This window comes from Colius striatus, chromosome 13 (genome assembly GCF_028858725.1).
Source record: "Colius striatus isolate bColStr4 chromosome 13, bColStr4.1.hap1, whole genome shotgun sequence".
In the NCBI taxonomy this organism is placed as follows: Eukaryota; Metazoa; Chordata; class Aves; order Coliiformes; family Coliidae; genus Colius; species Colius striatus.
The window spans coordinates 2,933,276-3,075,670 of NC_084771.1; the positions used below are offsets into that span (position 1 = coordinate 2,933,276).

Sequence of the window (142,395 nt, forward strand, 5' to 3'; positions counted from 1 at the left end):
GTTGTTGGGCTCATCAACTGGGGAGGCTTAACCAGCTGAGACTTGAAGACAGCTTGGACAGAACAGCTTATCAAACTACCCCTTCTGGCCTCAAACTCCAAGAGCTCAAACCTTCCTGAAGCCTCAGCAGAAGCTGAGGCACTATGAGCTGCTTCTTACCCCAGCCTAGTTAACTGCCAACAATGTAGGAACACACCACTCACCTTAAAAAGTCAGCATTAATATTTACTGACTGGATGCAGGCTGCATAACAGCTCTCATCTGTGTCTCTTACCTGTGCCAGCTTTAAGAGCAGCCCAATAAAGACATGTCAGTGAGGCTTCTTGTTTTAAAAGGGTGCCAAGGGATGTTGTTGTAAGTGAAGATCTTTCAGCAAAATGAGGAGATTCATTGCATTAAGTGCATGGCCTAAAACTGGGTTAGACAAGACAGACAGAGCTGCTCTCCCTTGGGAGCTGGCTTTGCTGGTCACCTGGGGGAAGTATCTTTTAGTGAATAAGCAGTCCTCAGTGCTACCCACTGCATGGCCTTTTCCCAACCCAGTTTTCCCTCTCAGCTGGGAGCATGGTACCCTCAGCTCCCTCTGTGCATCATCCCAGCTGGGCAAGGGTGTGGAAACCCATGAGGATACCACCCTCCTAACTGCCCTGCCACAGTCCACATCTTCATGGCAGCTCCAGCTTTAGCATCCCCATTCTTTTGCAGTATGTTAAGCTAATCCAGGTCACTCTCCATAGAAACCCTGAAGAGTAGCTGCTAATACATCCCAGCCCATTTTCAGGGAAAGACCATGCACAGGGTTTGCCAGTTTTCTTACATCCATGATAGTTTCAGATCACTTGCTTTGATTACCCAGCACTGTGACACAGAGCAGTGCAAGCTGCAGCTGGAACACCCTGCCCAAATTTGCAGCAAGCATCTCAGATCCTGTAGACTCACTGCCAGGAGAACTGAAAAGCAGCAGAGGCTTTATTAGCCTTGTTTCTTCAGGCTGAAAGAAGTGCTTTGAAGACACAGGCAACAAAGGGGGAAGTTTTGACTCACCTGAAGCCTTTTGCTAAAAATAGCTAGCCTACCCCCATCACAAGCCTCTGCTAGACTGCTAGAGTATGTTAAGAGAAAGGTGATACATGCAGCTTCCTTCTCTTACCTCACTCAATCTCTGATCATCAGCTGCAGCACATACACATTCCAGCACACACAGCACCCTGGCAACCATTCTGCCTTTTGGGCTAGTCAAGGCCCAATTCAAGAGGCAAAAACATTTGCTATGGGGCAATAATTGCTCAGGTCCCCTCAACACTTTGTAAAGGAATCACCAAACTCAGCAGCTCACTGCAGAAGGAAGAAGGCTAAAATAAAAGGCAGAAGCAAGAAACATCACCTCATTAGAGCAGGGACTAAAAAAAGGAGTCTCTGCAGTGCCTTAGACCCTCTGAGGGCAACCTGGTTGCACTGATGACATTGGGTCCCTCACCAAGGTTCCCTCAGCCTGCCCCACAGCTCTGCTGTAAGAACAAAGCCAGCCCAACCCATGAGACCTTCCCCCAGATCACAGCACCCACCAGTCAGTAAATATGCCAGTTGTGATCAGAGGTGATTAATGGCACATGATTTTGCTGCAGCCTGGGGGTGGGTGCAGGGGCTGCCCACACTATCACAGGTGGGCATGGATTGCTGCTGGGGGCTGGCACATCTCTGCAGCTGGAGAGGAGATGGATGCTGGCAGCAGTGCCAAGGCTGCTGCTCCCAGGCTCCCAGTTTCTCCCTGCTCAGGCTGGGAGTGCTCTGGGTGAACACAGCACTTCACTAAGATAATCAGAGCTTAGAATAATTCCTCAGCAAACACCCCACCTGGAGAGCAAAGTTTTCCTCTCTAATGCCCTGGTTTTGCAACAAGATGTTTTTGCAGGAGGGCTTTAAAGTCATCTAGCCTGCTACAGATCACTGCTGAGAGATGATGTTTGGGCTAATGCTCAACTACATCTCCTAGGGCAAAGGCCAGGGAGAAATACTGCAGGAGAGTGGAGAGGGAGGGAGGGGAATTCCCTGAGCAGATATTATTTTGAGCAGAGAAAGCTGCAGAGCAGTGTGGAGTGAGGCAGAAGAAATGCAGGAGAGGGAAGTGGCTGTGCTGGAGGAGACAAAAGAACAGAGGAGAATGGAAACTTAAAGGCTCTTCTAGGGAGGAGGCAAGGGGAGGTAGGATGCTGCTACTGGGGCTCTGTAGAGGAACCCTATCAGGACCTGGCCAGGCTCAGCAGTGCTTCCCCTGCAAAGGGATTCCCTCTGCCACCTGCTATTGGTCCTGGCTCAGTGATAAGCTGCTGGAGGGGATTTCTCTTCCCTGCATACATGGTAGAGCTATAGGAAAACAGCAGCCCCATCCCTTTCCTGTCCTCCAGAGAGGTGGGATTCCTTCCTCTGCCATTGCTGGATAACTCTGCACCAGGGCTGAGCACAAAACCACACAGTCTGTCTTCAAGGGAATCCTCTGAGCTTTGTGCTCAGCCTGTCTGCAAGATACAGGGGGAAAGGTGCTGTGCCAGCAGAGCCTTAGGGAAGGGATTCAAAAGCTCAGTCCCTGGTGACACCCAGCACCTCTCTATCTGCTTCTGGCACCAAGACACTCCCACAGCCAAGCCAGGGTCTGTCTGTCCATGCAGCAGACATCAACTAGTCTTGCAAAGCCAACATACTCCTGGCACATGCAGAAGGGGCAAGCAAGGCAGCCCAGGAGATGTGAGACCTGGGCTGAATGCTTCCCACTGACCAATCATTCTGCCTTTTCCCACTTGTGAAAAGGGACACAACTGTCTACCCACTCACTTGGGATCTATCCAACCACATCAGAGTGCAAAATGTTACAGCCTAAAACCCTACTTTAAGTTGTATTTTAGTGACAAAACACTGGTCTCTGACACATCTCCTGGTGACCTTGGAACATTCCCTTTTTCTTGAGGGCTTTCTTGAGCCCTTGAGGGATGTTCAGGAGCAGGAACTGGCTTCTGTTCTGCCCAGTCCTGTGAAAGGCTCTGCCCAGCTGGGAAGTATTGCAAGAGAAATTGCAGTGTAAGGGATTCAACCAGTACCTTCTTTCCAGGAGTACATCTGTCAGCTGCCTTCCTGCTTGGATAGGAGCTACAGAAAGGTCCTTGGAGAGCTGCTCACCCTGAGCACTGGGGAAGCAGCAAGAGTAAGGCTATTCCATAGCAGGGAACAAAGCAGCAGCCAAAGGTGACCTCAACACTGGCAGCATCCTTACCATCCACAGTGCAGCTCCACTGTACCTAGCTATGGTAGGGCAGTCTCTCATAAGGCAACAGATCAGATCCAGGGGGTCTAGCCAGAAACAAGGCTGCAAAATATGTGTGAAGACCCTCTCCAAGCCAGAGCCAACTCCAGCACATCTCAAATCAAGAAGCAGGGCTGTGGGCTTGAGCTTAAATGGAGTCATGGCCCAGTGGGTGGGGGAATGTTGATGAACATCCCAGGAGGAGCTGCTTGGGGCAATTGAGAGTAAACTCAGGGAACTGACACAGCTGCAGAATCATAGGGCAAAACTCTCCAGGGGTGAGTGTCCTGATGGCTGGGTATTTTTAGGTGTTAGGTGACTTTTCTTCTCTTTTCATCTTGCATAGAATCTTGAGGATTGGGAAGGGCCCTGGAAGCTCACCCAGTGCAACCCCCCTGCCAGGGCAGCACCACCTAGAGCAGGGCACACAGGAACCAGCTGGGTTGGAATGTCTCCAGAGAAGGAGCCTCCACAGCCCATCTGGGCAGCAGCATGCAAAGCACAGGTATAAAGCCAAGTCTCTCAGAACTGTTGCAGAGCTGGATGTTGCTCAGGGGCTGGAGTGAACCCTTGCAAGAGACCTGAAGTGCAACCTGCAACTAATCTGCAGTCTTGGCCAGGGAGAAACCAGAACCAGATTGACTCATCACCTTGATGCACCAGCCAAGCATTAGCCAAAACTATGTGACACTGTGTGGTGTGTCACCCAGTTATGAACATGGGGGTAACACATGCCTGCCTGCTAGGTACATGGGCAAACCCCTCCAAGATAGGGCCAGGGATTGTTGTGGTTGCCATTGCATGGGGAGCCCTGGTGTCTTCTCCAGCATTTCAGAGATCCTGTGTGGAGGCAGGGAAGGTTTTTGGCCATACAGGCTGTGCTTTTTACCTCTTCACTCCTCTTTGTTCCTTAGTTGAACACTCTGCATGATTTCCAGTAGTGTACAAGAGTTGCCCAATGCTCAAAAACCCAGGATCCTGAACCACCTTTTACAAACCATGATTTAGAATCACCCTCTCCATCCTGTGATGAGAAGGGTAAAGCAGCCCAGAGTGGTTATGGGGATGTCACAGCACAGAGACTGGGTCTCCTGCTTGCACCCCAGATCCTTGTCCACCTCCTGGGAAGGCTGTTGGGAAGAAAGTGAAGGGTATCAAGAAGAGAACTGATTAAGCTCCCTCTCCCCCCTTTCCCTTCCAGTCGGGGTACCGATTATGCCGTGATCACCAGCATAACGCCGTTATTCAACTCGGCAGCACAAGGTGGAGCGAGTGAGTGAGTGTGAGAGGCAGAGTCCGTGCGCTTGGTGTTTTTCAGACGTAGCAAAGATTTCCCCGTTGTGCGGATCGCGAACTCCCGCGCGGCTGCTCCCGCCGCAGCATCCCTCGCTACCATGGCAACGGCGGCTGCCATCCCCGCTGGCGTGATGAGGGAACGCTCGGCTCTGCCGGGGCTCTGACAGGGATGTGCTTGTGCCATGCTGATGCTGACCCCCAACAGGGGCTTGTTTTGGTAAGTTTTCCCCCGAGTTTCCAGTACTGGGTGATGATTTGCCCCTCCTCAGCCTCTTTAAGATGTCATCAGCAGTGCTTGGGTTAATGGTGGGGTTGGAAGGGACCTTTAGAGCTCAGCCAGTCCAACTCCCTTGCAGAGCAACTCCCACCCAGATCAGGTCACACAGGAACGTGTTCAGGGAGGTTTGAAGAGCTCCAGAGCAGGAGCCTCCACACCCTCCCTGGGCAGCCTGGGCCAGGGCTCCCTCACTCAAACACTCACACAGTTTCTCCTTGTGTTTCAATGGAACTGTTTGTGTTGCAGCTTCATCCCATCACCCCTTGTCCTGCCACTGGAGACAACAGAAAGTGCTGCCCCATCCCCTTGACAAACACCTTTCAAATGCCTGTAACTATGAATGAGCTGCCCCCTCAGTCTCCTCTTCTCCAGCCTGAACAGCCCCAGGGCCCGCAGCCTTTCCTCAGAAGGAAGATGCTCCAGTCCCCTGAGCATCTGGGTGGCCCTGCACTGGCCTCTCTGCAGCAGTTCCCTGTCCCTCTGCAGCTGGGGAGCCCACAACTGGGCACAGGACTCCAGCTGAGGCCTCAGCACATGTGGCAGAGCAGAGGGGGAGCAGAAGCTCCCTGGCCCTGCTGCCCACACTCTGCTGGATGCCCCCAGGCTGCCATTGGCTTCTTGCCCACGAGGCCACGTTGCTGCTCATGGGCAGTTTCTTATCACCCAGCACTGCCAGGTCTGTCTCCTGGAGCTGCTCTCCAGCAGGTAATCAAGACATCTTGGCATGAAAAGCAGCCTTGTCCTGACCCCTGCCATTCCACTGCCAATTAGGTGTAATAAAGCAAAGAGCTTTTCCCCAGGGGAGTGGGATGCCTGGCTTGGCTGCCTTCCTCTCCTCATCGTGCTGCAGGAGAGCATGGGGGGCTGGAGGGAGCTCTGCACCTTCCTTTCCTCCTCCACCAGAGCAGAGGAACTGCTGCCCAGGCTGGTGCCAGCGTGATGTCTTTTAGAGCCTGTTTAAAGCATGGCTTCCCAGGGAGATGTCCTGCAGGGCTAGTCAGGAAACAAGAGAAAGCTTGCTGAGCTTTGCTTCTTTCTGCCAGGGTGAAGATGTTGCAGAGGAGCTGTGGATGTAAGTGTGAGTGCCTCCATCGTGAGGTAACAGCCTTCCCTGGGGTTCTGTTTGACTCCAAGGACAGGGAAGCAGGGGATGTGCTGCCTAGTCCCAACTTCACACCAGGCTGCTCTCCCCTCTGTCAGTGTGGCAGTGTGAGTGAGGGGTACAGAGCTTGTGCTGGGAGAGAAAGCAATGAGATACCAACCAGCACTGGCCAGAGAACAGCAGAATCCCCTTGGATCAGGAGTGGCCCTTGCTTTGCCTGCTGCTTACAAGATGTGGATGGTTTGCAGAGTGAAGGGAGGTTATGATTAAATCTCTGTGCACCACCAATTTCTTGGTTTACAGAACTGGGCAGCCTTTGCTGTGAGAATTATGTTGGTGGTCTGGAAAACAACTCCACAGCCAAAAGCTGGGACAGTGGGCTGGGAAGCTGCTGCTTCTCCTGGGAGGCTGCAGGCTGAGGAAGCCTAGGTGCACATTCCCTGAGGACACAGGCATTCATTTCTGTCTTTGCTCCTGGGCTTGCCTCTGGAGGCTGGCTTGGATGGTTATGGCTACAAAGTAGTTTGCCCTCTCCAACTGTAGAGGAAAAGTGGCCCCTGCTCTGGGTAACAGACTGGAGAAAGGGAACAGCAGAAATACAGGTCACTCCATTTCAATGTGGGTGGTGCTGTGCTCTGCCTTCCTTTGAAGAGGAGCCAAGAAGATATGAAGGTCAGGGTTTAGCTTGAGCTGTGGGTTGTTTAGGCTTTGCAGTACACTTCCACTGGGGCCCTCAGGGAAGGCTGCAGTGGGATTTGTTTATTCAAGAGAGTAACCAAAATGCATCACTGGTGTCTACAAGCCCAACGTGCCTAAGTGCTGGCTTTGGAAAATCATCACTAGCCAAATGTGTGATCACATCACACCTGGCCTCAGGTCACCTCCTGGCAAATGAGGGACAGAAACTTCAAAGAAAGAGAAGACAAGGAGGAGCTGTAGGAGTTCAGGGTCAAATGTTACCCTGTGGGAACATGGCAGAGGCCAGCATGACCTCAGTGTTGGCACCTACCGCTGACACAGGGTTTGCTGGGTACCAGGACAGCACAGCCCAGAGGTCCTGCTCACCTGGGCTGCTGCTCCTCCCTGCTCACCCCACAAGAAGGCTGAGCACTGTGGCCATTCTTCTTTCCCATTCATAAAGGAAACTGCCTTTCCCACCCAGAGGAGGTTTGTACAGAGCAGCATGGCAGGAACTCTTTACACTTCTCCTTCCAGTTGCTTTGTTCTCTTGCCTCCCTGCAGTTTCCTTGGGAAAGTTAATTTTCCCTGTGGACTTTCTTTCAGTGGAAGCATTTCCCTTCAATGGATTTGGTGAGAACAAAACCCACCAGTTTAGATCCTGGATAGAAATCATTTGAAGCAGCCTGGGAAGGAAAACGATGGGGATGCACTGAGAAAACTTACACCTGGATGTCTCCATGTTTCCCTTCACAGTACATATGAGATGTGGCCTAAACTGATGTCAATAGCTTTCCAAAAGCCCTTGTACTACCTTGAACTCACTTCCTACTACCTTCTGCAGCAGCTGGCACCAGCAGAAAGCAAAGGTGACGTGCTAGTAAAGCCTTAAGTCTCTGCATCCACTTTAGGCTGGTGCTAGCTGCAGCAGGAGGTGTTGGCTGGTGGCAAATCAGATGTTTCAGCTATTGCTTCAATTACAGATAGCTCTTCTCTGCCTGAGAAAAAGGCAGTGGCATGAGAGGGATGGCAGCACAGCATGAGGCTGAGAAAGGATTCCTAGTTCCTCTCCATCCTGCACAGGGAACATGCTATAACCTTCCTCTCAAGTTTTCTGAGTATCACTCTTCTTTTCCTCTCTCAGGTAACAGCAAGGACAGCTGAGGCTAGCAACAGAGGTGATCCAAGGACAGTCAGTGTGACCAGTGCATGCCCTGCCCTGGCAGCTGCTGCTCCCTGCAGGGCCAGCCCCAGGGGATGCTCAGGTGCTGTGCTGGGCTTTCATTTATAAGCAGGAAGCAATAGAGTCATTTTCTCAGAAAACACAATACAAAATGGAAATGTTCTGTGGAGAGAAGGGCATTTTTTTCCTCAGTACTCAGGATAGAAGATTGTAACAGGCTTTCATAGAATCACAGAATGACAGAGGTTGGAAGGGTCCTCTAAAGATGATCCAACCCCTGGCTAAAGCAGGTTCCCCTCCCTCAGCTCACACAGGAACGTGTCCAGGTGGGTTTGGAAACCTCCAGGGGAGTCTCCACACCCTCCCTGGGCAGCCTGGGCCAGGGCTTCCTCACCTCAGCAGGAAAGAAGCTTTTCCTTATGTTTAAGTGGAACCTTTTGTGTTGCAGCTTCATCCCATCCATCACCCCTTGTCCTGCCGCTGGACACTACAGAAAAAAAGTGCTGCCCCATCCCCTTAACAAACACCTTGCAAACACTTGTAAGCATTAATGAGCTCTCCCCTCAGTCTCCTTCTCCTTTGTTCTGAGAAGTGTTGCAGTCCTTAGCAGTTTAAGTTGAGCATTGCCTCATATCAGAAGTGACAAGCAAGGTACAGCTGGCCCAAAACGTTATCCCAACACCCCAGAAGCAGCTGTGCTGACATGAAGTATTTTTGCTCATCTTTCCAAACTGAGATAAATCAACTGCTGGATTTGAGATTTCCTGCTAGGTCAAAGACCTGTTACAACCCTGTTTTCAGTCAGGCCTGGGGGGAAAAGCAAAGAACTGAGCTAAAAGGTTTATCTTAATTGTTAAGACTCTAGGACCAAGCATGAGGAAACAACAGTCTGTCACAACCCTACTACTCCCTGTCTGTGAACCAGATACCTTGTTTTGTGTGTCCCAGAGGCAACATGGATGAATACCTCCTCCTGAGAGATGCTGTGGCTACTCTAGAAAAGCAAAAGGGAAAGCCAAAGAGTGGCCAAAGTGCCTTTGGCAATGGCTTCTGTGCAAGGGCAGTCTCGTGTGGTGTCAGGGACTGTTGCAGAGGGCTGAGCTCTCAGCCTCCTGTCTGATTCAGTGCTGAAAATGGGCTGAAGCAAAGTGAGGCAAGTGGGGAAACTTTGTCTTGTGGGACAAAACAGCACTGCAGAAAACTTCCTTGGGATGTGTGGAGCAGAGGTTTACATCCAGGACTCCTGGTGCTGTGCTCCAGGGAAGCGAGATTAGACATCGCTGGGGAGGGATCAGCAGTGCTCAATGAGCAACCTGCCAACAGGCTGGGATGTCCTGGTGGCAAAGGCCCCAGTGTCACCTTGGCCTTCCTTCCCCAGGGATCTTCCCCAAGGCCTGGCTGTACCCCCTCCCTGCCATCCCTCCCTGAGCCACAGCTCAGCTCCAGACAGCAGATCCCCTCTGGTCTGCATGTTGGTGTAAGCAGATCCCCTGAACTGCTGTGGAAAGCCAGAGGTGCAGGGAGATCTGTGGCTTTGAGAAGTATTATCAACACCAAAAGCCTTTATCATGGATGGAAAGCTGTTCCTTTCCTTACCTCCTTCTTTTCTCTTCCCACCTCTCTGTGATGCCCTTGGAAGAGCAGAGCTGGCAGTGGCATCCTTCCAGGGCTTTCTCTGACAGAGGCTGTTATTCCCAGTGTAGCTCAGTGCTCAGAAAAATTCCCTCAGCCCAACCAGCTTCAAAACTTGTCTGAGGTCTCCAGGGGCCATGAGGGCAGCAGGATTATGTGAATCCCTTACAGGTGAGGAAACACTACTGATACTCAGAGGATGTTTGTTGGCTCAAAGCTAAGACACATCTGAAGAGAGACACCTGAGAGGTGACAGCCAGGAGCCCTTGCAGCTCAGTGAGTGCTAACATCTTGCCTGGGATCCCCTCTCCTTTCTTTTCTCCTACCTTCAATTAGCCTTCCATCTCCCTCTTGGTTCTTCTCATGTTTTTGTGCCTTTGTTCCAAGACATTTCCCTCTGCTGGGGCACACTCCCCTTCCCTCTGCTCTGTGCACACACACACACAGGCACTGTGGCTAGAGATGCTCCTCTCCAGCACAGCCCTGGAGAAGACTTGCCCCATGCTCCATCACTCCCAGCCTGTTGCTAAGCAACACAGCATCACACAGATTTCACTCCCAAGCTCCAAAATAAACTGTACATACAGGGGATTTTCCTCCTGTTCCTCCAAAGAGGGACCTTGTGGACTGGGCAGGTGTGAAAGGGTGAGAGGTCTCCCACAGTCACTGCTGGCTTTGCTGGGGTGTTGCACTGCCTGGAGCAGGGAAGCTGGAACAGAAGGGGTTGTGAAAGCAGGGCAACACCTGTAACTCCTGCATAGCTTCCTTGTCCTTGGGCAGCAAGACTTCTGCTGGCTTGTTTGACCAGTGCTGTGTTCACTGACAGATCGAGGCAGTTTTATACCAGCGTAAGAGGGAACACAGAGCACATCTCAGTCGTTCTCTCATGCAAGGCAGAGGCACACTCAACATACAGCTCCTCCCTTTCCCTTCCCATCTGCCAGTTTTGCACCTGAAGGCAGTGGCTCCCTCTGGGCACAGCCCCACTGGCAGCTGAAACTCAGATACTTGGGAATGTTTGGAAACACTGGCACCATCTCTGTCTCCCATGGGGATTAGTTTAACAGGTCCCTCACCTTCAGCTCGTGCAGGACTGGCTGTCTGCAGGCTTTCATTGGGTACTCTGCACACTTACACAGGGGTTTTGCTTTCACATCTGCAGAGTGAGGACTAAAATGGCCTCAGAAGCTGAGGCATGACCTGAGCTTACTTGCTGTCAGCAGGTTGCTGGACTGTCAGATCTATTTCAGGAGCAAGACACATGTCTAGCTGTCTCCTATCCTATAATGTACAAACCACATTTCAGGACAGCCATGTAACACTCCTGAGAGCAAATTTCAGGACAATTATCACCATTTCCAGGTCTTAAAAGTCTCTCAACTCTTCACCACCCGTTTTAGAGCTGTCAGCCAAAGCCTCTTGCAACCCCTGCAGTGGTTAAACACCATGGGAAAGCACAGGTGAATATCACCTCACATCAAATGCTGAGTTAAGGAGCAGCACATCATGTTCCCAGTGAGCACATCTTGCCAATACCCCATCCCAGGCAAGGGCTCTTAGAGGAAGCATTCCTTTCCCAAAGCAGCACATGCCTTCAGAAAGCCCATCTCAGATGTGTCCTCCTGCACCTCCACACTGAAAACTGGACCATGGACACTGCTTCCATCACAGAAACAAGCCTGCTAGTTGGCTTAGGTCAAAGCTGAGAGAGATCAAATGTGGGAAGTCAGAGACCTTCCAGCTGGGAGTGGGGCACTTGCACTGCCAGGGAGAACCTCTGGATAGGGCACATAATTGAGAGGGTCCTGGTGTGCTCCAGGGAAGCAGCTGAGCAGAGGGGCCTCCTGGCATGATGAGACAGAGGAGAGCTGTGGGCTCACAGCACTGCACTGCAGGGCTTGCTGCTGTTGTGGGATCCATGGCTGTGCTGTGCTAAATGCTCCACAAACACTGGGACACAAACACCTAAGTCTTCCCTCAAGGGGAGCAAGGGTGGTGCGAATCTCTTTGTAAGGAATGATAGTTGGGATTGATGCCACCTGACATGGAGGGAGTTTCTACACCCAGTTTTGCATTCCCCACATAAATAATCACCTATGCCTGGTCTCTTTAGCTCTGAATCAGAGCCTTCCCCAGGACACAGACAGGGCACTTGCCTCTCCTCCCTCACTGAGGTGTTTTATACCCCTGATCACCAGAACTATGTATTAAAAATCTCTCTGAGCTCATCAATGAGCTGAAATATCCCAGTGATGGAAAGACCCAAAGAACTAACCTTTGCCTTTTTGTGTGCACAAGTGGTCAGGGATGAGATGGTTTTGCAATGTGACATTGCTCTGGCTGCACTCTCCTGGGTTCTTGGTCCCTCACAGAGCTGCCCCTGGACAGACAACCTCCTGCCTCTTGCTTTAAACCATCAGCTCAAGGAAAAGTTCTCATTCTTACTGTCTTGGGGTTTTTTTTCTCCTGATAATCTCAAATGTCACCTTACAAAGGTCCAGGGTTTCAAAATCTTCTGCAGAGTGAATACACTGGTAGTTAGAAAGGAGGCAGACATTCAGAGGACTGAAGCTGTGCATTGTAGGCAGGTCATCCAGCTGGTGTCTGCATCCATTTCCCTCCTGACAAATAAACCCAGGAAGCTATGATGAACAAAGGAGCAGGGTTGTTACTTCTGCTTTCAGTCTAGGAAACACTGAACCCATTTTTCTGTTCTCTCTTTCAGCTCTGCCTGGAGTAGAAAGCCCAGATGGGCACCTTGATGTGTGTGGCACCAGTGTCCTTCACTCCTGTCACAGCCTGAGGACTTGATGCATTTGCCTGTCTGTCTGCAGCTCACACACCTTGGGGATGCTGCCTTCAGGCACCTTCCATGTGTTACCATCATACCACCATCCCTTGACATTGCCCTCCACCCATAACACCTCTGGTCATCTTTCCCTGTCATTGCCCACAGTGTGACTCTGGGTGACTCCACAAGCTTCCCCTGTGCAAGGGGATGTGTTTGCAAGTGAGCCCTGAGATAGTGACCCAACCAACCTCTGCTGAGCAGGGCAATCCTGGGAGAGGGCCCCAGCTGTCTCCCAGCACCTGCATGGGGAGGATCCCACCAGGAGCTGTGTCATGGTATAAAACACAGGCAAGGACACCTGAGGTTAATGGAGGAGCTGGGTGCAGGTGTCCCATGGTGGGCAGAATGATCCCTTTTACCACATTTGCTGTGGCCTCTCAGGTGCTGCAGGGCTTTGGAAGGAGACACCTCCAGGTGGCACCTGCTCTGGGAACACATTGTCCTTCTGGCTAGCAGAGACCAGCAATGGGGTTTCTCAGCTTCTCTTGCCTCCTGGGTGATGGTGTTGAGCTCTGGCTCTCCTCAGAGCAGGAGAGCTTCAGGGACACAGGGAGAAAGAGGAGCTGAAGCCATCCACACATCTATGCAGTGGTCAGGAGTGGAATTGTTTTATCTACATCCTTGAAATTCATTTAAGTCATGCTTCCAGCACTTCTGGTTGGATCTCCACAACCAGGAGCTTTGACTCAGGAGAATTCTCTGCTGGTGTAATGGGAAGGACCATTCCTAGGAGAGAGAGAGGTGCTGTACCCTCCAAAACTGGGAGGCCTATGGGAGTTATGGGCCCAACAGACACACTCTGTGTCAGAGCACATCTCCATAGGTGACAATAATGAGCAAGGAGGCATCCTTTGGCACTTAACTGTCTGCAGAGGGGCTGAAGGGCCTTTTCGTTGCCTTGGGCCCTTCACACTGCCAGTCACAATCCCATCAGAAATGCCAGTCCCAAAGGGCATTGTTGCCACTCCTAACCACCCTGGAAATGCAAAATGAAAATGAACTTGGGGCCTTTTGTGTGCTAAACTCAAGCCTAAGCAGGCCTCTGCCACCCATCAGGAGTCTGTGTTTACAGCCCTGAGGTGAGATGTGGCAAGCAGGACACTGCAATCTGCAGCAGGGGCATTCAGTCTGGCACTTCAGGGGAGCTGGCCCCCCATCCCCATGGCAATCAGCAGCCAGGGGACAGCCAGCCATACATGCATTCACAAGATGACTGAGGCTTTCCATCCCTTAGCACTCACATGGGAAGGGATTTGCCCTGCCAGGGCTCTGTGGGACCTGTCAGGACCCTGCTCACCCTGTGGGACCTGTCAGGACCTCAGGACCCTGCTCACCCACCCTTCCTGGAGCTGATTGTCCCTGTGCCATAGGCTCAGCATGGTGTTACCCTGCAGATTGTCCTGTGCAGGGCAGGAGAAAGCTGAGCTTAGGGGACTGGCAGGATTAGGGCTGTTCTTTCATTGTAGATGTGGGAGCTGAACCCTGTCAACAACGACAGCTACCACAGCACTGCTGCATTCTTCCAGTCAGACTTGGCTGTATGTTTCAAGTGAAGGAAAGCCCAAACCAGACTGTGTCTGCAGCCTTATAAGCTAAAAGACAGGCTGGATCTGGAGCTGGTACAGGAACTCATCTCCCCAGACAATGCTTTCTCTCTTCCCTCCACGCTTTCCATCCTCTAGTTAAAGAGGTTTCAGCCCAGAGGAGATACATGAGTGCATGCAAAGCTCTGAGTGGGTTCACCCATTCACCACTCCTAAGGATGGTCATTTCCACTTACTCTGGAGAAGCCTGCACTATCTTGCACAGTGCTAAAGCATCTTCAGCTCCAAAGGGTAGGGAACCCTGTGTATGCATTATGTCTTTGGGATATTTCCTTAGGAACATCTAGCACATGGTATATCCAAACAGAGGAGCTCCTGGGCTTACACATGAGGAGTCATTTGTGAGTCAGAGGACACAGAGTTGCTGAAACAAGCTGTGCAAGCAGTCGCTGGGAGCAGTCAGACCCATCAGCACACAGGGGCAGCAACTCCTGGTCTTCCCTTGCCAATGCCTGAGGCTGATTAAGTGGCCTTGTAATTGCTGATGGAGCTTTTGTCCTGCAGGACAGCCTGAGGGAAAACTTTTCCTGCCAGAACCTAGAGCTGGAATTGCAAAGGTTGTCTGGCTTGGTGAGTTCAGCCCTGAGTGCAGCTGAGCAGGAGACAGAGGCTGTGTGCTACACCTGGGAGGAAAGCTTCCCTTCCCTCTGCCCTTCTCTATTTCCACTTCATTTACTTTCAGAGTGTTTCCCACCTGCCACCCAGCAATGCCAGCTCTAAGGCTCAATATTTCCTCCCTTCCTGTAGGGCTTTTGTTCAAGTTTCTGGTTTAGCACCTGATTTCTTTGGCTTTCTCTCCTCTTCCCCCCTTTTTTCTTTCCTGCTTTAGAGGAACAACCATCTTCTGCTGTGAGTTGTTGGTTTGACAGAAGAGGCAGCCATCCTGCCAGTGGGGAGAGGAGACTGGGAAGATTTTTCCACCCTGATGGCAAGCACTTGGGAAAAGCAGCACTTATGTGATAATGGTGATGGCAAGGAAAAGAGCTCCTCAGCCTCCTCCTGCTGTGAGAGGCACACACGACACCTCCTCGGGGCAGGAGGTGACCCAGCTAAGTGGTACTGCTGGACCTGTATTTTGGATGCTCCCTAGTGTTAGTTCTAATTATGGTATTTCCTAATGTTGGATGCTTTCTGCTGAAATATCTACCCAGAATCCATTTGCTGAGTGCATCTGCATGCTTGGAGAGGAGGCCTAAAGCCTGCCTCGGTGCTGGCAATGCTCAGCCTCCCTCCCTCTCCCTGGCTTTTGATAAAAGGGAGAGAGAAACTGATTCACTGCCTCACTGCTTGACTTGTGCAACCCCCTCAGGACAGCACTGATTCTTCTCTCCCACGCCATGGTGGAGGTAGGACATAGATGAAGACCCAGCAAGTGCTCCAACTGTGCAGGCACCTTGGAGAAATGAAAGGAGGGAGGGGAGAAGAAATGGCACTGTCTCTGGTGCCATGATCTGTAGAGGCTTTTGTCCCCACACTGTCACTCTGCCTGTGACTCAGAGTCAGTGGTGGCCACTGGGTAAGACTGGAAGTCAGGGTGGAGAGGATGCAGCAGAGCAACAAGTCTGAGAGGAGTGGAAATGAACGGTGTAATGGTGGAGGATGGTAAATGGCCACAAAGACAATCCTCTACGTCCTCTTTGGGGTGATTACAGCCACAGCATGTCACCTCCAGCAGCCTCCCATGGCTCCTTTTGGACTCAGAATATGAACCTCAGAAAAGCCATGGGCTGGGCTGTGGCTGGAGAGCAGCCAGCCCGCAGCAGGGGAGGAAATCCCAGCCTTTGGCATTGAGAGGGGCTCAGGGATACCCACCCTCTGAAGGACAAGAAACAAACACCTCCATGAGCATCCTCACCATCAACATGCAGCAGCCTCAAGGAGACTCAAGCAGAGATGGGTGACTAATTCCAAAGCAGCCCTTTACTCATGAGCATGGCTTCAGGTAGATCATTCAGGAGCACACAGCAGCTTCTTTGGATGCACTGGCTGCAAAGCAAGCGGCTCTCCAGAGCTCCCCGTTGTGGCTGAGTGGTCAGATAATTCATGTCACATGGGTTCTGCTCCCAACTGGGTGAACTTGCAAGCACAAGTGTCACCATTGGTGAACATAATTTTTCCTCTTCCTCTATGCCTCTGACACTTGCTTTCCACTTACCTTTTGGCCAGTAACATGTGATCAGAGCTGGTGGGAGAGAGCAGTCCTAAGGGGACAGACAAGGGAGAAGGGCTCAGAGAGGGCTAAATGGAGCCTCTGGTGCCCAGAGCCTTGGCAAATGCTTTTTTTCCCCCTCTCCATGAGCTCCTCCCTGGTTCCCAGGAGCTTGACTCAGAATCAGTGCTTCAGAAACACCCTACTGCCAGGAGACCTGTGAGCAGGTCAGTACTGTACCTGTACATCAGCTGGCACTCGGGCAGCTCATCCTGGGCTCAGGACCCCAGTGGTACACCTGCACCTGGGGAGAGCTCACAGGATTGTGGCATCTCTGTGCCATGACTGGCTGTGCCCCACACTGCAGAGCCAGGCACAGCAGGTGAGGCACAAGTGACCACACAGGAGGCACAAACTGTCCTGTGGGACCAGCTGCTTTTCAAGTTGGGGTTCAGCCTGACCAAGTACAGCCCAGACCTGCTGGGCTGGTTCCTCTTCTTCAACAGACTTTGGCTCATTTAGCAATGGTGAACCCCACAGCCACAGGAATCAGGGAGTCACAGGTTTCTGGGGGAGCTGAGAGAGCTCATAACACCAAGGCATGTTGAAGCTGGGGTACATGCTCAGGGCACAAAATCCCAGCAGTCAGCCCAGTGCTGAGAGCCTAAGCAGACAGACAGCAGTTGCTTCAGGCTACAGATGCAGCTAAATAGCAGCAGCCACAGCTGGATGTCATGGCTGAGTCCCTGCACCTAACTGCAGCCTGGGAGGCCACAGTGAATGCTCTGCAATGAAAGCCCATGAGGAGTGTGCTGCATCCCAACACATTCACTGGCATGTGACAAGTGCCACTTCTCTGCTTTGGCCTGAGAGAAAACACAGCAGGAGTGCACTGCTCTGAGCTTAATTCACAGAGGTCTAGAGGAGCAGGGCTGAGCTGGTCACTAAACCAGATATCATTTTCCACCAGCCTCAGCAGCAGGTGAGAAGACTTTTTCCCATCCCATTCTAGCACAGCCTTCCTGGAGATGCAAAACCTTCCTGGAGCCCTCCTTAAGCATCCCCACAAGCAGCAATGGGAGCTGCAGGGAGAATGAACTGAGCTGGGACATCAGGACAGTGCACCACATAACCCAGTTTTGCCTGGGTGTGATGTCTCTGCATGGCAACAGCTGAGTCTGGCCTGCAACAGGGAATCTTTTCAAAATGGTCACTCTCCACCCTCCTTTTTGGGAGAAGGAGATGCAGAGTACATGGTCTGTGGCAAGCCTCTGATGAGGAAACCACAAAAAGCCACGCCAAGCATGAAGGAAGGGAGCATTACCAACTCCAGAGCCAAGGATTTGCCCAGACAGGGGCTGAGGCAGATCCTCATGCAGGGAAGGGCAAGACCAAGGTGCTGCCTGGCAGCCTCTGTGCACTGCCCTGTGCCTCTCCAGATGCATTTTGGACCTGGCCTTGCTCAGCTGCAGCCACACATCTGCTCTGCCTTCTTGGCCCAGAGGGCTTTGCAGACCATTCCCACACAGGTGTCAGCCAGACTTACCTGCTTGGAGGACCCACTCTGAGCTCTCAGGCAAGTGCAGCCACGGTGGGTCCTGGCAGGAGAGCTCAGACATTTCCTCCTTGGGCCACAGCTTCTGCTCTGCATGCACTGTGCTGCTGGATCTCCTCTTTTTCCTAGGGAAAGTCCTCCATGGGAATACATTACTACCTGTCTGCTGCAAAGATCCTTAATTATATTGCTTTTTTAAGATAAAGATCAGAAGCTGATGGACAGGAGATTGGGACTGTGAAGATCTCAAAGGCTATTGGCATTTTAGCCACAGAAGCCAGGGCACTGATCCTCAGCAGCGTTTCTGGAAGTTCAGGCTCCCTTTTCCCACAAACTGTATCGTGCCCATAACACAGCACCCTCCAGGAAAAGCTGAGCATCCTCACTGAGATAGGTTTCCCTGGCCTGGGGAAAGTTTCCAGCCCCACCAGAGGCTCCAGGTCTTCCCCAGGGTCCCAGGAGGAAGCTACAAGGCCCCTGTGGCATGAGGATAGGCTCGGACAATCACCTTTTTTATCCCTGTCTGAAGGAAGAGGCTCAGCCTTTGCTGATCACACTATTTCAGGCAACCACAGCACCCATCAGCACTTGCAGCTGAGCCTCTCTTCTCCAGGCACATCCCCCCAAAATGCCATCACCTTTCCCACCCTCTCCCCTGCTCTCACCTCCCTGGGAACAAAAAAGAAGCAAGAAAAACCACCCCATCTGCAAGCCAGCAGGGGTTAATGTTGTCAGCCATGACGTCAGGATCCCAATTTGTCCGGAGAGTCCCCCTCCCCATCCACTAACTCCCTCCCTCCTCCCCTCCTCTTGTGACTTTGCAATGAGCAGCAAAACTCCACAGGAGCTGCGACACCAGCACTAGGGAGACATCCATCCAGCCCTCCCTCGGAGAGCAGCTCTTCCCTCACACAGGGACTCATTTCTTTGCTACACATGCATATATGTAGTTATTTATTTACCGGGTTGCATTTGCTTTCCCTGCCTTTTAACCCTTTCAGAAAAGACCCAAACCCACCGAGTGAGGAGCGGGAGGTTTTCCCCTGCAAAGAAAGCGGCTGCACCGTGGGGTTGGGTTGGGTTGCTGCCCCTTCCCCCTCAGCAAATAAAGAGGGAAGGGGGAGCAAGTAGGTAAAATCCAGAATAAAATCATATTGCTAGATAACTCACACCTCCCCCTTCTCTCTCTCTCTCTCACACACACACACACACACACACTCTTTTCTCCTCCTCCTCTTCTCTGAAGGTGGGTAGCAGGAGCCATGCAACATCTGCAGAACCGGATGGCAAAAGAGCAGGAGGAAAAATAATCCGAGTGGCTCAGGGGACACACTGAGGGCTTGGCTTTTCTTTTTCCCTTTTTTTTTTGTTCCCCCCCCTTCTTCTCCTTCTTCTGTGTACCTGTGAGATTCGGTTTCACATTTTGCTGAGCCCATTTTGGGGCATTTTTTTCTTTCTCTTGGGATTTTCTCCATTGCCAGAGGATGTCTCTTGTTGAGAGGATGCTGAAAGGAAGAAGAAACGAATTCTTTGACTGGCACTGAAGGAGGGGTGGGGGGGAGGAATATTCTTCCCCCCACATTTTTTTAGGTTTATTTCATTATTCTTTTTCTCTAGGAAACAATCGACTGGGGGGGGTTGGTTTCTTCTTTTTTTTCCCCTCCCCCCCTTTTTTTGGAGGGGGAATTCAGAAGATCCATCCTGCTTTCCCCTCCCCTCCAAAGATTTTTTTCCCCATCCTTCGCCTTTGTGGAAATGTGGACATTTCAGGCAGACAGATTGAGTGGAATTGTCTCTGCTTTAGCAGCTCTTTGTCTCGCCTGCTGTGCGCAAAGGTAAGGATTGCGACCCCGAGGCTGCAGGGGCAGGGGGGCTGATAACGGGATTTGTTTGTTTTGTTTGAGCTTTTCCTCTATCGATCTGTATGTGGGAAAAAGGAGAGGGCTTTCTTTCCCCAAATTGCTTCCCCTGCTGCCTGCTGTTGTTATTTCCCAGCCCGTGTCATTTTGGGGGGGGGGGGAGGGAGGAGGGATGCTCATCCGTGAGATGTGGAGCAAGCTCTCCGCAGACTGAGCCCACCTCGCAGCCCACTTTGCAGAGCGTGGTCGTCCCGTCCCTCCCCCGACCTGGGAGAAAACGGCAAAACGATGTGGGGTTTGTGGGGTAGGGTTGTGGGGGGGTTTTTTTTGCGTGGGGAAGATGGTGTCGGTGGGAGCCGGCCGAGAGCCTGGCACCGAGCTGTGTGCAGCCGCAGCCCCGCACCGGGCTCGGCGCTGCTCGGCACCGCGCACACGCAGCCACACTCGCATCCCGCTGCCCGTGCCCCTGCGGCGGCCGCCTGCCATGCCATGCCCGCGGAGCCATGCCATGCCCGCGGAGAGATGTGATGCTCTCGGAGAGATGCGATGCCCACGGTGCGATGCCCACGGTGCGATGCCCACGGAGCGATGCCCGCGGAGCCATGCGATGCTCTGGGAGCGATGCCCACGGAGCGATGCGATGCCCACGGCGCAGACGAATTGGCGTGTGGCCCCATCAGCCGTGGCTGCGATCCGTCCCGCTCCAGCCCCGCGTGTGCGCGTCCTGCCGTGGCCGTGCGGGCTCGTACACACACACACACACATGTGTCACAACAGCCGTGCCCCTGCTCGCACTAATAGCCCGCAGCCCACGCTGCGGCTGCTGTGGTGGGAGCACCCCGGGAGCTGAGGATGCCGTTGCCCACCCTCAGGAGGAGCTGCACAGGACACACCTGTTTGCTCCCAGCCGGCTGCAGCCACGGGCAGGAGCAGCCCCCGCTGCCGTGGGTCCGTACCCCGGTGCCCGGGTGCTGACCGGGCAGGGAGCCTGCAGGGGTAGCGGGGAGGCGGGAGGGGGGCTGTGGCGTTGCCGTGCACAGCGAGCAGTGCCCTCCCCACTCTGCAGGTCCCTCCCCGGGTTTGCAGATCCGAACGTGCAAAGATTTATGTTCCCATAGTTATAAAGATGCACATGCGCAGATTCACCCCCACCTTGCCCCCGCCACTCGTGCGTGGTTCCACCCTGTGCGGGCACACACCCTGGCATGCCCAGGGGCAGCGGCCAGGCAGAGGCATAGAGAGCAAAGCCCACATCAAAAGCCTGTGCTCAGATGTGTCCTGGCGTGTGTGTTCAGATCTGCTTACGCAGGGCTGAGATTCACCTGTGGTCTGTGTGTATACCCCGTGGACATGTGGGACACTGTCCCCTGTGCACATGCAGATGTCTGGCTGCAAGTGTGTGTGTGTATGCAAAGCACACACACAGGCAGGGCCACGGGGCTCAGGAATTCAGTTCACAGGCTGGGGGGGTTGTGTGTGTGTGTGTGTGTGTGTGTGTGCTCCCTCAGCGGGTGCAGACCCACATTTGCCAGGAATAGCACTTGGCTGCAGCTGCTCGCCCACAGCTGGGCACACGCACAACTTGCCTGTTCAGCAGGAGGGAAGGGGCTTTTTGGATCAAAAGGAGTGCTGAGAGGCAAGAGGCTTTGCCCTTAATCACGATGCCAGTTTGTGCCTTCACTGGGCCAACTTGTAGCTGAGGAGGAGGAAAGAGCCCCTACATTTCTCTTCCCACTCTGCTCCTTCCTGCAGGGCCTGCACATGGGTTGATGTGCCTCAGTTTCCTTGCCTAGATTAAGGAGGTGACAGTGCTTCCTGAGTTATGACTCGTGTGAAGCTAAACAGCAATACCTAAATCCCTTGAGAAATAGAGTCTCTATTATGAATAGGGAATGCTATGAATAAGGAAATCTATGTACCCAGGAATGACTGTCTAGAGATGAGCAGATGCTGGTACACACTGTTGGTCCCCAGTGAGTATCCATACACAAGCACCTTGCAAATCCTCACACACCTGCATACAAACCCAGAGGTGCCAGCTGACTGTGCAAGCCCAGATACAGGGTTGTGCAAATGTTCACCTGTGCACACCTCTCTGGCCTTATTACAGTGATCCAACGCAACTAAGAGCTGTAGCCCTCTAAGGTGAACGCTCAGGAACACACCTCAGACCCTTCCCTCACAAGCACAAGCCCTGACTGGTTTGTCCATGCACCAAAGCTGGTCCTGAGAGGTGTGCTGGCTCACCTTTGCACAGCCCTGTTTGATTAGAGGAATTCCTGCACACAAACAGCCTGTTCATCCAGAGTTCTTAACACACACCCAGGCTCCCAAGTGGTCCCACACGCCTCCAGCCACCCCCTATGGAGGGGCTGGGCACTGGGGCAGCCACCAGAGCCAGTGTCTGTGCTCCTGTGTAAATGATGTCCACAGCCCAGCCCCTCATCTTAACCTGATGGAGCAAGGGCTGCCACCACAGTCCCTGCCACAAAGACTTGGATGTGGTCACACACATGCACACACATGTGTGCACTTTTCACAGCTGTGTCCTTGAGCTCCAGCACTCCCATGGATGTGTCATGTGTCATGGGATGACAGGGAGTCAGGAGACTGTGTGTGTGTGTGTGTGTGTGTGTGTGTGTATGTCTGGGGGGGTGTGTGTGTGTGTCTGTGTGTGCAGACACATGGATGTGTCAGTCCAAACCGTGTGTCCAGTGAGGCACGGGGCTGGCTGGCAGAGGTAGTGCCATGGTGCAGCTTTCCAGCTTGGCTTGGATGGATGTGGGAGGCAGTGTTGACAGGGAGACATGCTGTTGTGGTGGGTGACTGCAAAGAGCAGCAGTTGTCCCCGGCAGGATCCCTATTCTCATGCAAAGCAGGGGAGGAGAGTGGCACAGAAGCTGGGAATTCAGGCAGAAAACCTATATACCCCACAGCCTGAATAGGTGCAATATTTTTAGCATCCCCTGCTTTCTGGTTTCCCACCTTCAGTTTTGTTTTGGCTCTTGGGCTGTTTTTCTTGCTGAGATGGCTAGAGGAGCTGGAGGCTTCTCCCCTCCCTGTGTGCAAGTCAGAGGGTCGGCAGGGAAAGGATTGTGGCCTCAGCACACAGAGGAGAAGATGGACTCTCCTCTGCCTCTGGATTTGTGTTGCTAAGAAGTCACAGTGATGCTGAGTGACAAAATGAATTGTTACATGCCAAAGACTGGCCATATGTTGAGGGCACAGGACAAAAGGGATGTTGTTTTGCTTCACATCAGTAACAGGAAGAAATGCCTGGGTGCACTGGGAAGCAGAGGTTGCACTGGGCTGGGGGACACTGCAGGGCGTTTGCTGGGGGGTGCTGGGGTAGTGGCCACCTCAATGTGTGACAAGCCCCTGCTGTACAGTGTGAGACTGGGAAGGAGAGCCAGCCCTGCAAGGGAGAGGCTGCAGCCACTCCATACATGCCTTGATGGAACAGAAAGAACAACTTCTGCCTCTGTGTGTGTGTGAGGCTGCTGGGATGCAGGCACACAGCGGGCAGGAGCGTGAGGGGATGGAGTTTGGGGCTCCCAAAGGAGCCAGAGTGAGCTGCAGAAGAGGAGCCAAAGTACCTGCTGACACTCCTCTGCCACCCCCCAAGATGGCTCAGGAGCCTTGGCAGCCCCATGGGGCTGTTGTGCAGCTTAGGGGCTGAGAGCTGTGCCAGGGACAGCAAACACCAGTGAGGAAGGAAAGGGGGAGGCTGTGCCCAGGGGGTGTCTGTGGCACGGGCAGGCAGGTGGGCTCGTGGGCTGCCAGGTGGTGCTGCCCGGGAGGGACACGGTGTGACAAGGACTCTCTTCTTTTGTCTTGCAGCCCATCCACTGGGAATATTTCTGTGGTGAAAGAGATTGTGGACAAGCTGCTGAAGGGCTACGATGTGCGCCTCAGGCCTGACTTTGGAGGTACGCTGACGGCTGGTGGCGGGGAGCAGAGCACAGGGGCTGTTGCATGTCCACCTTGGCCCTGTGGAACGCTCCCAGCTGACATCTCTTACCCTCTGCTCTTTGCTAGCCCTCATCTCTTGCCTTCTGCCTCACAATTCTTTCTTGCCTCCTGGTTTCCCTCCTCTCACTGGCTCCTCTCTGCTTGCTGTCACCCGTTTCCACAGGCAGCTGGGTTGTCCGTGCTCTGATGTTGCTGAGGACATTTAGCTGGGACAGGCGTGCTCTGCTCAATCTGCACCAAGGGAGGTTTAGATTGGACATTAGGAAGAACTTTTTCACTGAGAGGGTTATTAGACACTGTCCCAGGCTGCCCAGGGAGGTGGGGGAGCCATCAACCCTGCAGGCATTGACAAGACACGTGGCTGAGTTGCTGAGGGCCGTGGGTTAGTGATGGGCTCGGCAGTGTGAGGGGAGTGGTTGGACTTGATGGTCTTACAGGTCTTTCCCAACCAAAATGATTCTGTGATTCTATGATCACAGACAACAGACCATCTCTCCTCCACTTTCCATTGCCAGGTAATTCCTCTCTTTTCCCTGCAGAGCACTGGGGTGATGGCTGGCAGGGCTGTGGGTTGGTCTGCCAGCCTGTCCCCTCAGCAACAATATGGGACAAAGTATTCCCTGAGGAGCTGGTGGCCTGGCTGCTTTCAGTAGGAGACACAAGGACCTGCAATTCCTCTCTTGTATCCTGTGAGCAAAAAGGAGAATGGGAAGAGCCTTCTCTTTGTGGAGATGAAACATGAAATAATCCTTGGGTACTGTCGTCCTCCAGGGCACAGCTGAGGTCCATTTGTGGGAGAGGAATAGGCAAAGGACAACCACAGATGACTGTAGAGGGAGGAGGATTTGGAGGACTTCTGGTTCAGCCTGCAGAGCTTGGCTGTTTTCAGTCTTCTCTGGGCAATGCTATTTCCTCCTCAGAAGGAGATGTGTGGGATTGGGGATCTTCAGCCTGCAGGAGGACAGGAATCACATTGAGACATCCTTCTCCAGATGACTGCTGGGAAGCAGATTCATCCTTGTGCTCCTGAGGGGGAGAGATGCCAGTGCCAATTCCATGGTGATAAAAGGGAGGAGTTTTCTCTCAAAAGGGTCTAATCCAGAGTTCCTTGAAGCTGGGGATGGAGGAATATTCCCACTGATTTCATTAGGTTTCGAAGTCATCCCAGTATATTCCAGTTTCCCATGAATCCAGGAACAAACCTGTAGCTCTCTGAAACCTCTGGTTTCCCTGTACCTCACCCAAACCTTCTCCCTTCCACTCCCCACCCTTTACCCTTCAGCAGAGACTGCCTTCCCTCCCCACACACACCATCCCTTGCCACCATGCTTTGCCCTGGGCTGAATCAGAGGCATTCAAGTGGCAGCACCTGATGCTGCTCAGGGAGGGCTATAGGGTGGGGGAGATGCTCATCCCTCTATAGTGCTCAGGGATATCTGGGAGGTCACTTCAGCGTGCTGGAGAGCTGCTGAAGAGGGGCTTCCAGTGCTCTGCAAGGAAACAGAGCCTCCTCCTGTCCCTTCCCTCCTTTGGACGTGGGATATGGCTGGATTTGATTTAAAGGCTCTGCCTGGGAAACATGACATGTCCCTGACCAGCCCCAACCACAGGAATTGGTGCAGTCACATTTTATGAGGAGGAAAACTGCAGAGATGACATAAAAACTGCAAGAAAACCACCTTGTAAGCCACTGAGATGGTTGTGATACAGTAAAACAGTAAGTTCTCTGGCTCCATGGAGACACAGAGCAAAGGGGTGCAGTGGGGAGTCCTGGGGCTGGAGGTCCAGCAGCCCAGGTCCATCTCCCAGCCCATGTGCCTGATGCCAAGTCCCCAGGGCATGCATCTTCCCCCTCAGGATATGGACATGGACATGGACCACCCCTTCTCCTCCCTTCAGCCCAGGCAAGGCAGCAGGGGGCTCGTGATGCTGCTGACCCTGCCAGGTCTGTGCGGTGCATGGGCTGGGCTTGGCAGCCTCCTCATCCTTCCTGACTATAAAATGGATGTTTTTAGGCAACCATTGCATTTGATTTGATTTTACCCTGAATTTCCAAAGTGCAAACTGCATTTTCCCTCACTCAAGCAGAGAATAGGTGGTAACTCTCCTTCCTGCAGTCATCTCACTGTTACCTTTCGCCCTTTCTCGTCCTTCCCTTTGCTTGTGAGTGCAAAGTTGTGGCTGGCAGCACCAGTGCTCAGTGTGCAAGGATGCCCCCTCCTCCTGAGGATTAACTTATCTGTCAAAGTTGCCCCTGCAGCATGTACAGCTGAGGAGAGAGTGGGTTGAAAGGTGTGTTTGGAAGCTGGAGATCGTGAGCCTTACAAGTCCGAGGGAAAGGGGTGGAAGCCACCTTGCTCCACTGCTGTCCCCAGAGCTCAGTGCTCTGACATTTTGAGTCAAACCCATTACTAGGAGAAATCCAGTGGGATCATGTCAGGATGTGTCTAATCCTTTGTGCCTTCTAGTTCATCCACAGTGAGAGGGCAAAGTTCCCCCAGATAGATGGTGTGTAGCTGGAGAGGGCATGCTCTGGGCAAAGCCCTGGTATCTGTGTGAGTGCAGGTCTGCTGTCTCTCAGGGATGTGTGGGACTGGGCTGAACCCCAATTCCAGCACCCTGAGGGCTGAGTTGTTCTGCAAGACACTGCCCCACAGCCCCCCCATGCTCTCCCTTCTCCAGCCAGGCAGGATAAGTGTGAGCCATCTCTGCTGGAGCAGGTGATGGTGCTTCACTTGTGCCCTCACCCCACAAAGGACAATCAGGGTGAGGTGTGAATGGTCAAGGCAGCATCTGGGAGGGGTGGTGGGTGCTGCTTGGAGCCATGTGCTCTGGAGAAGCAGCATGGGGCTGTCTCAGGGCTGGCCCAGAAGTGGCTGAGGGGTCAGGAGTGAAGAGGACTGGAGCAAAGCAGCTACCACTCAGTTGCCTGTGAGCCAGGCTGAGCTGCTCCAGAGAGCACCTCTACAAGCCAGAGCCCTGGGTCCTCTGCAGCTGGAGAATGGGGTGGGAAGGTCAGAGCAGCCAATGCTGGGCAGCCTGGAGGTGTGGGTAGAGAAAGGTCCTTCCCAGACAGATTCCCACCTGAGAAATGCAACCCACAAAAGGGATAAACCAGAATGCCCTCCCTTCCTGCCTTCTCTGCTCTTTTTCAACTTGCTTTTCCCATATCTTCCTCCTCCAGGAGTGGTTTCCTTCTTGCCCTCCTCCCCCCACATCAGTGCCTGGTGACAATCACCCCTACACTGTCCCCACTGCGGGCAGGGTACCTACTGAGCATCCTGGGCTGCCTTCCCCACACACCCACACTGGCTGCCCACAGAGCAGGAGGGAGCTGGGAACCTTTTGGCTGCTGGGGCACTGGAAGAGCCTGTTCCTGTGTTCCATTTGTGCCCCTTGCCATGGTGAGGCAGATCTTGCACCTCACAGCCTTCCAAGGGAGCTGGTGCTTCCGTGGCACAGCCAGCCTGGGGCTGCCCTCCTCCTTCCAGCACCTCCACCATGGTGCTAATGTGGCTCCAAACACAACTCACAGCTCCCCAGTCCTCCTTTTTTTTTGAGAGAGAAAGAACTCCAACTAATGCCAAAAGGAGGACAGGCCTGCTGGGGATTGCAGTTCACTTCTGAATTCTGAGATGCCTGGTTAGCTCTGGGCTGAGCTGAGTGCCTGAGAAGCATCAGCCACTCGCCCTCCTCCCCTCTCCCCCACCTCCTTGGAAAGCCATTAGGCTGAGGAGCAGGTTGGCTCTCAGGGGTGGTGTGTGGCAAGGAGCATGAGGAGCTCACCTCAGGGGCTGAGCTGGGTGAGGGGACATGGGAGAAAGGGGGAAAGCTGCAGGCACGTGGAGCTGATGGAACAGTCTGGGAGCAACTCTTCCAGAAAGCTCAGTGGAAGCAGCCCAAGGTGGTCAAGCACTGGGGGAGGTGAAGTGGAGGGGCCAGAAGGTACAGCAGTCCTTGGGGTGAAGGTGGTGACCCTTCCAGCCTGGGGAGCCCTGGCCAGTGCTCTCTTACTTCTCAGTCATGATCCCCCAAGCCCTCTTCAGCCACACTGGAGAGATGTGGGACAGTGGGACATGTAGGGACCACAACCCCCAGTTTTCATGGGCTGAGCAAGGAGATGGCCTTGGACTGAAAGGGCAGGGGGTCACTGCAAAGCAGGTCCAAGGGGTTTGGCCAGGATTATGGTGGGGATCTGGAACAGCCTTGGAGGAGGGATTTGCAGAAAGGCCCAGCCAGGGCCCTTGGTCTGCTGAAGAGGAGAGAGGTCTCTGTCCTGGTACTGCAAGAGCAGCAGTGATGCAGCACAAGAGCCTTTTGGCAGGGTGTGCTGGGGAGCCTGCTCAGCTCTGGGGGAACATAGAGATCACAGATGGGTGTCATCCAGTAGGTCCTGACCTGGGGGATGGACTGTATGGGAGACAATGTTCAGTGGGTACATCCCAAGCACAGTAATCACACCCCAGCAAAGGTGAGCAGGATGCTCATGGTTCAGGACTGGATGAGCAGGGGATGCTGCAGATCACATCTGGGAAGAACTGTAGGGCCATGGGTGGGGGAGAGCTTTCAGAGCAGCACCCTGGTTCTTTTAAATGCTCTTAGGCACTCACTTTCAGAAGCATTAGTTCCATAGGAGAGGAAAAAGGACCCAAAAAAAAGCAAGCAAATGAAGAGTGCATTGCCTCAGGGTAGAGAAGGCAATGAAGGAATGGCAGGAGGATCCCATTTGAGCTCAGTGACTCAGCTGCTCGCTGTTGGTGCAACATTTCCAGCCCAAAATTTTGTGAGAGTTTCAAGCAGATGGCTCTGCTTCCTCAGAGTGGATGGAGAGGAGGCACTTCATGGCTTCCCTTTATCCTTTACAGATCTTGTTAGACAGAAGCAAGATAAAGACATTCTCTGCTCCTTGCTCTCAGTGTTTCTGCTGGGTGGTGTGCACAGAAGATGCCTGGTGCAAAGGGAATGGCTGGGGAGCCCTCAGGATTACACAGTAAAGCCCATGTTTTCATGCCTGAGGATCCAGCAGCTTTCTCTGTCCCATTTGTAGTTCAGACTCCTCTAAGAGGAATTAACACATGGGGGTTCTTGGATTGAAACCAGCCTTTGTTATGCCCCTCATCTGCTCTGCAGCATGGACCTGGCATCCCAGCTCTCAGCACCCTCACCCAGTCTCACCCCTTTGACACCCAGCTCCCTCCTTAGCTGCAGTATCTTAGCCTCCCTCCTTTCTCTCCCTGACCCTTCCTGCCCTCAGCTTCTCTCTCCCCCCATCACCTGCCCCCACCTCCTGCTCATCCCCCAGTGCTGCTTCTTCCAAATGCAGTGGAGCTGGGGATGAAATCCTCAGCCCTTCCCTACATAACAGCCTGCCTTGCAACACAGGATTGTACAAATAAATGATTGCTGATGCATAAAGTGTTGCAGTGAAGCATCCTCTGTAGTTGGTGTCTGCGAAGCTGGCGGGGCTGAGCAGCTGGGCTGCTTGGCAGGGATGTGGCAGGAGGGGGCTGAGCCCTGGCCCACCAGCTCTGGGTGTCTGCCAAACAGCTTGTCTTGGTGGTCCTGTGCTGGAAGGAATGGCAGTGTGGTTTCTTACTTAGTCAAGGCTGGTGGCATTGCACATTGTTAAGGCTCTCTGCAGATGTGTTCCACGGCATGCCAGGCTCAGGCATGGTGGTTGTGTTTTCTCCCTGCAGCTCTCTTGGGCTCTTCAGAGGGCTGGGGTAGAAATTTTAGGCAAAATGATTCAGAAATTTCTGAGAACAAGTTGAGGCATGTATGTGCTGGGTTTTTTTTGTCCTCTCCTAAACTGTTGGTGGGTGAGACTGGCAGTGTGTTCAGCAGGGCTGGCCCAGGCACGGGAGCCTGGGGGCTGTCAGTGGCCTGGCTGGCACAAGCCCTGTGGCCCCATCACCTTTGGTGCCATTGCAGCATCCCAGAGCTGCTGGGATGGGAAGCAGCTTGGCTCAGGGGCAGGAGGAGCTGCAAACCTGCCTTTCTAGGGCTCAGCCCTCAGCTCTTCAGCTCTCTTCCCCTCCACTTCTTTGGCAAAAACGTTTCAGTCCCATAGCAGCCAGATTCAATTTTCCCTACGCTTCTGAGATGCCTTGAGCCAACTCTTTTGCATGCTTTGGGGCAAGGAATTGAGACTTAACAGGGAGGTACTCCTTCACTGTCCCCAGGAGAAACTCCCCAGGGCTGGACACAGAGTTAACCTGACATACCACCCATGACAGAGCCCTACTGGGAAATGGGAAATGCCACCTTCCCTTCCCTTCCCTTCCCTTCCCTTCCCTTCCCTTCCCTTCCCTTCCCTTCCCTTCCCTTCCCTTCCCTTCCCTTCCCTTCCCTTCCCTTCCCTTCCCTTCCCTTCCCTTCCCTTCCCTTCCCTTCCCTTCCCTTCCCTTCCCTTCCCTTCCCTTCCCTTCCCTTCCCTTCCCTTCCCTTCCCCTGGCAGGGCACAGGAGCAGCTCTGGATTTGAAAGCAAAGGGGTGAATATGGATCAGACTGGGGAAAGGAGCACATTGAGGGAGGAGAGGCAGGAGCTATCTGGAGAAGTCTGCAAACCTCAGTGTCACCCAGGGCCAAAGCAAAGGTGGGAATGCCACCAGAGCTGCCAGTTGTCCCACTTCATCTCAGGGGAAAAGGGTGTTAAGACAGGGGGTGTTCTTGGTCAGTAGAACTGTCTGCAGCTCTGCAGCCCTCACTTCCCCATTTATGTGACTTCTGGCTCCAGACCATGGGTCACATCCTCTCTAGGGCTAACCCAGAAGGAAGATGACAACCTCCTGCTGTTGTGTCTTACTTCATTAACTGAAGTGGCAGGAAATGAAAGGATCCAGCCCTTCTTGGGACATATGTGGATGTTAACACATTGCCACATGATGGAATGTCTATTTTTTTCACTTTGCTCTTTTTATAGGAAATACATGCTGTGAAAGGGACTTTGAGGCTGTGAAGTCAGACACTCAGGACTTCAGAAAAGCCAGAACTGGGGTTTCTCTCTAGATCTATATTTGGTCTCCTTGTGAGGGTGCATCAGGAGGCAAGGTCCCTCCTGAATGCCTCTGCAGGGCACACGGGAGATGCCATTTACATGTGGAGCTGATCTTTCTCATTCCCTTCATTCAAGAGGGGGACAGGCTGGGAACATGCCAGTGGAGACTGGCTGAGGCAGTCACTGCAGGTGGTTGGGACAGGTTGAGCCAGGTTGCAGTGGGGTGTCTGTCTGATACAGCGTGGAGCTAAGCAGGGAGAGACCACCTTGGCCTCACGCTTTTTTGGCTGCTCTGCATTCAGACCTGCTCACAGCTCAGGATGATTTGTTTTTACAACTCCTGTCAGCACACCAGTGCAGCATAAACACGTTCACACCTCCCCTCTGAGGAGTCAGAGGGGTGCTGTGGGGTGCCCAGCCAAAACACCTGCTTTTCCACACTGCTTAGCAGCACTGGAGTCAGCACACTGTGTGTTCTGCACAGCTCCTATTGATTTCACTCACAGCTGTGAGTGCTCAGCTCCAGTGCCCCAAGAGACAGACACGCAGAGTTCACCAAAACCTGGGAGGTTTAGGTGACTTGTGTGGGAAGGAGCATGGAGGAAAGCCTGAAACACATCCAGTCCTGCAGAGCAGAGCTCAGCTACACAAACGTCTTCTTTCCTTTCCTGGAGGCCTCCCCCTCACTCACTATGTGCTATCAGCTTCTTCAGCAGCTCAGGCAGGGACCCCACTTAGTGCTATCCTCTGGTACGTGTTCCTGCATCATCCTCAGCAAACCCATCCTCTGTCAAACAAGGAAAAGGAATGAACAAGGATCCTGTGGACTATTTAATTAAGGTCTGGCTCTGTAACATCCATTCAGCAGTGGGCACCATGCCACTTAGCTTTCAACCATTTTCTTTTCCCATGCACTTTTCTTTGGAGGGTGTGATAACATTTTTGAACATTAGAGCAGTCCCTTCCTCCAGTGTGACAGAGCTTGTGATCTTCTTGGTGCATGTTGAACATATTTGACCCACCAGGTCCTTATTAACCTCCTTCAGAGGTGGGCAGCTTTGACCCAGCAGTGGAGGGAGTTTTGGTGTGACAAAGACAACCACAAAGATGAGTTCAGAGCTGAACTGGACTGAGCACTCTGTGTGCCTGCCCTAGAGCTATGCTTGGTAGTAAAATTGCTTTCTGCATTTGATCTGTGGTGGAGGACATGAAGGCATCCATTAAGCTGGTATACCTTCACAGGAACTGAGGGGAGAGGCCAAAGCCTGTTGGATAGCTGCATCTGGTTGCCTTCCTCCTTCCTTTTGGCTGGTGCAGTCCTTCCCTGCAGCTCTGCTCAGCCCCTGTCACAGCTGCTTTCTAGGGCTGCTGGAGCTAGTCCATGGCAGTGGACTGTGGCTGCTGAGGGGTGGTGCACAGAGGCTAGCAAGGGGCTCTCAGATATAACTCTGAAAGAAAGATGTCATCATCATTTTAACAGAGAGCTTATTCTATGAATTTCGCCTCTTCTCTGAGGCATAGATTGTTTTTATGACCAAATACAGAGCATTCCAGCTACTGATGAGCACAATATTTCCAGCACTTCTTAATCACTTGACTGAATAAAAGCAGGTTGTTGTTTATAGCCATTCTGGAGGATATTTGCCATCTCACCTGGCCCCATCTTCCTCCTTGCCTAACATCCACATAACACTCACCATTTCTGAGATGATCCCTGCTGGTAAACTTGCCTTCAAGGGACTGCCACTGAAAGCAAAATGTGAAGAGTGTAAAGCCCATTAGTACAGGTCCTTTTGATTACTCAAAACATATTCCCACAGCCCTAGAGCTGTTCATCAGAGGAGCTTTGCATATCTGCATTGTTCATTGCTTAAGACTCCCCATACCCCAGCTAGGCAGCAAAACAATTTTAACCCACGTAATGGCACAACAATCCAAGAGCAAGGAGGTGCTGTAGCTTTACCACTGCATGAAACACAAACTGTGTGTGCAGGTCACTTTTCTCACCTATGGCTGGTTCAAAGGAATGAAAAAGTTGGAGGCTACTGAAGTGTCAGTGTGAGCTGATGTAAGATGGTTCTTCAGCAGTAACGACAGCGTGTGGTGCAGGAGTCTGCGAGACCCATTCTTGCAGACAGCCCTTGGTGGGGTTTGTTAAGTATCTATTTATAGCTTGATATTTCATGCAAAGCATCGTGCACTTGTTAAAACATGACTAGAAACATGGACAAGACAAATGATGTGCTTAATGATGGCATAAAGCCCATTAAAGGAACTCACATCACGTATGTGAGAAAAAGGGATGTCGGAGGGTGCAGCCCTATAGCCTGAACAGATGGGACAAATAAACAAGTATTCTGGAGATACAGTGATTGATCCTGTTCCCATTAAATGGAAGGAAACAGAGCTCTTGTCAGTCAGCCCTTCCTCCCAGGCTGGAGTAGCACTGCTGCTTGTTTTGAGCAGGGTATGAATCTCAGGCTGGTTAGGGGAGCACTGGTCACTCAGTTCCTACAGGCTATTTGTCTGGTTTGGGCATTTATCCTTGGTTCTGTGTCAGAGCTAACAACTCTGTTCCTTTCTGATCTTTTTCTCCCTCCCTTTCCCATCTCTCCTGCTCCTTGCAGCCCTGCAGGAACAGTGCTGTTAAGTAATTGTGCACTGTGACAGGGATGAGCCTCAGACAAACCTACTACAAGCTTGAACTTCCCTGCCCAAACCTCAGGACCTGTTAGTTCAGGTCTGGGGTGGTTCTGAGCATGGTTACAGTTGGAGAAGAGCCTCTGTAAAAATCACATCTTGTTGTTTCGTATTTATTCTCCCTCACTGGTTTCTGTGTCAAATTTGCTCAGTTTACCAGTCAAAACAAGATATTTCTACCTGCCAGCTCTGCCAGCTCTGCCAGCTCAGCCTGGGCTCTGGAAATCAAGCTGTGCTCTCTCTGCTCTGGACATCATCACCAGCCAAAAAGGATTCTGGAATCAGGGCTGAGCTGGATGTGATTTTGATTATGCATGAATGTAATTTGTTCTCAGGTAGTGTTATGGGCTCTGTGTGACAGATAGCAGCAAGGCTCCTGTGCTGTACAAACGCTGGCTCACACATCTTCCCCACTACCTGCGGGGTAATGGGCCACTGCTACGGCCCTTTTACATCTGAGGGGACAGCAAGAGGGGACAGCTTGTTGGAGATGGCAGAGAAAAGCCATGGCAATGTGAGGGATAGCACTGGGAAGTTCAGCTCCCTGCTGTGACTCTTGATTCAGGAGAACAGACTTGAGCACCTTCAGTCACCTGCTTGGTTCCCAAATCGTGACCTCTCCTGTGAAATCCTCAGAGGGAACAGGCAGATGGCCCACATCTTGCTGCAGAGAAATGGGAGGGGTATAGCCACAGGAAAGGCTCTCACATGGCATGGGGACTGGTTTTCTTTGTAAACAGTTCCCCTCACTGGCCCTGCCAGAAAAACTGGTGTCTTGAAGATTTGATCATTGGCTGAGTGTTTCAAACCAATGGTACATGGCAGGTGATGTATTCACTGTGTGTGATTGTGTCAGGTAGTGAATGCAGTGGGAAGGGTGCCCTGGCTGTTGTACTAGTTCCAGTTTTCACTCTTCTTGTGCTTCTGTAATGAATCCCACCATGAGCTCTCTGCAGAGAGCACCAGAGCCTTCCTTGTCCCAGTGTAAGATTCCCCTCTCTGACCCCTAAAAGCCGTGTCAGGCTGTTATCTGCTGAGCCAGTCCAACCCCTGCCAAGAGAAATGGCCCAGAAGCAGTATGTCTCACTTGGCTCCTCTGACACTTTATCATCCCATCCTTGCATTTGGGACCAAGGCTCATCAGTCAGTTGAGATGTGAGAGCAGCAAACTGCCCCTTCCTCTTCCACAGGTTGTAACAGCAGCTGCACTGCAGAACCAGGATGGGGTTTCTGATCAGGACATCTTCCCAAACACATTTCCTCAGCTACGAGGCATCTCCCTGCTGTTGCTCTTGCTCTTCTCTGACACATTGGCCACAGCAAACCAATCCATCTGCAGACTTTGCACTCGTGAGACCACAGCAGAGGAGGCCTCCAGGGTGGGGGAAACTTGTGCCATGGGAAAGGCCAAGCTTGGGGTCTGCACCAGGCAGTTCAGTGGGGCTTGCAGAAAGAAGTGGGCTGCCCATTGTAGGTGGCAAAGCTCTGGGTGTAACAGCAGAGGCTGGAGAAGGACACCCAGGTCATGGGGGGGACACTGTGACCTGAAGAATGAAACCTCCTCTGGTAGTCGGTCTGTTCTCCCTCCTAACAGGTGATAGAAGAAGAGGAAATGGCTTCAAGTGTCACCAGGGGAGGTTCAGGCTGGGTGTGAGGAGGAATCTCTTGGCTGCCAGGGCTGTCAGGCATTGGAAGGGGCTGCCCAGGGAGCTGCTGGAGTCACCATCCCTGGAGGGGTTTCAGAGCTGGGTGGGTGTTGCACTGAGGGCAATGGGCTGGTGGGTGATGGGGCTGGGACAGAGGCTGCACCCCATGGGCTGAAAGATCCCTTCCAGCTGAAACCATTCTATGATTCTATAAGATTCACTCTGCTGGCCCCTGGTGAAGGGCCTCAGCTTGGTGGGAAATTTTGGGAAGTGAGGGACAGGGCAGCCTAGCAGCTGAACTTTTCTTTCTTCTTTTCCTTTCATAGCAAAAATAGAACCTTCATCACAAGTTCCCCTACGTGTTTTTCTTCCCTGTTGCACACCAGCTCCTTGCTAGTGTTTGAAGCTGAAGAAAGGGAAAAAAACCCTTGATGAGTACTCAAGTTAATAATGTGTGATTATTGTGTTGATGAACTGCTGGAGATGAATATATATGTAAAAGCTCTGCGAGATTCGCTCATCCATGCATCCTGAGTGAGAGCAATTATTTTGATGGACAACTGGCAGTTAGTTCTCTCTCTTCATAAGGGGTGCTGGGGTAAAAGGTAACCTGGTAACCTCTGTCTGCATTTCCTGCTGAATTTCCAGGATGTTTTTACAAGTCAGCCTTTACCTAAGTGATGGAAACACCATCTCAGGGGGGTCAATCTTTCAGAAGTGACCACCTTGCAAAGCTGAATTCTTCTTCCTCCTACAGAGCTCTTGCAGTTTCCAGTCATCACTGAATGTTGTAAGGTTTCCTCTGTCTTGAGACTGTGGAAAAAGTGAACAGAACAACCTGAACGAGACATAGCCAAGAGTCTCAGACACTGGGAGGTGAAAACATCTAATCCCATGTATAACATTTGGAAAGGGGGAGGCTTGTTTGTGTGTGCACTTTGCTTCTGATGATTTCTAACTCAGATGCTTGATTTTAACGTGAATGCCGTGGTATTTTCAGGCCTGACTCACACCTTTATTGCAACACTTGCACTTTAAATTGGCCTGTCAGTGAGCATAAGCCTTGGGCACGGTGTGACCCCCAAAGCTCTGCCTCCAAGCTGAGCCAGAGGGCCACGTGCCCTTCACAGGGTGAGGAAAGGATGGGGTGTGTGGTAGGGGAGGTGTTGGTGGGAGTCAGCCTTAATAAAAGCCCTAAGAGCAGTTTCTATCAGGAATGAGAAGGTGGGCACCAGGAAAGGGCTGTATCTCCCCAAAGGTCTTGGGAGAAGCAACAAGAATGGAGTGTCCCTCTTTCCTTTGAGGACCCCAGCCATTGGCTTTGTGTTATGTTGAAGGACGAAGGACCCTCTTTGTCACCATCAATAAACTATCTCCTGGAGATATGGCAAGGGGCCCCAGAAGGGCTGTTCCCTGCTGCTCCTGGATATCCCAGCCCTGACTTCAAGTGCAAGTTTGGCATGTCCTTCCCTGGCCATCTCCTTTCCTTTTTTCCCCTGTGTGCTGCGTGTGTCTGACTCGATTACATCCAGGAGTTAGATACTGTGGTATCCTTTAAAGCAAGAGTCACTGCACAGCGATGAGGAGATGTGACTAACTCATTAAACATTGAAAACAAGGGGAAAAGAAAGAAAGCACCTTCTTGTTGTCACTTTGATAAAAATGACAAGTCCAGATATTTTGTTGTTGTCACAAACACTTCCAGGACAGAGCCCTGGCTTTGACATGAATGGAGAAGCTTGTGTTAACCCAGTTAAATTAATTTGGTTCGGCTCATTTTCAGCTAAGGGGATTAGATGGCTGAGGATTTGGTAATGTGTGAGAGTGTTTTCCCAGACAGGTCACATAATTACAGGCCAGGTCTGCAGTTGTTTGGGGAAGGGCATTTCCATTGCACACAAGTGAGAGGTTCCTGCATGTGACAAACGTCTCTTGGTAACCTGCAAGAAAACTCATCGCTGAAATGCTGGGTCAAGACCTTTGTGCCCTGAGTGGACAGGTGAGAAGTGAGACAGACTGATGGGCAGCATGGGAGGAATTCCCACAGCTGCCAGCTGGTATGCAGGAAAAGCTCTCAAATGGCCTCACCTGGGTGAGGAGGGGTTGGTGGAAGGAGGGGCATGGGTAGTTGAATCCTCTGTCAGTCTTCAGTAAGTGCTGGGATGAGATGTGCTATATAGTACCATCCTAGGCCTGGGAGCTGTTTGGCTGTTGGCAGGGGCATGGTGCTGTGGTTTCTCCAGGTAATTTGCTGCATTCTTACCTCCTAAATTGCTGCAGGGAGTGTCATGGTGCTGAGGGTGGGGGTTTGAGCTCTAGGGATTCAGCCCTAATCCTGCTTAAAAATCTATGTGTGCTTCAGGACTCTGTAGCAATGGAGCTTGTACAGGAATCCAGTGTTTTTGGGTTGTAAAGAGTGTTTTCCATGCTGTGAGGAAGCTCTGGGAGTGATCTGCTGAGACTAACCTGGTGAGCTGGAGATGAGGCCAGAGGGGGATGCTGCCTGCACTGAGGCTTGTGGTGACTGTGCTGTAGGCACAGGATGAAATACCCTGCTCCTTTTACATATTTCCCTATGGGGTTCAAAATGTCTATGTGCAATCTTTGCTGAAGATCTGCCTTCTTAAAAAGCAAGGTGACAAGCAATAGGTAGGAAATGAGGAGCATCGGGGTACCAAAGGCTTCTGAACCTGCCTGAGCTGGGGGAGCAGTGCCCAGCTGTCTGGGAGGAGATGGGCAAATGTGAGCTCTGAGAACCTGAGTAAAAGAGCTGGACTGCTCCTGAGCCCCCCCAGCTTCCCTGGCAGGCAGGTAAAGCTGTACCCCACAGCTACATCAACAGAGTCCATGGGGAGATGCACTTGCCTGCTAGGATCCTGACAGAAGTAGGAGGAAAGTCTTCTCAGGTGGAGAAATGTGGGGGTGGCTGATCAGTGTGGGTCTGATGCTTCATATTGCAGCTGGGTTAAAAAATGCCTGGCTTGTGTTGATCTGCTGTCAGCCTCCAAGGTACATTTGCTTGGGAAGCCCTGTTGCCCCTTTGCTGCTGCTCTTAGTGGACAGTAAGATCTGAAGGGACCTGGGATGCTCAGTGTGTCTGCTTTTCCCAGGGTTAGCTCAGTGTAACTGCAGGGAGATACAACGTTTCATAGTGCTCAGCTCTGCAGAGAGAGGTGCCAAAGCAAAGCACACGGCGTGTGCCCTGCAGGCTGCAAAGCCTCAGGCTGGTCTGTGTGGCTGCCACAGGGGATGTGGGGAGGGATGTCCCTGGCTGGGGAGGGCAGGTGAACAGTCCTTGCTGCAGCAGCACCGTGTGCCAGGAGGACGTGGCATTGCTTTCATCTCCTGATGGTCAGATCTGGATCTGCCTTGTGCAACCATGCTGCTGTGACAAAGAAACTGGTGCCTGGGGCAGCCCAGCAAAGAAAACTGGCTGTGGTCTGAGCTGGGTGCTGCCTGCTTCAAGGGATGGATGGCAGCTGGGCACCGGTGCTCTTGGTAAAGTTACTCTTAAGAAGCTGATTCCTTGGGACCCACTGGTGGTGCCAGCTTGGTCATGGTCAGGTCTGGTGAGGTGATGCAGTTGTGTGTATCTGTACATGAGGGCAAATATTGAGTCTGACAAACCTAGGAACTCATTTTCCCCTTCCTTTGCTGTGAGCTTAGCAAGTGTGCATCACTCAGGGAAGAGGTGTGCAGGTGGAAGACAGCTTCATCACTGAGGATGAAACACCTTCAGAAAAACAATCTGTCTCATGAATATTGAGCTAGGCCTCTCCCAAGAACAGATTGTATTCTGAGCCCTCAGTGATTATTCTCCTTAATGCTGAGAGGCCTATGTGTGTGTATGGCGGCTTTGCTGAACTGAGTCCACTAGTACAGATGCTACAAAGGGTTGGTGTCTATTCTCTTGTTCCATTTTTAAGCCTGTACATTTGAGCCCTTGTTTTTATTCAGCTTGGGTAGCTGTCTACCAACATCTTTTAAAATCAACCTTGATTTAGCTTCCTCTGTAATCTTCCAATACCTCTGGGACAACCTTTGCACTGTTTTTGCAGCCAACTGATTGTTCTCTCTCACTTCCAAATTTCCATGGGATATTTGCAGTATCCCACTCTAATACATACTAATCCATTAAAAATACCCATGAGATAGATTAGGTAATCCACTGTGCCTCACAGATTGTGCTCCTTAGCTCTCTGCTTTCCCTAGAATAGTCACACAACGAGTGCTACATCTGCGTTGGGGAAGCATTGTTCCTCCTAAAGGATCCCTCGGCACTTGCTCACAAGCAGGCACAGCTTGCTTGAGAAAATGCTCTGTATCTGTTCAGATCTAGAGGGACAGTTTCACTTGACAAGGTGCTGGGAATGTGGCTGCCATTATCAAGGTTAAGCTGTGTGTTTGCAGCACGGGACAGCAGTGCTTGAATGGTCAGTTCTGCCAGCACTGTGAGTGCTCTCTCTTGGCTCCTTGCTGAAGAACTGGCCTCATTGCTTGCTTGGAGGAAAGCCTGTCTCTTACTGAAGGCCTTGTTTTGTTTGGTGTTTGGATGTTCCAAGAGTCTGCTCAAGAGCTCTGCTATGATAACACCCTCCCTTAGATGCTCCATCAAACGTGTGCTGTCCTTGATATCACCATTTTGGTGAGAACTGGCTCTACCTTTTCATTTCTCTGGGGAAGTCCCTAGTATTCCCCCTTCTTAAATGAGTAGTGCAAACTCAGTCAGTCATCTGACTGTGTGAGGTGAAAAGGCAGGCTGCCAGGAGAACAGAATGGTACAAGCTGGAAATTCACATTAGCCTCCCTGCACCGGGTGTCTGGTCTGATGTAGATGGATGGAAAGCCCAGCAAGGTTAGGCACAGTCTTGTTCTGTGCACAGCCTCAGTGGCTTAAAGAGTATCAAGAGGTATAGCAAAATGCAGGAAACCTGTCAGGCAGAAGAGACTGTTCTCTGTCAGATCTACTTGGACACTAGCTGCAATCTCCATGAGAATTAGTGGTGGTAGACACCTTGCCTGCCCCTGCAGAACAATGAATCCATGGGGAAGTAGCATGCATTGACAGCCCTGGGTATTTTTCAGACCAAGACCCTGTCTTTCAGTTCCAAAATACCATGCTTGCTTATGTGGAGGAGGTTCCTCAGCAGCAGCAAGTCTCTTGCAAAAGAAGGTGATGTTATGTTCGGTGACTTGCCATAGACCATCTCTTCCTGGTGATGTATAACAGTGGCCAAAAGCACAATGTCATGGTATGCTTTGCTCTTTTAAATCCAGTGGATGTTATGGAGTGACCTGCTAAGAGTAGGGCATCAAAGCTTTGATGTCAGTCTCTGAATGTGTTTGATGTTCCTGGCTGTTGTGCTGAGCCTGGCAAGCTTAGTGCAAGGCATCGGCTGTGGGTGGGGAAGAGGTCGTGGAAATAAGAGTGAAAAAAACAAGTGGAAAATGGGTTGGAGAGTGTTTAATGAGTGTTTAAACCTAGATTTTGTTGGAAGAGTTTAAGTAGGTTCTTAAGAGACCCTGCTGAACTCACTGCTTCTAGATGTCACCACAAATCAGAGATGCTGGGTGAAAGCAGTTCCCAAAACGTTTCTGCTTTCATGATACGTGGTCAACTTTTCCTGCTCCTCAAGCAATGTTAACACTTACTGGGTTTGTGCTTGATGCCCTACCTAAGCTGAAAAAAGGAAAGGAACAGGCAAATCAGTGTTGGGAAATGTCTTTGGCTTGTGGTAGCCTGCTGGAATGGCATCTTTCAGGTAGTCTTCAATTAACTGCTGTAGCAGGGCCTTGGTTTTGAGATCTATGAGCACAGCTACTATGTTCTTCCAGTCCTCAATATGGTGAAAACTCAGCAGCATTTCCATCCTCCCTTTCCTAGGTAGCTACAGACTCCTCCACAGTGAATTTGTGTGACAGTAGACAGGCCTCTGAAGTTATCTTTTGGGTGAGCTTAAGAAAACTAATTAGTTCATCAGCTGAAAATTATTCAAGGGTATCTGTTTTGGGAGGGACAGAGTGGGATTTCTTAAGAGATCATCTGGTTTCACCCATGCAGCAGCTCCTCAAGTAGTGACAGCCTTCTGCACCTCTGATTACCTGGGAGCTCTTGCCTCCTAACTGTGTCTGTCAGCCCTTTTACAACCAACACATCACTACATGTAGCAGTGACGTGGGTCGAGGTTTTAAGCTGTATAAACAGAAAGTCAGGGTGCCCTGAGGTTCAGTGCTGTGAACAAAGCAGAGGCAGTGGCTTGGGCAAACTGTTTTCTGTAGAAAGAGCAAGTAGATGCTGAACAGCTCTCCTTTGTTCAGCAAAGCAGGGATAAGACTGAAGGAAGAAGTCCTGGGAGTGAAATGACAGTCTGTGTGCTGGTCATGCCTTTGGCAAGCCTGGGAAAATGCAAAGTGCTGATCCTGTTTGGTGTGGGGAGCATGGAAAATGCAAGTAAGGCACTGATGTAGCTGAGGTAGCTACATACATCAGCAAGCCTTGCCTTCTCCATGCCTGCCTGTACCACCCTGCTTTGGCAGAAACAGTTCTGCCAGCCAGTGCAGGGCAACCTTGTCTGGGATTTGCTGTTTCTGAGCTCTAGTGCCACTGCTGTTCTCTGGCTTCTGGAGAGCTGGGGATGAGGAGCAGGGTTTTCTGTGACAGCCTGTGGGTACTCACCATTGCAGGGTGAGGCACAGACGTGTTCTATACGTGTGTTTAGTAGCTGAAGCCTTACATTTTCTCCAATTTGCTTTGTTTCCTCAGCAGAAGACCTTAAAGCAGCTTTGCTGCTGCTGTACAGATCTCAGAGACTGGTGATGCCACAGGCAGGGTGCAAGCAGGGAATACTGGGGCTCATGCACAAAGCTGTCTTGAAGAACCTTTCCTTGTCCAAAAGAGCTGGTGCTGTACTCCCTCTGCCTGCACCAGTGATGCACTCTGATGGCAAGAGCTAGGCAGCCCCCTTAGTGTCTCTAACCTCCTACACACAGTGAGCAGCTCCCAGGATGGCTGCAGTGGGCTGGGAGAGGCTTCTGGGGGTTTATGAGAACGCTCTACATGGGAGGTTGGTTTTTTTTCCCCCTTTTGTCTCTACTAGTGGCATGTCATCTTTGCTTCAGTGGATGGTTTCTGGACACCATGCTTTAAGAGACATAGACAAATTGGCAAGAGGCCAGAGGAGAGCAGCACTAATTGTCAGAGCTTTAGAAAACATGCCCTCTGAGGAGAGGTTGAAGAAATCAGGTGCATGTAATCCAGGCAGGATTGGTGGGGGAGCGAGGGGGATGTCATGGTTTCTCAGTACATATAAGCTGTTGTTAAGGAAGGATGATTGATTTGTTCTTTCACTGTCATTGTGGGAAAATGATGAGGCAAAAAGACATTTACAAGGCAGAGAAGGTTTGGATTGGATGCTTAGGAAGAGCCTTGAGTGCAGTGAAATGCAGGAATAGATTTTGCCAGGGGAACTGTGGAATTTCTGGCACTAGTGGTTTACAGACGCTCTGGTCTGCTCCCGTGAAAGAGATGAGCTCTGCAACCTCCCAAGGTCCCTGTTAGTGCCTTTGTTCCTGTAGTTGAGGCTAAAGGGTAGGTTTGAGGCTGATGCCTGTCCCTTAGCAACAACAAGCCTTGGCTCTGCCAGCATTGCCAAGCCCACGTGGACAGAAATGCATGAACCAGCCTCCTCAGAGCATCGGCTGTAGCTTATGAAAAGGCTGTGGCTTCAGTGGATGAGAAGTAAGCTCTGTTCATCTGCCAACCACTTTTGAGTCTTTTTGGCTACATCTGTATTGCAATTGGAAAGAGAACCTCAGACTTGCTCTGTCTCTGTTGGGTAGGAGTGAAGAGAGGGGAGTTTGAGCCTTTGTACAGGGCAGTTGCCCAGGTAAGCATCCACTGTCTGTAGACCTACCATGCTGAATTCTATGCTACTGTCTTTGCTGCTCTCTGCAGCTGAGGTACCAGGCTGAGATCTAGAAGAGATGTCCAGATCCAGGCTTGCCATCACCTCTGGTTGTAGCACAAGCAGACACAGGCTTGGAAACAGCTTTTCCTTTGCAGCTGTGCCATGGGAATCACTTCTGCAGCAACACGACTCCAGGTTCTGGGGCTTTTAAACCTTATAAAATGTGAAAGTAATAACTGGTTGCTGGGAAAATATTGCAGATTAGCACAACTTGTTCTCTACTTGGGCTGGTTTTATACTTGACAAGTATCACTCACAGAAGAAGGCCAGGTTTTATTATAACTCTCTTGTTTGCTTCCCTTCCAGCTTCCCAAGAACATTTTTTTTTCACAGGCATCAAACTGCTTTCAGGACAAAATGTTGGTGGTTTCTCTAGTAGTGGTGAGAAATGAGGATGTGTGAGGGTGCTGCTCACTGGTGGAAAGGGCAGAATTTCTCACACTCTCTCACTCATGCTCTTGCCTACAAACCTTTTCTAGGCATAAGCTTTTTCTTGAGGGGAAGAAGGTCTCGTTCTTTGCACCCACTGGCAAGACACACAGAAAAGCATGGACCTTTAATGTCAGGTTTGCTGCTTTAGTCTGGGCTCAGAGCACAAGTGCAGAGCTCTGCCTTTATGGGCAAATTTACAGATGACGTTATTCTGTATTCTAAATACCCTACTTTTGTATCCCTCTTGCCTCAAGCTATTAACATTGGCAGAATTGATGTCCTTTGTTTATTTTGTGTACTGCTTACAGTCTGAATTTGGATGTCAGATGGTCTACTTCTTTTGCTGGGCTGCAGTAAGAGGTAGGACATGCTTTTTGCCTTGGCTGTGCACATGCTCTTGCATCCCTGTCCTGAGGAGACTGAGAGCCAGTCTTGCCCTGTGATCAGGCTTAGAGTAAGTCTAGTAAGGCAGGACTTTTCATACCCTCATCTTTAAAGTGTTTGACGGTCACAAGCTCCTGCTTGTGTGCTGATGGGCACACACCCCAGGACTTGCAAGCTCACAGTGGAGCCTCCTATGAAGGTATAGAGGCCTTGGCAGTGCCCAGAGTGGCCAAGAGGAACACTGCTGCCTGCCCAGGGGAGCTGGGTGCAGCTGAGCCTGGGCTGATGGGGAGCAGTGTGGAGCTTCACTCCAGTGTTCATCCTGGAGCTGGGGTTTGGGAGGTCTGGATCTCATCCACAGCTCTGACACTGAGTCACTGCATGACCTCAGGCACTGAGATACCATGGTGATGAGCACAGCACAAATGTCTAGACAGATAGATTAGATTGGATAGGCTCTGTATTTGACAAATATTTGTATATCATCACTGTCAGTGCTCCCTGGCTATAACCACCCAGCAGGCTGCTTTCAGTGGGTCTCCTACACAGCATGGGGGGAAGGACCACTTTTTTTTTGCACACATAACTGCAGTGATACCAGTATTTGTGGTGATAGACTGGAAGCAAAGCAGGCAACTCTTGGGGGAAACAACACTGCATGGCAGAAAGGCTGAGGAGGTGGGAGCTCTGCTGCATGGCCCCACTTTGCTCTGCAAGACCCTCAGGGCAGTGCTGACCTCCTCCTCCTGCAATGGCTTCTGTCATAAAGCCCTGGTTTCAGACAAAGATCCAACCTACCAAAGTGAGACCTCCTTAAAGGCTTTCCTGTGCCACTGTCAGCCTCTGGCACAAGGGAGGGTTACAAGCGAACCATCTCTCTTTGGAATGGCTCTTGGTTATTTTCCCACCTGGTTCCCCTGTGAAAGGTGAATGTAGCAGAACTGCAAAGATGTGGCTACCAGTGTGCCTGTGTAGGGATTCCCAGAGGCTCTGCAAGGTCTCCTGAGCACCTCTGCCTCCAGCACCCCTGAGAGCAAGTCAGGACTGCTGGAGAAAGCACTGCCTCTTTAAGGAGATTTGCATAGCAGGGCCTAATTACAGTTGTTGATTCTGATGTTTTCAATGTTGTTCATATTCCATTAAAGGATAATGCTGCTTAATTTGCAGCAGAGGGTCTTGGTTAACAGTACACCCAATCACAAGGCAGCCCTAATGACACTATTTCCCTACTTCTGGTAACACATAATTAAAAAATCACTTCATTTCCAGTTGTGTGGTTCTCCCCTCTCCCCCCATCTCCTAATTACTTTCTAAGCCATCTCATGATTATCTGTAAATATTTCAGCACTTACATCTACTAATGGGTCCATGGAAGAGTTAATACTTTGAGTGGCATAACTGCTTGCCATTCCTTTCCCAGTACTGCATTGCAAGGAACCATTTCCCACCTTGCACATGTGAGGAGAGAGGCTTTGCTTGCAGTGGGATTGTGTTTATGCTCTGCCTTTGGGGCTGTGAGGATGACAAGAGAGAGGCAGCACTCAGCAACCCCATCTCAAGCAACAGGAGATGTTTTGCTCATGTTGCTAGTGGATGTATATCTCTGCAAATTGCTTTATGTGGCTTAAATCCCACTGTCCTTCAGCCTGGCTGTGGGAGCTGCCAGTCAGAGTGGCTTAGAGAGAAGAGGGCATGAGTTTGGATCTAGCTGGGATGTTCACATCTCTGGAAGAAATGGCTGAAATGGCTGGTTTCTGCCCTGACTCTACAGGTTTGTGGGAAGTTATTGTACAGCTCTTGCTGCACTTGGACAAGAGAGGGAATAAGTTTGCCTGTGACTGCCCTTACATGGTGCTTCTTCACAAGCTCATCTTCTGTGCCACGGTCAGTGGTACTTGTGGTGATGTGAGGGTAGCTTCATCACTGCTGGGAAATCCAGGTATTCCCTTACCCAAAGCTGTGCACAGATGTCTCCCCCAGCTCTATAGCTGCAGAGAGGAGGATGTGGGGTGACACGTGTCCTGGTGCCCACAGTAAAGTGGGGAATGTGTTCCCTAATCCAAGCACTGCTCTGCTCCAAAGAGCCACTCTACCAATGCTGCCTTTTCACTTCATAGATCTGGTTCCTGTACTTGTCTGGTATCTTGGGTATTAAAATTCACTTGGGGTTTTCAGGCTGAGCACTCAGGGCTGACAGAGTGATGGAGGAGTGAGCTGGAGTATCTTTCCTGCCCATGTGTTGCATGGGTTTGATTGCTGTGTTCTCTGTATGGTCAATCAGGAACACCTAATGCAAGCCCCCTGGGAGCCTACTGATGGTCTCTGAAGGCATTATTTGGAATAACCAGAGATAATTGCATAACTAGGGGGTAATTAACTTCCAGGAATTAAAGAATCAAGCCTAGGCTGCAAAGCTCCAAGGGGTGAGTCTGTAAGGCTGGGAGTTAGAGAAATCTCCTCTTCTCTAATCATTTGAGCACATGTGACTTGGAAGCCCTTGGTACTTGGGGAATGTGAGGCTGCTTCAAATCATGGCCCTGCATTTCTAGACAGCTCTTTAAGAGAAGGAAAGAGAGGAGTGTGATTCTAACCCAGTCCATTTGTGTTTCAGGTAACCCTGTCACAGTGGGAATGAGCATCCATATCTCCAGCATTGACCAGATCTCTGAAGTCAACATGGTAAGTTTGAAAAGTGTGTGTGTGTGTATATGTATCTAAATAGCCCAATAAACTGTTCTTCCATTTTCTGCTTGGGATGTGCTTCCAAGAAAATATCTCCTTGATCTCAGGATGCACTTCTGAAAAGCAGGGTGGTCACACCCCTGCTCCCTTCACCTCCTCCTGCAGATCTCCCCTGCAGCTGGGAACTTGGAGAGTGTGCCATTTGACTGGTTCTGAAGAAGGTTTTGGACATAGGATTTAGAGGGATGATGAGAACTCTGTTTTAAGACAGAATTCTTCCTCACTAAAGCATGAGGAATTCAGGGATGACTTTTCCACAGGTAGTGGTGAAAAAGATCAAACACTTCACTGGGCCTTGGGAAATGAGGCTGTTTTTTCCCCAAGATTCCTTTCTCAGCATACTGCCCATGATGGCCCAGGGCATGGAACAGCCTGTGGCTGGCTGGGCTCAGCTCTCCTGGCCATGCTCCCTCCCAGCTTCTCATGCCTCTACGTGCTGGCAGAGCACAGGAAACTGAACCATCCTTCACTTAGGATAAGTGCTAATTAACAACTAAACATCACACTAAGGTGTGTTATCAACATTATTCTCACACTAAATTCAAACCACAGCCTGTACCAGCTACTAGAGAGGAAATTAACTCTGTCTCAGCCAAACCCAGGACAGGTGGACACACACCCCTGACACTGGTACTTGTGATGTGGTTGGACATGCTGAGAGGCTGTGGTTCACGTCTTACTGTGGGCTATATTCTAGTAGGGTTAGTGAAGGATCCCTGGTGTTCTCTGTGAATGTACAGAGGATCTCTGCTGGCATCTCTGGACCTAGTAGTATCTTTTCCAGAGCAGATTCTCATCCCTTACACTTCTGTGCTGGTTACACAGGCACCTCTCTGAGCCATTAATGCATATGCTTGAAAAGAGCAGATGTATTTTTTGACTGCTACAAAGGGAGTGGTGGCTTTGCTGTCAGCCTGTGCCTGACAAGTTAAAAACCAGTCAGATGCTCTTTGTGTTTGCTGGTTGTAATCTGGCATTTCTTTGGAAGCCTATACTGGAAAGGGAGGCCTGGCTTTGGATGACATTGATGGAGAGGAGGTTTTCATTCCACTGAGAAGAAAAAAATGATCTGCTGAGACAGCAATGGTTTGGGTGAAACTTGTTACTTGTTTTGGTCATGGTTTGGGTACACATCCAGTATGCTATCTGTCTTGCAGAAGCCCTTAGCACCCAGCAGAGTGCTGGTCATTGCCTGCCTTCCTCCTGCCCAGGGGCTTTTCCTCCAAACTCCTCTCCTTTCCAAGAGGTTGAGTGAAACAGAAGGCTGGTTGGGCATTCCTGGCAGCTACTATCCCGTTCCTCAGTTCTGACCCATGCAGGAGAATCCTAGGCAAGCTTAGAGCTCTTGCTGTTCAAGTCAATTAAAACCTTGATCTCCCAATGCTCCTGTCCTATTTATCTGTTCCTTGACTCTCCTGCCCTGTTTCTCTGGCCCATCAGCTGTTCTGCTGCTGCATGGGGTGGAGAAGGGGAAGTGAGATAATCTGACCAGACTTTTTGGTTTCTAGACCACTTGAAAATCCTGAATGCATATGTTTATGTGACCCAGGGTGAAGGGCCAAGCCTTTGGGTTCTTATCCACACCAGTTCCCTTTGCAGGGTCTCTCCTATCACCTCACCAGTACTGCAATGATCTACATGGCACACTGCACTTCAGTGACAGTGTACAGCTGGGAATTCAGGTACAGCTCCTATTGCACTGGGTAGCTGTGCTTGAGGTTAGGCTCAACTTAGAAGAGCCAGATGGCTTTACCTACTTCCATCTAACTTGCCTGTCAGGGCAGAGCTCAGCTTTGAATCATCTCCTCCCCCAGTCTTAACTTGGACCTGAATTTTCTTGTGTGGTGAACCAGCTGTCACCCATCCTTGCTAGAGCCAGCATGAAGCATTTGGGGTCTAGATCTATAGTTTCTGACCCCACCTTGCACAAACATAACTAAGGAGGGATTTGATACTCAGCTTACTTGTCACAACTGCCCTCACCTTCCTCTCTAGACCTGAGAAGGCAGCTGAGCACTGCAGAGGTTGGTTCAGGATGAACCTTGTGATGGAGATATGTCCATGGATAATAAAAGCTGATCAAATGCTTTCCCATCCAATTGTTGAGGCACTGTGGCCAGGCATGCTCAGCCCTAGGCTAGTAGCATTCTCTTGGCAACACTTCTCAACCCTTGTCACATGAATGAGATGCTGTCCCCTCTCCAGAGAGCACCTACTTCCCTCTGCCATGGGACAGCTGGGCCAAATCCATCTGCATGGGGCTGGGGACACAGAGCAACAATAATATCTTTGTGGGGTGCCTGGGAGGGCAGCTATCCTGTCATGGACCTCCATCCCTATGCTGCTCTGGACCTTGCAGGACTTGGGCAGCACTGCTGATGGACACTGGGTGTTTAATGACTGTGGCACGTATATAATCAGCCTGGGCACTGGAAACTGTCCCTGCCACACTCTGTTGATACTGTGAAGGCATGTCACTTCTGGCCATTGGACTTTTGGCCTCCTGGCTGTCTGTTGGACTTGACAAGCATACTCTCCTGCCTATCCTTCCTACACATGTGGGGCAAAATGGGGGACAAAGTGGCTGTATGTGAGAAACTCGAGATCAATGAGCACCATGGTGAGGCAGAATCATCTTAACCAACATTTAGGGAGCAGAAGAGTTCTGGTGGGATATGTTTCCAGGTTGAAGGGATTTTATGTGCATCATTCTTGTGTGTGAAAGATGCCCTGGGGAAAGGGCTGTGCCTTACCCCTGCTCTGGACACAGATACTGGCAAGAAAAACAAGGCACTTTGTGGCATCATGTGTGATTGGTAAAGGGATTGTGCAATGAATAAATTAAAGGCACACAAGTGAAGCTGAGTTGTCATGGCAACCAAATAGCTTCTATTGTTCCACAAGGAGTGTTATTACTTACTGCCCCTTGTAGGATAATTAATTAATCCTCAGACATCCTTTTGGGAAGGATGGCCCTGGGGTTGGGGCTGGGCAGGCTCAGCAGAGCCCCCAGCTCTGCCATGCCTTTCCCTGGGACTCTTGGCATCTGCTGGTTGTGTGATGGTGGGGAACAAGTGCTGTCAGTGACTAGCTGTTGCATGATTCAAGAAGTGGTTTTCCAAGGGCATCCAACTGGATGCAGTGCTGTGGAGGAATACAGCTCCACCTATGTTGTAGGGAGCCCTCCTTGCCTCCCCTCCCATGGGAATGATGACATACTGACCTTTCAGTCCTGGAGGACGCAGGGCTCTCTACAAAGACAGCACAGGCATGTCTTTATGGTGGAAGTTCCCAGAATACACAGAATGCTTTGCAGCCCTCTCCAGCTGCTATGTGTTTCCTGGTGCCTTGCTATATACAAAGTTGATGCATCTTCATCTCCTGGAAGGCCATGCCCAGATACTGTTCCATGTGCACATGGAGCCATGCCAGGATGCAGGATGTTTCTGGGGTACAGGGCTGGCTTTATAGTGACCTCCCAACAACAAGGAACAAAACCCATCCTTGTACTTTAAAAAATGGCACTTTCCTGTCCATCACAGCTGCTGCCTGTGTGTGGTCAGCCCTATTTTCAAGCTCACTTGCTAGAGTAATGCTTTATTACTGTGTACCCCTCTTAGCCCTGCTAAGCAACGTTGAGCTGTAGCTTCTGTTCTTGTTAGTGATTAGAAGGATTATTTGCTGAGCCAAGATCAGTGACATCAATTGAGATGCCTGGGAAAGGATGGCAGGCACCAGGCCAAATAGGTATTGGGGAGGGCACGTTTGACTGGCAGACCCTGTGGGAAGTGCTGATCCATGAAGATGAAAGGCCTGGCTGGAGTCTTTTCACATCCTATACAAGTTTGTGTGTTGGGGATTTAAAGGTAGGAACACCTTCATCATGCATGATGTGGGAAGGGTGGTATCTCCTGGTTCTCCTTCAAGGACACAGCTGGGTAAGTTGTCTGGTAAATGCTGTTTTGCTGGGAGTTGTTGTAGTGCAGTAAGAATGGAACAGCATGCAGGAATTTATAGCTGCTTTTTGGTGCACAGTGGTAGCTGGAGAGTCCAGACCCCTTAGTATGGTGCCCAGGTTACTGAGGTTGCACTCTAGCAGCACTGCTGACCCAGGGGAATGAGGAACACTGGCTGCATGGAGCTCAGGTCACACTGTAGCTGCAGCAGCATGCAGGTTTCTGTCCTTGTGGTATGTGGCATGAATGCTGCCCAAAGTTACCATCAGCTAACAGCCTGCTTTGGTGGACCTAATTCTGATGGTATACAGGACCAATGGCCTCAGAAGGAGCTCAAGTCTTCCCTCAGCCCTGCATGCCCTTTCAACTGACACCTGAGGACTGGCCTCTGTAGGGTGTATTGCACTTGCTGCACGGTGAGACTAGAGGCTAACACTTTCAGATGTAGCCTTCTCCCTCTCTGGGTAATCTTCTGGGACATATTTTTCTAGCACCAGGCAGTTCAGACTCCCCTCAAGCATTAATGAAGTATTTCAGGAAGGGTAAACAACCCAGAAGTTTTGTATGCAATTGAGATAAGAGGTGGTTACCCTTCATAACTCTTCAATTTGCCTGCTCTACGATCTGTGCAGTCCTAAACCTGCTCCCTCCTGTGCATCTGCACACCATAGACAGCTAGGAGCATCCAGCCATTCTACTTGTGATTTCTTTGTGGCTTCTATAATTTATTCATCCCAAGATGCTCTCCTACATCTGCAATAACGTTGTTTCAGTTTGTTGTAGCACTAGCTTTAAAGTTTTATCAACCTGATGACAAGTTGAGAAGTTACAAGAGGCTTGTTGTACAGGGCTAGTGTAAGAAACAAGGCTTCCAAACAGCAGTGTTTGCAGCAATATGTGTGTTACAGGAACACTGCCTATGGGATTAGCAGTACCTTTTGCTAGGGGACAGTCCTCAGGTGCAGGTAGGTTAGAGTTTGGTGCAGGATGCTTGGCAAAACTGACCCTGATGCTTTGCTTCATTGCCCCCTTCTCCTCTGGCACCTGTTGCCACACTGCTGTCTGGGTGGAGGGACTGCACTCACACTGCTGTACTGCACTGGGTTTCATGGGGGTTGTGGGAGGAAGCACCTCACTGCCCAAAGCTTGCTTGAAAAACATGTAGTCTTGTTTGGCAAAGAAGTTAGAGCAATGGAAAGCATGTCCCAAGACAGGGATGAGCTCCAAGGGTTCCAAAGAAAATGGATCAGGGTGTTTGTGACAAGGACAGTTCATCCTACAACCTATTAGATCATCATCAGTGGGGCAGTGTGCTTCTCACTACATCAAATTTCCCACCTTTTGGGTGTGCTTGAAATAGCCTTTGTAGTGGAACCTGTCTTGATCAGACTTTGGAGCTCTCTTTTCACAGGAATATGAGTGTGCACTGCCTAGTTGAACCTCAGTTGCAGTGCAATCCATGTACAGGGATACATGTGCTTGGCTCTGCTGTGTGCTGGATGCAGCTGATGAAAGAAGGCAGAGTGGATGGCTTGGCTCCACTCGAGAGGCTTTCTTTGGTATGCAACACAGCAGCTTCTCAGGCTGCAGGTTCTCCTGATCAGGGCTCTCAACCTTTTCAGGAAAGGGGAAGGGAAGGGCAGGAAAAAAATATATGCATGTGTGATCACTGATCTGGATGCATTGATGTCCAATCCATCCTCAAACTGTTCTGACAGTCAAATTGTATATGCAAAACCCTGGTCTTCCTTAAGCTGACATAGCTTGGTCAGTAGCCTTTGAGGACCTTCAGCAGGCCCTCTGTGTGCCCAAAATAATGCATAGAATCAACTTTGCTGCCATATGCCCCTGAAAAGACTTTTCCATTGGTATAGATGTCTTGAGCTTTAAACCCCAAGACTTTTAAGGAGCTGTTATACTGTGCCATATACTACCACATATTCTTTTCAAACATACTATCATTCTTCTTTCAGCTGGAAGTGTTCTGGTTTGTTGCCATCTCTTTTCAATGGAGAAATGACATATTGATATTTCCCAGCCAGTCTATTCCATGTCCCTGAGTATCCAAATGTTTTAGAAAAGCAAAGGTTGAAGCATTAAATCCTACAGCCAGAGGTTTCTGAAGTTGCATGCTATGAGATACAAGTATGACACGACACACCAGTGCTGTAAATGTTTCCCTCTGGTCTAGGGTATCTGCAGCCCTCTGACACTGGTATCCAAACTGAGTGAGTGTGTGTACACATTGCATCTTGGCATTTCAGGCTGCTGGATATTGAAGACTGGCAAAATATGGTAGAAGAGGCAGCTTTGGTGCTGTGCTAATGATGGTGTGCTGTAATGGTGCTGCAGGGGCTGTAGTCCTGGGGGGTTGCTGTAGGCTCTTGGGATGGTGGTGTTGCAGGTAGCAGAGGATGCTGTGGGGCCTTGGTGCTGGAGAAGGGCCAGATGCAACTACTGTGGCATGGTAAGTGTGGTAGAGCTGTGCCTTACAGTGAGAGAGCCTCAGTCTCTATGCTGGCATAGGTAGGAGTTATGTGGGGTTTGTTTTTTTCCCCCCATGCTAGGGCCCTCTGTGTGCTGTGGTTCAAACTAAAGTGTTGCAAACATGCAGCTGAGATGGAAGGTTCCTCCAGAGACAGCCAATGTGTGTGCCTGCCTCAGCTGATGATTGCTGCAGCACACCTTAAGTAACAATAACTGTGTGACTTCAAGTCCTGGTGTGCAGGGCTGCAACATGTTGGGTGGCTGCTTGCTTGGGAAAGCAAATGGTGGCAGATCTGTAGCAGTGAGACTGCATTTCCCTGAAGGGAAGAGGTACCAGGGGATGCCAAGTGGTTCTCTGCAGTGGCCTGTGCACACTGCCATCAGTTGCATACAGTCACTTGGGTGGCCTTCTCCTGTCCCTGCTGCTCCAGCAAGAGGAAGTAGCTTGTGCATACACACACAACACCACTTGGCTAGCAGAAGCAAAGCAAGAGCATCCTGATGTTTTTTCCTTCTGCTAGAGGGATGTTCAGAGAAACAAGATGGATTGTAGCAGGGTGGAGAGTAACCTCCAAACCATTCTAGACACAGCAGCTTTGGGATGGTCCCTTTTGCAGATAGGATGCACAACTGCTTGCTCTGTGGCTCATCTAAATAAATGGTAAGGGTAGAAATCTACTGAGCTGCTAGAAACTTCTTTGCAACAAAGCAGATGTCAGGGACCCATCTTGCCTGCCATTGCTGGATTTGAGGCTACTTTGTCTATCCTTGCTTGCAGTGGTGACTTTCAGTGGCTGCTGGGGCTTTGGGTGATTTTCAGCAGCAGTGATACAACCTACAAAGCCAAGAATCAGATGTGGTCATAAGCTCCCACCACATTATGCTTTTCTTTAACAGAAATTCCACTGATTGTGCTGAAAGACCCTTGGACTAAAGTAGTGCATGAAGAAAAGTAAAGCACCAGCCTCAGAGATGCTCTGCAATGTGATGGTAGGGATGACTGGCTGCTCAAGTTTAAACAAGCAGTGGTCCTCTTTCTGCCTGAAAGACAGGGATGGTCCTTCCACAAGAGGATAGAGTTCTTGCAAAAAATAGCTAAGAATAAAGCAAACTTGTGAAGGGACCTGAAGAAAACTCCCCATTCATTGGTTCTGAGACTGGCTGCAAGGAGAGTGTCCCAGCTTAAAAACTAGAAAATAGGTCAGTGTGACTCATATGTCAATATTTACTGCATTTATGGCAACTTGTAGAAGGGAAAAATCTAATCTGTCTTCCATAATGTTTCCCATTTTATCCCATTCCCATGACAAAATTCTCCCTATGTCCTTGGTCTTGGTGTTGCTTGACTTGCAGGAGTAACACAGTGAATTCACTACATCTTAGACTCAAGTTGCTAAGTAACAACCCAAAGATCACCATACAGTCTCCTCAAATGCTGTGGCCAGCTGAAAGCAGAGGTCTGCACAAAGCACCAGGAATTCCTTCTGAGACAGAGATCTCCAGGACATGGTGTATATGTAGGCAGAGGGCAGAGTGGTAAAGCAGAAGTCCTGCCCTGTCTCTGCCACTGTACTGCCTGGAGGAGTCCCTATGGGAAAGGGGACAGCTTCTTTGCTTCCCCTGTAAAGGAGTCTCCTGTGCTTGTGCTGAAGGACTCTGATATTTCAAGCATTGGTGATATCATTAAGTATTTTTGTTGGCTGAATTGCATGATGTTGCCTTGTGCACAGATCAGTAGGTGGGCAAGTGTGGAAACCTTGCTGGAACAAGCTCTCAGTTCAGGAAAGATTGTGAACTGCTGGACTGCAGAATGACTCTGCCCCTCAGATTTTCTACCAGGCTTGTTTCTTCCTAGGGTCTTGTAGCATTCACATGACATCTTAAAGGGTGAGTTTGCGGAAAGCCCTTTGTCTGCATAACTGCATATTCTTGGTTATGGGAAAGCCATTGGGTAGCCTGGCTGATTCCCACCCTAGACCTTGACTTTGCAGCACGAATAAAATGTGGTGGCAACGCTTGTTGCAAATGATTCCCCCTGTGCATCTTTCAGTGATGCTGTTGTCCCTAAGGAGCAGCTCTGCAAGTCCTCCAGTATCACAAGTTCAAGCCTCAGGAGGACTGAGTCAACCCTACTCCAGTACAGAGAAGCAGAGTTCACATGTTTTGCTCACCAGGCGATTTCCCAAATGAGAACATCTCCATGCTCTCTCTGGCTCAGTCCACTCTGCATTCTGCAGGTGACTCCACCCCACAGCAGGAGAGAAGTCATGTTGGGGAGGATGAAAGGCCATGGCTATACAGCCTGCAGCATGCTTTCAGCTGAACACTATTGCCCTGTATTGCAGTGCTCCATCTGCTCCTGTATCAGCCAAGTTTATCTTTAGATCTGAACATGGCAGCGCTGTATGGTGCTGCTATGAACCACTTCAGCTTGCACCCCAGCATTCCTGTAGTAGTTAGAATTGCTACTGAAGAAAACTTTGCCCAGGATAAAAATGTCTTCTTTCTTTCCCCTGCTCAAGTTTTTATTCAGCTTTTTACACAGGCAGAACTCCCACAACCTTCATATATCTGGTTATTTTTAATATATATATATATTAAAAAGCTGACTGTATTGGAGAGCAATGTTCCAATGTGCCACCTGTTTCAATAGCAATGCTGCAGCATTGGAGAGGATTACTGCAGAATGTTAAAGTCTCTTCCCACAAGTGAAAGCTTCATCTGCTTTGATTGAAAACCAAATTAGATCTTGAGACTCTGACCTTCTGACATCTTGTCATCTGTACGTTCAGAGACAGCGAGTGCGTGTGCAAGAGTGCCGGTGCCTCAATATAGAAGCAGGATCCAAACACCAGTGTGTGCATGTCATCTTGCTATTTGAATATGTAAATAAATGGGGCTATATATAGCTCTATATGTTATGTACATGTTAAGTGAAGGTGGCAGATACGACAGCTGAATAGCTTTGCTGTTTGTGAATGCTGGTAGAGGCTTCCTGCGTGCTCCCTACGTCTCTCGTGCCTGCTCCTATCCCTCTCAGCCTTCCTGCTGTCACATTTTTCAGGCCTCTGGAGAAGATGGTGTGTGGGGACAGGAGTTGTTAATATTCTGAGTCTGTGCTGAGTTGCTAGGCTACAGAGAAAAATGAACATTCAAGGAAAAGAGATGGTAAAAAGAAGAGGATCTGCTGAGCTGTTTGGAGATCCAGAAAGGTCTCTAGTCAGATGAAAGGGATCATTTTGGGGCAGGAAGGGTGTACATGCATGTGGGATGAAATGTGGGTAGTCCCTGCTGCCCTGGCACAAAGGGAGCCTGGGGCCAGCTCCAGCCAGAAAAATAGCAGAGGAGGGAGTAAAAGGCAAGACCCACTGGTGCCTTCTCCCAAGGTGTGCACAACTGGTCTCCTTCCTGCTGGCTGTGCCAGGCTGCAGTGGGTCACCAGGCTGTACCATGCCCTCTTATACATCCTTTGCCTCCTTATTACAGGGTGTGCTGAGCTCCCATCTGAGGCTGTAGTGAAGGGGGAAGCGAACCCAAAGCATATTCATTGCTCAAAGGATGGATCTCATCTCCCTTTTCCACTGCAGCAACCTGCTACCACAGGATCTCCTTTAACTCCAGGGTGACTGCAGGGGAAGGCAGCCCGTGGCTTGTATCCCTCTGTCCATCCCCTTTGATGCATTCCTAGGTGATAGATACACAAAGGATTGAGCCTTTTATCCATCAAGAGTTTGCAGCTAAGGTTCAAGGGAGTTTTTACAATACACAAGCTCTTGTCCAAGCCTAGTTTTCCCAAGTCCCAGTCTAGTTCCCTTTTCAGCTGCTTCCCCCCATAAACAAGCAGGTATGTCGCTGTACAGGCTGTGAGCCATCAAACCAACCAGGTGTCTTGTGTTCCACTCTTCTGGAAGGATGGCTTTGCCCTGTGCTCCTGTTCCTGTCTGCAAGATTTCTGTTCCCTCTCAATATTACTGGCTGTATCAGAACCCTCAGAAAAAATTAAACAGTGCCTTTGGGTATTTTTATTATCTGGATACTTTATTTACCGAGCTCACATGGGCTCCCTGCCAATAACTTTCAGCCAGCTCTGCAAATAGAGCTCCTTGGCTCCAGGACTGTTGGTCCTGCTACTGCAGAGAGCACTCACTCAGCGTGGACAGAGACTGCAGCTTGTTCTCTGCCATCCAGTTGGCCATGAAGTCAAAGTCTGCTTGTTTGTGGAGCTCCAAAGCCTGCTGAAATCTCCTTTTTCTTCAGGCATCCCTTAATAAGCTTGATTTGTTCAGCAGAATCAGGAGTGTTTCATACAGCTGCATTATGAAAGCCATTGTCAGTTAACTACACTGCACCCGTCCATCAGGTTTATGATCCTGCAGCCAAGGCTTGGGTTGCCAAAGTGGAAGGATGATGGAACAGGCCATATTGCTTGTACTGCTGCTCCTGTCAGCCTGGACTGCTTCCTTTGGCACTACCTTGGCATAACCAAGGGCAGACTAACCCATGGATGGAGGCAGAGTTAGATGAAATCTATGATGGTACATTGTCTGATCAGTACCCTTGACAGTAGAAATTGATTCCTACATGATGCTCCTGTACTTTTTGGTTGTCCCAGCATGCCTAGACAGTGCTGAGCTCTCACCACAGTTGAGGCAGCTGATTGCTGGCCCTTTAATGATAACTCAATCTCGCTGAATTTGTCAGCTTAGGGGTCATGGATACTGCCATGCAGAGTATTGGTAAGTAGAAGCAATCACCCCCAGATATAGAAGTGGGTCTCTGTGTGCAAGAGTCTCAGGGTTTTCGAGGGCAATAGTTTGCACCTGGTTTTCTTGGGCTGGTTGAAAAGCAGACCTTGTTTTTCAAACCACAGGGCTGCCATTCTCTACCCTTAGGAGACCAGTCTTGACCTAACTGAACCTTAATGCCAGGAATACTTTCTGCTTCTCTGCATTTCACCATCTCATCTGCTTACCCTCATCCTTCCTAGATGATCAAGTTTTGCTTTCTACAGGGAATAAACACCATCTTAACCTTTTGGTCAAGCCAATCTGTGCCAGCCTAGTTGAGGTGACTGTTCTGCCCAGGACATGTTAGTCATCTTACATCATCTAAAGGGTTTGTTTGCCTCTGGCTACCTCCTGGGAAATGACATCTTTGTGGTAGTTTTTGAACCTGGAAAATCAAACCTTCCTTCACTAAGTTAAAATGGTGTGTTTAAAGTACCGTGTGCCTTGATGTTGTTGCAGAGAGTCTCACAGTTACAGTGCTCAGCACTGTATATACAGCATTTTGTTCTGCCAAGTAAAGTAGTAACATTGCTTAATTCATCACAGAATTCCTTACCTATGCAGCCCCAGACTGTGCTGGTGGTCTTGACTGCCACAGGGGTTTACAAGTTCTATTTAATTTCTTTTCCTCAGGGTGGAAAAAAATCATTTCTGTTCATTACACCCTTGCCACTTGCTTAGAGATGTGGGCATCCCAAACTACAGCGTGGAGGCAAGCTAGCATCAGAGTCTGCTTTACAGGCAAAAGAAAACGAGGCATAGGTGTGAGTGCCCAAAGTTTCTTACAGAATTAGCACTGAATGAGCTGAAGTTGATACCCAGAGGTGTTTTCTAGAGTGCCTAATTCTAACGGGCTGCTAAGCCCCTTAAACTGCTTTAATTCTTCATTCCTCCAGCCTTCTTTATCTTGTGATCTCTACTAGTCAGTCTCTATGTGGAGGGCTGCAGAACCTCCCCTGCTTGGAGCAAAGTCTGACCAGGTAGGTAAAAACTCTCTAAGGATACATGCAGGGGCTGTGAAGCCCTTTGCACAGGTTTAGGGTGCATCTCTGGTCTTCCAGCATCACCTTGATGTAATCCAGCTTCCTTCCCCTGTGCTTCTGAGGGCTTTAGAAACTGATATCTTCACTAGTCACTGTTCAAATGTCTCACTCAAATTTAATTTACTCTAGTAGGCTAGTTGTTGCATGTTTAATTAAGTACAAAGCAATGATTAGAAACGTTTTTGAGCTGTAGTGTCTGTATATTAGATATGCCCATCTGTGTATGCACGAGTTCATGGGCAATACATGCAGTAAGGACAGTGCTAGGGAAGTAGGAGGAGATGAAGTAGGAGAAGTTGTGTGGGAAGGGAGGGGAAGAGGTGGAATGCTGGCACCAACATCATCCCATGGCTTGGAGGTGTGCAGAAGGCAGTTATAGAGAGTACCAGAGAAGTGCAGGCAAAGATGGCTCTTCTGAAAGCATCATGGTTTCCTATCATGGGTCAGCAGAAGCCTGTGGCAGCAAAATCTGTTTTAAATTACCAAGTCCTCCAAGCCAGAAAGCTTGTTGTAATGTAAGCATGCCCCTGAACTCCCTTTCCCAGCTATGCAATGCGTGATCATAATGCTTCTCTGAGACGCTACAGAGACAGTGCATCAATGCTGTGTGTCTCACACTGTGGCAATGGGTGACCTCGTGCATACCTAGAGAGAGGTTAAGGGGAGCAACAAAAGGGGCTAAGTTAACATTTTGACTTAAGTAAATATGGTAAGAGAGAGAAGAGATTTGGGAATTCTTGATGAAGCCGTTTGGAGAGGTCTGATGCACTAACAGAATGTAGGTGGAAGCAATGCACCTTTAAGGATGTCCAGGAGGGGGGAAAACCCATCTTGGGAACCATGTCATTCCTGAGACAGGCTTCACTTGAGAAAACATACATTGTACTTCTCTTGGAGGCAGAGGCCAGCTGCTGCCCTCTCTGCACTATCTCAAGCCAGTCATCCCTCTAACCTGCCCTTTTCCTGGAAGAAATGACATCTTTGGGGACTTGCTGCCTGAGAAACCTGTTTAAGTGAGGATCTTACTTGGTTTTAGCTGTCCTGGTACTATAATGAGACCTTACCAGTTCCCAGCCTAACTAGGATGAGAAGGTAGTTGTCATGGTTTAACCTCAGCTGACATCTAAGCACCATGCAGCTGCTCACTCGCTCCTCCTGCATCTCAGTGGGATGGGCAGGAGAAGTGGGAGAGGAAAAAAGTAGTAAAACTTGGGGACTGAGATAAGAAACAATGGATACAATAATAACATATGATTACAGTAATAAAATATCATAATTGTATTGAAAAGAGATAGAAATAAACCCAAGACAGACAAGTGGTGCCCAAAGCAGTGGCTGAGCAGGCGCTGAGCTGATGCCCCAGCAGCTCCCCCAGGTCACACACTGCCCCTGATGGCCCAGAGCATGGAACAGCCTGTGGCTGGCTGGGCTCAGCTCTCCTGGCCATGCTCCCTCCCAGCTTCTCGTGCCTCTCCTCACTGGCAGAGCACAGGAAACAAAAAAAATCCTTAACTCCAGCACTGCTTAGCTACAAGTAAAAGTCAGTGTGTTACTAACTTTATTCTCACACTAAATCCAGACCAGAGCCTGTGCCAGCTGCCAGGGATGAAATTAACTCTGTTCCAGCCAAAACCAGGCCAGGTATGCAGTAGCTCACAGATTTTATGCCTTAAGAATAGAAACTGCCTGACATTGTTTTCTGAGAGCTTGCCTGAGGAAGATGTCGTGCTGCAGGTGGTGATTTTGGGATTGCTGCCTGTAATACTGAACAAGGTTGCTGTTTTGCATGTGCTCATAGAGCAGGTGATACTTATCCCTGTGCCCACCAGTTCTGGCTTTCTCCTCTTGACCTCTGTTTCCAGCATGACTGGTGCTGTTAAGCAGATGCCTCCTGCTTAGACAGGGCATTGATGTATGGGCTCAGAAGTCTGAAAGCCCTGTCATGGCCAGATCAATGCCCTTTTTGCTCAGGCCCTAGCTAACTATGTCCTATATCTTTCACCTATCAGACCAGCATCAATCCAGGTGCTGCTGGGATAGGGCATGGCAGGAGAGAAATAGGGCAAGAAATGACACTTTACTTGCACACCTCTAGTTGTTGAAGATATAGCTGATACCTGCCCCAGTTTCTGGACATGCATTCAGCAATTAAACACATGCAAATTACTAGAAAAGTAGATCAGATCAGTGAGGGAAACATCTCAATGCAAAGTACTTCTCAGGTCCTGAAGAAAATGAGTTCAAGAGCACAAAGCCCTGCAGCACAGAAGGGCGTAGAGCATATCCCAGAAGCCAACTGTTCCTGTCCCCTTTTATTACTAGCAGAGATACTGCAGGTGGAAAGTGCCCTTCCTGATCCCCAAGTCAGTTCTGACATCTGCCTTTCCAAAAGCAGGGCAAATGGAAGGAAGCTGTGGCTTTCTCACCTGCTAAGCTGAAATGCAGGGAGAAGGGCAGGATCTAAAATAGTTGTCATTTTGTGTGTAACAGTAGTCATGAGGAACTTGAGGCTTGTAAATGTAACACTGGCTTGCACCAAAAAGGAAAGGAGAAGCAGCATTTTGGCAGAGTGCTCTCCCCATGAAAAGTACAAGAGCTCCTGCCTCTAAGCAAAGGTGAGAGTGTGAATAATGCTGTCTCAGAGCTGCAAAGACTGATGTTGGATGTTTATCTATGTCAGATTAACTGCTGCTCATTGAGGTCTGGGACCCATTGATTGGAGTCTGTAGAAATGGACAATCCCCTGTGAGAGCAAAGTAGTTTGTTAAACAAGCTTGCTGAGGAGAAACCATGGCTGTCTTGCTCTGTCCTTCATGAGTTCCCCTGTACCTTTCACACTGCTCCAGTTCTTTGCAATGGATTGAGGGCACATGCTGCCTCCTCCCCTTAAAAACAATTCCTCTTACTTCCTCAACCCCCTCCTTAAAATGAAACATACTTGAGGACTGCTTTGTCCTTTAATTTCTTTCCCAAGAATGATGGGAACAGGAGATGGTGTTTAATCATCAAAGAAGTTGAAGCCAGCAAACTGTTCATTAGTCTCTGGCAGTGGCAGCTTGGTTTTTAGTAAGTCAGATGTTCCATTTTTCTCCCTTTCTGGAGCATCTTGGCTTTCTTAATGTTCTTTTGTGATCTTGGACAAGGAGACTGTATGTCATTTGCTTATATGGGGAAGGACTTGTGTTTGGTCACTTCTCCAAGAGGAGGTGCTCTGTCAAAGTCAGGGGGGAAAGGAAACGGGGGCAAAAATGTCAAGCGGCACAGCTGGTGTTAGAGGCAGTTCCAAAACCTCCTTTATCCCTCATGCCAAAGTCATGAAGCAGCAAAAGGGCAGTGTGCACTCTCCCCTGCAGAAAAGCTCTTCCTTCCAGTACTTCACAAGTGCTTGGTGAAGCTCAACCTGCACTGGCAGCTTGGAATTGTCACCTTCACGTTCAAAGCCCCTCTGAAAGCTGAGTCATTTGTCATGCACAGAAATGGCCTGGACACAGGAGACATCCATGTTGCCAGAAATACTCTTCTGAGAAAGGAAAAAAAAATGCTCCTTTCACATACAGAAGTCCTTCCATTCCTAATCCTGGCTTCTGAGTCTAGTGTAGGTCCCAATGAGCATGCACGCTTCTGCCTCTGGGCAGGTTCAGTACTGAGGGCTCTATAGGTCACAGCACAAAGGAAAATGATCTGGCCCAACCTGTCTGTGATCTGCATCTCCCAGGAGCTGTGCTGAGGGCTTATGGAGAAGGCTGTCCATGAGGGATGCTTCTGGTGGCTTTCTGTTGGAAGATGGAGCTTCTGAATTGCAGTTGGTGGTTCTGCATCCTTGGGCTCTTCTTTCCTTAGTCTCTTTCCTTTTGTGACTTGGAAAGCATTTTCCACATTAATTCCTAGACCTCCCAAAATACCATAAAGCTCCTGACTTCATGCTTTTGTAACAGCAAATTCCATGGGCTCTGTGAAAGGTTATTTCCATCACCTCTTCATGAGTCAATTCTTGCACAACAGCCCAATGCAGAACGGCAGAAACTATCACCATAAGGCTCTATTCTGTGTTTTAACCTGTGCAACCTCCCCCCACTTGCGACTTTCTACCTCCACTAGAACCTTTCTTCTACTTTTGAGAGTGAGGGTGGATATTTGTGTTCTGCTCTGTAGCCACAAAGTGTCTACAAGAAGGTGGGACCCTGTAAGCTTGAGTAGTGTCGGGTTATGATTATTTACTGACTTCACACAAGGGAAACAGAAAAGAGTGAGACTGATCTGTGCTTGTTTTAAAGTGATGTAAGTACAGTGAAGAGCTAAACTGTGGAACTCACTACCACAAGATTGCAGATGCCAAAGGCTGAATATTCAGAGAGATAAGACAAACTCTCAGAACAGAAACTGAGTATCTTCAATTAAGAAGGTATCAGCTCTGTCTCTGGAGATCCTTAAGCCTCAAATAGCTGGAGAACTAAGTATCACAAACCCTGTTCTGATTATATCCCTCCCTGCTATTCTATTTACTGTTACTGAAGGCAGGATACTAATGTAGAAAGGCTTAGCCTGACACAAGTGTGTTCAAAATCAGCACAAGCACACTTGCAAGGAAAACACTTGGGACAACACCATGTCTATGTTCTGTGTGCTGACATAAGACTGCACAGGAAAACAACAGCTCTTCTGGAGGAAGAAGGGCTCCTTAATTTTGGACCATTCTCTCACTGCAGTGAGCAGAAAGGGACACAAGATGCCACCCTCCAAATGAGCATCCTCAAGCCCAGGGACTCTAATAATGTGTCACCACATACAAGAGAGAAGTACCTTGGTTGGCTTCCCAGTTAAAGACTGAAGCTGCTCTCTGCAGAGTTCTGCCCTTGTTGCTGGGATGCCTCAACTCATCCTGCTCTGCCCCTTGCTGTTCTTTGATCTGTAGACAAGGAAGTTCAGGTTCCCACCCTGAACTGGTTTCTGAAAGTGTTGTGTCTCTTGGTGGTTTGGGTGCATCCCTGCACACTGCTGGCAGGAGGCTGGCCCAAAAGCAACTGGCCACATGCCTGTGTCCTCACCTGGGTTGTGGAGGCTTAAGATAGCATCACCTACCCCCAAATGCTCCAGCTTCCTCTTGCCCTCCAGTTTGTCAGTGCTCCAGTGGCACCCAACCTGTGCTCTCAGCACCAGGAGTGACCCACTCTTCTGTTTCAGTCCAGCTTGCTGGGCCCACATGTCCTCTCACTGACTTGGCTTCCTTAAACTTTGCCTTCCTCTGCACAAGTGGCTCAGTTCCCATCAGATATGGCATCCTTCTCCTGGGACACTCCCTCTTCAGGGGGCAGCTTTGTTCTCCTGTGACCAGGGGACTCATTGCTGCTCCCAGACTGTACAGAGTCAGCACACGTGGTGGAGAAGGGTCTGGGGATGGTCCATGTCTGCTTGCTAAGGATAGGTGAGCACTGCAGTCCCAAAGGGGCTCTGTGAGATGGAGGCTTGTGTATAGATACTAATAGAACTGTCTGGAATATGAGCCAGTGGAAATTCCTTCTTGATTTCATATTAATAGTGCCAGCTCATTTCCCTTTTATTCTGTACCTCAGCTGCTCTTCCCTTAGGTTTATCTTCCCTGTCCTCTGAGGAACTGGGGAATCCCTGTGCCTGCTTGACTGAATTTGTTGCCTCTGTGTCCCTGCAGGAAATACCTTTCTCCATCCATGTCAACATTGCAATATTTGACCCTTCAGTCCTCTTACATCATCTTTGGTTTGAAGTCTCTACTGAGTTTCAGGAAAGGCTGTAATTATCAATCTTTTCTTGTCTGGAGATGGATGCTAGCTGCCCTGTCCTCAGTAGCTGGTAGGATGCACTACTTCAGCACATGAAGCCCCCAAGAAAGCTCCTCTTCCTTCTCTGGGGCTTTTGTGGGCCTCTAAGGGAGCTGTCCTCCCTCCTTGCAGGCACATTGTGAGTGTCTGCTGCCTCCAGCTGTTATCTCACCTCTGTTCTCTGTGCCTCCAGGAGGAGAGAAGGAAGAGCAAAGCCTTTGTGAAGCCCAGGAGGAAAGGGGGTGGCCAGGACTGGCAGCTTACAAGAAGCTGCTCTGCAAGCAGACTGAATGGAAGCATGTGGAGGGGAAATCTCATGGGGATGGTCATGCAGGCCCAGGGGCCACATGTCCCTGTGAGGATCTTGCACACAGCTGGGCCATAAGGCCTGTCTGGCAAGGCAAAAAGCAGCATGGAGCACTGTGGCAAATGACAGGGCTGGGAGCAGCAGTGGAGCTGTGCAGCTTGTGAGCTACTGAATAACAGGCTTCTGGGACAAGCCCAGGATCTGGCCACCACTGAGCTAGCAGAGGTGGAGGAGAAAGGAGTAGCTTGTTTAGAAACACACACGCTCTTTTGGCACATGGGGCACGTGATTTGTAAGCCAGTGAATCACAGAATCATTTTGGTTGATAAAGAGCTTTAAGATCATCAAGTCCAAGCCCTTCCCTCACCCTGCCAAGCTCAGCACTACCCCACTGCCCTCAGCACCTCAGCCCCATGGCTTTGGGATCCCTCCAGGGCTGGGCACTCCCCCAGCTCCCTGTGCAGCCTGGCACAGGGGCTCACACCCCTCTCAGGGAAAATGTTCTTCTTCAGCTCCAATCTCAACCTCCCCTGGGGCAACTTGAGGCCATTTCTTCTTGTCCTGTCATTCATTACTTGGGAGAAGAGAGCAATACTCATCTTGCTACAACCTCCTGGCAGGGAGCTACAGAGAGTGCTCCTGTTCCCCCTCAGCCTCCTTTTCTCCAGACTAAACACCCTAAGCTGCTCCCCATCACACTTGTGCTCCAGATCCTTCACTAACTTCATTGTCTATCTCTGGACATCCTCCGGCCCCTCAGTATCTTTCTTGTAGTAAGGGGCCCAGAACTGAGCACAGTGTTTGAGGTGCAGACTCACCAGTGCCCAGCACAGGGGGACAATCCCCTCCTTGGCCCTGCTACTCACACTGGTGGAGCTCAGAAGGGCTCATCCGAGTCTGGAACAGGCTTTGCCCTCACCAGCACTGTTGACTGCAGCGTTTCAGTTTCCTGCAGCTGGATGCTGGTTGGGGTAGTACAGGCTGTCATGGCTAGTTTACATGTGTTTGGTTTTGAAGCTCTTCATTGAGTTTGGTAAATGAACCAACTTTATATCTGCTGATGGCACTGGGAAACCCAGCTTGTGTTCTGTCTGTGCCATCAGTAGGCTTGTGAATGTCACTGGTTACTGCAAGGTTTGGGAAAGCCTCACATTAGCCTGATGACAAATAAAACCCCACAAGAAAGGGATTATCATTCGAGACTTAGAGGAAAATCAGGCTCATTACTTTTGATTCCTGAGCTTATGAACCACTGCATGCCTTGGCTCCATCTGGCCACTCTGTTTCTGCAGAACGATGTCACCCCTGGTCATTGTTTTAGATGCCTCTGGAAGGAAGGCTGTGATTAAGGTCTCATCAGCTCTGGAGCCCGGCCAGATGGTGATGCTAAGGTGTCATTGGGTACTGTTTAATTGCCTGGGGTATAAAGGGGAAGGCAAGCTTGCTGCTTTCCCTCCTGAGTGCTAATCCCTCTCACTCCCTGTAATGGACCATACCAGTGTTTCCTCCAACTCCCTGCCCTGTGCCCTGCCTGATCCCAGAGGCAAAGCATCCCTCTTCCCTATCACTAGATGCTGTGCCCACTAGGATGTCTTCCCAGACCAGGCTGGCTTCTGTGCTCTTTTCCTTGTGCTCAGAAATTCTGCCCACTGTCAGGAGAACGAGAAGTGACACAGGAATCTGCAGAGAGGCAGCCTGAGAGAGACCTCAGGTAGTAGATGAATCATGAATGTCAAGTTCTCCAGACTTCCATGACACTGCCCAAAGAAATCTGTTGTGCCAAGAAGCCAGGGAAGTCTGGAGAGCAGAGCTCAGCCCAGAGCTATAGGGCTGGGTAGTTTTGCCCATAAAGGTCTCTCTGCACCTGAAGAACATCATCAGCCTGCTGTAGGCTAGGGTGTAGGCTTTTATCTCTGCACCCTTCTGAGTTTGCTCCCATCAATCCTTGAAATGCAGAAGATGTGTTCAGAAGGTGTATCTTTTAGGTGCTGACGACTGTTCACTTTGCAGGCAGCTTGCCCTTTTTGTCTTCTGGAGATCAGTGCCACCTCCTGCCTGCTGCTGCTTAAAGGCTGGCAGGAGCCTGTGGTGACAGCAGGGTGGCCTGGTTGGGGGTGAGGTGTTGCAGGGCTCTGTCAAAGATCAGGAAAATGCAGGTCAGTGAAGCAGCTTGTCAAGATGTGCAGGTGGAGCTCTCAAAGGGGGAGAACGGGAATGGTGCCTCTGCCAGTTTCCCACAGGCAGGGGAATAGTTTGTTACCAAGAAGGATAAGAGGCTCCAGAAACCCAGGCACTCTGCTCCTCTGTGCTTGTGTTGGGATGCAGGTTCAAACACCTTGGGAGGGGGAGCAGGGAGAACATTTGCCTTTGCAAGGTCTTGACCAAAATGAAAACGTTTCTGCCCCCTGAAGAGACAGACTGTGAGGCTTCTGAGGCAGGAGTTTATCAGTCCTTCAAAAAGCAAAGCAAAACACTTTCTTGGCCAGAAAGCTGTCACTGTGTTTTTGTTCTTTTCAATATCACACAGAAAGTGACAGATAGAGCTTTTGTATCCAGTCTACACCACAGATTTACTCCGTGACCTTTCGGATATGCATGTGGGCCTCGATTTCTGAATCATGGTTAGAGACCTGAAAGCTGGCATACCCATCATGTGGGATTATTTGAGCTTGTTACAGAGGTGTTAATCAAACCTGGCTCTGAGTGAAGTCAGTGGGAGAAGACAGTCAGGCAGGATGCCTCTGTGCTCAGCCCAGATGTTGGTGCATGAGCAAGGTCCTGACCAGCCCCTTGCACAGGGCTGGAATTTGCAGGGCAGAAACACCCACCACACAAACCTGTGTCCAAGAGGAATCCAGTGGCACTGTAGGTATCTCCTGGGGAAGGGACAGTGTGCCTCTGGCCTCATCTGTTCTAAATCATTTGCATGCACTTACAACAATACTTTTTGTTTAAGGACTTGAGAAAAGTCACTGACTTCTGTAAGGCCACAGCCAGCAAGACTTGTGCCTGCTTCCTAACCAACATCTTGTTAATGTAACGCTAGCTGCTTTACCCCCAAAGATCTTGACTCCTAGACAATTTATGACCTGTGATTGGTGAGTGCCAGACCTCTTCCTGTACTCATTTACCTGAGAAGAAACAATTGTTCTCCTAGTATGATGCTCTGAACAAGCTGTTGTGGGGCCTGTGGAACTCCTCTGGACATGCTGTTACTGTCCAGCAGCTATGGTTTCTGCAGAGCTACAGCTGTGGGCCACCACACAACTTTCCCTGCAGGAGATATTTATGATATTGTGCTAGCTAGAGATGGTTAGGGAACTGCCCCTTTCCCAGTGGATCATGCTCCACCAGTGACAGATTTTCTCCACATATGTCCCTTCCTGAGAATCACAATGAACATCCAACTTAGCTCATGTAGCAAGGCGAGTTCTAATAGCTTGTCACGGCTGGCCTGGCTTGACTTTGAAACCTTGGCCTCGAGGTGACATTCTCCATGTGCCCTTGGGAGTCTCCTGAGCTTCTGCTCAAAATAAAATTGGTATTTACCTACTACCACAAGCATTGGCTGAGCTGACTGCTTTGTGTCCAGACACCTTTACATGACTTAACTGGGAGATCGGTCCTTGAAGCCTTTGGCATGATGTAGCCCACATTTGGTTGACATCCTTTAGTACTGTTACAGTCCTAACTAATACTAGTTTTGCAGCCAAACTCAAGTAAGCCAGGACAGCATGAGTGGGACTCGATTTTGTGTGGTTGGAGTCACTTGATGTCATTTTGTCCCCTACAAAGCTCAAGTTGGTTTCCGTTTTCTCAGAACAAAGCACAGTCCCCCCAGCTGGTGAAGGTGTGGACACAAATATTTGGATGCCAAGATATCTGGAGACCCATCAAAGGTCTCAGCAGTGACAGAAGTGAGGGACTGAGCTACATTCCTAACGTGGGGCCAGGCTGATGTTTGCCTGTTTCTCTCCCAGGACTACACCATCACCATGTACTTCCAGCAGAGCTGGCGGGACAAACGCCTGGCGTATAACGACCTTCCTCTCAACCTGACTCTGGACAACCGGGTGGCTGACCAGTTGTGGCTGCCTGACACCTATTTCCTGAATGACAAGAAGTCCTTTCTGCATGGGGTGACGGTGAAGAATCGCATGATTCGGCTGCATCCCGATGGGACCGTCCTGTACGGCCTGAGGTAAGTCTATGGGAAATCGCTGTCGGTTGTGGCTGACATCTCATCCAAACCTCTCCCTTTTCCAAAGATACCCTGGGAATGCAAGGACCCAGAAGCCCAAAACGTACTCAAGTGTTGCACAATCTGTTCTGTCTCCGAGCTGATTGTTTCCTTGAGGCCTGTTGGAGATGGGGATAGTCTGCTCTGAGCGTTTCAGGCCACTGTCACTCACGTTGCATAACACTCCCTTTTGAAAGGCTCATTTTCAGTTGCTTATCATTTTCTGCAAGTTTGGCCTACAGAGATGAGGCTTTGTTACTCTCATATCTAAGGCTGAATTTCTCTACCATTTGAGTCCAACCCCTTTAGTCACTTTTGGGTATGATATAGGAGATATGTCTTTGCACAGTTAAAAAAACCCCATCTCTTTACCAGAGCAATTCTCATGATTGAGCCTTGAAAGTTGGTACCTAGTAGGGGAACAATCCTCTGGGAGGTGGCTTTTTGTGGTGCCTGGAATAAATTAACATAGGCAAGACCAAAGCCTTTGAAAGTTTTGTGTTTGTGTGTGGTGGAGGTGGCCAGGTTGGTCTTGCTGTAACATCTGGATACATGGAGAGGCCAGGGTAGGTAAGAAAGTTAAATGGAGAGAGTTTGCAGCTGTATGCACGAGTGCAGGTTTTGGTTGCTGTAGGTGAAATCCAGACAATGATTTTCCCATCTCTGGATTAGTCTGCTTTGAGCTTTTCTCCTACTTGGGGTTTTTTGTGGTTTCTTTTTTTTCCTTTTTGACTATCAAAATGCACATCTGGCTTTTCAGACCTGCCTCCACATTCCAAATGATTGTGATATAGCAGCTCTGGGCTTACGTCCCAGTGCAGCAAAGGGGGAGGAGAGACCTTTCTCCTCCAAAGAGGGTACACCCACTCTTCCCATTTACAGTGTCAGCTCTTCTACTGCTTCATATTTTGTGGCAAAGTCTCACTTCTTATGGATTTTTACCTCCTCCTTAAGTAGCAGGGCTCTTTTGGGAAAGGTGAAGCTGGCTGTAGGCACAGCAAAGCAAGAGGCTGCCCAGAGCATCCTCCTGCCAGGGCAGCAAGGGGACTGTGCCCTGTGCTTTCCCTATGGCAGAGCCCTGGGAAGCCAAATCAGCAGCAGCTGCTGCTGGTGCTGAGGGACAGGCTGGAGTAAGTGTGGTGATGTATGTACTACTTTTCCCCTCCAGTTAGTGGATGCCTTTTGCTTCAGGCTCAAAGATAGCAAAAGGTGCATCTTTGTGACTCTGTCCCAATTTTGCCTCTCCTTTCCTGGGACAGGTACATTGGGCTAGTGCTGTTTGGCTGATACTGCCAGAGAGCCCTGAGCCAGCTTTTCCTGACCCACCAGAGAGACTGCAGCCTTCCCACAGCTGACTACCCCAAACTGTCTCATTGTGCTAAAATGAGAGGGAAAACTAAGCAAGAAGATGCTTTGGGGTAGGCAGGAGCATAAATTCAGCCTGTTGGGCAGAAGAGGGGGAAGAGTACTGTTGAGCTCAGGCTGCTCTTTGCTGCTGAGCCAGCCCACCTGAGCATAGAGCTGCCTCCCCCAAGCTGGTGGGAAATCTTTGCACACACCTGCACAGCACAAGAAGAAGAAGAAGAAATGCTAGTGTATTTTTGTCAGCTACCATTTAGTCAAATAACGAGCAGCACGAACCCTGCAGCACTAGTGACAGGCAGTGGAAGTCCTTAGAGGGTCTAAGCTTGGGCTGGCTCGGACTGGGAGTCAGTGCAAGCATCTCCTGCACTGTCCCTTCCCTTCTTCTCCCATGGGGCCCAGCAGTGTGGGGAAGGGAGCTCAGCTCCTTTGCATGCCCTGTGTAAATGGGTGACCTGAGGCAAATTGCATCCAGGCCAAAAGAAAGAAAGTGACAGCTGTTTGCCCTTGTTATTTCCAGGGCTGTAGTAAGAGCTGCCTGTGTTGTTTTAACTTTTGGCTGGTTTTCCTGCAGGCTGCTCTTTTCCCCCTGGAGAGAATGACAACTGCAAACCCAAAGCACCGAGCAACTGAAGCTCCTCTTCCTGAGCTGTCCCTCCTGTCAGGGTGTCTGCCTTTTCTTATCCTGAAAGCACTGGGCTTTTGGGGGACAAGCCAGGTGCCCTGAATGCTTGAAATCCCTTCAGCTTGTTTCATAGTGGAATGGACAATGGTTTCTTTGGGGTTGCTTTTTGTACTGGCTCCTGCACCTGTGGTTTTTGCTGACAGCAGAAGTACTCAGGACCAGTTTTGCAGGTGCAAATAAGTGTGATTGTATTCAAAAATACACAGCCACGTGCACAGCAGGTGTAAGCAAGGAAGAAAACAGTCATTGACTATTTACCTGTGTTCCCTTTATCTGTGTAAAAATGCACTCCTGCTTGTCCTACAAGGAGGAAGAATAGAGTGGGTATTTTAAAGCCTGTCCTTGTCTTGTCCTGCATTCTTTGGAAGAATCCCTAGAATGGAGTGGCCCTGATGGAAGGCCAAAGGAGGCCATTTCTCTTTCTTTTCTCTTTGTTAGCCTGTCTGCTTTTCCCTGAGCAAGATCCCACAGCTCCGCTCCTTCTCCTGCTACCTTCTCGCTGGTCTCTTCCCCCTCCTTTGAGCTGATCCTGTAGCAAAGTGACTCAATCATGCTATTTGTGGCACAACAGTCACTTTTCTTTCCAGCAGCCTCTGATGTCAGATACCAGGGCGGATGACACCCTGCCAGGTCCCTGCCTTCAGCAAGTGTTCAAGGGACCGGCAGGATAGGGCTCAGATGCTGGATCAGACCCCAAGGTCCAAGTTAGCTCCCATAGAATCATAGAATGGTAGGGTTGGAAGTGACCTTTTGAGATCATCTAGTCCAACCTCCCTGCAGAAGCAGGTTCAATGGGTATTTTGTTTTTGACTTGAGCAAGAACTTGTTCTCAGGCTTCAGATGACTTTTTTGCACGAGTAAATGAAGCCCCCTTTAGTCCTCTGCTCCTCTCATTGTGAAAGCTGTGTGTCAGAAAAGCAGATGCTTGTTTTGGATAGAAGTAGCAAATTAATGGATGGAGGGAGTACAGCTACATCTTAGGAAAGTGTTCCATACAAAAGCTTACTCCAAAATGTATACCCACCAGGCTTAGATTAAAAGCTGGTTGCCAGGTCTCCAACAAAAGGAATGCACAAACAGGAGCAGGCTGAGCTGGGGTGTTGATGCTGGGCTGCTGATGCTGGACTGCTGATGCTGGGCTGCTGATGCTGGGCTGCTGATGCTGGGGTGTTGATGCTGGGGTGTTGATGCTGGGCTGCTGTGGGGCTGGGCTGCTGTGGGGCTGGGCTGCTGTGGGGCTGGGCTGCTGTGGGGCTGGGCTCTGGACTGGTGGTCTCTACTCCCTTTCCCAATGAATTAGGAGATGGCATCAGTCCCAGGAAGGCCTGGTGCTTATATCCAGCCCTGAGGGACAGGGTTTTTAGGAGGTGTAACTTGGCATAATGGTGCCTGAACTGGCCTGGCCCCAAAAACCTTGCAGTGCTTGTGAAGCACAGGAGAGCTGGTTGCCTGTGGCATACAGCAAGAAAGCCCTAAAATGGTGTGGAAAGCCTGCAATGTGAGGGGAAGCTTCAAGGAGCTACCCACAAAGAAAAAGCAACCAAACTACTTTAGGTGGTCCTACTCTAGCAGGGGGTTGCAATCTTTCAAGGTCCCTTCCAACCCTTAAGAATCTGTGATTGTGTAGAGGAGAGAGACAGATAAGATAGTGAGGAAGAGCTGGATGGCACTGGCTGAATTCAAGATATTTTCCCCCTTAATGGCTTTCTGTCAGCAATTGCATTGGATTCATCCAACTTTAAACAAAAATTAGGGCAAATTTTTTCACTGAAGAGGCAGCAGCATTTCAGAGGAGGCTGATGTTTCACTCCTCATTTTATGTAGAGAATTTTTCACTTATGTCAATATTTCCCTCACTATTTCAGGCTGCTTTATTACTGCCACTGATGGTCTGAATAACACAGAGAATCATCAAAAGCTTTCCCTGGACCTCCAGGGACTGACTAAGTCCAGCCCATTGAGCTTTTACATTGTCAACACATACAAGGTATACATCACGGTCTGAGGTTTTTATTTCCTTTGCTAGACCGTGTAGCATCCATTTTGTAGTGAGGCAAGTTGACACTTGTCAAATGCTGGTGTCATCAGGATTTTGTGATCTTGTTTTTCAGAGCCCTAAAAATAGCAACAACCGTAACAACGCCGAAACTCTCGTCGTTTGAAATCCTGTTCGAAAGCAGCTTTTAAATACCCCACTCAGGGAAATGGTGAAGCCATTTGGTTTCATTCTAATTAGGGACAAAAACGAGCTTCCAGTAAAAACAGGTGCTTTGAGGAGCCTGGAGTGCAGCCCTGAGCTCACCAGGGTGAAGCAGCGAGGAGTCGGGTGGCCAGCGAGCGAGATGCAACGCCTGGCTGGCCAGGAGCCCAGGCAGTGTAAACTGAGCAACTGCAAAACTGCAGAGGAATTTGATGACAGAGAAGAAAACCCTGTGCAGGGAGAGAGAGGGATCTCCTCTTGCCAAGGTGGTAGTGGTGCTGTGTGTGTGTGTATTGTGGGGTTTGTTTAATCCTGTCTGGGATAGTCACTGCAGCGAGGTGTGTTTTGGAGATGAGGTGGTTTGGATGGGTGCAAAGGTGCCCAGGCACAGAGGGGCTCTGAGCCCAGTGAGTTCTCTCCAAGGGAAATAAACCCCTGCTATCCCCATCAGTGTAAATACCTGCTCAGTGAATGCTTAAAGCAAAGGGGAGAGAATTGTTGTACTTCAGAAGCTCAAGATTTGCAGCTTTAAGCTGAGAAAAGAGCATCTACTGGATGTGTCTGCTTTGGCAGCACTTCGTTTCTGCTTTTCACAGGGTAAGTTCCATCAGTCACCTGCTCCCTGCAAGGCAGTGGCTCCTGGGGGACAGCAGCCCTCGCACTGCAGCAAGGCAGCAGCTAGAGCATCACTTCTAGCTCATCTTCTGGAGCGAAGCGACGCAGGTGAACACATCTACGTCAAGGCTCCCTCCTGCTCGCTCATCCAGCACCGGGTACACTGTCAGAGCCCCTCGTGCCACTCTGGTGTGTGCTGCCTCCAGGGCTGCCCTGCCTGCTCCCCACTCCTGGGACTCTCCTGAAACTCAGTCTTCTCTGTAGCTCCCATCTCCAAGCTGTCTCTTGATCAGGACCTAGCCCTGTCTGTAGTATATTCCTCAGGTCCCAGCCTGGGGTTATTGTGTTCTCCTGCTCACAGAAAGGTTTCTCCTGCTCCTATCTTGGTTGAAGCTTGCTGTTTGCAGCCATGTCCTTGCTCTCTGCATGGATGTTTCTTGGTTTTCTGCAGAGAAGATGTCCTGATGGCTTAAGACTGAGGAGTTTTTCCTGTACTGAGACCACTGAGGAATTTTCTTCTCCCATCTCACAGGCCAGAAGGGCAGAAATCCACTATTTTTGCCTCCCTTTCTCTCCCTGAGAGAGATTTCTCTGGAAATGTGAGAGATGATTCAGGCTCTACCCTGTCTCTAGTAGCTCTGCCTGCTCCTTTCACAGATTAGGCAAAAGCAACATAAATTTCTCCTTTGGCAGCTTGGGTGCAAAGAGTTGGGCTTATGTCCACCTAGCTGGCTTCTTGGAGCTGTCCTGCAACCTCCTACTGCTCCCACCACCAAACTGTGCTCTGGGCCATCTCTTTAGCACAAAGACATGGGGGTGGGGGAAAAGGGTGTTAGGTGGGTGAGAGGAGGAAATGGGAATTCAATTAGGAGCTCAGGTCCCCAGCTGAGGTTAAGGATGGATCCTGCATTCTTGTCTCATAAGGGCAGGATGAGAGACTTAGCTGGAAACATTAGAAGGAATAATCTTAGAAATCAGAGCTCGCTAAAACAGGATTAAACATCAAGTCAGAGATGCTTCTCCATCCTTATTGTGGCAAGAACAGAGGCAGACATCACCAGGACCTGGCCACATTCCTGCCTGTGCCACATCTCCTCTAAGTCTTATTTGTGTATCAATAGAAATGGAAGACAAGGAATGTCCACAAACAGCTGGTTCCCACTGCCCTCTCACAGGTCACTGAAGCAGCTTGTGTACCCTGGACTCCTGGCTCACCCTGGCAGCACCTCTCAGTCTTCCTTCTTATCTTGCCCCAGCCACCAATCTGAGCCTATCCCCATGTATTCTTTGACAAGTCATGGGTTACTGTTTTATCAATTCAACTTCATCCCAGCCTGCTACTGTTGAAAGAAGAGCCCCCCTGCTCTGTTAAGTGCAGGCCACTGTTGTCTGAAGCAACTGTAGTGCATGTCCTTTCAAACGTTCCACTTGGGTCTCCCTTGTCCCCCAATCCAATTGACAGCTTGCCAGATGCACAGCACATTTGGAATAGAGCAAGGAGGCAGAAGAGCAAGACCTTGCAGCCAAGGCTCTCTGCTTTGTGTTCTCCCAGGCTGGAAAAATGGTTGATTGAGATGACTGGTACCTTGAGCAGCAGTTTAGAAGAGCTTTATTTTTCCTTCTCCCCCACTTGAGTGCAGTGCACATTGTTATTTATCAAAGGATGCCTATGCAAGCACAGATGCTTTTGGAAACAGTGACCTTAGCAGGGTTGTGCCAAGGCTCATGGAGTCGATTTTAGGCAGACACAAGGGGAAAATATTCCATATCCTTGTCTTGCTCTTGGTTCTCACATGAGCACCAGGAGTTTGCAAAGCTCTGGCCATGATAAAAGAATGGCAAAATCTACCACAGCTTTATAAATCCCTCCAGGCCTTTTAAAGTTTGTGCTTCTTGCCAGGCAGAAGGTGACACTTGCCAGCGTGTTTTTATGACTGACTTTGAGAACGTACAGAGTAAAAATCCAGTGTTCTTTTTTTTCCCCATGTTCATCAAAACAGCACTTTTGCCTCTTTCTCCTCTTAGTCACCACGATTCCCTACTAGTCTAACTTGCCCCTGCCTCCACAAGGCCTGTGAAACCCAAACCACTTCTCTCAGTTCTCCTTATTGCTGCAAGCTGCTGCTGGCTTTGGGAGTCTGTATCCCCCGGGGATAGGAGCATCTTCAGCTTCTCGGGAGATCTGAGATCCAAAAAGTCGCAACCAGCAACTTCAACAAAACAAAAAAGCTTTATTTTTGGTGTGACAGTGTTTGTATTAGTCCCTGCACTCTTAATCCATAACTGCAAAACAGGGCAAGTGCCTGAACCACTGGCTCTGTCGCCTCAATTTGGGAAGACAATGACAAGGGTATTTTTGCTATACTCCTCATCCATGTTGCATTTTAGGGAGCACAATTTGAAGCCAAAGGTATGAGGGAACATTCCTGGGCACTGGACATCAGTGGCCCACACAGGCAATTTGTTTCCTGGGTTTTTTCTGTATCCACAATCAGTGTTTTGCATTTCCCAGTCAGAGCACAGCAGAGGCCGGTGACCAGTCTCAAAAGGCATTTCACATGCAGACAGATCCCTTTTCTAGAGGGTGAAAATTAAAGTGTAGGCAAGGACTGTTCAGTACCAGTTGACATTGGCCTCAGAAACTAGAGCCAGGCAGTTTAATGTGCTGGTGTACACACAGTTAGGATGCAGACAGTGCAGAAGTCTGTTTCCTAAGGATGAGTTTCAGGGGAAAGGGACCTCACTTGCTTTAGGAACCCCTCAAAAGCAGTAGTCTTCCTGTCTCTCCCACCCAGAGAGTCTAGTCCTGCTCCTTTTGAAGTCAGATGGTATTTTGGGGAAGTCATTTTTTGCCCCTTACACTTGTAGCTGGTGAGTTTGGTTCTCCTGACACATTGGAGATGATCTAAAGGATGAATGGATGTCTGAATGCACGGCTGAGGGCTTTCACAGAAGACATTTGGTAGAGGCAGATCAAACTGGGCAAGAGCTAAAAAGGCAGCTTCAGGGTAAGGAAGAGATGGAAAGAAGTCATTCAGCTACAGCAGGTTTTAAGGGCAGGATGGAGCTCTACACTGTTGTGTGTCTCAACTTATGTAGTCATTTCAGATGAGACAGAAGCCATTTGTAAGCAAACAGCGATGAGGAGGATCAGAGAGGGAATGAAATGGCTGGTGATGTTCATGTCAGAGAACTGAACTATTTGTGGGGGACTGATGGATTGCAGAAACTTGAGCATTGCCTTTGAGCTGCATCTGTGGTGGGACAGTCCTCTGGTGCTGCTGGGTTCCACTTGCAGTGCAGTGCAGAGGGACAGCAGGGTGAGTTCGCATTCCCCTTTCTGTGCCAGCATTGCTTTGTCAAGACAAGCTTTGGATGGGCAGAGCTTTCCTCATTGTGACAAGGAAAGACCTATCACTCACCCTGTGTGACTTAAAGCTTTATGGTTGCTCTTCTAGAGATAGTCTCTGCCTCTCCTGGGGTTTTGAAGGATGCTCTCCAGGGCAAGGTATCCGTGCTGCTTTGGTTTCTGCTTGGATCTGCTGGGTGCTGGCAGAGGAGGGAGATGTCCATTAGTTCCCAGACTGCCAAAACTGCTTGAAATCTCACTGATGTGTGTTCCTTTATTTCTTTGTTGAGATGCATTGTGGTTTCTTCACTGCCTCATCTCCCTCCAGATGAGCTGGGCCTGCCTTCCAGCTGTTCAGTGGAGCAGCAGGGATGAGATAGCACCATTACAGAGCCCAGGAGAAATGAATAGGGCAAGGACACAAATGCCTTCTTTGCAGGGAAGGAGGTGTAAAGGTTGTAAGATGTGAGGAGACTGACCTAGAGGCCCATGGGTTGGGCAGAAATCGAGGGAGAGAAGGAGGTGTGGAGATGGAAGGTAGCAGTGGCCAGGCTGGAGGCAGGCAAACCTCTCCCCTCCCATGGGCAGTGTCTCTGCTCATCGCGTCAAAGCAGATGGACTTTCACACCACACAAATCTGGGAATTTAAAAGGAGGAGGAGGTGGGTAGAGAAGCAGGAGAGGAGGAGGGGGAGGGAGAAGATGCAGCGTGGCCGGGTGCCAGTGCCTCCTGCTAAGGCCACGGGGAAGGTGGCTTCCTTCCGCCGTGTTCCCTGCGGCCCCCGCGCTCCCCGTGCTCCCTTTCGCTTCGGTCGCGTCTCCTGCAGGCAGTGTGCTCTGTCTAGAGCTGTTTACAGGGCGATGGTTTGTTCTCTGTCTCCTCATCTCCTTTCTCACAGAGTGAGTATCCACTCCTCTGCTTTCTGTCTTTTAACCTCTCATTCGTGTCCATCTCTCCTTCCTTGGGCTGCTTTTTACCCCTCGCTTCCTCTGATCCCTCTCCTCTGTTCCCTTACCCCAGCAGCCTCCTGTCCGGCACTATCTGCACTCCAGTCTCTCATCTCCTCTCCTGCCTCTCCCATCAGTGCTCATGCTGTCATCACTTTTTGATCCTCTCCTCATTTGTCCACCTCATGCTTTCCTCCCACCTTTATTGCCTTGTTAACCCTGTTGAGACACCCAGGACCTCCTTAGTGTCAAGCCCCCCAGCTATCTCTCCACCCAGTCCTCCCCATGCTGTCTTCTGTGTGCCAAGCAAACACATCTCTTCACACAGCAGCTCAGAGTGTACCAAGAATAATGTGTTTATACTCATCAAAGCATGAGGCTGAGGTTGGTCTTGTGGCCTTCTGGGTCAGTGATGGCAAATGCTGTGACCCCACAAAATCACTGAGATGCCTGAGTTTTGCTCCCTTTGTCTGTGAGAGGTCAGTGGAGCCTCTTGTCCCTTTATGACTCTCACCTGCTCAGAGTACACAGCCACCAGAGGAGCTAGAGAAAGCTTTTGTTGGCTTCTCTAGGAGGAAATGAATGTTGAGTCAGTCATGGAGGCCATGGGTGGCCATTTCACCAACAGTAGTAGATGCCACTTCAGGATTGTGGTGCTGTGGGACTTTCAAGCAAAGGGAAGTCTGTGTCCAGGACAGGATAGGGCTGGTTTATCAGGCTTTAAGAAGCCCAGGGGCAGGATCTGAACAAAACCTGGTGGCCCAGGCTAGCTGCCCCTCGCATCCTGTCCTGCTGCAGGTTGTCCTGCAGTGCTGGTGTCCCTGGACTTGCCAGGAATGCATCACTATGGGTCCTGCACCGCAGCCAAAACGCTCCAGATGAGCAGATGGCCACAGCCCAGGACAGCCACGACTGGCTGTGCTACCTCTGCCCTGAAAACAGGGCAAAACCTTCACCCTGCACGCTCCCCATTCTCACCTGCCCAAGCAGGGTTACATGGGCAGATCACCAGGAGTCTGGGACCTGCAGTCAAGTGGGGTATCTCTGGAGGGTGCTGAGCTACATGGTATAGACACAGCTGCCCTTTAATTGGAAGCAGAGAGAAAGAATCTGGCTTTTGAGGACAGATGACCTTTTAATCTTGTTTTTCTCCTTTCTGTCCTACCTGCCCTGAGATTCTCTTCTCTTTGAGTCAGTAAGGCTAAATTTTGCCCTGATGTAAATCTCTGCTGATATAAATTGGTGTGATCTTGCAGAAATCATTGGAGTGGCTCTGGATTTATGCTGGCTATTAGCGTGAGCAGGGTTTGGCGCATGGAGTGTGGCAGCCATAGCTCACTGTGTCATGCTCTGCATTTCCAGCCAGCACTGCAGGTGAGAAGCAAATCCTGTTGAGAGGCAAGAGGGTCCCTCTAGAACCAGAAAAGCCCTCCCTTGGCTGTCCTTTGTGTAGGCAAGTTGGCCAGCCAGGCTGCAGTTTTGGGATGGACGCTGCGGAAAGGTTTTAGCCCACAGGGTCCCACAAATGGGGTGGAAAATTTTCATTTAATACATTTTTGCATCTCACACTTTAGGGAAAACAGAAAAGCGCATTTGTAGCTGCTGTTTCCCAGGGGTGCAGTGTAATATATACAGTATATGCCGTGCATGGCGTAGGGGAATGAGTCATCCCCGTGCATGACTCTGGTCGCAGTCCCCGGCCAGGATGGACTCTGCACCTGCCACTTTGGGCTTCCCTGGCAAGGTGCAGCTGCCTGCAGATGTACTCCAGATCTCCTCCTCCACTGTGTGCCCCGTTACCCTGGCCCAGGAGGGTTAAGAGTGGGAGAGGCACTGTGATTCCAGCAGCTCTCCTAGTGATGCCCAGCTGGGAGGCTGTAAAATCAATACATGCAATCCCAAAGCCGTGGTGTAATTTTTAAGTGGCTCCTGTCCTGTTATCCTTCTCACTCCCCCTGAGCTTTCTCCTCCACCCCAGCTGCATTACAGATAAAAGGGTTAAGAGCTCACTTGGGCTCCCTGCTCGAAGAGAGGGCAGTTGCAATGTTGTATCTAGACCCAGTGAGGATATATATAAATTCCCTCCGTCTCTTCGGATCTATTTATAGCACGGCAGGCAGTGGCAAAGGCTCTCCTCAAGGCTTCATCTCCTACAAACAGTCTTCACAGACAGCAGAGAGATAAATTTAGCACACGAGATTTCTTAAAGAGCCAGCAGCTCTGCAGGGCTGCTGCCTGTCCTGCCACAGCCCCCTCACCCTTACCCCTCTGGGGCAGCCCGTTCCCGAGGTGCCTCCCCCACCTTTCCCAATTTTCTGGCCAAATTTATCCGTTCTTTTCCCCTTTCTGGTCTCTTTCTGTCATTGATGTTTTTTCCTCTTTTTTTTTTTTTGGCCTCCTTTTTTGCTGGTTTGCCATCTCATTCTCTCTGCTTTCTTGTTTTTCTCTTTTTTTTCCCCCCTCTCTTTTCTCTCTTCCAGGCCACAGGGCTCTGAAGATAAAGCTTTCTCGTTAACAGTTCACTGGTTATGCCTACATAGTAAAAAATGTGTAGCTTGATTAATGCCTTCCAGATGGTTAATTGAAAAAAAAAAAAAGGGGGGAGGGGAATGCACCAATCTCTCCCCCCTCTTCAGCACTCTGCACACATACATTGCACAGGAAGACAACTGCATTAAGGGTGCAATATATTTGAGAAACAGGGAGCTGCCTGTTAACTCCAGGGCAATGTTGCCAGGCTGGCAAGTTCGCTGTGGATTTGCTCTGTCCCTGCTTGATGCTCTCTTCCCTCATCTAATCCATCCCAAAATTCCCCATCCCAGAGAGCGATGCTCCTCTGTGTGTATCACATAACACACACACACAAACCCTCCTTGCACCCTCAGGTGAGCCCCAGCGTAAGCACCGTGCTCTGACACCCCCAAAGCAACACCAACCCTCATTCTCTCCCCATGATTATGTTTCAGGGGGGATGCAAACTCGCTGCCATGAATCTTGATCAGGCAGTGAGTCACAAAGGAGTGCCTCTGGTAGCCTTGAGCCCTCATGAATGGTAGAGCTCCGTCTGTGGGGTCTGGGCTTTTGGATCTGGCAGTGCCAAAGTGGATGCAATGGAGGGGGCATCATGGGGAGGTGAGGAGCTGCAAGGAAAGTCACTGGGGTAATTTGAGAGGAAAGGGGGGTGATAATATGGTCAGCTGTTCCTCTCCATAGGTCATTGCCAGGCCATTTAATTGATACATCTTGCATTTTACGGGCACGTGTCGGTTGTCTCCCTCTTACAACCTGACGTGCCTCTCTCCTCGTTGCCTGTAGCTCTGCCTGCTCCTGGCTTCTTTGTCTCTCTCGAGGGAGAGACAGAGGAGGATCACAAATCCCTCCCCACCCCGTTAATAGAGATACTGCCTTGCTGACGTGAGTCACGAAGGGTTTATGTCGTGTAGTTGCGGGTGAGCCGCATTCAGCCCCTCATCCTGCACACCTCCCACCACGGATCTCCCTGGTTTCCAGGGAAACAGCGGCCCCAAATGCTGCCTGGCTTTCACAGCTGCTTTTTTTTTTAAGAGGAAAAAAAACCCCCCACACAACTGATTCGTTTTTTTCTCACTCCCTCCTTTCAGAATCACCACGACGGCCGCGTGCATGATGGACCTGCGGCGCTACCCCCTGGACCAGCAGAACTGCACGCTGGAGATCGAGAGCTGTGCGTATACCTCGCTGCCACCTGCCCCAGCCATGCCTGCCCGCTCATGGGATGCCTCTCAGGGGTCTCATGGGCCACCTCTCCCTGGGGGATATCCCCTAGGGCAGGACCAGGCTCCCTCAGCCAAACGGCGTGGGTGAAATGTCCAGGAAAACAGAGCTCTAGCAACAGGCTGGGCATTAAAATCATCTTTACCTTCAGGAAGGTGGTGGAAGGCTCCCTTAGGCTTATGAAAGCCCTGGGACCTTGTCCTTGCTCCTAGCTGGTCCTGCTCTGTGTGGAAGATGGGACCCAAACCCTCCTGCAGTCCCTGTCTGCATATGGGTCTTGCCCTGACTCCTGGGGCAGCCTCTCCTGGCTGTGCTGGCAGAGGAGATCCAACTCTGCCTCATAAAATCTCACCACAGTATCCCTTGGGAGTGGATGCATCTTGGGTGGTGATTATCAAAGAATTGCTTTTACCACAAAAGTGGTTTCCCAGCACCCACGATCGAGGGTGCTGTGCCTCCTTTCCAGCTCTGCCCAGCCTAGGAGCCCTGTCCCGCTTCGCCTGGCAGGGAATGGGGTGGAAATTAGACCCTGCCACAGGAACTAATGACACTTTGTTTCTGGCAGTCCTGAGCATTTTGGGAATAGTTTATGGTACAACCAAGAAAACAGAAGGCAGGGAGTTACCCACAGTTCCCCATGTGGTGATTTTGTTCTTAATGGGATATGTCAAGCTGATGTGTTAGTCGGAGCTACGTGGAGATGAAGAGATTCCATCGTGTCCTTGGTGCTTTTGTCTTTTACACGCTTGCACGTTCCAAATCTGCAGGGCTCCATTTTGTTTGCTTCCAAGTCCACAGAGCTCTGCAATAACAGTCCTTTTATGGCTGGCTTAAAGGAAAAAACAAAGGAAAAATACCCCCACAACCTAAACCACACAAAGCACCCCAGCCCTTTTGTGGTGCAGGGGTGCTGGGTTTGTACAGCAGCAGCAGGCAGCTGGGGTCTCCTTCTCCATGGCAGCTCGGGGCACTTACCTGTAGGAGATAAGCCAGTGTTGGCTTCATCCCCAAAACAGCCCTCACCACATATACCTCTGCCTAGCTGTGTGCCAGGATTCAACAAAAGCCTGGTGAGGCAGGCTGCAAGCAGGCTGTTAATCTGACATTTTAAGGCATGGTATCAATACTTTATGATGTTTCAGGTTGAAGCGACTCGTCTTTGGGAAAAGTTCTTTTTACTTTGTAAAAAGCAAAATGGAAATGTGGTTTTCTCTCTAAAGCTGGAAATCAAAGAGGAGCTTTTTTTATTTTTAGACCCAACAACTTCTCCCTTTAGAATCGCTTTTTTTGTTGTTCCTAAATGGCTTCCTGAAACAAAACATGTTTGATCTCATATTGCATAATGCCACAATAAAAACCAAACCAAGGATGGGCGCCCAACACCAGCAGGTCACACAACGAAGGGAAGAGAGCTGGTTAACTGCACGAGCTCCTAAAATTAGTGACTGTCATTTGACATTTTCATTGCTGATCAGGAAGGAAATTTGAAGTCAGTGTTGTGAAATTTGTGGATGATGAAGATAACATTCTGCGTGCACATCTGAATACCTCCCCATGAACACATCCCAAACGCAAAGGTTTGAACACAGCTGAAGGCAGAACTCTGTGCCCGGCTGCCAGGCCCAGGGAATCATACCCACATGCCTATTGACAGGGGGAAATGATGAAGGGATGGTAGCCCTGAACCACCACTGCTGTAGGTTTCGTAGCAGAGCTGACAAGAGGGCTGAGAGAGAGCCTTGGTTATATAAACCAGGGGAGCCATGAGTCAGAGCAAGGAATCAATCGGCCTCCGAACGTGTTGCTGGTGAGATGGGAAAAGCAACTCTGTCTATATTTGGTTTCCAAAATTTAGAGAGGAAGTTGAGAAATCAGAAGAGGTTGAGAAAAGATGCTAAGAAGTGGTTCGAGGGCTAGAGCAGATGTTTTGCAGTGAGAAACCTCCGTAGCTCAGACTGGTTTGTTTACTGCAAAGGAGGTGGTGACTTGTTTACAGGCTGAGTGCACCTCTGCAGAGGGGGAGCAGGGTGGAAAGGGCTTGGTAATCTCTTAGAAAAACTCAGAACAACCACCACAGCCTGAAAGTCTGAGCCAGACAGATTCAAATTGTAAAAACACACAGAGTGTTTTTAGCTGCCAGAGCCTCTGAGCCCCTGCAATCAGCCCCTGGGAGGAGTGGAGGACTTGGCTGCTTCATGCTGCTTTTCACACTTGATCTCAGTGCTCTTAGAGAGTTGCTGCAACCAGATGCAAGTACCAGTCCCTCTGTCCAAGTGTGGGGTACTCGAGGCAGCACAGTGTCCTGTGACACCCCAGTGTCCACTGCAGATGAGACGATAACCTGAGGATCCTGAATCTCTATGGGCTGGTGGGTGTGAGTGCTTTACAGCTCCCTGCCATGGGAGCAGAAGCATGTTGTGGGGGGAGGAGGTGAGCCTTGAGCCTTAGCTTAGCTCTTTACCTCAGAAGCAGATTTGGCATGGGATATAGAAGATGGTTATTATTTTTTATCACTCGTGAGTAAATGCAATGTTGACTGAGAGCTCGGGATGGGGGCTTGGAGAATACACAGTCATCAAACAATTCTGTTTAGGAAGAGACCTCTGGGTGTCTGTGGTCCAGCCTGCAGCTCAAAGCAGGATCAGCTGTGAGATCAGACCAGGCTGCTCAGCACTTTGTCCACTTGGAAGCTGCAGGATGACACTGTCCTCAAAGCTTCAACTCTGAGCTGGGGTAGCCCTCAGCCCCAAAGCCTAGGTAGAAGAATTTCTCCTGCAGTGGCTCTTATTCCCCTGATCCCACAAATCGCTGATGCTGGTTTTGGTGGTAGCTCTCTTGAGTGGATGTTAGCCTTACTGGGTACTGGTAGCCAACTGTCTCACTGCTGTGAGGCCTTGTGGATAAGGCAGGCTATCATGCTGCAGTGCAGCTTGTGAGTAAAAGTTGTCTGTGGGCAGATGTGGAGTTCACACTCTAAAGGAAGCTTTGCACAGTGCTATACCAAAGCCCGTACACACCTTACTGCTTTGCACAGAGAGGTACTCCTGTGCAGTTCTGTGCTTTGCTTGCTGTAAGAGCCCACCCCTTGTGCAGCAGCAGCCATGGTGCTTCAAAACCTGGCTTGCCACAAGCAGCCTTAATTTTCAGGTGGAGAGGACTCCTTACCCAGAAGGGCAATGGGCAGGGCTGTGGACATCACACTGGTGAGAGGGGAGCTGTGTGATTTCATGCCTTGGGCCTCATTTCCCATGAGTATGTAGCATCTGGGATAGTGGCTTTGGGCTCTGCAGCACTTCCAGCTCATGCAGCATGTTTAGTTTGGGGTTAAATAAGAGGTTGTAACCCTGACTGGGTTAACAAATCCATTACCCTGAGATGTAAGGGATGAGAATTTGCTATCACCCCAACTACCCTTCCTCTCTTCTGCCATTACTGCTCTTTTCAACCAGCACTTGGAAAAAGCAGCCCCCGACCTCACAGCCTCTGTCTGCTTCCGGGCTCCAAATTCTGACTAAGAACACTTAGAAGAGGGCAAAGCTCTTGATGTTCAGATTTCTTTTCAGCTGTGGTTGTAGATGTTCTCTCTGGGAATGTTTGATCCCTGGATGCCGTGTTTGCCCAGTCCCCACCAGAAGGCATTGTGTGGTCTCCCCCTCCTGGTAAAACAAGGCAGTTTATGAGAAGCCAAGTGCCATGTCTGATGCATCGGACAGGCATCTGATGCATGAGTCCCTCTCATGTCCGTCGTGGGGATTATGTAGCACATGCCAAGGTGTGATGGGCCACTTTTTCTCCTGAGTTCTAGCCAGAAGTAGGAGTTCTGACCAACTTTTTCCTCTTCTGGGGACTGTACTGCCAAGCTCAGCTGAAAAGTACATAAGGAGGGAGGGTCCATGCTCGCTATCTGGTGGTGTGGGCTTTCCTTTGGATCCTCTTCCAGATCACCTTTAGTGGAAACGAGGATGTCATCTGCTTCAGCTTGTCAGCTTAGTTCTCTCTCTCTGTTTCCTCACCTTTGCAGATGGTTACACGGTTGATGACATTGTCTTCTTCTGGCAAGGAAACGATTCTGCTGTCACGGGGATGGAGGTGTTAGAACTGCCCCAGTTCACCATTATTGAGCAGAGGCTGGTCAGCAGGGAAGTGGTCTTCACCACCGGTGAGTCTCCGCTGGAGGGACGTGATGGAATTTGCACACCTTCTTGTTGATCAATGTCAACGTGGTTTAACTCAGAATCAAGACTGTGACTTGGGATCCCATCCCTTTGGAAAAGAGGCATCTTCTATACTCAGCAAGTTTTCTCTTTGGGGTGTTTTTTTCTGGCTGCTTATGGAAGACACTTGTGGAATCGTGGTGTTTTGCTGCAGTTATTTTCCATTTCTTAGTCAAAACACCAACTGAGCCCCAAACAGAACCTCTTTAGAAGGTTCTTAGCCTTTACCTTGGTTTTATGTGGCTTGTAACTGACTCTTGAAGCTAATGTAGGTGCAACAGTAAGCAGTATCAGTTGAAAAGCAAGAGCTCTATGAAATGATGCAAACCCATCTGTACAGGTCAATAAAAGGATCTGGAGACAATGCCTTTAGACAATTTAGATACTGACAGGTGGAAAAGTTGGAGGGATTTGGATTTTGGTTGCTGTTTTCACTTTGATCTGGCAGGGAGTTCACTGCCAAAATAGCATGCCACATACCTGTTAAACAGGGCAGATTTTGAAAGGCCATGAAATCACAGCCTGAGCCTGTGGCAGATGGTGGTGTTACAATAGTGCCTGGGGAGCATGTTGGGAGCAGAGTCCCATTGCAATGGTAATCTAGAGACCCACAACAAGAGGCAATATTCCCCCCAAGGAAGTTTACAGCCTAAATAGGTAAGGCCTTCAAATTAAAAAGAAAAGACTGGTGAAATACTGTGTTCCAGCTATGCAATTGCCAGGTAATGCTGAGAGAATATAACCTCCTTTTTCCCAGACTGCCTCCTTGATCATTAAAGACTGTTGTTCTCTTGTTACATTAGCTGCCAAGCCACAATTACTACTGTGTTTCAGGCTGCTGTGCTTCTTAAGGGACTCAGGTGGGAAGAAGAAATGACTTGGGCTTGTTTCACAGCAATGAGGGAGGCCCTTCTTTCTCCCTGTCAAAATGCCCATGCTCCAGTGGAAAGACTGTGAAAGAACTTGTTGTCTATCCCCATTAGGTTTGCTAAAAGTTTAGGAGGAACTTACAGTACTCTATTTGCATGTGAATTTGCCTAGGTCTGACCATAACCTATTTTTAGAACAACATGGGAAACATATGATTCAGGACTTCATTTCTGTCTGGAGGAAAAGCTAGCACATGAAACACTGGGAAAGCATCTCATTGGGACCAGACATAGGGTTAAAGTCTCCCATGTAAGCCTGTATCAAATTGGCATGCACCAAAATAGCAATTTCAGCACTGTACATCCTCCCATGATATCTGATATAATAATGTAACTTATGTAGAGTTTCCTTTCCTAATATTGTGAGCCAGCTAAGCAGACTCTGAAGAACTCCCTTCCAAAAACTGATGAGTTTGCAAAAACAAATGAGGAGGGAGGGGGAAAAAGGAGAATTTCTCATTATCCCTGCCTCTTGAGAACATTTTCCAAATAAATTTTCAGTTCCTAAGCTAAGCTCTTACCAGAAGTACAGCCTTGTCCTCCTCTCAAACGTCCTCTCCCTTTAATATGTCACTGACAGGTTCCTATCTGCGCTTATCCTTGAGTTTCCGGATTAAGAGGAACATCGGTTACTTCATCCTGCAGACTTACATGCCATCTATTCTCATCACCATCCTGTCCTGGGTCTCCTTCTGGATCAACTACGATGCTTCTGCTGCACGAGTGGCACTGGGTATGTGTCTGTTCATTATATGTTGAAGGAAGGTGGGGTTTTTTGAGGCAGATGAGCTAGAATAGAAAGAAAGAAAAGGCCATTTTCTGTCTGAGGCAGCAGCTGAGCAGCCACACAGCTCCATTAAACATCTCAAATTAAGGGCTGCTACTTTTATTCAGAGATATCAATACTTCCCAAACTTGAATCTGTATGATTTGAATCAGTAAACGTTCATAGAATGAATCATTGAATGGTGGGGTTGGAAGGGACCTTTAGAGATCATCCAGTCCAACCCCCCTGCAGAAGCAGGTTCACCTAGATCAGGTCACACAGGAACGTGTCCAGGTGGGTCTCAAAGACCTCCAAGGAAGGAGCCTCCACACCCTCCCTGGGCAGCCTGTTCCACTGCACCCTCACCCTCAGACAGATGTTCTACCAAAAACCTCTGGGGTGCAAGTTTAAACTCTATAAAAAAACCCCATAAATGGTCACAGCTTCTCAGATGTGTGAGACCCTGATGTGCCATAAGCCCACCAGTTCCATCCCCTGGTTTGTACTTCTCGTCTTAAGAAGAGAAACATGAACACATCTTGGTCAACACACGTGCCAGGATTGGTTAGTTGGATGATAAATGCTGATGTTGTGTGACCAAAGACTAGTAAAGAACAGTGAGTGAATGGCTTTTTAGCCAAAAGTCAAGGAAGGTTCACTACACATTTTCATAATAGTTTTGACCCAAACAGACACTTTTTGTAGCTGCAAATCTTCACAATTCAGACAAATATGGGACAATAGTTAAGGTCTGAGCTCGTCTTAAGCACATGGTCCCCTAAGCAGAAATGTTTTCCCATAAGAGTAAAAAAATGAGGTCTTTTAAGCAACAGAAGGGAAGTGGGGGTGGACTGCAGATGAGGATTTTGAAGCAGGAACAGGAGAAAGGGGGGATGGCTGGCATATGAGAGTGGGGCTATGCAACAATATAGAAAGTTCAGAGGAAGTAGGAGAGCCAAGGAGAGAGAAGGATTTAATCTGTGGGTGGGAAAAGGCTCAGAGAGGCCACGGAGCACAGGTAGAGCCTGGCTCCTACAGAAAATGTTGGAAGCTTGAATTAGCTCAAGGAGAAGAGAGAGTCTGAGAAGATTCGGATGGTTTGTAGAAGGATATAAAATAGATGACTTGGCTGTGCTTGCTTGGAGAGGTTGAAACAGGAGACAGGGAGGAAACAAGAGTAGGGTAAATTGTAAAGGTAAGTGGCATTGACAAGAGTATAATCAGTGAGAGAAGGAAAAGAGACCGTGGCAGACGTTGCTGGCACAGTGAGAATACAAGCAGAGGGGTGGACATGAGATGCACAGCTGTTGAATTTCTCCTGACATCTGGATTCAAAGAAGACAGAAGAAAAACATTGTAGGTGAGAATTGGAACAACTCTTCCTAAACTATTCCTGACAGCTATCTAACTTGTCCTTAAAAAGCTCCTAAGGAGACTCCACAGCTTCCTCTGGGCACTTTTTCTATAGATTTGCCTGCTGGTACAGTCAAAAAGCTCTTCTTTGCCTCTGTCCTAAGTGTGCATTGCAATTTTCCCAGTTCTTAATGGAGACACTCTTTCTTTGCCCCAGATTTCTGGATATTTAGACTACTATTTTCCATATAGACAGTTCAGTATATTGTAGGTGTGTAAATGTATCTCCCTTCTGTTTACTCTTTTCTGAATTGAGGACTGTTAGTTCTTTAATTCTTTTATCAGGAATGACACTAAAGACACAATGAGGGTGAAGGGGAAACAAGGCAATTGGAGGTCCAGGGTGCACAGAGAGGTTTGAGGGCCATCATTGTAAAGGCAGGGTGGAACCAGAAGAGTAAATTAAGGTCATGGAGATGAAGAGAGCTGCCAACAGAAAGATGAGGCAAAAGGACACTGGAATAAAAGTGGATCAGCAAGATCAGAAGGAAAACAGGACAGCTGAGCTAGAGAAGCTGGAAAGGATGACTAGGTTGAAGAGGAAAAGTTTCTGTCCCACAAGAAGCATGAAGGCTCGTTGCCATATTTTTGAAGCTATCATAAGACTGTCAAAGAGGCCACTCTGACAGCCCAGAGAAAGGAAGAGGCTGAGAAGAAACCAAAGAGGACTGAAGCTGTGAGAGCAATCATGGTGTGCCAGGCTCTGGGAAGCTCAGTAGATGGGGAAAAAAAGGAGTTCATGAGACCAGGGAACGTTTATTTAAGATGCAGGAAATGTAAATAAGCCTAAAAAAGAGAGTGTGAGAACCTGGGAGGAGTGTACACAAATGAATTGAAGTAGTGACAGTAAAACTGGTTGAGAGGAAGGTGGGAACTGATGGGGTCAAGGATCTAGACAAAAGCCTATGAGGCAGGCAAGAGAAAGAGAGCGCTGGGAAGAGGGCATCTCTTCACTTTTTCTCTGCTCATGGCTTTGGAAAGACACAGCAGATTTTAAATTCACATCAAGGATACTGAGGCACTCAACAGCGTGCCGGGAAGCCTGAGGAGTTTGTGAAGTAGAAAAGGAGAAGAGGTTGAGAGACTGAGAGCAAAACTGAATGTTTCCTACCACACTGAGGGAAAGAGAGAGGATGAGGGAGGCCATAATGAACCAAGGTCCAGAGAATGTTGATCTTCACTGTCCTGGTGATACTCAGCTTTGACATTTCCTCCCATTGTTGACAGCTGGTTGATTTTCTGCAGCAATTTGTACTGGGCAGCTGAGCTTAGAATAATGACAGTTTCCTTCCGAGTTGTGCTGCTCCCATCCCTCTTGAGGTTGTCCAGCTGGGAGGAGAGATGGGGAAGCTGAAAGTGACATTTCAGGAAACCACTCCACATTGATAATAGAGCACCTACCCTCTCCTTACAGGGGTCACCACGGTACTTACAATGACAACCATCAACACTCACCTGCGGGAGACTCTCCCCAAGATCCCTTACGTGAAAGCTATCGACGTTTATCTCATGGGCTGCTTCGTCTTCGTGTTCCTGGCACTCCTGGAATATGCTTTTGTCAACTACATATTCTTTGGGCGAGGCCCCCGGCAGCAAAAGAAGCAGAGTGAACGGATCAGCAAGGCCAACAATGAGCGCCACCGTTACGAGGAGAAGAGGGTGAGAGAGCAGGTTTGTCCCCTTCTTTCATTGTGGCAGGAGGACTCAGACTCTCCAGGACTCACCCAGTCCTCGGTGAGCTGTGGAGCTCCTCCTCATCACGAGAGATGAACTCCAGTTCACCTCCCTAGTGATTGCTGGGGATTGTTTTCCTTGATCTTTTTGTCATCATCCCCCAGCCATTCTCATCAAGACCATCCTTTTGCATATGAACTGGGTGTATCCTTGCAGTACACCTGGGGCAGGTGTGGTCAAAAGCACTCCTGTGGTTTTTGGCCCTATTGTGTTGGCAGAGTCCCACTAACCTGCCCAAAAGCTTGCTGCAAGCAGACGTGGCTAACCCTTCAACTCCAGCGCAGCAGCCAGCATTTCAAAACGCAGAAGTCCATGGTCAGAGCTCACAAACGACTCAATCACTGCAATTCCTACACAGAAAACATCTCAAATTCATCCCTGACGCTGTGACCCTGTGTGAGCTGTGCACGGGCCACCCCTGCTACCTTTCTCTGTCTTCCCTGTTCTAGGTTGACCCTTACGGTAACATCCTCCTCAGCACTCTGGAGATGAACAACGAGCTGCTGGCCACGGACATGATGAGCAGCGTCGGCGACTCTCGAAACTCTGTCATGTCCTTCGAAGGCTCAGGAATCCAGTTCCGCAAGCAGCTGGCCTCTCGGGATGGATTTGGTCACCACCCAACCCTGGACCGCCACGTCCCGCTCACCCACCACGCTGCAGCCCGCAACCGGGCCAACTGCCGCCTCCGCCGGCGGTCCTCTAAGCTGAAGCTCAAAATCCCAGACCTGACAGACGTCAGCACCATTGACAAGTGGTCACGAATCATTTTTCCAATCACCTTTGGATTCTTCAACCTTGTTTACTGGTTGTACTATGTAAATTGATGCCTGCAAGCCTCCGAGAGAGATAGGGACAGACACTCAGACAATGTGACAACACAAGGAGTGTTGTGGTCTTTTGGGTTTGGGTTTTACTCTTTACTATCATTATCATTTATTCCTTTGATTCATTAGGTTGATTCTAAGCTTTACTCTTCTCTTTTTAGCACATGTAGAACCACGGAGTGTGTGTTGGGGGTAAGGGAGAGAGGGTATCCGGGAGGGGGTTTGGTTTCAGGGAAGGACGTGTTTGTCTTGATTTTGGTTTCCTGCTGAAGGACTTAAACTATTGTAAAAAAAAAACCACACACAAAAAAACCCAAACAAAAAACCCACCAAAAACCAAAAAAAAAAAGGAAAAAAGAAAAAAAAGACAGAAAAAAAGAAAAAAACCACACCAAAAACCCCTCAAAACCCAAGAAAAATACAGGGGGGGAGGGATATTTGATGAAACTGAGTCAAAAACCGGTGGGGGTGACAGGTTATCTTTGGCTGTGCTCACTACTGCGCTATCCTCACTTCCATCTCACTACTTCCATCCTTCACCTTTCTCTTCTCAGTATTTCCATTTTTTAAACCTTTCTTCTGTCGCTGCTCTTAACCCTTCCCTGTTTCCTCTTCCATGGATTCATGAGGTGGTGGCGTCTCATTCTCATGCTGCAAGATTTCTCTTCTCTTTTATTTCTCTCTCTCTCTCTCTCCCTCTCTCTTACTTACAAGCCTAAAAGAATCTTTTAAAACAACAAATAAAAAAGAATATTTATTTTGGAAGAGCTGGGAAGGGGGGAGGACAAGGTAATTATTTGGGAGGGAAGGGGCAACGTTGGGTTTTGGGGGGGAGGGGGAAGAGGGAGCTTATCAAAAACAGAGGCACATTTGCAAGTTGCCTTTTTCCACCTTCAGGAGTTTGCAAGCTGTTTTTCCTGTATGAATGTGAGTGTGAGTGTGTGTGTGTGTGTGTAGATATGGATGTGTGTGTTTTCTGGGGAGGGGAGCTGGGGAGGGGGGTTTTGTAATGTCTTTTGTAGAAAGAGAACACAGATGACATTTAACCTGCAGTGTTTTGAGGGGAATAGCAGGGTTTTGTTGGCTCATTGCATCTTTGCGAGGTTGGAGTCCCAGCTTGTATTAGTGAGGACAGAGCTGGGGAGGTAGATTGTGCTGATATATACTTGCTGAGGAAAGAGAGGGCTTTGGGGCATCAGCAGTGGGACAATGCTGCTGTTCACCACTGGCATCTGATCTCTAGCAGACTGAGCTGATTCAGTTCTGAAAGGAGGGGTTGCTCCTAATCATTTGCTCCCTGCATCTTTCTTCCTGAGTTTAGGGAGAAAAATGGTTGCAGGACTTTGAAAACTCAACCCTTCCCCCCCTCTACCAATTCCTTGTGCCAGACAAGGGATTTGACCCTCCAGCCCACTGAGTGACCATAGCCTATGGCAAGGTGTAGGAAAAGGGTGGATATCAATGGCCTTTGTTGTGCTTCGAGGATGAAAAACATCCTGACATGATAACTATCCCCCTTCCTAAGAAGTTCAGAAGGAAATGATGGGCTGGTACCCTCTGACCTGTACTGCTTCTATCAGGCCTTGCTTTATGTCTGTTAATACATACAGAGTGTAGAGAAGAGCATCCCGTGTCCCTTCTTGCAGAAGAGGTCAACCAAGGATGCAGTAGAGTTCCATGGAGCATCATCCTGCTGGAAGATGATGGTCTTCAAAGACTGGGGAGGGAGAAGGTTGCAGTGAAAGTGCTGATCTTGTCAGTGCTTGTGGAAGCCCCTAAGTCTGTAGCAGCTTCCATCCACAGGCACCCATTATAAAGGTACTGAAGGGTAACTTGGCCTTGGGCAGCAAAGTCACCCTCTTCCCAAAGGAGCCAGTGAGTTTCAGGAAAATCACTGAACTATTGGCCACTTTGGCAATCAATCACTGATGGTTGATGATCTCCCTTATAGTATTAGAAAAAAAAAAAGCCATGAAGATAATAAATTCACAAGTGCAAAACTTCACCCCTAGGGTCATTCTGCCATTCCTGGAGTAAGGATGAGAACCTTGTTTTCACGTCAGACACGCAGACATACACATATTGCCTTGAATCCGACCATCCCTTTAGCTTCCTGCTAGCATTCTCTTCCTTTTTCCTTGATTCTCGTTGCTTGGGAGAGCAGAGTGATCCTCTGAGACCAAGGAAACTCCTGCTTTTCAGATGACAGATAGATCTAATGCACATCCTTTCATTCACTAATGTCTACCTGTACAGTGCTTATGAAAATGTGAATCTCTAGGGGCCTGAACTAGCAACACTAAAGTCATGGAGAATTTTGCCTCAAATTGGATGAAGCAGGATCAGGGCTCATCAAAGTGTTATTATTTTTATATCAGTAATGTGTCTTATGCATTTTCTACTAACAGAATCCTAAGCATAAAAGTAGAGCATCCATCCTTCGCCCCCACTCTCTGTCTCTCTGTCTCTCATGTTCATGCATGCACACATTCAGTCCAGGCCTCCCTGGACTCACCAAGGTTTTAGCACAACTGGTAAATCAGACTTAGATTCCCAGCTGCCTTGTAGAACAGTCTCTTGCTGGTTTCCACGTTCAAGAGTGATGCTGTTGAAAATGGGTTTTCCCATGGTTGCAGTTGATGGGTCTGTGTAGTGGTAAGAGCCTGAAGAGTGAATGGAGCTGGATGGTAGGGCTAGGGCTAGCTGTTGGCTAGTTTTGTCTACCTGATGCACAGGAAGATAAAGCTTGGCCAATGGAGAAAGTTATACTTTGTAGTGGGATTCTATTTGGAAGTGGCTTTTAAACATTTGAATGGATGTCATAAAGCTGTGCTTCATGACATCAGCAGTATAATGTAGGTGGATCTATGCACGTCAGACAACTGCAGTTCCTAGATGGAGGCTGCCTACCAGCACGTTCAGGTTTTAAGGGGAGTCTAACCAGATGACTGATGAATAAATAAAGTTGCTAAACATCCTTTTTTGTATGTGATTGCAAGATAAAGGGTGGTCAGAACCACAGAAGGGGTAAAAAAAGAGACAGCTATAAGAAAGCTATTAAGATTGGAGGCAGAACAAATGGCCATGTGGTAAGAAATTATGAAGCTGAGGGAGATGACTCAGAAACTCCAGTAATTTGATAGTTGTAATAAAAGCCTGACAAATGTGTGGTAGGAGTTAGGCACCTGAGAACTCTCTCATCTGGTTCCAAAGACCGTCAGGGGCAGCAGCACGCAGTTGATGCTTTTTGCTACTCGAGCACTGAGCCCCACACAGAGTGGGGTCCTTACTAACCCCATCCAGTGCCCTGCAGGTATAGCCCAGGGCATCCAGCAGCTGGAGTTTAGACACATAGGGGCTGTGTTAAATATTTGAGGTTTCAACAGGAGGTTGAGCCCAGTGTTTCATAGCAACAATCCAAATGCTTTCAGGGGAAAAAGCACTGCTCAGCTGGTTTCATCACCTGCTGGGACTGGGAGCCAGACTCCTTTGTTATTGTCTCAGTTCTCTGTTGGCTGGGTTCTCTTTCTTACAGGAGTCATCCTAGTTTTCTCTCTTTGAATGTTTCTGACCTGGTATTACCAGGTCAGTTTTATTTCATAGAGTCAGTCTTAGTATATCCAGACATCTGGACTGTTTGGTCCTACACAATAATCTTTGCCAAAGAGGGTGTGGTTGGGACTTGGCACAGTTCAGGAACTGCCTTATCATTTCTGGTGATGGGGCAGAATGCTGGAGAACAACCAAGTGTCCTGTGAGTCAGGCGAGTAATAGAAAATGTGTTGCCGTACAGGGGTGAGGGAAGAATGCTGAAGGCCTTTAGAAATGCCCTCCTCCAGAACCAAGGTGGCACCTCCATTTTCCCCACTCCATAGCTGTCTGTGTCCACCCCTAAGAAAGGAAGCAAGCCCATGTCTTGTTCTGAGGTCCAGTGATCTGCAAAGGAGAAAGGTGTTTTAATCCCACTCGGGGCTCAGAGGTTCCAAGTCATCACAAGAACGAGAAAAGGAAAGGCATGAACGTCTCCTACAGTGGGTACAAGGCTCATGTTGTTGGAAAGGTGGAGGGGATTTCCATGTTGGAGTTTGCTAGGGAACCTTTTCTTTGTGAAGGAAGAGCAGTGGGGAAAGAGAGAGGAAGGAGTACGACTGCTGTCCCAAAGCAGATCTTCTTCTGACTTCCACTACGGTGGTGCAGGAGGCAATTCTGATTGGGGCTTGTTTTGTTTGCAGTTGAAGACAGGACTGCTGCTTGCTGAGTCGTGTTTTTCAGCAGAGACTATACCACAAGCATGAGGGATGTTCCAGGCTGCCTCAGGGAGCTGGGCTGGGGGAGAATGCTTTGCACCTTCCCGATGCGTAACAGCCTAAGGCAGGCGTGTGGAGGAGGAGAAGGAAAAGCAGAAACAGAAATGAAATCTCTCTCTCAGGATATACATGGCCAATGCAACTCTATTGCTTTGTTTTCTGATACTGTATAGTGCTGTCACTCAGGGACCTTTAGGAACTAGGACCTTGGGACTGTAATCCTACCTGTCCCCCTCCTATCCCCCCCTCACCTTGAGTATTAAGAACTGAAAAGAGAATGACAGAAAGAACAAAAGAGGACAATAAGAGCCCTGGTAGCAAACCCCTGCTATTCCATGGGTGAAAGTAAAACTTTTGGTTACTAAGGTAAAAGGGAAATGTATACCTTTATATTCATGTCTTCAAGCATAAACCAGCCTGTAGTGTATATAGGATAAGTTCACAGTGCATGAAACAAACAGAACTGTAGGTCTCAACTGGCATCCAGCTTTCTTGCATGCACATCTGACACCATGCCAGCAGCTTGCAAATAAGTAGGGAACCTGCCAAGGCTTGGCACTTCCTCTGTCCAATGGACAGCACATCCACTTCCCAGAAGCAGAGCCATGCAGGGAGCTGATCCAGCCTCTCTGTTTGACCAGATCTGCTCCAGAGGCTCTGGCAGGAGGAGATAAGGGGTAAGGGAGGGTGATGGTTTTGTTTTCTTTTATTTTTATGGGGAGGAGGCAAAGGTTTTAAATCTGTGAGCTGTTATCGGGTGGAAGAGAAACCTCTGGACCTGCACACCAAAGGACAGTGGCTTTAGGGAAGGTGGTTACTGCAATCCCAATGGAGAGAATGGGATGAGCTTGTTGATGGGAGAGAGCTGTAACTTTAGAAGCAAATTGGAGAGAAATGGTGAGAAGATATGTGCAATACATTAGGTTTGAAGGGACTAGAGTACTGAAAACTGGAGACTTTCACTGAGTCAGACAGGCTGGGTGCAGCTGCAGGCAGCACTCAAGGAAACCCAGCCATGGCAGCAGTCCCAGAAGGCACAGTCTCTGGGAGATGGTGAGGTCAGGAACAGGGGAAATAGAAGGAGATTGATGGTGCACTGCCAGCAGTATGAGCTCAGTCCCTTTCGACAGGGACAATCATTTGCATCTGGACAATGTTGCAGGAGCTGCATTGGGATGAGCATGGGAGTGACCACTGTGCCAAGCTGGGGCAGGGGTTGAGCACCTTGCCAGGCTGGGGCAGGGGCTGAGCTCTACTCTGGTGTCAGAAGGCAGAGCCAACGGGGCAAGAAATGCCGTGTGAGCTACCAAATGCTTTCTTGGAGATGAGCCTGGGCTTACCAAGCAGGGTGGGATGTCTTTACAGTAGACATGGAAGTTGGGTTGGGGGCATGGGTTGGGTGAGAGATGTGAAATCTATGTGTTGGAAGCAGGACATAAAGCAGATGCTGGGAGGGAGGGAGAAAGGGTGGGAGGGAGGGGAGCAGAGACTGGGGAGAAGAAGATGTACATAGTGTTGGGGCTTGGGGTTTAGTTTTCATTTGGTTTTGGTTTTTTTTCTTCTTTAGTTTGTTCTCTTTTCTTTTTTTTCTTTTTGAAAAGAAAAAATGTTTGATTTCTAATGTCTTGTTGTAAACCAAATAAAAATGGTTCTGTACATTCAGAAGTAAAGAACAGCTGCAAGGTGACAAGTGTAACAAAGCAGCACTGTCCTCCAGGCTGATACCACAACACACTCCCCCAGACTTTTCCCACAGGGGTTGGAGGGCAAAGCTGTGCCTGTGCCTGCATGGAAGCACAGCCTGGGGGATAAGGACCTTGGGGTTGACTCCCTGATCCACCTTCAAGTGCAGGGAAGAAGAGATGGGCAGTAAAGGTGGAAGTGACGACACGTAAGTGACTTCTCAGTGTTTGATCCCACCATCCCTGGGGCCACTGGGAGAAGTCTGTGTATTAGACTAATCTCTTGTGCATGTGGTCTCTTCCTGGAGAGCCAACCTGCACTATGCCTTACTGCATCTTGGGGTCTTGTGAAGGGGGTGAAAGTTTATTACCTGCAGGGATCACTTGCACAAATGAAGTAACACAGGTGGAGCAAAGGAAGCACGAGCCTGAACTTTCTTTGAGAAGCTTTTGTTGGTGCCTTTGCTTTCTGCCCCGTGACTTAGTCTGGGGTGACAAGTGCTAGGACATGCCAGCTGCTCAGAAGAGGGACAAAGAAAGCCCTCCATGTGAAAAGGTTATTTTAAGACCTTTTGCAATTCAATAGAACTTTGCCTGTGGGTTCCTGGCTGCTTATGAAGAATGAGTTTGGAAGAGAGTGCAAAGCAAGGACCTTGTGTTAATCTTAGTTATCCGGTTTAGCGGCCGTTGGCCTTGCAGAGACAATTTCTTCAGCAGAAGAATCAGAAACAGAAGAATCATTACAGAAGGTCAGAAGTACAAATGAGTGGGCTCAAGTGTAGGGCACTGATTGAATTTGGACTGATGGAACATCTAGTTTCCATGCAGCTTCCAGTTAGCAGAAATGAGTGATGGGTAATGCCAAGGATGATGATGATTGTAATGGGTCTGAGACATGGGTAACTCTGTGTTACAAACTGGCTTTGTCTGGGCTGGGAGGAGTGTTAAGGGTAAAAAATGATATGCAAACCTGTCTGTCTGCCTTATGTTTTGGAAGAGCAGAGGACTGTTTTGTCTCCATGGGGAAGAAGTGTGGCTTCTCTCTACGGCCGGGCCAATGAATGTGGTATTCGTGTGCTACTGCAGCCAGGCTAGATGAAAGAGTACTTCATATGGAAAGCAGACCAGAGGGAAGTCTCCATCCTCTTAGGAAAGGCCATTCTTCAGCAGCAAGACTTCTCTCCACTACAGCTGCCACTCCAGTTAGAGTGTATCCATATGGTGCAGCCACTCAGCCCTGACTCGGCCATTTCTGCTGGTGAAGAACTGGTGGGTAAGCAAGGAGAGGTGTTTTGCTAAGATAAAATCAAGCAGAGGTTGTGTGAGTATGAGCTGCTGCACCCCATTGTGCTCTAGACTAGAAAATCCTGGAACAAAATGTGGTCCCTTTCTCCAAAGAAGCTTATGCTGTAACCATTCTCTCCTAAGGACAAGGGACCTGAACCATCCCAAACCTTCTGTTCTCAGCTCCATGCTGTGATAGCCAGAAGTTGCCGATGCCACAGGCAGAAAGCACTTACAGAGTGGTATTGAACACATGTATGACAAAGTGGGGAGGTGAGAGGTGGTACTAGACCCTTTTATGATACAGGGATGAACATCTTGCCATCTGCACAGGCTGAGCTTGGTGCTTATACTGGCAGACTTTTCCTCCAGAAAGGAGGAGATAGCACAGTGGTGAGTAACATTTTTTGAAGAGAGTGATAATTTCTACTCCATTATGTGTTTTTTAAACAGTAGATAAGGGTTGGTTTGCCTTGTGTAAAGGCTAATGCCTCCCAGCCCTCAGTGCTGTGCCAGCTGAACGATGTGGGGCAGCTCTGGGTTAACTGTCACACTCAGATGCTGTGTCCAGGTCTTATTCTAGGACCTCACTGAGTGGTCAGAGTATCCAGGCAAGAAGGTCAAAGACTTTTCCTCTGACTTTCCCACTCCTCTGGACAGGTCTTTGACATCAATGTGATTTGCTGGGCATGCTGGGATGTGGCTCAGACTGCCCATCTGCACAGATAGCCCTGGTGCTGCTGAGGGGAGGGCTTTGGGACCACAGGCAAGGGGAAAGCCAGGCCAGCAAGGAAGCAAAATGGGATTGCCTTTGTTGTGATGCAAATGCATCCTAAGGACTCAGACAAGTGGCAGTGGCCTGTTTTTCAGCATAAGGAATACCCTGTGTTAGGTTAGCAGAGGCATTTGTCTCTGATCTCAACTCTTGTCTGCCGAGAAAGGATGTGGCACTTCCTCTTCACTGACAAATGTTCTACCCCACGCTGGGATGGACTTGCACGACCCCACTCAGTCCTTGAGCAGCTCCTCTTTATTTTTGCCTGTAGGGGATGGTGTATTTGGTTGATCTTTCTCATCACCACATTCTGGCTGTACCCAGGGCCACATATCATGTGCTGCTGAAGCACCAAGCCTTGCTGAGGCAATGGCCCTTCCCAACAAGACCAGAGAGTCTCCATGGTGAATGCAGGAGTTGAGAAGGTAATTCCTCACTGTAACAGTGGCTATTGTCAGGTGGGCAGCCAAAGAGGAGGTGAGCTGGGAAGCCAAAGAGGAGCTCTCTCATGAGAGAGCTGGTGCTGGCATAGCTCAGCTTTGTTTCTCCAGAGATAGTGGCCCACAGGACCTGAAGTTCTAGGGACTGCTGTGTTACCTGCCTCAGGGATGTCTGGGGAGCTAGCACAGGTGTTTTGAAAGGGAATGTATCTTTTGCTAGTGCAGCTTTTAGGCTGTTGTTAGAGATCTCACCAGCCTCACGGCCATGAACTTGGAGGCAGAAAAAAGGGAGATGTCTGTCAGAGATTCTCACAGGCAGATATTGGACAGAAATCTCTGAGTTTCAGCCCCTGCCAAGGCTAGGTAATAATAAAGGTGAGCAAGGGGTGTGAGGTTGCCCCATCTTTCACCTCTCCCATTTCAATTGCACTGAAGCAAAAAGGGGATGGGCAAAGTGGAGAAACATGGTGGGATTAAACCCATACAGCGCCCCAGTCCAGTAAAGCCTCATCCCATGCTCAAGTCTGAGCACAGAAGCAGACCTGATGACTGCACATCTGCTTAAAATCATGCCTGGATCTGACAGCTTCACTGGATTGGGAGTAACGTGCTTGGCAGGCCAAAAAGGAAGCCTCTCAGTGGAGCAACTCCCTAGAAAGCCTCAGCAGTTGTCACAGAGAAGATTTTCTAACGTCTGGAAAGATGAATAGCTAGGTGTTGGAGAAGAAAATGGAAAAACAGAATAAAGGAAAGCCTCAAGAGTCACCCACAGCCATCCCATCCATTGGCACGTACCCATGACCCTGGTGACAGGACCATTGTCCACTCTGTGGTATTTTTTCTTTCCATCGCCTGGCGTGTCATAATGCTGTGTCTCTGCGTGAAGTCACGTCCCCTTCCACAAGGCAAACTGGTTTCTGAAGGACAAATGCCTTCTCACAACGTGCTCACTTACAGGGATGTTATGCCAAGAGCTATGAAAGCAAACAAGATTAGACTTCTAAGGCCAGGGCATCCTTCCCAGGCAAATGTAGACCATCTATGCCAATGCATCAAACTGTGCCCATCCGTCTTCCTTTCAAGGACGATGCGATGGCAGTGTCTCCTCTGACTGGAGACATCTCATGTGGCCTGAAACTCAAACAGCTGACTGAACAACACAGTCAACGGGACAGGGAGATCAATGTCAGTGTATAGCATGGAAGGGACTACTGTGAACCATCTTCACGTACTCTGAGTGGCTGAGTTGCATCCTGTACAGTGCTACGAAAAAACAGAAGCAACCAAGGGAAACCAACGGCAACAAAAGAGCAGAACAAACCACTCATTTTTATGACCTTTAATTTGCATTTTCTGCATGAAATAAGACCTTGGTCCTTGTCTTTTTTCACAAAAGCAGATCCTGCTTTAACTAATGTAAAAAAAACCAACAAAGAGGAGAGAAAATGTTTCTAGCAAAGGGGTTTAAATGTGACATTTTTGTATAAAAATAACCACAAAAAGGGGGAAAAGGAAAAAAAAAGGGAAAAAAACAAAGCCACACTACAAAGAAATAAAATCAAATGACCTAAAGAGCCATCTTTGTCTACTCTAGAGGTGGGAAGGTGTGATTGGAGGGGGACACTTGCTGAACTCAGAGCTGTCCTGTGTGGGTCGGAGAGTCCCCGGAGGAGTCCCAGGAAGGGATCCGCACTGTGGGCTTTCAAAAACTGTCTCCTTCATCTTGTAGGGAGAGTGGGCAGGAGGGCAGGGGGAAGGGTGGGGAATGGGCAAGGAGAATTGCCTTGATGTTATTCTGGGGTTCCTTTTGGGGTGTTTTTGTCCCTGCAAGTGACAGTTTTTGAAAGGTGACGACGGACAGAAGTGAAAACAAACAGACTCGGAAACCGTTTACAGTTTTGTACAAACCCTTATCAATATTAACAACACATGTTTTTAAAAATGGTCCATCCCAGTGCCAAAATGATGTGATGTGTACATTCCTTTCTTCTCTCTTTTCTTTTCTCTTATTTTTGGGGAACAAAAAAAAAAAGGTGTTAAAACAAAGAACCATTTCATTTTGAACAAATGCTGTATGTGGCCATAAATGTACTTGGACGCTGTTAATTAGTGACTGGTTAGGAATATTCCTTGGGCTTTTGGTTTTGATTTGTTTTTTTCTTTTCCTACCCAGAATGAAAATAACACTTATAAAATACAGCCTTTAAAGGACAAACAGTCAACTTTTATTTTTCCTCTGCTGATTGGAATGTTCTTACATGTTTCCCTTTTCAAGGTACTGTCTTTAGGACACATCTGTATTACTGGCCTCTGAGAAACAAACCAAACTTACCACCCACAGGGCTCAAACTTGTCCTTAAATGTAAACGTGACTGTAATGATGCCATTTGAAAAGTGTGTCCAAAGGACTTTGCTAGCACTTGAGCAAAGTTTTCTGCATGTTCAAGCGTTCTGATGGTTGAACCAAGAGCTGGGATGCACACAAGTATAGAGTAGAGGGGACCCCAGTCCTATTTTTCCACCATGAGGTGAGTAACTTCACAGAATCACAGAATGGTGGGGGTTGGAAGGGACTTTTAGAGATCATCCAGTCCAACCCCCCTGCAGAAGCAGCTCCCACCTAGATCAGGTCACACAAGAACTTATCCAGGTGGCTCTTGAAAATCTGCAGAGAGGGAGAAATTACTCTTAGAGTTACCCTAACAAAGGTCAGAGATTATATATTCAAAGGCTCTTTGCCCTGTTTCCACAAGCAAATAAGGGATTCAAGCACTTTGCCATGCTAACTAGAAGTGGGTTAGAGAGGACCATTTTCAGGAATGACTGATGCAAGTAAGGACATGCAAGTAAGGCTGCCAGGCAGAGCAGGGGAGTGTGTTGAGCTGTCAGGGTGCTGCAGCGTGGCAGGGCTGTGGGAACACAGGAGGATGCTGTCAGGCAGGTGGGACTCATGGTCAGCTGTGACCCCAGGTAAAAGGAGGGAACTGCCTTTGGATCTCCACTTCCCTGTGGTGCAAAGTGGTGTTACCACTCACAGTTCCTCACCTCAGCTGTGCTGGGTGTTCATGGTCCACCCAGGCTGCATTCTTCACAGCTTGGTCTACCCCACACCTCTGAGGCTTTACACTCTAAGAAAACCTAAGGATTAAAAATACAGGGAGTAGTGCAGGTGTGCTGGTGGGACTCTAGAAGTCTACTTGCCACTGAAAAGACCCTTCTTGCATCCCTGAAGCAGAGACATGGGGTCTCCTCTACACTCAGGTGGGTAAAATAGGAGATTTTACCTTGCCTGGTATGCCTCAGCTGGGCATTCAGGCATCTGTGTCTCTTCTCCAGCTGGGCCCTACTGCAATTGGGATCAGTGTGACAAGTCAGGGGAAAAAATCATGCTAGGAATTCTATTCAGCCTTCTATCTGTGAAATCCAGCCCTTGTTCCCCTCTCCAACCCTGATGGAGGCCAGCAGCTGTTCAGCAAACTGCCTGTACGATACTTGGCAGCTGATAAAGAGAAAGGTTTCTTTTTAGCCTTTGGATTTCTTTTTTGCTAAGGTCTATGTGTAGTATAAACCCACTGCCTTGCCTGCTTCAAATATGACAACTCAACTTTTAGCTCTTCTCACCAGCCATTAGGCCAGTTCTTGTCTTTAAAAGCCCTGAAGTCCTGCTGAGCTGGGAGGTTGCCCTTCCCTGGCACAGCTGCAGCAGGGGGAGGCCCTGGGATCATTGCTTCTCTTGGACTTCTTTCCCATGGACCCCATATTTGCTTAAAGCTGAAGCTTTTCAAAGCCCAACATGAGCTCGATGTCCAGTCCTCAGTCTTGGATGTCTAAACACTTGAGAGTCTCAGCCCCACAAAAACCATAGATGAAAAGTAAAGAGGTTTTGTCCACCAATGGAAACAGTAAAAGCCAATTATTTGGTAGCTTTAAAAGAGAAATAGTAAGTGGATAGTACCTGCCATGTTTGTGCTTAAACAATGGGAGAATAGAGCAGAGCAAAGCAGCACAAGGGAAGACTGTTCAAGCTGTGATGGTGAGTTACAGTTCCCACTAACCTGCCACTCTGGAGAGCTTCTGTGATTCCTTTTCCTCCTACGTTTGTTTTCTTAAAGAGATAACTGTCTTTATGCTTAGCTGCTGGAAGAGCTCCTTATCTTGCCATCTCTTTTAATTTAAAGTGATATTTTAGCCCTGTTAATCTCACCTTTCTTTTCTCTTCTGTTGGCTCTATTGTCCCTGGGGTTTCCAAGATCAAAAGCTTTAATCATTTCTTCTGGTGGTAGTTCAGGACAAGGTGCTAATAACTACTTCACATCTTCAAGGTTCAAGATAACTACCCTCTGTCCTTTTATGAGGAATAATTTGTATAGATTGGGATTTCAGCAATTTTGCTGTATCCTTAGTAACTGGCAGCAGTACACATTCAAACACCCTGGGATGCCAGGTAGGGTAACTCTACAACACTGCTTGCAGTGATAAACTCCCCATTACATTCAATAGCTGCCCACCTCTGGTGTAGGGCACTGAATGGGTTTTTGTTGTTAATGAAAGCAGGGATATTGTTATCATTAATGGTGCTAGTAAACTCTGCATATTCAAATAATGATCAAACTCCACATTTTCAATGGCCCTTTAAGTGGTTAAAGCATCCAAGTTCCTCTGACTTTTCAAAGGCTTGGGCATTTATGTAATAATACTATCCAAAGTGGTATGTCAAGTTTGTAAAGCCATTACTAGCACGTTCAGATTGGTTTGTTCTGGAAAGTCTCTTGCTGTTGGAAAGAAATCTTCAGGATCAGTTTGTACAACGCTGTGCAAGAATATCAACATGCTCCCTCTTAACTCTGCTCTGCAGATCAACCTCCAAAAGTTTGGAAGGGAGCAGCAAGGCAGAGTTTAGTGCATTGCTCTGCCAGCTCTCATGCATTCCAGTGAATATACAGTGAGTATATCAAAACAAATCTGAGAGAGAGCAGAGATGCTAAAAAAAGGAGTTGCTTTGGAAACTTTGAACTAATGCCTTTAATGCATAAAAGATTAATGCAAATCAAGAAAAAGGCTTCTTTTTTGTTGGTACATCTTCAGAGCACTTTGTGCCCAAGAATAAGTTATGTTTTGCCCTGTATCAACACAATTTTCATTGACTGATTTCAGGCAGGCAGAGGTAGAAGCAGGGAAATTCAAGAAAAATTAGTGAGCAGAAAGGATACTAAAACTGGAATGGAATAAAGGATTTTATTTCAAGGCACCTGAAGAGCATTTCATTGGAATCACTGGGATTTCACTTTTGTTTTTATAGTTTTTGAAAGAATGATTTTACAACCAGTGTCTTTTGAAGTCCCTTTGCTGAAAAGCCCTTGTAAATCCCTCTGTCAGGAGAGCAGAAGGAGCCAAGCCGACTCAGCTGCAACCCAAACACGTGGTTTGAGGGAGCCTAGACATTTTGTGCTTGCTGTTTAGATCATGTGGCTTTCCCCTAGACAATACACTTCTCCAAATGAGGGTGATGCTGAAGCTGCTGTCTAAATCGGGCACTGTGTCAACAGTTTAAATATTAAGTGTTCCATGTGTTCTCACCGGCCTGTGGGAAACGCAATACCAGCCAGAGGATGCAACCTTGAAGCCCACTCATGGAGTTTTCCCCCCAAACAGAGCTGATCAGTTCATGAAGAACCTGGAGATAGCCCATATTCCCTTCCAACAGCCAGCTCTGTCACTCCATTTCATACACCAGAAGGGCTATGAAGGAAGACAGGGCTTTTCCATGGCCACGGGGTCTGTTTGCACAGGTTATTGCAAACACAAGGCAAAAGTTAACTCAGCATCCTGGGACGTGTCTACTAAAGGGATGAGGGCTCCTCATCCATGAAACTGAAGATCATCCAAAACAGGTAGGTTTGAGGTGTTTAGCTACTTAGCCAAAACCCACCCAAGCTGTAAAACCTTCTTCCTACAGATCATCAGGAGGAGGGGTCAAACAACCCAGCAACAGACGTTATTGACAAGCACCGTGCCAAGGGCTGCAACACTTTTGGTTAGTGGATCCACTTAAGTTTTGACACTACACTAAGCACAGTGCAGGAGTCTGGCCGTGCAAAAATGAAGATAGCAATGTCTGCAGCCAGTAAAATATTCTCCAGAAGCATTCTTGATTTAAAATGTCATTTATATAAGCTGTTGTGGACAACGTTTTTGTATGAGGACTGAAAATTCACCTCCGTAGCCTGGCTGCTAAACATCACTCTGAGTTGTGTTTAAATCAGGATTTAGAATTGCTCCCTAAAGGTCAAGAAAGGATCTGACTTCAGCCTGAATGCACTGTATAGGAAAAAAGATCTAGCCATCCCTTTCCATTCTTCTTGCACTCATATAACTACAGAAGGGTTGAGCTCTAGCACTGCCACCACTCCCCAAGGAGATGTTGTCAGGTAAACATGAAAGGCCAATTAGAAAGTATAAGTCGTTGAAACAAGCAGCACTGTCAGCAGATATGGCAGATACAAGGCTGTGTTCTTTGTGCTCCATGACTAAAATCTGTGCTGTACAAGCCCTCAGGAAAGACTTCTCCCCACGTAGGAAAAGGGGAGGCAGGATACAGAGCTGACAGCGATGCTGTTTGGAGATGGCCCATCTACCGCGTCCCCCATCCCACAGCACAGAGCCATCCTCACCCGCCCACATCCTCACACTCTATGTGCTTTCACTCTGGGGGTTTATTGGTGAATGATGAGCACATTTTCAACTGGATTCATCTTTCAGTTGCTATGTGGAGAGGCACCCTCCACAGGGAGCTGTGAAGATCACAAGAGCTGCTGCCCAGTTTGTTAAAACGTTGAGTTTCAGGGCAGGTGCTGCAGGTACAAAATGAGCTGCTTCTTAGGAGAGAGGTAGAAAGGCAGCACTCTGCTGAGCTCAAGTTGGAGCAGGAGCAGCTGCTTGGTTCTGCACCTGGACATTGTCATCATCTGACAAAGGTACCCCCTCCCCTGCCATGCACCTGCAGGCAGAGCTGCTGGCAAGCCAGTTCTGCTTGGCATTGGATGACCAAGGAGGACACGTAAATACTATCTCATAGCTCTATTTCTAATCCCTGTTTCTTTTCACAGAGGCAAGTTTGGGTTTGTCTGGATTGTTTTTTTTTTCCCCCTAAAGTTTGAGCAAAATCCATCCTGCCATTTTGATTTCAGATGGGTGAAAACGAGCCAACTTTAAATCAGTGTTGCCAACTGGTTTAATTGAATTTGGTGAATTAATCATGAGCCTAGTTCTAAGTTCCTCTTAAAAAAAATAAACCCACCCCAACAACAACATGTTCTTGGAAACATGGGAATACATCCAGGACTGAGTTTGCATTTCAAAACAAAAAGTAAGTTTCTGTCATGGAGACAGGCTCTGAAGAATGAGATGGCTGGAAGCTGGTATCAGAGGGTAAGGTAAAGAACTGTGTGCCATTAGACATCTATTCAGCAGGTAATAGGTTTCAAGTCAAAATCGTTGTTTTGGAGAATTGAAAGCTAATGATTACTGAATGTTTGTGTTTAATGGTGTTTCTGTATGCAGCCCAAAATCTCCTGAGCTCTCTTCCTTTGCAACATACATATATATGTATGTACACTCCTCACACCCCCACTGAAGTATTTATCTTCCTCATCTGGGTCTTTCTCACAGCAGTGCTTCTGATCAGCTTTGCTGGACAGAGAGAAAGACATCATGCAGTGGAAGCAAGAGTGGCAGAGAAGTACATGACTGCTCAGTTGTTCATTTGTGTTGGGTAAAGTTTCCACCTGGCTTCACGTTTCGAAGCAGAGATGGTGATTCACACTGTGTGATGTGAATGCCCCAGGAGGTGTGTAAGCACAGTAAGGGAGCACCCAAGAATGGTAGAAACAGGAGAAACACAAATGTGGAGTTCAGGTCTCCAGATCCCCTGGTGCAATCCCCTGTAGCATGGCAGAATCAGAGAGCATTTGTGGTCTTGATGGGAGACTTATGAGGATTCCTGCTGCAGAAAGGAGCTTGCTTCTCCTCCAGTGATGGTTCAGAAGGAGGAGGTAGGATTGTCATCCCCATCAGACCATAGCAGAGCTCTCCAACTGGAGTGAGGGGAAGCATTGCACTGTTTTTGGAGGCAAGAAAATCTGCTGTGCAGCTTCGGGAGAATCTCCTACAGTGGATTATAACAATGTGAGAGCTGCACCCTGGGTCACCCTAATTCTGTGGTTGTCCATAGAAGGGGCCAAGAAGGCTAAAACAGAAGAGGATGTTTCACCCCTCACTGCCCTGCATGTTTGTAGGCATATTGCTCTACTTACCACCATGCAAAGTTCCTAGACAAAGGCTTGTTGAGGTATTGGCATAGTGAAAGCAACTCCTTCACAGACCTTAGAGTTGAGTGGACAGTGTTTTAAAGAGGATCCTTTCCCTGAAAGCATATTCAGCTGATCAATTTGTCACCATTCCTTATGTCAGGTAGGGGGTTCATGTGTGGACAGGCAAAGGGAAGATGAAAGTGCCTCACCAATGTCTTTTGCAGTTTCCCCTCAAACATGTACATGGTACCTTTTCTTAAAGAAGGTCATTCACAGGAAAAACCCTTCCACATGCAGCTCTCCAGAGCTTGCTAGATGTTCCTACACAGCTCATAAATCATAGAGGCAGCTGTTACCATCAGCACTTTCCTTCTCCCTTAAAGTACCAGCAGCTGCTGAGTCTGAAGTTAATTTCACAAATTAACCTGAGAGCACCCCACAGTCCCAGGACAGTAACTCTACCTTCTCCATGAATCTTCTCTGGGAGGGACAAAGCTTGCAGCCTCAGCACTGCTGTAAGCTTTCCAGGAGGAGGGGGAAATATCTTAGGGGGAAAACCTCAGCTGGTTAAGTGTTTCAGCCAGAAGGCAAATGGAGAAGATAGGATGCACTGTACAAAGGCAAAACACAGCAGAAATGAAAATGGGAGAGGAGAAAAGCTCCTCAGAGCATGAATAAAACAAAGGAGGACATGCATACTTATCAGTTATACATGGAGAGGGAGAAATCAAGAGTAAGACTGGGGCTGGCAGAACTTGGCACCAATGACAGCTAACCAGATCACAGGGGCCAGAGGCCCTTGGCAGGTGGGATGTCTTTGTTTTGTTCAATGTGCTGTGAATTTTTCAATGGTGGATTCACACATGCCCCAGATTTGCCCACAGAGATTTGTCTTTCCTCCCTTTTGTGTCTCTGGAAGCTTCTTGTACACCCACCCCTACATCTCCCCATTTCAACTGGAGGGACTAAGCCATGTAGTTCATTATTGTGCTCTGGCCTTTCTCCACACTCCTTTTCCCAACACATCTTCCTTCCCACCAGACTTTAACATAGTGGACACTAAAGCCAGGAGGAGGAAGGAAGGAAGGAAGGTGGCTTTTATCCCTTTCATTGGCAGGTATTTGAAGCTGCTGTGCTACCCCAGTGAGCTGCAGAAGATGTGGGGCCTTCCCCCTGCAGCAGGCTGTGTGCTGGGGCCAGTAGGCAAACCTGCTGAGCAAACCAGGTATCTGCAAAGGATGCACACCTGAGCATCCTCTTTGCTCTCCTGCTTTAAGCAGCCTGAACAGCCTCACCTGGTATGGGCTGTGCTTCTGTTGGGTCGCTGCTTAGCTCAGTCCTAGTTTGTTGGAGAGACTGATGTTGGTTTTGTCTCTTCATCTGTTGTTTGTTTCCCAGTTACTGGACTGTCAGTTGATCTCATTGCCACTCCTGCTCTGTCTGAGTGAGACTGATTGTCCTCATCACAACTTGTGAAGCAGCTCTACTCTTGCTGCTTCCCATCATCACAGAGGATAAAGTGGCATTTGTGAGCAGGACTGCTGGGACAACTGTCCACTTTGAAAAGGTAAGTCCTGAAACAGACTAAACACACCTGATGAAAGCCCTTCCATCCAAGGCTGGATGCAAGAGGCCCTGAGCTCTAGGAGGAGTGGGGTGGCAGAAGTTCCCAAGGAAAGCTTGGAGAGGTGTGCCAAGAACTTCTTGAAGCATCCAGTACTTCAGAGTTCAGGTTTGTATAGGATGTTTCTTGGCACTGAAAATGTTTATATTTGTTGTCTTCTTGCTCATGAAGTGGTAGAAAACATGAAGGCAGTGGATATTAAATACGATGCATGACTCCTGCAGGGACCCCTGGGGTGGTCAGGGACTGGAATGGCAGGCAGATGTGTTTGCTGGAGCAGATGAATAGGTGGAGTGCTTCAGTGGTTGATTTGGGTTTCTATCCCCAGAAACACAGCTAGAGTTACAACCCACCACCTACATGAGGGCTGTGTGTCTGCTTGAAGGCTAATGAGGGAAGGAAGGTGGCTGAGAGAGACTGGGGCAAACAGAGTGGCCTCCCTTCAACTGCTGAAGGCTGCCTGATTTCCTCTCTCCTGCTCCCTCAATATTGTCAGATATCTAAGTTGTTCCTCAGTTCTTTTTAGGTCTTTTTGGCATCTTGACAGAAAGACTTGAGGAGTTGTCTCCTGGATGTGATTACTTTGCAGTGTGTGTGGTGGAAGTTTGAATGACTTGCAGGTCTGTCTGCAGCTGGTGTGTGGGATGAGAAATCTGGGCAGTAAATATGGTCTTCTCCTGAGTATCTTGGGATTGACTCTGCTGAGCAGGAAGATGTGCAGATGTTCTTCTCCTTGGTCAGCAAGCTCCTTTGGTCAGGATGTTTTCTACAGGATGCATGGGGCAACCTCGTGGTGTTCCCACAGATGAGGAATTTCTCTGAGCACAGAGCCAAAAAGGTCTTAAGGGCAGGCAGAGGAACAAGAGATTGGGTATAGAGCCTGGCTGCTTCTATCATTTCCCAGTCCCTTTCTTAGACACAAAGCCAAACTCACTCTCTCCCTGCTGCTGGAGAACATGCTCTGGGGATGCAGTCTGTGGCCAATGCAGATAGTGAACATTCTCTTACTCAGGTAAAGGGGAAAGCCATCAAAACAGGAGAGATGGAGCAATGTAGTATGCCCTCCCCACTCCAGAGATGTAAGACCTGCTGCTTCAAACTCCTTTGGGCAGAGGAGGGAACTGAGTCTGCCCACATGCTGGCTGTAACTGCTGGGCCTCTGTTGGGATCAGGATTGTTCCTCCTGTCTCAGTTCTGTGAGACTATCTTTTCTTCCTATGGGGCTCAAACCAGAATTCAGCCTTCTGAGTGAAATGTCTGAGTCTGGTGTAAAGCCACGAACTCTTCATCTGCTGCCTCTCTGTGAGAAGTGTTCTTTCCTTTGACTAAGTGTGTTTGTGTGAGCACAGCCCTACTTACAGGAGGAAATGAAAGTTCAACAGTAGTTTTAGGCTTTGATATTCTTCAACACAACATACTGAACATAAACAGTCCAAGACAGTCTTTCTGCACAAAGGGGATACATTTGGAGTTCATGTGAGACAATCCTGAGTGTGTTTGGGCAGCTGTGGCTTTGGAAGTGGCAGAGGTGACACCAAGAATCCCTTGTCCAGTGGGATGGTGATGACCAGTAACCTGTTTCTCCTGCTCATTACCATGAGCTGTGTTGCAGCAGCCCCTCTGCACCCAGCTGCAGGACTTCACAGGGAATTGTGCTAGAGGAGAGCTGAGCCCTCACATCTATTTACACTTTTGCTTCCAAGAGTTTCTCTAAGGTAAAGAACACTTTGATTAAAAGAACTAATTTACAAAGCAACAATAAGCAAAGAAAGCCTTTCTGTGAGCTCTGTACAGCAGTTGCAGCACCTCATTGTTTCTAAGCTCAAAAGACCATCTTGACATTTAGTGCTGGCTCCTGTGCTGAAGCAACAGGATTAATGGGGACCAGAAGGATCATGCAACCCTTCAGTCTTCAGAGTCCTTCAACAACCAGCTCCTCCTGAGTAGGGCCATGGCTTCTCAAGAACATCTTGTCGTGAAGCAGTGGGGTCCCAATCATTTTGCCTTTCACATTCCACTTCAAAGGGCTTTTCCTATGTAATGTCACATTGGATTTATACTTCCTACCTGATTCTCTACTGTCCTCTTTAACAGTGTGTTATGGGGCTCTGTACTAGTCTCACACAGTTTTCCTAGTTCTTTTTCTTCTCACTGCCTGTCCCAGCTTTCTCAGTTAAGACCTTGAAAAAGAATTGCCAGCCTCACAACTGCTCTGGTACCTGAGGTCTCCTGGCACCTTTAGGACTTGATGCAGGAGGCTGATTCAGTGTGTGCAGCTCTAGTCTTGGGTTCCTCTTCATTCATTTATCTGCTTCTGCACTGCTCTGATACCTGTGCAATCCCCTGCTGTGTGTCCTTCCACATACAGTGTTGGTTTGGTAATGTTACCTCAACTGGTGACAAACATCATGGTTTTTGGACTCCATCCTGATTTTACCTTGGTGTCTGTGGCTGGAAAGAGAGCACATCAGGTTCAACCACTGTCCCTGTAACTGGTGACACTGTGCTGTGTTGTGAGTGGGAAGACTGAACTGAGCATCTCAGAATATGCAATCCTGGTAAGATATCAATGCTGAATGCTAGATAGTGGGAGGACTTTGGAGAGGCTGCTGCTTGAAGAGTCACATCTATTGGTGTGCATAGCTACTACACACACCTTGTTGTGGAGCTAAACCCCCAGGAAGTCTGAACCTGCAGCTTGGTTTGAGTCTGCTGTGCTCAAAGCTGAGGCTGTGCTGTGCACCCTGCTTTCCACAGAGGACTGAGAGCTGTCCTCATTCATTTTCACAATAATAGGAAGAGGGGCAGAATTGCAACAGAGGGAATTCTATAGAGTAGGCAGTTAGTCATTAAAACACAGGCCCAGGTAGGATGTGGGATCTCTGTACTTGGAGATACTTGATATTTGTCTGGGCAGAGCTGTCTTACTTTGGTCAGGGGTTAGACCAGAGATCTGCAGATCTCCCTTCATACCAGAGTTATCCTGGGATGCTGGGAACTCTGGGTTGACTCATTCTTTATTTTCACCTGTTCCTCCCCCCACACCACCAGCCTTCAGTGCTGGGGATGGCCCTGGCACTACGAGACTCAAGGGTCTTAGAACAAAGAGCTTGGGTGTGCAGATGTGACTTTGGAATAGGATTCAGTGAAGCAAAATGGTGTGGGTAGAAAAAATCAAAGAAAAAGCACTGCCTTTATCAGTAGGTTGTGTCCAGAGGCCAAGGAATGAAACCAGAAACATGCACAAGTGTTGGGATGGAGAGTGACTTAACTGGAACTAGCTGTGGGGTTTGTCACTTCAGCTCTGTGTGGTTGGAGTGATTACAATTAAAATGCTAAGATCTGACTGCTGAAGTCCTTTGTGCTGCCTGAAGGATCAGTGGGCTTTCTTTTCTCTTTCTCCCCTAATTTATTTTAAGGCTGTGTTTCTAGTCCATAAGGTGTCTCAAGTCCAAGGATTTGAAATGAGGGAAAGACGTGGCAAATACCAAATCCAAACTGTGTGGGCAATTCCTCCAGAGCTGAGGAGGGAGGGCATGGGCCATTCTCTGCACAGGGAACAAATCCTTTCAAAGGGATGCAATGATCCTGCCTTCCTTCCCCTGGTTACTTTTTAAACTCTGTTCCAACAGTTCTGGGATTGAATTGAATGAGATGAGTCAGTCAGTTGGTGTGTTTTGGGCTGGGGCAAAGCACCGTTCCTCAGAGCAGCCAGGGATCTTTTCTTCACTGATGGGTGCTTCTCAAGGCTGAGGTCCCCAGTTTTTGGAGAGGGTAGGTGGAGACTATCACACCAGCCTTTTAATACAGACTCATACAAGCCCCTAGCAGTCCATGGTTTGCATTCATGAAGTTGATGTGGGCAGCAATTTGCACACCTGTGACTGCCCCAAATCCATGTGATGATTCTTGTGCCTGGAAAGGCAAAATCCCACTTGGGTTACTCTAGTGAACATTGAAAGAGAACAATCCAAGGTCTCCAACATGCAAGAGAGCACAGAGTGGAGACTCCTTCGTGTACAAGTGATGTCTGGGAAAGTCTTGAGTGCAGGGTTGCTGCAGTTAGTGATGGACCCAATCAACAAGCCTTGGGCTACACTTAACCACCCATCCTTGGGACCAACTCTGTGGTGGATTCAGCACTGAGGGACTGATATCACTAAAAGAATACCATCAAGTGGCATTATGGTCAAATGCAGTTGTTCCCACGCTGAGAGCTGTGGTCAGCAGTGATGGAGATGGCAAAATCACTGCCATCTGCTGAATTTGTCTTTTAGGCAGCTGAATGCTTCCTTGGGAGTTTCTGCTTGTGTCCATCACAGGCCCTTGATGTGGTGATGTGTTATCCTGTTCTTTTTGACAGAGCTGGGGCCTAGAGCACACCTGAAATCCAACAAGGTGACAAGAGCTTTGTTAGGTTAGGCTGTGTCAGAGGCAAGGGGTGTGCAGAGCTCAGTGAGGACTGGCAGTGCGAGGGGCAGGAGTGCAGTGGGTTTGTGGGCTGCTCCTCCAGCCACTCAGAAGGGCAAACCATCTCTGAGAGCCCTTCCTCAGAGGAGGGTTAAGCAGTCCTTTACAAACTTCATGGCAGGCTCTAGAGGAGGGCAGGCACTCTGCATGCTTGGTAGCTCCTTACTAGGAAGTATCTGCAGTGTTTAACAGACTAAATGAAGGCTCCCCATCTTCAATCCCCCTTCCCTGGACAGATTGCCTGTGTGCTGTGAGGCTGGGGTGGGTGCCCAGGAAGTTTCCATCTCCAGCTGGAGACCAGGGGGAGCTCTGAAAGGACTGAGAGGAGGTGAATCTCTCCTGAGAGACACACAGAGGAGAGTGAGTGAGGGTTGTGTTGGGGCCACACTGCCCACTCCATGGGCAGGGCCTGAGGGAGCTCTCTGTTCCTAATGAGACCTTCTCATGCCCAGCTGAGCACGTCAGCACAGCACCCTGTCCTGGGGCAGGGGGGCACGGCTCCCTGGGGGATCTGCTGCTCAGTACCCAGCGAGGCAGCTCCTGCTCTCGCTCCAGTGGTCTCCAGAGATGGGCAGCTGTGTGTGAAACGTGCTCATCTTTTTTTCATGAATTCAATGAGGATTACCACGGGGCAGGGAGGAAGGAGAAAGGAAAATATCTTCTGATGGGGAGTTTGGGTAAGGCAGGGAGGCAGAGTTATGGAACGAGAGGAGAAGGGAAGGAGGAGAGGGGCAATTGAGGAACCCTATATCTGTTGGAGTAGAGGTACTGGTTGTTATCTGTGATGGGTTTTCCTCCTTCATTGCCCATGCTTGAGCCTGTTTCCTCACAGACAGAGCTTGCCTCACACGTGGGATCCAGGAACTCACCAGTGCTGAGTGTCAGCTGTGGCAGGGGATGGATGTGTGCATGTAGTTCTCCTGGGTGGGCTGTGGTGTGTGTGCATGGCCTGGCTGAGCCACACAAGTGCCCAGTTCAGCACCAAATCCAGATGTGTCTCTATTTCTCCTCCTTGGCTGAGGTTTCTGCCTGTTGTGCCCACGTGCTGTGAGCTGGATGTAGCCACTGCTGAGCACGGGGTGCTAACGTACCTCATGCTGAAAGGAGCAGCAGTTGCCTCTCAGTCATGTCATTGTATTTCTGTTCTTTTCCTTACTTGGAGATGGTAAAGAGCAAGTACTCTTTTGTTCAGGAAACAAGGTAGTGGACGCTGGCATCAGCCTCTCTGTCCTTTTTTGTTGGGCACCCTGGGGTCTGAGGTACCACACGAAGGCAGGACCAGCACTGTGTCTGTTCCCTTTGGTAGGGAGGATGGCCAAAACCCAGCTGCAGAAGCTGGCTCTGGCACATGCACACTGAGGACTGACAGCTGGTTTCAGATCTGGAGGTTTTCTCCATCCCTTGTGTTACCTAAGCACTCAGGGAGCACTGCTGCAGTGAATTGGGTCCTGGCTTCTTCCTTGCTGCGTACTACTCAGCAGGTCCTGTCCTGCTTCAGCCTTGAAGGCAGGCTGTGTGAGGCCAGAGAGAGGTTTTCTTCTGTTCCTATGTAACCTTCCTGAAGAACTGGAAACCAGAGCTAAAGTTTGAGATCCAAGTCCTAGGAGCAGGTTGCCCTCCCTGAGAGTCCACAAGCCACCTCCTTTGCTTTCTCCTGCACTACATGTGAGACTTGAGCTGCAGGGTTGGGTGATGGACCCCAGATCCTTCTGGGAAGAGTTGCCCTGCAGAGAGAAACCAACCCTTCTTGCCTAGAAGCCCTGGCTTTTCTTTTACCCCTTCAAACACCTAAGTGGAGGCACAGAAGGACATGTCAGCAGCATTACCAAGAAGCCTTGGGTGGTGAAGAGTCTTCCCAGAAGCCACAGAGTAGGTAATCAGCCCAGAACTAGGATCACATTGGGCTGTGTAGAGATGTCTTCCTGTCAGAGAGAGTAAGAAAAATTCAACCTCTTCCTCAGAGAATTGTTTGTATTAAATCTCTTTGTACTGATGCTAGTCCCATTTTTTTTGAGCAGTGAGGGAAGGAAGGGAAACAGTTTCCTTGCAGCAATGTAATGTGGGAAGGAACAAGGGCAGAGCTGGGATAAGGAGACACTGGGGTCACTGTTGGGGGCTGTACTAATGTATAGCTGGGATATTCTGCTGGATGTCTCCAAACCTGGCTCAGAGAATATCTTCTGACCACAGCAGGACCATGGCAATACTCCTTGTGTGTGCTGGTTCCCTAACTCAAATGTAATTGGGGTAATAGGACAGGGTTGATCTATTGTATCTCACTGCTGTCCAGTGGGACGTGCCACTTGAGGAAGGAGATGTGGAGGGAGCTGGTTCTGTGGGCAGCAGCACAAGGGGACTGCAGTGTTCAGGCAGCTGCATTGGCTCTGGATGGAGGACTGAATCCTCCACAGCCAAGCAGAACAAAATTGTTGAGGAAGTTTCCTCCCTCAACAGCAAATCTCAAACCCATGTAACCCTAATAAATAAATGAAATTCCGTGTTCTGCTCCCAGATGCCAGGGTGGAAATCCAGAATCAGTTCAGTGGATATCTTCCAGAGATACCAGTGTCAGGGAGAGCCAAATTTAGTCTGAATGGCAGAGGAGGGAAATGGGATGCTTCTGCTTGCTGCAGTGAAGCATAAACATCATTTCCCTTGTGCAGTCTCATGGTGATTCTCTGAAATCTAGCAAAAGTAAGCTGCTGCTCCTCAGTATTGTGTCCTTCTTTAGCTGCCCTTTGCTGATTGTACCAGGAGTGATGTGTTACCTGTGTGTCTGAGGCTCAGAGCCATGGAGGAGCAAGTCTTTGGGGCTGTTAAAGCCAAGCCTGTGCCAGGTGGGCTCCCTGACATCAGTGATGCTGCCATGGCACAGGGAACAGCAAGCTGAAAGGCACACCATGACCCTGGCTGCAGTCCCTTCTCCCTAAGTTTGAACCCTATCTGTGGTCAAAGCAGAGAAAAAATCTCTCCTTTGCCATGAATGAGAGCAAAGCCCTCTTTGATTTTTGCCTCATGTAGATCAGCTGGGCACAGGAAAATCATAAGAAAAGCAGAGATAATGTGCTTTTACTTCTTCAGCCAAAGCAGAGATAATGTGCTTTTACTTCTTCAGCCTTTTTTTTCCTCTTGTAACTTGCCTTGTTCCAGCTCCAAGTCATTTTTTTCTGAGTTTAATTACCATTTCCCTTGTCTACCCCAAGATGTAGCAGAAGGTTGTGTGTAAAAAAAACCATAATGAAAGCCTGCAAACAACACAAAGCAAGGCAAAAACAACAATGCAAAAGAGTTTCTTTGTAAGCACCTCAGTGTCAGCATCTGTGGCCATGAAAGATTCAGCCCAAGGTTCAGCACTCATCCTTCTGGTGTCAGCTCTGATCTGAGCTGCTCCTTCAGAAAATGAACAAGCAAGAAAGAGTCTCAGCTTTCCCCTTTCAGTGATAGTTTGAAAGATGTCAACTCAAGACTTGGGGTTCACCATAATGAGGTTCTCTGCATGTACCAGATTGTTTGGGGGGGAATTTTTGATGCCTCACCATGGCTTCTGTGGCTCATCTGGGCTGTTGTGTCTCTTCCCTCTCTGTCCCCAACTCCCTTTCCACATGCTTTTCTTGTTCCCAAGTGCTGACACTTGTCCCAGGGGAGCAGCTCCAAGCCCCATAAGGCATAGAGAGCTTTGACTTAGTTATATAGATCTTTGCTGTGATTGCTACTCTGGCCCAGTGATGGATGGCTCAGCTCTGATGGGCACAGGCAAGGAAACATGCCTGCAGAGGGGAGGGAGACTTGCACCTCTCCAGACCCATGCCCAGCTCCAGGCCAGGTTGCCTTAACATAATAATCCATCTTGTAGGGGCTCTTTAAATTGACCTTTAAACGACCACTAATAAGGTTCCATCCTCTTAGATTTGCTGTTGATTTATTTTTGGCAGCAGCTAACAACCAAAAGCCAAGTCATATTTTTAGCTTTGGACACCCCAGGAGCCTTAACAAATCCCCAAAATATTCCTGAAAAGCAAGATATGCTTTTCCCATAAATGCCACAAAAATGCTAACCCCAGGAGAAAGATTTTTCTTTCAATAATACTGAAAGCAAATCTCTTTTCAGCTAAAATAGAAGTTGATGTAATAGATTTGACCTTTCTTGTTTGGTGCTGGTGCTTTTTTAGTAACATGTTGCTAATCTGGGACCTTGACACACTGTAAGTCGACCTCCCTGTATCTCAGACATAACATATCCTCTGCCATGAGGTTGTAAGCCAAGCTGGGCTGCAGAAGAACTCATTAGCTCCAGGATTTGCTCATCCTGAGGGTTCCTCTCTGTCTCTCTGCTGTTAGCAATGTGGAGGATGCCTGGGCAGTCTTGCTGCAGTCTGGTGAGGGGTTCCCTGCAGGTAGCCCTGTCTTAGGTACTGGCAGTGGAGATCATCCAGGCCAACCTCAACTTGGGGCTGCCACCATCACCAGAGCAGGTCAGTGTGGCTTTGTCTTGTGAAAAACAAGATGGGAAGCCAAGGGAACAACGTGCCTTAATTGCACCTAAGGACCATGCAATTACTTGTCTTGGGGACAGATGGTTTGGTCTTTTCCTTGTTCTCCAGGGGATGGTTGGGCTCTTTCACTGGAGACTGGTCTGGAGAGTGTCTTCACCTCATTCCAAATAGGCCAGTTTTCCATGACTCAGAGAAGTCATGGGCTCTGTGGAGGGCTGCTGGCCCTTACCTTGTCCCTCTGTGGCTGTGTTGATGCTGGGAGTTAGTGTGCTCTGTTTGCTTGTGATGACCACAGCAATGTTCTCACTGCAGAGGAACCTGCACGTGTTTAAAGCTGCAAAATGAAATCCCTCCTGACCCCCATGGCACAGCTGGGAGTCCTATGTACCTGCTGTCACTGGAGACAAAAGCTCTCCAGCTCTCAGGGACTTTCTCTGAAAAGCATTGGTCCCCAGTCAGCCAAAACCTGTACCCCAGGGCTGGGGAGGCACAGAGGAGGGAGTGTGAGAAGAAAGATGAGATGCTGCATGAGGGCTCATCCCTCAGCTTGCTGGAAGCACGTAGTGATAAGTCTGGGCACTGCTCTGCAAGGACTTTTCTCCCCAGATACAACTCATGGTGCCTGCTCATGTCCTACTGTCCCCAGTAGGAGTGGGAGATGACTGGCAATGTGTTGGGGTTGGCCCAGGAGGATGGAGTGTCCCTGAGAGAGCAGCCCAGCACAGCAGTGGCTGCAGCAGAGTGGGTGATGTGCAGCTGCAAGCCTTTTGGAGCAAAGTAGCCTCCCTCCTTCACATTTGTGCAACACTCAGCACGTTTTGGGTTTGTTTCTTGGTGCTGCCCTGACACTTCTCATGGAGCTTGAGGTGGCAAAAGTAGAGTGATTCCACGTAGCAAAACATGCTGCCTGATCTTCCATCAACTTTCTCCTCTGTTATTAGAACTCAAATCTAGGTTTTCCTGGATTTAGAAGCTTTGCTTTTAACCCATTCATAGCTTTCTTTTTACTTTTAATCCCTGCCACCAGGTAAAACCCACAGCCCAGGTGGTGTCTGCCCTTCTTTGCTTTCTATGGTAAAGATGAACTTTAGCCTCAGTTCACCGAGAGCTTTTGAACCAACTGATGATGAGCCTCAGGTCACAGGCCTCTGATGTTTTTGCTTCCTCTGAGAGTCTGGGTATAGGCTCCTTTGAGTATATGAATGTAGTCATGGCCTTTCCTTTCATAGTCTTTGCAGGAAGCAGAGAGGAGTTGCAAGGGGGGATTTTTTGGGAATTTGCTTTTTTAGCTATCAAAGGACAATTCTGTAAAGCCAAAAGTAGCTGTAGGGTGAGGAAAGTCTCACTAAATCAGACATTGTCAAAAAGGATTTAAAAAACCCTATTTAAACATACTCTACACAAAAAGATCCCTTTTTTTTTGCTTTTTTACCCTAAATTGCTATCCAATCACAGCTCCAAATACACAGCATTTAACAGATCATGAAGGAAAGGAAACACAAAAGTTACCAGGGTAATATTTCAGGAGCTCAAATGTGCTTGTTTGGTCTATTTTAGAACTTACTGTTTTCCATTTGAAATTTTCCCCCTCATTTAGACTGAGAAAAGGTACAGGAACCATCAAAACCACACCTGAACTGGATAGATTATTTCCCTCTGCTTCTGAATGGCTCTTTTCCCAGGCTGTCAGCCACCCACCCAGCTCTTTGCAAAGTCCCTTTGGGCATGAGCAGTCTGCCAGCAGTTCATTTCTGCAGTCTCAGGCCTGCAAAATGCTGCTGCTGCTGTTCTCACAAAGGTCTGATCTCTCAGTGGGATGCCCCAAGAAGCATCTTGCTGATAAGCCACGTTGGCTGCTCCATGTGTGCTGCTCCTCACTCCCCTGGTCTGCCCGTGGTGCTGAGCTCCTGCCAGCCAAAGCCATGTGGTGCTGGTGATTGGCTTTGTGCCGTGTTCTCTGCATCTCTCTCTGGCTATTTAATGTAGAGTCACAATTGTGGCCATGCCAGGGGATTGCACAGCCCCTTGCAAAGCCAAGCAGTGCTGTTTTAGTCACTCACTGAAGGATGCTCCGGGCACCCTTCTCCTGAGTCTGAAAGGAAATGAGGCCAGTTGGTACCTGAGTCTTGCTGATCAAGGGAGATAGGGCTCTAAAGGAGAGCTCCAGAGCAGCTCTTCCCTTGTTTAGGACTGGCTACAAAGCTCTGAGACTATCAGTGCTGTTGCTGAGGAGAGGGAGGAGGTGCTTTTGGCACTGAAAGCTTGTACAAGGGGTGCCAAGAAGAGGGATTGTGCAGGTGTCTGCCTTGGCTTCAACTCCATATTACGTAAAACTGATGCAACTTTGCAGACAAAGCCTCTCCTGGGTAGCAAAGGTATCTGAGATGCAGATTGGAGAGAGCACAAGGAGTAGATGGGGGAGGGCTGGGATCTCTGATTCAGCCTTCATCACTCTGGAAATTTCAGCAGCTGCAAAAAAGTTCCTGCTTCTTGGGGAAAAGTGACTTGTAGCTCCCCACAGGCCCTGACTGACAAAACCCAGCTGTGCTTTCAGCAGACAAATGAGCCTTGGACCTCTCTCTCACTTGGGATGTCATACTCTCAATGCAAACCTCAGGTGCTCCTTCCCAGCCTCCTTGAGGAACACAAACCACTTTCTCACCTTCTAGGTTTGCCTACAGAGCAGGAGAAGCTCACTTTAGGTTGTGCAAAGCATCTCCACACAGCTCAGGTTCTGCCTGCACAGCACCTGCTTTGGTAGCTGATTCAAGGCAACAATGCCAGCCTGGATGCTCTCAGTTTGAACTAAGAAGTGGGTTTTTTTGGATGCAGGGGGTTTAATTGTATTTTTTTCTTCATAGCCTCAGACTATATTGCAATAGGAAATTAGGGCACCCTTCCAACATCTGCATAAGTCTAATGAGGTGCTGGTACAAACACTTTCCTGAGAATGTAGGAAAAAAGAGCTGGAAAGGACCGAGAGAAGTAATCTAAGTATTCCAGACACAGTCAAGCAATTGTTACTCAAAGCCCTACAGAAAATGTACTTGTCCTGGTGGGCTCAGCCTACTGAAGCCATCCCAAATCGAGGGCACCCTCCCTAAGTTGGCAGATGACACCAGGTTGGGTGGGAGCCTTGATCTGCTTGAGGGCAGGAAGGCTCTTCAGAGAGACCTGGCCAGGCTGGAGCCATGGGCTGAGGCCAATTGTATGAGATTCAACATGGACAAAGGTCAGGTCCTGCCCTTGGGTCATACCAACCCCAGGCAATGCTGTGGGCTTGGAGAAGAGTGGCTGGAAAAGCTGCCCAGAGGGAAAGGACCTGGGGATGTTGGTCAATAGACACCTGAGTGTGAGCCAGCAGTGTGCCAGGTGGCCAAGAAGGCCAATGGTTTCCTGGCTTCTATCAGAAAGTGTGGTCAGCAGGGCCAGGGCAGTAATTGCCCCCTAATACTTGACACTGGTGAAGCTGCACCTCAAGTACTGTGTTCAGTTTTGGACCCCTAAACACAAGAAGAGACAGGCACAAGAGCTGGGGAAGGGACTGGAGCACAATTGTGATGAGGAGCAGCTGAGGGAATGGGGGTGTTCAGTCTGGAGACAAGGAGGCTGAAGGGAGACAGGAGCACTCTTTGTAACTACCTGAAACAAGGTTGTAGCAAGGTTGAGGTCTCCTCTCCCATTCAAGCTGGCCAGAGGCTTCCCAGCTTAGGTGCAGCCTACAGAGATCACCATGGGCAAGTCCCACAGGTCCTTGCCTCTCCTGAGATTTTTAGCACTCTGGTTCCTGATCAAAGCAGACATCCTTGAACATAGTAAGTAGTGGGCAGGTGAAGGGAGAAAGTTAATTCCATTGTACAACTGAGGTAAATTTAAGGTCTCTACAAAGTTTGGCACCCAAAGTGTTCTCTTCAACCTTAAAAATGGCTTTGGTGTGTACTCTGTACTGGAGAGGATATGAACAATTTCTTAGAAAGAGTTTATTACAGTAAAGAATTCCTGGAAGGAGAAATTGGGAGTGTAACACTTGTAATTATCTCCATCAATTCAGATAGATTCTGAAAACCAGAGCTTCCCCTCTCAGGCTTTGCTGCATCACTGGTGTTTCACACACAAGCTACATCTCTGTGCTGTGCTCTCCTTTTCTCCTCTGAGCACTGGGTGATCCCCTCTACCCTCCCCATCACAACATGAATAATCAAAACAAATACACCAGAAATTGATGAAACCTTTCCTTTATGAGGCAGACCCAACCTGTGTACAAATTTGGGTCAAACTCCACCAACAGTTTCACCCAAAAGCCATGCAGGACGTGTTGAAACGTTTCTATTTTGGCATGAAACTGGAATGTTTTGAAATGGTCTTTAACAAAACTGAACAGCTGATGCCTAACATTGAAATCCAGATGAAATACTGTAGGAACTTTATCTCTTCCTGCTGAAGGACCCACTTAGGCTTGACTTTGAGGATCTTTAGTGTTCTGGTTTGTTTTGCCAAAATGATTGACCCAAATTTCCTCTGTTTGCTTCAGGTTCAGCCACTCTCATGACAAATAGTCTGGTCAACCAGCTGTAATTCACATGTTTCTTGCAGCTTCTTGCCTTCTGCCCTGACTTTCCTCCTGCACTGTCTTTTTGCCTCCTTCTTCCACCCACTTTGTTGCCAGCCCTCTGTTTGTCATACACTGTCTGCTTTCAAGGCTGTTTCTTGGTGGAGGGCTATTTAATTGTTTGGCCTTATTATTCAGCACCAAACATGTATGTACATGTAACAAGAATGAATAATGGGTGCTAATAATGCATAATTAACTCATGGTAAGTCTGTCACAAAGTTAGCATCAGAAGTGGGATCACTGCACTGAAATCCCCCATCCCCTCTTGGGTTTCTGAGTAGGGCTTGGAACAAAAACCCCTGAGCTCATGGTGCCTCTCCAAATGATAGAGTTGGGGGGTCTGGGGCAAGCAGGAGAGATTGTCCCCACACACTCAGAGCAGAGGGAAGGGCTGAAAACTGCAGTGCCAGGAGCTGAGTTACTCCCACATAGCACTGCAGGAAACTGGGCTGGGGACCAGTTTCTCCCCTATCTGCTTCTCATCCTTCCTGACATGGGAGAGGACATCAGATCAACACCAGCTGCTCTCCAAACTCCCACTGCTGTCAGGCAAGTCCTGGGCAGAGCTATATCCCTCCCATTTAATTGTATTTGCTCCTATGTGTCACCAGCAGTCAGGTTGGCACTCACACATGATAGCTTTGATCTTCCCAGCTGTGCTGCAGGAAGCCTGGCAGGGGCAAGGTTGCCTGCTGAGAACCACTAAAGCCTACTTGTTAATGTATCTAATGTCTGAGGCTCTTTGCACTGAGTCCAAGAGCCAGGGTTATGCTTGGGAATGAGCATGAGGGAGTTCCTATAGCCCCAACACCTGCACTGACATCCAGGAGCACCTCCTGCAGCTCTTCTGCTTTCCACTGAGCATTAGCAAGGTCACAGATGGTCCCTGGCTGGGACCAACCAGGAGGATGTTGATGTGATGGGGAAGGAGTCTCCAGCATAAAGCTTTTCCATATTCCTGAGTGCCACTGCAAGTCCTCAGATAAAAGCTCCTGTCCATGTGAACACAGACATTATCTCTCTGTAGTTCACAGAGTCTGCTTGTGTGGTAAATACAGACTCCATGTGCATTCAGAAGAGTCCTCATTTGTTCCTTGACAAGAGTGCTGAGCACTGGTTTGTCCAAGTGGACTGTTGGCATGGCTGACACCACGATTTCATGCCCCATCAGCCCATACACCTTGTCCTAACCATGAGGACAAGAGATGCAATGCAACATAAATGCTCTTAGTTATGGCCCATGAAGGAGCTCAGTTGGGCTCTGACCCCCACCAAAGGCACAGAGAGCTCCAGTGCCACCCACCACCAGCTGTGAAGGCAGCAGTCAAGGTTTTGATTCATGTCTTGAAGAAACCCCACTCCCACCTTGTTTCCACTGCTGCAGCCAGGCTTGCAAGGGTCAGGGACTTGAAATCAGCTTGAGACATCCTCACAACTGCACCACTGGTGCCAGTGCTGAGCAACCACGTGAAATCTTGGCTGAGATGCTCAGTAGCTTCTTGGTGTTCACTTTCCCCTGACCCTTCTTCCCACACATCTCTGTTCCCAGTTTCATGGATGCCAGATCTAATGAGCCACTGCAATGCTGCTGCTCTCTATTACTGTTCCTTCTGCTCCTCCTTCATGTTCAGCTCCACACTCCTCTCCACTTGTCATCACTAACATTGGAGCAGCTGCTGTCAGCCAAAGCCTTGCTTATGGGCAAAAAGTTTAAATTGCTCCAAGAGTGACTCTTCTGAAGATCGGCTGAAAGAAAGTGGGTTTCTTCAAATACAGCAGTAACCATACTGCAAAGGGAGAGGCAGAAAGTGCAAGAAATCCCCCTGCAAGACAGATCTGACCTTGAGTAGTGGGAGGACCTGCTCTGAGCAGAGCCACTCTTGCCAGTAGGGATGAGGAGGGCTGGAGTTAGAACTAGGCTGTGGAGAGCCCAGACTAATGGAACCAGGGGACAAACATCTCAGCTATGGAACTGCCAATACATATCTTCCTAATCCAACGTGCATCTGACTTGCAGGAATATCTTTATCTTGCAGAGTATGGCTGTTCTTTCACCTCTGGGACAATTAGCAAGATCTGACACTTCCATCCTCATATCTTCTGAGACACTTCTCTTGAGACATCAAGGCACAACACCTGGCAGAGCAGGACACATTTATCCTTTACAGTGTGCAGGCAGCCATCACTTTGCCATGGTCTGCCCCCAGCACCCAGGAGTCCTCTCCTCCCTGCCTCCCTTTGCATCACCCCTGTGCCATCTTTTAGGGAATAGGAACTCTTTTCCTATCCATCCTGCAAACCTAATGGAAGGGAGTTCTGCTGATCCCAGGGACACACTCCCATGCTCCCAAAGCCACCAATACTGCCCATATAGCTCACCTCCCACTTTCCCAAGTCCAGACTCATCCATGTAGTACAGTCCCGCTGTGGCAGACTGCTCACTGCCTCACCTTGGCACAAGCTGCCTCCAAACCTCCTGCCTCAACATGGTGTGGTACAGCACCAGCACTCCAAAGGTCAGCTTTCCATTCCAAGCAATTCAAGGCATTTCAGCTGTATCAAGCACAGGAAAAGCTCGTGATTCTGCACCACAGAAAACCACGGTGAAACTGCAAAAATGTGCTTGACAAATCCATCAAGTTACATCAACAGTGTGCCTGGTGTTTCTGGATTTCTCCATGCATGCTATTGAAAGCAAGTAGGAGTTTGCCAGAGGCTTTCACCAGAGCTGAGCTGTACCCTGGAAATGCAGCTTTCCACAAGTTAATCATATGTCACAGCCAAACACATGAGCTGTGTGGTCTTGTTCCCTCCATCTTTCTGAGGTCAGTAAAAGAGCTGTGCAAAAGACAACAGAAAGTGAGGTTCATTATGTTCTCCACCTACCAGGGGACTGATTCCTTTCATTTCTACCTTTGTCTGCTGCAAAGAACCATCAGATCCTGGCTCAGGCTTTGTTGTTTATCCAGCAGTCTGAGCACAGTAGCACTTTTTTCCTCCTTCCATCCTCCCTTTTCCATCTTGTCTAGCCATGAAATCTGGCAGGAGAGAAAAGTCAAGGAAGGGAAAAACAAGCTGGGGGCAGAGGGTGAGGAAGTGCCATCAGTACCCTCACCAGCCAGGGTGCAACCTCATCAAATGGAACAAGGCAGTCTAGTGACAGTAGGAGGCTCTGGTGAGCCTGTGGTAGTCGTGAGGCATGGGAAGATATTGCCTAGGCAGCAGTTCAATCAGGAGTAGCTGAAGGCAAAGCTAGAAACTGTGCCAGAGCTTCAGTATAGCTCTTAGACCCCTAAGTGATGGGTGGGGGTCCCAGATGAGGCTGGTCCAGGCAGCTAAAGCCTGTTATTGCACACAGATTTCTTGCCCCCACCCCCTCAATCTTTAACTTCCCTTTGTGGTGAAATCTGTGTAATTTTTCCTTGACCAGGCTGTCTGGTCATTGTGTACACTGATCATTTTCCCAAGAGAGATAAGTGCTGTAAAAAAGATGCAGTGCCAAGGGAAATGCAAGGATGCTGACAGTGGCCCAGGTGGGGAAAGCCACATGGGCAATTGGGTGAAGTCCTCACCCTTCCCCAAAAAACACTCCAGGAGCCACTTAGTAAGGGGAAGGCTTGGTGAAATGTATGGGAAGGAGGTAAATAGAGGTGTCAGTGTCAATGCTCAGCCAGAACATGACCCTTTTGCCAGGAAGAAGCAGACCAATGTTGACAGTGGCCTCCTGGCTGCCACCATGCCATTGTACCCCTTTGCACCACCCCCTGCCCCAGAAATTACAGCTGCTGCAGTTCCTGCAGTGGCTCTTCTTGCTCTGACAGCAAAATGAGACTGAATAACAGGGATGAAAGGCTGGCATCTAAGAACAAGGCTCATGAGCTGGGTGTTAGATGTGGTATGACGGCTCCTTAAAAGCCTGCCTGGGAAGAGAGATGCTGTCTTCAGTTAGAGCCAGGCTGGTACAGCACAGGCAGCTTTGCTGGATATAGAAACCTTAGAGCTTCTCTTTCCAGCCCCAGGATAAACTCAGGAACAGTATTCAAATAAATATTTAGGAAAAGAGTAGCTTGTTACATGTAGCTGAGTGAGAAGGGGATGTGAAGGTCTGACTGAACATAAGATTAAGCCTCTACGTTTTCTGCTTCTCCTCCCTGCCTGGTGTCCAAATCTCTCCTTGGATAAAACTAGTGTGTTGTCAGTCCTGCACTGGCCTCACTGGAAATGCTCCACTAAAAGTCTGCCCTGGAGTTGTTGTAATCCAGGGGATGTGGGAACAAAATTTGCCAGCATGATGATCACTTAGAGAAATACCAAGGACCTTATGGCCATCTGGCTGTGGATGGCAGCAGCACATGAGAAGTGTATGCAGGGAGAGGGTTGGTACCAGAACATCTTGAAGCTCTTGACAAGAAAACACATTCTTTTACTTTAGACCATGCATTGCATGTGGTTCCCTTGCTTGAATCACTTGAGTATCATGTTGGATTATGTTGTGCCTAAACTAATCTACTGCACCTCTCAATCCATCTGTTGGTGCTGAAGAATCCCCAGCAGGTGAATATGTCTTCAAATGTTTATTTAAAGTATTCAGCCTGGTTATACTTTGTATAATATCCTGGGAAATGAAGAGTGTTGCCCTTGGTGCAGCAGATTGCCAGAGCTAGTGAAGGAATCTGTGTTCTTCTGAGCCATGAAACGTCCAGATCATCTCGAATGCAATGGAGAGCACTGCTTGAGGATGGGAGGTGGCAGATAGATAGCTTTGACATCTCATGAATTAGGAACTGTAAGAAGGTTATTTGTTGCTAGGACAACTATGTCCCAGTCCCTAAACAATTTTAATCCTGGGAGCAAGCAGCAGTAAGAGCTTTACTTGATGATACCTGCAGGTATGTTGTAGAGGAACATCAAGCACTGTGGTGCTGCTACATGAACAATGCTTTCTAAACAGAAAGTGTTCTTCTCCCTGACTTCCTCAAATCTTAAATTTGGTGGAGAAAGGGGTGGTATTTGACTGCCCATCCTCCCTGTTTACAGAGTGCTTCATCTCAGAAGAACTGGTGTTCACATACAACACCCTGCTGTTCATCAGCCCTGTTCAGTCAGCCCTACCTGCCACAGCTGTGCTGTTTAGAGTCAGAGATAAAAGGGGCAGAGCCCAGCAGGAAAGGGCTGCTTTAGGAAGAGGCTTGGGCTGGTGGACTTTGGAGAGTAGAGTTTTGATGTAAGCTTTTAGGGTGTGCTGTTTTACTGTATTGGCTAGGGTCTGGGTGAAGCAGAAAGGTTCAGTGTGGAGACAAGGGTCTGAAGATGTAGAGCTGCTGCTAAAGGTTTGACTGAGATGTTGAGCAGTTGGTGAGGAAGAGCAGGAGCAAGAAAAATCAGAGAAGAAAAGGCAAAGTAAGGAGTGGCTTGGGGAATAGCAAAGTTAGCTTTGACTGTACCATCGATCTGGAGCTCAGAGCATGGAGTGATTTTGATTTTCCCCCCAAGTGCTCAGGGCTGTGTTGCTGAGGGCATGCAGGGCAGTACCAGCAGGGATCTGCAAGCAGGGCAGCTGGCAGACAGCTTGCTGCATGCCTGTGTACAGGACTGGACCAGGCAAGTTTTGAGCTGTGCAGGGGAAGGTCAGGCTCAGAGCCACGTCTTCTGCCTGCCTGCAATCTCCCAGAGGTGCAATGACATGCTGCAGCTTTATGGGCCCAGAATACTTCTTTTCACAGGGGAAAACTGGATTTCCATGGTTGTATGGGGCCAGAAGTGGGAGAGCTGTCTGGCTTTTGCTGTGTTCACTGAATACCGGCTCTGCCTGAGCCTGGCTTGAGAGTGCCTGTGGAGCTTGTGGTCTTCTCCCTCCTACAGAGTAATCTCTGCTGATGGCAGTTTGATTGGCTGATGATCTGCTGACAATTAAGGATTGCCACAATTTAAAAAAAAAAAAAAACAAGTTATTTACCAATTTGCTTTCCCATGGAGCTCAAAATAATAGCAAAATCAATCTAAACTACATCACACTAAGAGAACAAACAGATTATCCAAGATGACCAAATTAAGCTGCTCACAGAACTCATATGGTTCCATTCAGTTGCAGCCATGGGACTCCAAAATAATTATTGCTAGCAGCCAAATGTGTGATGGGTTGGGAGTTTTGGGAGGGAGGGTTTGATTCTTCAGTGAGGGCTGGGAGAAGAGAAGTACAGACTCTCTGTGCAGTGCAAAGCAGAGCAAAGCTGGTGTCACGTAGGTTTAACAGCCCTTGGTGGTGTGTTTCTTGCTATTCAAAAGAAGAACAAAGATACCAGCAGTGATACCAATGGTACTTTCCAAGGTGAAATGCAGAAAGCAAATCCTGAGTGTGAATAAGTTTGTCTTGGAGCAACGTGGAGGTCTGTTTTCTCATAGTAAAAGGCTCTGCAGGGTAGTGAAGAACCTACAGAAACACTAGCACAAAAGCATCACCTTTTAGGGATGAAAGCAAAAGAGAGGTGAGAAAAGGAGCCAGAGTTGTAGAATTTGTTTCTGTCTTTTTTTGATGACTGTGTTATTTGCAAGAGCACATTTCAGGTGTGATACAGTCAGGGTGCTAGACAGCATGCTCTTGAATTTCTCTGTCTTTAATGAGATATTCCTGAAATGCTGGTTTATGGTGTGAAAGTTTAAGTTGAGGGACAACAGGAGGGAACATGAGGCCTGCAGCATGGTGGGCAATGGATTAGTAAGAGAGAGGCTTATAATCACAGACAAATACCTTGAAGAATGGCATATCTGGACTAGCTACAGTATTGGACTGTCAGGTCTGATGGAAGGCTGTGAAAAAGGAAGCAGCACAGGTAAAGAGAAGGGAGGAGAGAAGCAGTGCAAACTTTTCAGAGGAGGGAGTTGCAGATGGAGCAGGAAGCAGGGCTGAAGTCCCAAGGGGGTGTGTTTGTGCCAGTGCTGAGCCTGGGGAGATGAGTTTTGTAGGTGTCAACAGACAAAATGTTTGGAGCACGGACTGTACTTTCTTATACCAAACGTAGCAATAATCAGCATTTTTTACTCCAATTTGCTCAGGTTTATTTTGTGCTTTATCTTCATGTACACTTGAATGACTTACTAGTGAGGTTAGACCTCCCCTGGTTTGTGTGCTTGGTGTGGATGGAGGGTCAGGCCCCCATTCCCAGCAAAGGCTGGTCCCCTCTCTCTGCTGTACAGCAGCAGCCAGCCCTGGTGGTTTGTCAATTAGTCTCTTGGTTCCATGGCCTGTCCAGCCATTGACGGCCTTTGTACTGCTCGTGATTCAGCTGGCTGAAGGGTCACTCAGTGCTAGGGGATGCTTGGATTCTGTGAGCAACTGGAGGCTCCCTGTTAGCCTTAAACCAGCCATTGAGGTCCCTCAAGTTGGCAGAGCAGCTGGGAACGAAGCTGAGAATAGCTGCTGATCCTGTTCCAAGCCTGGGACCATGGGAGGGCACTAACATCACAACTGCTTATGGTAAGAGTAGGAGGTTGAAGCTGGCCTTTAAGGAAAAAACTACAGAGAAAGCTGCATAATCTAAAATACAGAGACTTTATTTCCCCATCAACAATCCTGAATTTCTATATCTGTCTTCCTCCAGTAAAAACTAAGACACATCTGTCCCCTGACTGTGGCTCTGTCTGAATCTAATGAGGTCTAACCTATGCTTAATCTGGCTTTCTATTACCCTGGTCTTTCTTTAAAAGAGATTAAAAAGTTCTTAGGTTTAGTAACAGCAGTGATTTCTCTTTGTAAGACACAACTTAAGGAATTGAGGTAAATTAGGTGTTGCATTTCATCTGAGAAAAGGAAAGAAAAAGTTGAAACCTTTCCCTTGGAAAACAATAACCCTGGGCACAATAAACATCTGGGCATTTCAGTGGGAAGTGGCCTTTTTCATCTTAAAATTGGTTGGATTTGAGGGTTTCTTCTTGAAGTGGTAAAGAAATTCAAAGGAAAAGAGAGTTATCAAGGAGGAATGTTACCTTGAGTGAGTTCTGCTACTGCAAACTGCCTGTCCTGATATTGGAAGATACTCAGCTTTCTCTCTTTGTGATAGATGGGGGTGGCTTCTGGGTTTTTCATATTCATAGCCTTCACAGTGGAAAGGAAATTGCTTTTGGGAAGCTTCTACCACTTTCCCTATGACAACTAGGCTCCTGTATTTTGAGGCTGGTTTTAACTTTGTGTAATTAAGTGCAGCAAGAGAGAGGCTTCTGTAATCACAGTAATGTTCCCCTTGAAGGCAGAGTACACTTAAACCAGGATTAGCCAGCGAGCTGATTTAGGTGATGGAGTTAGACAATGCAATCCTCCCAAATCTGACTTTGCATATGGAACAAGAGCTCAAGGAAGAAGGGGCTGAGGGAAGACGTGCAGCCAGGCTGGTAACACGAGGCCAGCTCTTCCCTGCTACCCCAGGCTCATCTGGAGGGAAAGCATGGAAATCAGGCCTGGAAATCTGAGAGGTTCTCTTTGCAAGGGGCAAAAGGAGAAAAGGACTTGGTGAGTCTCATGGGATAAGGGAGCAGATGCAGGTAGGGCTGTGTGTTGGGGTAGGTGGGATGTTAGTGGAGAAGGGCTCTAAACAGACATTGTAATGCAGCACACCAATGCCTGGTCACATTGCAGTTGCATCTTGGAGTCACCTTGCCCAGAGAGATCTGTGTATGAAGCACTTTAAAAGGTGTATCCTATTTCTCTGGATGTGATGTGGCATTGCCCAGTCAGGGACAATCGTGTTCCCTGGTCCCCAGGACAGCAGCCCCCATACCTCTGAGAGCTTGTCACCTCCCCAACATGACACAGAGATGAAGTTTCCCTTCCTGGAAATAATTGCTTTCAGACAGGTGGCATCAAAGGAAACAATGTGTTTACCCACAAATGAGATTATAATCCCAGGAGGCTTGGAGGAGGCAGGAGGGGAGAAGGGAGGCAGTGCTTGGAATTTGAAATGAGATTTAAAGGAATAATTAAGGGTTCTGCCACTGAACAATGCCAATAAACTGACTGGGGAGAAATCAGATTGTGCTTGAAGGAAATGACCTGGAAATACATTACTGGCTATCCCTTAGCCAAACCTCATCTCCATAGGGCAGCATTGATTGGGGGGTGAAGTAACCCTGGCTAGAGCCAGGCTCAGATGGGGAGTGAAACCTGCCAGGCAGGGGCTTGGGAGCCTCCAAGGTGGCCTTGTTTGTACAATTTTGCCTTTTGAAAATGCACACAAAATCTTTTATTAAAAACCCTGCAGATGAGTTCAGAGCTGGGAGAAGCTGGAATATGATGAATGTCTCGTGAATTAGCCCTGGAGGTACTTTATGGAAATAAGATTTACAACACTATTACACACAGTCCTGAATGTGTTTTACATTTTTAAATGAGGGGAATGAATATTTCTCTCTGCTCCCTTTCCCCTTGGGCCTTTGCAGAAGTACAGCAAGACAATCCTGGCCAATTCAGGACTGGAGGTTTTGGTGCTGGGGGAGGTATTGCACTGTACACTTAATTGAATGATCTTACTGGCCCCAGTGCTTTATCAAGCACGGAATCAAAATGTGTCTTGACATGTAGGACGCAATTACAAGTCATTAACAATGAAATTATAGATGCTGGGATGGAAAAAAAGAGATCTATCAGGCCACTTGGTCCATTCTCTCTCTGCCAACACAGGATTGCTCCTGACAGCACATGCTTCGGTGCTTCTGGAATGATTTAGCTCCTGACACCTTCTGAGCAGTGCAGTGCTTTGAGTAGTCCCATTTATTTCACTGTTTTAAATGTTCTATTTAAGATTTCCCTCCCAGACTACTCAAGTCTTGCTAGAGGGAGATGGTTACTTCTATGGAAGCAGCAGGAGGTGCAGCCCTTGCCTGGGTAGTGTGTCATGCTGAGGGGGATGCTCTGTGGAGACCTTCCTTCAGAGGAAAGGCAAAGTGTCCCCTCCTGGGAGCCCTCTGTGCCTGGGACCATGGTACCTTTGGTTTCCCTCACTACAAGAAATGTAATGAATGATCCTATTTGGCAGTAGCAAAACTCTGCCATTCCTTATGCAAGTCATCTTGCACCTGAAGAGAAGCTGGGCTCCTGAAGCTGTGTAATCACCTTGTACAACACAGACCAAGTGTGCTCTCTCAGGAAAGATTAAAAACAGGCAGCTGAAGCTCTCAGTCGTGTGTTTCTGCTAAAGTCAGGCCAAAAGGAAAGTGAAGGAAGGAAAAATCCCAGGAATGGGCTACAGGACATAGTGAATGCCACGCTCCCATCACCAGAACTGACAACAGGAGATGAGACCAAGCTAGCTCATGGAACCACAAGGTAATAAACCTGAGGAAAATATGAGAGGGTCTTTGGGCAAGGTGATACAGTACATATGCTTGTCTGTCTCTACTAAAGCACTGGTTTTGTTGGTGACTATATGATGAAAGAAGAGCTCTGAGCTGCCTTTTAGGCTGGTTTTGTACCCAGAATCCAGTAATTTTCCATGAGTACCTGGTTTAGGTTTAGTTTAGTTTAGCTCTGTGTAGGTGGGGACAGTTTTGCTAGAACACCCTGCCATCCTTTGGGTAGCCTGAAGCTTGGCAGTGAGCTTTCTGCTGAAAGCCTGGCTCTGTCTCAGACTACCTCAGAGGACCTTGAACCCCAAAATGATGCCCCCAAATCACAGACTCATAGAATCACAGAATCATTTCAGTTGGAAAAGACATTTAAGATCTCTGAATCCAACCACTGTCCTCACCCTGCCAAGCCCACTACTAAACCATGGCCCTCAGCACCTCAGCTCCACAGCTTTTCAATATCTCACTCTACCAGCCCCCTGGGCAACCTGTGCCAGTATTTAACAGTGCTGTCTGTGAAAAAGTTTTGCCTAATCTCCAATCTAAACCTCCACTGGTACAACTTTGAGGACGTTTCTTCTTGTCTTTTCACTTGTAGAGAGTGATAGTCTCCCCTCAGCCTCCTCTTCTCCAGGCTGAACACCCCCAGCTCCCTCAGCTGTCTTGTGCTCCAGACCTTTCACCAGCTCCATTGCCCATCTCTGGACAGGCTCCAGCACCTCAATGTCCTTCTTGTAGTGAGGGGCTCAGAGCTGGCCACATTACTCAAGATTTGTCTTCACCAGTACCGAGTGCAGGGAGTCCTTGTCTTCCCTGGTCCTGTTGGTCACACTATTTCTGATAGAAGCCTGGATGCCATTGGCCACCTTGGCCACCTGAACACGCTGCTGGCTCGTGTTCAACTGCTGTTGACCAACATCCTCAAGTCCAACCAGAGCTGCTTCAATGTGTGGTGTGACATATGCTCCAGGCAAGCTGCAGGATACAATTACTCATTGGTGTACTGAATACTTTTCAGTAGATTAAGTAATCTGGGAGAAATGTGGATCTTTGTGAGCAGAACACACAGGTGGCTTATCTTCTCTTTACCCTAAATGCAATGGACTTAGCTTAGAAGGGACTAACATGACAAAGCCCAACAGTCCCTCCCAGTCATTTCTGTGACATGCCCAGGAAGGGCTCATTTTCTCCAAGCTGCAGGTTGGTGAGCCCTGCTTGGTTGAGATCAGTGTGTAAAGCACAGAGAGCTTCTGGGAAGGTGTCTGCATGAATGTGGAGCAAAGACTTGCCTAAAGCTCCTGTGTGGTGTGTAACTGGGGACATACAGGGGACTGTAACACTGGTGTGCTGTGTCCTGTGCCCACACAACTGGCAGCTGCCACTGTGCAATGTGCTTTTCTGGCACAGCTGAAGAGCCCAACTGCTCTTGTGGTTGATGGCAACGTCGACCTGGTGGGCTTTGAAGGGACAAGTGGCACTCTTCTGGGCTCACAGGCATAGAGGGGCTGTGGTGTAGTGCAGGGAAACTCCTGCAGCTGCAGTTGGCACAGAACTTAGTGCCAAGTCGGTTCTATTAGTTTAGTTTTTATTACCATCTAGTGGCAGCCCCCAGGAACTGATGCCTTAGGTCAGACTTCAAACTACTCCAGAAGATTGCCTGGTGTTCTCTCCTAGCCGTTTTCTCTCCCTTTATTTTTGACCTTTGGGTTGGGGTTAAGTTTTCATGAGTGGTTGGCTGCCCACGGATTCAGCCCTGAAGCTCCACGTGAAAAAATGCATGTGCTTGCTTTATAACCCACAACTCCCTTCATGTTTCAGTCTCTTGCAAAGTGTGCCTTGAAAATAGCAAATGGTAGAACTTGAATACCCCAAGAATTAACTGGAAACTAATGTAGGATGGATTGATGAGAGAGAGCTCATCAGAGGCTCTGAATAGGAGAAGCCATCAAGGTCTTGGCATCAAATTTTTAAGGTCAACTTGCTCAGTACTGGAGGGTGGATGAGACAGATCAGGAGGACTTGTAATGGTGTTGTCATGTCTGGATTAGCAGGTTTTTGGGGCTTTCCTGAAGGGATTTTCTGGTAGAGAGATGAAAACCTCCCAGGCACTGGCAGAACTTGCACAGAAATGCTCCATCTTTGGCCTTTCTCCAGGCTCTGTACTGGTTTAAGTGAAAGCAGCAAATCTGCAACTAGCAATACATTAAAGTGCAACAATAAGTGAATGTACTGAACTTTGGGTTTTCACCTGACTGCCAATCTAGGCATCACAGAACCACAGAACACAAGTATTGAAGCACTTCTAAGGCAGAAGTCTCCTCTGTCTGTTTTCTTTGAAACAAAACCAAACGAACATAAGACCATCACACATCCCCCAAAACTCCTCCAAATGATCAACCAAGCAAGCAAACAAAACCCCAACAAACAAAGCCATCTGGGTTGAAACAGCTCTGCCTTCAAATACCCTATGCCTTTGGACAGATGATCTGCAGATTTGCTGTACTGTCACTACCTGGAAGTTCATAAATCTTTCATCTGAAATTGAAATCTTCCAAGAATCCCTATCTGAAACAACACAAAACTCACCAGGTGGAACCTGCACTTCTACCCCAGAGATAAATAATAGATGTTACTTTTATAAACTCTGCACTCTCTTCTGCAGCTGCCTTCAATTCTCTTGAAGAAATTCCTCCAGGCAGAAGGGCTGTGTTCTTGTTGCTTGTCCTCCAGTAGTGGAATAGAGTAGCTATGACCCTATTATCAAAATAACTATAATCTCATTCCTTAATTGTTTGGGACCAAAGACTGTCAGCTTTAGAAATGTTCAGTGGAAGCCATTCACACTCCATGTTTTGGCCACCTTTTTCTCATGGCAGTGTTAATCCTATTTGGGGATTGGTTTATATATGTGGTCCTTCTGGGGCTGAACACTCTTCTCATCAGCATGGCACCCCATAACAGCCAAAAGTGTCACAGCTGACTCAGTTGTGCACCAAAAGCAGTGCTAATTGATGCAATGTAGGTTGATTTATCAGACTATTTTCTTGATGGCTAATTGCATGGTAACAAGTAGAAGCAAGTAACTGTGCAGTGGGTGGCTGGCCCATGACTTTCTGCTCCTACAAAAAGCTCCCAGGGAAACAAATCTGGCAAGTGAGTCAGAGATACCTTCCCTACCTCAACCTCTAAAGTGTATTTTTAATAAAAGAAGGGAGAGGGTAATATGATGATGTGATGATTAGACAGTGAAAGACATATTCTTGTTGTTAAAGACACTGTGATAGAATAATGAGTCTGTTCTTAACCATAGATATGGCATTGCATGTCCAAAGGAGGGCAATGGAGCTGATGAAAGGTGTTTAGTCTGGAGAAGAGGAGGCTGAGGGGAGACATGATCAGAAGACGAGGCTGTAGTGAGGTGGGGGTTGCTCTGATCTCCCAAGTAGTGAGTAGTAGGACAAGAGCAAATGGCTTCAAGTTGTGCTGTGAAGGTTCAGATTGGAGATGAGGAAGAACTTTTCCCCTGAGAAGGTTGTCACCCCCTGTCCCAAGCTGCCCAGGGAGGTGGGGGATTCCCTGTCCCTGGAGACATTTAAATGCCATGTAGCTGAGGTGCTGAAGGCCATGGGGTAGTGGTGGGCTTGGCAGGGTGAGGTCAGTGGTTGGACTCCATGATCTTGAAAGAAACAAACAGTTCTATGATTCTATGATTGATTCGATATGAAAGGATGAAGATTCCAACTCAAAAGCAAAGAGAAGCTGGAAACAATTGATTCCAGTTGCTGATAGAATAGTTTTAAATGAAAACAAGAGCTCCTATTTCAGATAGCAGTCCCAATCTCACTCAGAGCTTTGCTGTTCCTTGGGCTGCAGCACAGTTCTCTGACTTCAAGCTGAAGGAATGTGTTTGCTGCATAGGAAACTAGGAGGTGCATCAAGGTTTGCTCCTCAGCTTCGTTTCCTCCCATTTCTGTAACCACTCCCCTTGGCTCAGGGTTCCTGGAACTGGTGGGTGATGTGGAATTGCATAACCTGAAATAGGGAAAAAATAAGAAACTGAATGAAGGGAGGCTGAGGTGTGCACAGGGGGAGTCCTTGCACATCTCTTTAGGGAGAGGCATTTAGTAAAGCAATTGTCAGAAGCCTTCTGTCCCTCATCATTTGGGATTTATAAGGCAAACTCCTTTATGTGCAGTCACACATGAAGAATCAGTCTTCCTGCTATCCAAAATTCACCATTTAATGGTTTATTTCTAAGTATTCAACCAAAACTGACATTTCTAAGCTGGGGAAACAAGAGGAAGTAAAGGGGATAAAAAGATAAGTGCTCCACTTTTGTTTATGCAAGGGGGGAGTTTTTGTCATGGTTTACTCACCTCAGCAAAGTTTTGGCCTTTCCATGGATTTGCCAATTCAAAGCAAGATTTAATCAACTGCCACATCAATAAGTGATCCCTGAGTGTGCTCACAGCTCCTTGAGAAGTGGATGCACATGAGTGTATCTGCAGGCATTGTGTCACTGCAGTTTATTGCTTTGTGGTAAGAACAACTAATGCTTTTGGCTTAAATGTACAAGATCTCTAACAAGCTCTTGGCCAGATTCATGTTGCTGTTTGGGCTCTATGATGTTTTTGATTCACTAGTTGGTTGTAGGCACCCACAGATGAGCAGAGTCCAGTTCCTTGTCCCACATGTGATATGTATGGTTCAGGTGTCTCCATGTGAAACTTTTACCCAGAGCTACATTTATAGTCCATTTCTGGGAAAAGACTGCTTCCAGTCACTGCAGGGAGAGGTGAATCATGCTCTGGAAGTGGAGTACAAGTGCCTCTGTCTGTCTCCTTACTCTTTGACTTTTTTAGGCCAAACAATAACATTTATCTACTTGATATTTCAAGTCTTTCATGGTGATAGATATGAAATATCTTGGAAAAGCTTCCCTGTATTACAAAACAAAGTATTGTGTGTTTCCATCACATTTTCATGCCTCTCATCATGCCAGGAGGTTAAGGCAATAAAAGCCATTCAGGCCACTCTTGCTCACTCTTAATGATCTTGAACTTCTTCAAATGCTTCTGTGAGTCTTAACCTATGCTCACTCCTAGCCTCTGTTTATGGCTCAGCAAACACATGCAAGTTATAGCTGATAGATGAGGCAAAAGCTAAAAAGGGAAGCTTTATGGCATCACAGCAGATTTAAAAGAAATCATGTGCATCTGTTCTGGGAACTCAGCTGCCAGGTTGGCACTATATGGGAGGCCACTGTGGCTTGAAGAGCAACTGTAATGGTATGTGAAGGATTCAGAGAAGCAGGTTCCAGTTCTGCAGTAAAACGTGTCTGAAAATTGGAAGGAAGCAAAGTCCAGACAGATGTCTGTGACGAGAGAAGTCTTTCCCAGCAGGCTTTGATGTTTCTCACCGATGAACTCACAGCTTAAGGCGGCTTCTCCATTGCAATATCCACCTCTGATCTTCATCCTCAGCTCACAGGGCAGCCCAGCTCTGCCAAACAGCAGTGCTGATGTGCAAAGAAGCATAAGAAAACCATGGCCACTTCCTTTTCAGTTCCTCTAGCAGCAAGACTGGACAGATGTGTGACCTGGAGTCTGTCCTGTGTCCCTGGACTGGTTCTGGAGATGTGGGTTTAGCACAGAGGGTCACTATCTCACCTCATGCATGTGCCAGTGGAAGATGCCATGCTGGCACATCCTTGACCAGTGGTGCTAGCAGCCAGCACTATAAAATCAGAGCATGGTGAGCAAAGAACAAACACAAAATTGGCTTTTGAAACTGAGACATTAAAAATAACCATCAAGGCTGCTTCATGTGTCTCTTTCAACAGTTTTCTTGCTACCAGCATCCTGATGAGAAACACATGCTCCTGCTGCCAGGACTGTGCAGGGATGGAGCATTTCAGGGCCTGCAGAACTTTCAGATGCTTACAGTTTTTCTGGTTATAGTAATGTTTTGCCTTGTCTGACCTATCTCCTCAGGGCTGCAATAAAAATAACCAGCTTTAGTCCACTACTTGGCAGCTAATTGTCCACTTGTAGAACTTAGTCCCAGCTGGGCCTGCATCTGCCCAAAGGCAGTTGTGTTCAGTAAAGTGGCTGTTTGCATTTGTGAGCAGCCTCACAATAGAAGCAGGTGGCTGCCATTTGCCATGCAAGAAAGATCTTTGGAGAAAAGATGCAAAGGAGAGTAAAAAATAGATTTTAAAACCCCCTAAAAGACCCCAAACCTAAGGATTCAAAGCATCTATGAGAGGAAAGCCTCTGCCCTGCTCTGGTTAAAATGGGTAGAGACTCAAAGTGTACATAAATTAAAGGAGAAGTAACATTTCAAGGCATAGGAGGGAGAAGAAATGCTGCTTCTGTAATTTCTCTGCTGTTCACTGTATCCCAGGTTGCCCTCTGTTTTTAGATGAGTATGCAACATCTAAGTGTTTTCCAGTGAAGATGCAGCCCCCTCTACAGCTAATTTCAGCCTCCATATTATGACTGCCTTCAGTGAATTGCCTTGTCTTGACAGTTTACAAGTAGTATATGTTTTCCCTGGGGTACTGCAGACTAGAGGTGGAAACCTGCAACTAAGTACAAAGAGAGAAGATGGCAAGAAATCATTTCACCACTGCAAACTTCAGAGCTCTCCTTTCTTGAGCACGTGGCAAAAGGGAACTTCTAAACTGCCTGTCACGTCCTCTCACTGGTAACAGATGTCACCTGGAAAGGGGACAGCACAGAGCTTGTCTCTGGAGGGAAACAGTAGAGGAAACGTGCCCCAGAATGTGCTTGTTCAACAACACTGCTGAGCAGAGGCCAGATTCTTATGTATCAAAGGAAACTGTGAGATCTTGAAACTGTTTTTCATGCAGAAATGTTGAAAATGAAGCCTTTGCAATGTCTTGCTTTGTGACCATTTGGGGGTTGCCTGTCAGTCTATCAAAACATTTCACATTTTTACTATACTATACTTAACTCCAACACCTATCCTATTATTCTACCTGAGATCTATTCCAACAGCTCACCTGCATGCCCACAGCATATGAGCAGAATAGAGTGGTTGGGCACTGACAATCTCACTTGCACGACAAGCTTCTGGAGACCACAACTAAAACTGATAGGAGCATTTTGGAAGCAAGCAAATGGCTATTATTCTTCATTTGGCTAGAAGCTGAACTGTAGGCCTTCCTTCAAGGGACACCATAGATAGTAAAGGTTTTAATGGGATCAAGGGGAAAATAGTTAATTAATGAGACATTCCTACTAGGGCTGCTAAAGACAGAGGAGTCACATCTTCCTCAGAGTTACAAGGGCTGAAAGGGCTTTAAGGTAATAGGGAATATTAGTGTTTTGCAGTCTTGCCTTGCTCTTACCTTCCTTGCATTTGCTTTCAGCTCCTGTTAGAAGTGACACACTATTGGTGGACATTTGTGAGACTCATGGTGCTCTCTCAGAATTTTAGATCCTCTTATGATCTTTACTCTGTACAAATGTTGTTTTTAAACTCTAACAAGTGTTTGTATTTGGAAAGTGAAAGATGAACTCTTACAAAATGCTCTGACTGATACCTTAGACTATTGCTAACTTTTTCATTCATCTTTTGGAGTGAAATGTCATCAGCCTGATCTGTTGATAGTGCTCCATATTCTCACAAGACATTTTACATTCAGGCACACATCATTTTTGAACCACAGCCAGTATTAGGTGGGGAAATTCCCAGAATAGTGTTTGACAAATGTTAAAAATGTAAAAAAACCCCTGTCCTGGATGCAGATAAGGAAGGAGTGAATTGCAAGAGCTGCTTGTTCTGATTTACGTGGTCATGTGCTTACAAAATAACTTCAAGCAGAGAACTTTTCAGAGAGGTGTGTGCTGGGACACTCAGTGCTTGGGCTGCCATAGTAGGGGTTTTCTTTTTAGTTATTAATATCTTGTGGCTTTGTTAGCCTGAGGATATAGAGGCTTCCCTCATCTTCCTCACTGAAGCTGTGGCTGACATTTGGATATTCAGGCTGTGAATCTCGTAGCTGGACAAGGTATTTCAACTTGTTCATCATTTCTGGTCAGATGTGTTCAATGTCACTGGTTACAGTGCTCACACAACAGCTAGCTGCAATCTGCTCTTTGTTTCTTTGCAAGAATTGGCTGGGATGGACATTTGGATGTCTACAAATTTGGATGTCTACTGAGCAAACGAGTGTCTCTGTACAAACTTTCCAGTGGTTCCATCTCCATGGACAAGATTCACCTTACAAGGAGTTCAAAATTGATGGAAAAGTCAGAAACTGGCTGGAGAACACAAGAAGTTGTGGGAAAAGAGATTGAAAACCT

At 48.6% G+C, this 142,395-nt stretch overlaps 1 protein-coding gene across 2 annotated transcripts; it reads left to right on the top strand.

Annotated features, from left to right (window-relative positions):
* Nucleotides 1–19,377: 19,377 nt before the first annotated feature.
* Nucleotides 19,378–91,731, top strand: GABRQ (gamma-aminobutyric acid type A receptor subunit theta). Of its 2 annotated transcripts, none has more exons than XM_062006580.1 (9): nucleotides 19,378–19,457; nucleotides 23,322–23,410; nucleotides 46,192–46,259; nucleotides 68,678–68,898; nucleotides 81,716–81,798; nucleotides 85,870–86,007; nucleotides 87,572–87,724; nucleotides 90,585–90,841; nucleotides 91,354–91,731. In XM_062006580.1, the coding sequence occupies exons 1-9, from the start codon at nucleotides 19,378–19,380 to the stop codon at nucleotides 91,729–91,731; spliced, it is 1,467 nt and encodes a 488-aa protein (XP_061862564.1). The 2 variants fall into 2 exon arrangements, with proteins under 2 accessions (XP_061862564.1, XP_061862565.1); XM_062006581.1 differs by having other exon boundaries at nucleotides 90,585–90,829.
* Nucleotides 91,732–142,395: the final 50,664 nt, after the last annotated feature.

Coding starts and splice junctions, on each gene's coding strand:
- GABRQ (XM_062006580.1), top strand. CDS start 19,378: ATGTGGACATTTCAGGCAGACAGATTGAGTGGAATTGTCTCTGCTTTA. Junction 23,411..46,191: donor CCTCAGGCCTGACTTTGGAG/GTACGCTGACGG, acceptor TTTGTGTTTCAG/GTAACCCTGTCACAGTGGGA. Junction 86,008..87,571: donor GGAAGTGGTCTTCACCACCG/GTGAGTCTCCGC, acceptor TGTCACTGACAG/GTTCCTATCTGCGCTTATCC.